This window comes from Crocodylus siamensis, chromosome 15 (assembly GCF_052110815.1).
Source record: "Crocodylus siamensis isolate JL-2025a chromosome 15, ASM5211081v1, whole genome shotgun sequence".
NCBI classification, from domain to species: Eukaryota; Metazoa; Chordata; order Crocodylia; family Crocodylidae; genus Crocodylus; species Crocodylus siamensis.
Genome location: NC_143409.1, coordinates 46,065,182 through 46,170,656, shown reverse-complemented (window position 1 = coordinate 46,170,656; position 105,475 = coordinate 46,065,182). Strand labels below are relative to the sequence as shown.

Genomic DNA, 105,475 nt, shown 5'->3' with positions numbered 1-105,475 from the left:
TGCTAATGCAAATAGTGTCGTTCAGTTTTGATTTGTACAAGGAGCGAGGCCCTGCGGCGGCCCGATCCGCCCCCCTGGCTGTTGCTGGAGGGTGTTTAAGCCGTGTTTAAAGTGTGCGGACCCACAACGGGCGCGGCTCGGGCAGGGAGACGAGCCCCCTCCCGGCGCCCGGCGGGGCGGGGCCTGCCCGGATTGGCTCACATGCCGCCGGCCCGCCCCCGCCGCCGCCGCCGGCAGGACGGCCAGGCAGGCGCAGGCGCAGGGCGACCGGAGCCGGAGCCGGAGGTTGGGGCGGTGGGCGGTGTCCGCGTGTCGGGCCTGTGCCGGGACCCGCGCGGGGTCGGGCCGGGCCGCACTCGCACCCCTCGGCCCGGGCGGGAGGCAGGGAGAGAGGGGCAGACCCTGGGGGCCTGGGCCTGGGGAGTGTCCAGCACCGCCCGCCTGGGCTGTGCCGGGCCGCTGCTCTCCTGCTTTCCTTGGCGTCGGCACCTCCCAGCGGTGTTTCGCGGGCGCTGGTACGTGCTGCGGGCCTGGTCTTGCCTGGCAGCGCTCTGCGAAGGTCTTCCCTCCCTTTTGCAGACCAGTGCCCGAAGGGGCCCGTCAGTTGCTTGCATTGTCCTGCCCCTGAGTCTTTTCTGGCCTGGACAGCGGAGCCCTATAACTGCTCCCCCCCCACCCCAAGTCAGTGTCAGGTTTCAGCCCTGCACTTGGGATGGCGGAGCCTGCCTGGTTTGCTCCGAAGAGGGCAGTCCTGGTGGCAGCGGTAGCAGGATGTTCTCTCCTTCTGCCACACAGCCCCCAGAGGGGGACATGCCCCTTGTTCATATGTGGGATCCCAGCACTGCCGCTTTTTCACCCCGGGATGCATCAGCCCTCCCAGTCCTTTTCCCCACAGGGATGTGGTCCCAGGGGCTGGGGGAGGGAGCTCCAGGAAGCTGTTTGGTACTTCCCTTCTCACCCCTTCTCTTTGGGCTTCCCCCACAGCCTGTTCTGCTCCTGCACCCTCTACCTAGGGAATAATAACCCCAGAGGAAGATGGGAGCCCAGCATCCCAGCTTTGACACAGCCCTGGCCTCTGCCTTCCTCATCCTGTGCCACCAGGCTGCATCTGTTGGTAAGGATGGCTCTGTCTGTTGGTTGACTGTAGGGAGGAAGCCTGGGCTAGCAAGAGGGTGGTGACTGCCTCCGTGCTGGGCCAGCAGGGACCACTTCTGTGCAACCTCCCCCCTTCAACCCACCCAACCCCTTACACATGCCCCCATCCATCTTCATCCCGTGTATCTAGTTTTCATCTGCGTGCCCTCAAACCTTTGCTTCCATGCCCCAGCCACATCTTACCTCACCACCTAGCTTCTTCAATCCTCACAAACGCTTCTGTCCATTTACCCTCCTACTGCTGTATGTGCACTCCTCCATCTACCCAACTCCACTGATACCCATCCTTCTCTCTCCGCAGCACGCAGCACTCCCTGCACTCACCCCTTCACCTGCTCCCCATTGCTGTAGTCTTCTGTTGCTTGCAGCTCCTTTGTGAGCCCCAGGATGTAGAGCAGGGCTTGGCTTCCTGTGACAGGCCATCCACTTTCCCCTGCTCCCCCCTGACATGCAGGTGTTCTCCCCAGCCTCTTCTACAGGGCATTTTGAGGTGATAACTCCCAATCCCGTTGTCTCTGTCCTGCTGGGGAAGGAGGCCTTGCTGGTGTGTCAGCTCTTACCTGCACACAACGCTGAGGCCATGGAGATACGATGGACCCAGATTCGGGATGACAAGGAGAAACTCATTTACCAGAAGGGCAGGAACGAGATTCAGGGTGAGGCATATCGGGACCAAACGGACCTCCTCACCAGTGCCATGCAGGGTGGGACCGTGAGCCTGCTGATCAGGAATGTAACCCTGGCTGACCAAGGGAAATACGGCTGTGACTTCCAGTCTCCCGACTTCTTCAACAGTGCTGAGCAGGAGCTCCAAGTGACCAGTGAGTGTCCGTGGGGCAGGGTGCTGCCCAGAACTGGGCAAGGCAAGGCTAGGAGGTGCTGTCATATTGTTGTCCCTGTGTTCCTGCAGTCCACAAACTGGAGAAGCCCACCCAGACACTCCTGTGTCTAGAGCAGGGGGCTGTGGGTGGGTAGATGCCAGGGTGTCCCCTTCCTGTAGGCTTCAGTGACTGTTCCAAGGGCACATCCCTCTCCGTGATCACACTGGGCCTTCAGGCTAACCTGACAAAAGGGGCTCCAGCTCCCTGCCCTTGGGTCCTGCTGAGATCAGGCCAGTTCATAACTTGTCTGTGGAAAAGGTAAACTTCACCAATGTGAGAGAGAGTGGCAGGGAGCATGGAAAAGGCAGGCAGGGCAGTGGTTTTGATCATGGCCTTGACTGCCCAGGGAATCACTGTTCTTGTTCCTTCCTCAGGCTCTGGCTCAGATCCCCACCTACACCTCACTAGGGATGGGAATGGGGGCATCCGGGTCACATGTCTGTCTGCTGGGTGGTACCCAAAGCCCCGACTGTTCTGGACAAACAGCAGAGGGGAGACCCTGCGCCCTGACTTTGAAGGAGAAGATGACCATGATGGTGGCCTCTTCAACCTCTCCAGCTCCCTGGTGGTGATGGAAAGCTCTGACCCAGCGCTGAGCTGCACAGTCAGACCTAGCTCCCGCAGCCTAGGCAGAATGTCGTCCCTTCTCATCGCTGGTGAGCTACAAATGCAGAAGTGCAAAGGGGCCTCCAAATACCACCTGAATTAAAAAAGAACTGCTGCAGTGTTATGGACAGTGAATTTTTGGTCTGTTTTGGTTAACTTGCATTTGACACAAGTGTCTAAAGAACAGGTGGGAGAAGAGTTCTCTTGGTTAAGGTTTGCTGGTCAGCAGGCATGGGCTCTCCATAAAGACCTCCTGGAAGAATGCAGAAGCTGTCAGACTAAATGGATGTGACAGTTCCAAAGTAAAAACATAGGCAGGGGGAAAGCATTAACAACAGTAACATTAACATCGTATCCAGAAGGAGGCAAAAAAGGGCTAGAACTCAGTACTTTTGCTCTGAGATCCCTATTGCATGGTATGAAAAGATAACCTGAGTTCACCCGTGCTCTTCTTTTTTCCCTGTGCAGACACGCTGTTCCCAAGACCCAGCCGTCAGCGGACTGGCCTCATTGTGTTCCTGGTGATGTTATGTTGCTCTGTCATTGTGTTTGTTGTTTGCTTAAGGATTCACAGAGCAAAAGGTAAATTCTATTTAACCAAAAGAGAAAAGAAAGAAAAAACCATAACAGGAAAAATAACTGGAGCTCTCTTCAGATTGTCACTAAAAAGCAAAAGAGTGTCTCTAATAACTGTCTTTAGTTTTGTTAGACATATATTATAGCAGTGACACAAGTGCTGCAAGTGAAACAGGCAGGCTCTGTGTATGGTGTGTTGCAGACTGGGAAGGGGAGAGGCAGCACAGCAGCAGGTAGCGTAGGAACCAGAAAGCAGAGTAGCAGATCAGACAGGGGACAGGGATCAGAGTGGTACTTGGAAAGGGTGTGGGATTTATGGCATGCCTGCCAAAAAAGGTTGTCTCTCACTGCCTTACAGTATCATCTAGAGTGAAGATGCACACACAGTGATAGAGAGCATCTGCCAAAACAGCTTCCAGCATAAATAGACAGAGAATGGTTTATTATCCCCATGTTTCAGATGGGGAAACTGAGAGCCAGGGAGATGAAGTGACTTGACTAAGATGACTAGATAGGTGCAAGGACAGGGGTTGGACTAAGATGACTAGATGATATCTTTGGAGCCTACATCCCAGCTAACTTTCTGTCTTCTTATTTCCAAAGGGAAAATCAAGAAGAAACTGGGTAAGTGCACGTTTGAATTCTGTTTGGGAACATTTGCTAGGTAGCCAGACTTCATCCAGAGGCTGACCTCTGACCAGTGTTTTCTTCTCATTTCAGACTCAAAACCAGTATTTGACAAAGCAGGTAAATACAAATGGAGAATAGGGTCTGGTAGGTGATGGGTGCTAGAAGCCAGCAGTCATGAGCCCTGGGTTCTGTCCCCAAGTGGGAGAGGGGCGTCTAGAAGTTAGAGCACTTACAAGCCAAACTCCTGGTTTTCTAGCCCCTGGTCTGGGAAAGAAGTGAGAGGTAATGATTAAAGCAGTAGGTTAATGCTGGGATCCAGTGCCTTATCCATAAAACCAAGCTGTTCTCTGTTGTGAAGCACTTCTTCCCAACTCTTTGTTTATCAGTGCTGTTTTCTTGAAATCACTTAATACACCAGTTGGAGCAAGACCTTTTAATGAAACCAGCAAGCTGTCTTTCCTGGGCTTGAGCTCTCTGTGTGTCTGTCTCCCTGTGTGTCTGTCTGTGTAGCACTTGAGGCTGTGACTCTGGATCCTAACACGGCTCACCCCAGCCTGGTCGTGTCCACGGACCAGAGAAGTGTGACAGCCAGAGACATGCTCCAGCCCGTGCCCAACAACTCTGAGAGGTTTGACCAGTATTCCTGCGTGCTGGGCACAGATTGCTACACATCGGGGGTGCACTACTGGGATGTGGAGGTGGGAGACAAGCAGGGCTGGGCCCTGGGTGTCACCAGGGAGTCTGCCAACAGGAGGGGAAGGTTCAGTTTCAGCCCTGAGCAGGGCACCTGGGCCATCCAGCTCTCAATGGGCCAGTACCGGGCAGTCAATGCAGAATGGAGCCTGCTGGACGTGCCGCAGAAACCCAGGAAGATCCGAGTGTACTTGGACTATGACAGTGGGGTAGTGTGCTTCTATGACATTGACACCATGGTCCCCATCCATGCCTTCACTTCCTCTTTCTCTGGGAAGATCTACCCTTTCTTCTGGGTCTGGTCTGTGGGAACATCTCTTAGACTGGCAGACTTTCATTCCACAGCCTACACCAAAAACGTCAGAGTGGTTTGAGGCCTGCTCCAGTCACATAATATTTATTAAACTTCTTTTGGCATGAGTGCTGGGTTCGGAAGTCACCCACTAACTTGTTGAATCTTGCCTGAAGTTTCCTTGTGGCCATGTGAGTATACTCAAAGTAATGTCAAGTTAGTTCCTGGCCCTTATATTTGGTATGCTGGAAAAGGTGGCTTCACAGAAGTACACTGAGAAGAGCCATCACTGCAGGAATCATTTCTGGCTCAGTGCTGGGTGGTCTTTATACATTATCGGCTAGAGTGGGGTCTTTGGATGTTTACTGTTCTGAGCTGAATGACTGGGGAGTTCATGGAGACGATCCTTTCCCATAAGCACTGAATAGACACACGGCTGTGTGTAGGTTGTTTCAGTCAATGCACCGGAAACCATGGCATGCAAGACCAAGAAACCTGTGGCCTGATCCTCCCTGTAGCTCTGCCTGTGGTGTTTGCCATAGAGTCTATGGCTCTAGGGTCAGCCGCCTTAGCTGTTGATGGGCTGTTCTACAGCCCTTTATTTGACATGTGGGAGTGATCATCCTTGACCATAAGGGATTGCCGCTGCCACCGCCCTTTGTGCACTTCAGTTCTAAACACTTAACGCACAAAAACAGTCTAAATGGCTGTGCTGACAGGGTCTATGAGTCTAGTGGTACTGCAACCCCACTTCACTTGTTTGTGCCTTTCCTGCAGTTGAGTTTCAGTGTCACTAGGATGTTACCTGTGAAATGAACCATGGTCTCACTGGACATTGCTGACTAGCTTGGCTGCTTCCTTGCTGAGATGCTGAGCAATGTGTCATGCTGTATTCAGGCATCTGTGCTGCTTCCTGTGTTGGGTGTGCGTGTGCAAGGGATGCTGAGGAATGTCCCCATGCCCCTCTCCTGGCCAGACCTCTTCACCTGGTGATGGGAGACATGTAGGAACAATAACCGGACTGTAAGCCATCTGGGCTTTACACACATCATGCCATAGTGGTCAGAGGGTTGTATTTTCTTAGTTACACAACCTCCTCAGTAGGTTCTGAATGGAAAGAAACCAAATGAAATGTCCCTGAGGAGATGAGGTCTGTGGCAATCCCAACCAGAGCAATCAGTAAAGGGTGTTCCTTTACTGGTGCCAGGGGTTTAGGTCCTCAGTTACCAGGGGTTTAGGTCCCAGTTTCTGTATAACCAGCTACTGCCAAAGGCAGAAGTGCCCTCATCTAGCTCCCTGCTGTTTGAACTCAGTCCTTATGTTAAGATGATTGCTTGGTACAAAAAGTAGCAAGTTCATGGAGTTTCAGGAAGTCACGTTTCAGGGCCCAGTCAGGCTGCATTTAGCCTCCTTAGTCCACTTAGGTGCCTATTAGATAGAGTGGGACTTGGGGCTGGTTTTTCTCTGTGACAAGCCACCTGCATTTGTGAGTTCCTCCAAAAGGGGCCACTTTAGTCAGTCCTTTTCCCACCCATGTTGTGGCTGCCAGCCCAATGATGGGCTGGCAGTAGGGCCATATTCCTTATTCAGTTCTGGGACTTCAGCCATCGTGTTTCTCTGTCCCTCCCTCTCTCACCACTGGTTCCTGTGCCATAACATCCTTGACTGCTCTCGGCCTCCTCCTCCCCTTCTTCCCCTCAGCATAATGCCTGATCGCTTCTGAGGTCCTGCTCATTACCCTTCCTTCCGTGAGATTGAGCTGCATCCCATTTGCTCCTCCTCCATGGGCTTGGAGTGGTCCAGGTGGTCACTGTCTTACCTGTGTGCACGGTGTATTAAACACTATAGAGTCTGATTCATGGCTTGGACTGTTTTTTCTTCACAGTGTCTTGGTTTGGTTTCTCTATAGACAGCTACTGCCAAAGGCAGATGTGCCCTCTTCCTGCTCCCTGCTGTCTGTGACTCAGTCCTTAGGCTAGGATGATGGCTTGGCACAAAAGTACCAAGTTCATGGAGTTTCAGGAAGTCGCGTTTCAGGGCAGAATTGGGCTGCATTTAGGTTCCTTAGTGTGCTTAGGTGGCGTGGGGCTTGGCTCTGGGTTTCTCTGTGACAAGCCACCTACATTTATCCACTGTCTTGTCCAATAGAAAGGCCATTCCAGTCCGTCCTGTTCCCACCCATATAATTGCTGCCAGCCTCATAATGGGCTGGCAGTAGGACTGTGGTCTTTGTTCAGTTCTGGGCCTGCAACCATCCGGTTTCTCCGGCCTTCTATCTCATCACTGGTTCCTGTGCCATAACATCGTTGACTGCTTTTGGCCTCCTCCTTTCCCCTCCTCCTCTTCAGTATAATGCCTGATCACTTCTGAGTTCCTGTTCATTACCCTCCCTCCCCTGAGATGGAGCTGCATCCCATTTGCTCCTCCATGTGCTTGGAGTGGTCCAGGTGGTCACTGTCTTACCTGCCTTACCAGGAAGGACCTACAACCTGCTACAGACATAGGGGCATGCACCCAGGTGGTGTGAATTGTCTGTAGCTTCAGAGGAGGTGAGAGGAAGGAGGAGGGTGAGAGGAAAATCCTGAGTGGTTCCTGTACATTGCCTGCAGCTCCAGTGACGCTGGGTCCTGGCTGGTATCAATTGGCCATCACAAAATTGGAAATGGTGGGTCACATCTGTTGTAGTGCAAACTGGGGAGCCTGGGAGTTGGTGCCTCTCACCTGTGCAGGATCACTTTGTAAGGGGCTGCTGTTTCCCTGCAAGCAGCACCTGCTGCCCCTCCACCTTGCCCACAGGCACACGTGAATCCAGGTCCACATCCAGTGGGGACCATAGCTGGAGAGCAGAAATCTCACCCTTTAGGGCATCAAAAGGAACTGCAGAAACTGGCTCCCTCACCCCTGCACCGGGATCCAGCTGTGGTGAGGCAGGAGCAGACGGTGCTGTGTCCATCCTGCACTTTAGGGTGTCTGGGAAAGGGTGGACTGGTGCTTGCTTTGCTGATCCTGATTGTGGGTGAAATGGCTAGAAATTCTGCTTGGGCCACCCATCAGAATACCTCTGTGCCACTGGGGGACTGTCCTGGACTTCGGTAACCAGAGTCTAGCCTGGCCGAAAACGCAGTTTGGCTGTGCCAGGCTGCCAACAGACAGCACCCCAGCCACTGTGCTAAATGTATGGGCCTGAATAAGGAACTGGATTTTGGGCTGGGATTATACCCAGAAATCTTTCTTAGACCACCCCAGACCACACCTCTGTGCCACTGGGGGATGCTTCTGGATATCTCTGACTAGAGATTTGCCCAGCCCAAAGCACGATTTGGCTGTGCTAGGCTGCCAAAAGACAGCACCCCAGCCACTGTGCTAAGTATGTTGACCTGAATAAGGAACTGGAATTTGGGATGGGATAATAGCTAGAAATCCTTCTTGGGCCACCCCATGCCATGCTTCTGTGGCACCGGAGGACTCTCCTGGACATCTCTGACCAGAGACTTACCCAGTCCAAAATGCGGTTTAGCTGTGCCAGGTTGCCAACTGTCGCCACCCTCCAGACACTGTGCTAAGTATCTGGACCCAAATAAGGAACTGGATTTTGGGGTGCAAAGACTTTTCAGAAATGAGTTTTGGGCCAGGCAATTCTCTGGTCACAGATGTCCAGGAAAGTCTCCCAGTGCCACGGAGGTGTGGTCTGGGGTGGCCCAAGAAGGATTTCTGGGTATAATCCCAGCCTGAAAGCCAGTTCCGTATTAAAGCCATTATACTTAGTATAGTGGGCATGGGGGCTGTTAGTTGGCAGCCTGGCATGGTGAAACCGTGCTCTGGGCTGGGCATGACTGTGGTCAGGGTTCTTTGGGACAGTCTGCTAGTGGCATTGCCATGAAATTTGGGGTGGCCCATGAAGTATTTTGCCCCATAATCCCATCCTAATCTAACCTTTATTTCATAGACATTAGGGCTGGAAGGGACCCTGGAGGATCATCGAGTCCAGCCCCCCCGCCCAAAGGCAGGAAGTCAGGTCACAGGATCCCAGCAAGATAAGCATCCAAACATTTCTTAAAGGAGTCCAGAGTAGGTGCTTGAACCACCTCCGGCACCAGTCTATTCCAGACCTTGGGGGCTCGGACAGTAAAGAAGTTCTTCCTTATGTCCAGCCTGAAACGGTCTTGGAGGAGTTTGTGACTGTTTGACCTTGTCGTCCCTTGGGGCACTCTGGTGAACAGGTGTTCCCCCAGATCCTGATGTTCACCCCTCATATACTTATAAGCAGCCACTGGGTCCCCCCCTGAGCCTGCGCTTTTCCAGGCTGAAGAGTCCCATGGCTCTCAGCCTCTCATCATAAGGTCTGTTTTCCTGCCTTCTGATCATGTGTGTGGCTCTTCTCTGGACTCTCTCAAGCTTCTCCACATCCTTTCTGAAGTGCGGAGCCCAGACTTGGATGCAGTACTCCAGCTGTGGCCTCACCAAAGCCGAGTACAGGGGGAGGATGACATCCTGTGATTTGTTTGGGAAGCATCTATGGATGCAAGCCAAAACTTTGCTAGCTTTACCTGTTGCGACATCGCATTGGTGGCTCATATTCATCTTGTGATCAATCATGACCCCCTAGTCCCTTTCAGCCATGGTGCTAGCAAGTGTAGCACTGCCAAGCCTATAAATATGCTGTGGATTTTTCTTCCCACGGTGGAGTACCTTGCATTTTTCAGTGTTGAACACCATCAGGTTTTCATCTGCCTATGTTCTGAGCCTGTCAAAGTCAGCCTGGATCACCGACCTGTCCTCAGGTGCGGACACTTTACCCCAATGTTTGGTGTCATCGGTGAACTTGGCCAGTCCGCTTCTGATCCCAATGTCCACATCATTAATGAAGATGTTAAAGAGTACAGGCCCAAAGACAGAGCTTTGGGGGATCCCACTGGTTGCAGCACACCACAGTGATTGATTTCCCATTAACTACCACTCTCTGGGTCCGACCTCGGAACCAATTCCCCAGCCAGTGAACTGTGACATAGCCAAGTTGCACTGTGTCCCCTTTGGGATAGTTTGATCATGCAGTGACTCGGGTACTGAGCTGTGGCTGCATTTCCTCTGCTTCATCCTGCCCCCTCTGAGGTTTGTGGCACGTTGGGTGTCAGATCAGCTTCGTCTCTTATTAGTTTCAGTTGAAACGGCTGATCAGTGGGGAAAATCTAGGGTTTCTGCTTCATATTCTCCTTCACAAGACAGGTCTGTTTTCCATGTAAAATAATAACTTTCCATTGGAACACTGAATATCTAAGATCCAAAATCTGAAGAAAATTTAATCTGAAAATGTCACCAAGGAGCATCACAGGGATAGAAGGCCCAGTGCCTTGTGCTGCCATTCTCCTCTAGGATAGCCACTCTCAACCAGAGTGCTACAGCACCCTAGGGTGCCTTGAGATCCTTTCAAGAGTGCCATGGGGTACTGTACGGCGTTAGCATAGATAACGGTGCAAATACAATGCATAAGAGAAACCCAGAGATTTCAAATAGGAATCTAGAGTGTTAAAAGCATTCTCACCTGCTGGGATTTGAGCTCTTTGCAATAAAAAAAATTGCTCTTTGTCTCAGTCAAAAAACAAGAGCTGGCATTTTCCAAGGGGGACCTTGAGTCTACTGAGGCTGAGAACCACTGCTCTAGGAGCTGGCTCCCCAGCTGAACAACATCCTCCATGAAGCACTGCAGCAGCTCAGCAAGATGCCACGTGGCTTGCGGCAGACGTAGTGCACTCAGAAAGCCGAGCTCAGAACGAAACTGGAGGGCAGAAGATCCCTGAAGCCTGCTTCCCGTGAAGCGGCATACCCACGTTTCTGAACGTAAGCTCTTCAGCAGTCTGCAGTGCTCCACCAGCAGCGCTTCATTTTCAGCGTTGCAAACATTTCCTAAGCGTAGCACTAAGACCCAACCTCATTACCGCCCCCAGAGCACTGGCATTCGAGAAGCACAAGCTCTCTGAAATGACTGCATTGCTTGGACCATGGCATAGAGCCTGGCAAACTAAAACACCAAGGGACAACCTCCATGTCACCTCCCCTGTACCGCCCTGTTCCAAGTGACTCAAACAGAAACAGAACTGATTAGCCCTGTTGGAGCGCAGCAAGGCCCCCAGCTCAGGGTAAGGTCCAGCTTACCTAACACAACTGCTTTGTGTTGTCATAATAATTTATTGCACCAAATACCTGCTTCATTTCCCACTCCCAATATAACCCTAGACTGTAGTGTCTCTGCATCATCTCTTGCATAACCACATACCTGCATGACTATACATGTAGGCTCTTTACTTGATGTGGGATATTATTTTACATATTAATTAGTACATATGCATAGACAATGACATTCTCTTTAGAATTCATTAATGACAAGTTTTTATTGGGTCTAGATTGGCTTTGAAAAAGGAACCAGGAATAAGGAACTGGGAACGAGGGATAAGGAACTGGGAATGAGGGATAAGGAACTGGGACTAAGGAACTGGGAATAAGATACCAATTTCAGCCTCATTTCTTCTCTCACAAGTGCATTTGGCTGTAAAATGGAAAGCTCCCTTCCAGGCCAGGCCAGGGGCTGCACCAGCTGCCGGTGGGCCAGGGCCTCTGCTTCTGGAGACCTGAGCTGCTAGGTAGGTTTGGTGAGGCCGGGCGAGGGCTCACGCAGCTGGTGACTTGCCAATGTCCTTGTGGTGCCCCGTCAGCAGTAGCTGCCACCCACGCCCAGAAAGTAGGTGGGGCTCTCCGAGAGGCAGGAGGGTTACTTGGGCTGGTGGCCAGGCAGATTAGTTAAAACACATTGCTCGTGGGCTTGGCAGGGGAGGCTTTTGCATGACAGGGCAGGGACCCAGTTCTGTACCACCACTCCCAGAGGAGAAAGGAAAGCTTTGTGCCCTGGTTCCCCCTGGCGAAAAATGTGGGTGGTACTTTCAATGTAAACACACAGTGGAAGTTTTACTTTCACTTCCTTTCTTTCTCTCCCTCTCCTCCAGTAGTGGCAAAGCTTGGTGCAGAAGAGGATCTGCTGAGCTGCCCCTTCCCAGAGCCGGAGCAAAGCCTGCTGGATGCTTGCCCCCCCCCCCCGGCCATGTGGGCAAGCAGCGCTGCCTTGGGGCCCGACTGGACGGGGAGCTGTTACCTTCTCCAGGATGCTGTTGCCATCACCATCTGCCTCCTCCTGTGCGTTCAGACATCTGCTTCAGGTGACGACACCCCTCCCCAAGCCTGTGCAGTGCAGGGCCCCCTCTCCCTGCAGCATGTACCTACCCCTTTGGCATAGCATATTCTTGCTCACTCTTTAAGCCAGACCAAGGGGCATGAAATAGGCAGTTCTGAGCACACTGCAGTCATTGCACCTTGGAGGTGGTAGGGGTTCTTGGCATTTTCGCTCCCCTTGCTCAGAGGTACAGCCTGCTACTGGAAATAGGGTGCCTGCTGCTTTAGCACAGCCTCATGATCTGAGTTGGGAGCCTCCCCTATAAACATTTCCTTGTCCAAACTGGCCTTAACTGCTTGTCTCCACATCTCTGTTCACCAACATCAATTGGTTTAAAGATTAAGTAGTTATAGGGTTATACTGAGTTTTATAGGAGGCAGGGCAGCATGGCACCCTAGACTAACCTGTTCAGATCGGTGTGCTGTGTTTGTGCCCTGGTGGACACAAACCTGCTGAAAGTTAAACCAACATAGTGTCCATCTTCAGAAAGGACTCCAGAGGTGACTCCAGGAAGTATAGAGCGGTGAGTCTCAGCTCCTTTAGCTGGAAAATTGATATAATCCAGAATAAAAAAATTAAATCAGCAGTCACTTGAATTAATCTAACGTGCTGTGGAAGAGTCGGTGTGATTTTTTTGTAAAAGGAAATCCCGTGCCTCACTCATCAACTGAACTTTTTCAGGATGTTGACAAGCATGTGGACAGTGGAGATCCGGTTGCTATATTATATTTGCATTTTCACATCCTTTCTTTGATTAGGTTCCTTGCCACAGGCTCTTAAAACAGTTGTCATAAGAATGAAGGGAAGGTCCTTTTATGGACCAAAGGCTAGTTAAGAGAGAGGAAACAAAGGGCAGGATGATAAATGATAATTTTTTCAAGATGGAGGAAAGTCTAGAGGAAGGGTCCCCAGGAACCTCGTTGGGCCCACTTGTATTCATCATTTTCATAAATGGCTGTAAGGGGGTGAAGAAGGTGCTGGGCGAGGGCGACGCCGGTGGCGGCAGGGACCGGCCTGACTTCTGGGTCCCAGCGGAAGGCGAAGCACCCACGTTTCCCCCTTCCAGGAACCCAGAAGCACCCGGATGGAGGCCTACCCGGATGGATAAAGGGAGCCCGGTGGGTCCGGAGAGGCCCCCGACAGATTCGGAGTTAGGAGCAGCGGGTCCGGAGATGAGAGCGGCGGATCTGGAGGAGAGCTGGGGAAGAGTCGGCATCGGGAGAAACACCCTGGAGCAGGTGTGAGCCGCCTGGAGACGCAGCAGGACCTACTGGGGCAGGGGTAAGCCCCGGCGCGGCAAGGAGGCCCGGCCAACTGGCGGCGAAGAGACGAGTGGCTTAATGCCGCGGGAAGCGACGGCACCCGGCAGGAGCCGGGTACCGTAAGTACTGTAATACAGGGGCGATCACAGGCGGGGAAACCACTGCGCCTGTGATTCTCGGGAGGACTAAGGGGCGGAAGGAGGCCCCTGGGAGAGGGCGGAAGATCCCAGCCCGGATCCAGGAAGGGGGTCAGCCCCGCAGCTGATAGAGGATATCGGGGAGGACAGCCGAGGGGCCAAACAAACCCCGGCTCCCGTGAACCCCTGCCAGGAACTTTGTGTTGAACTTTGTATTTTTTTTCCTTTACGAACATTTTTGGGATTAGCGTCCTGACGAGTGGCCCACCCCGAGAGGTGGCCACTTTCCCAGAGGATCGGGCAAGGGTGTAGGAGAGGAGGAGCCCTCAGGACCCCTGGACCCAGCAGAGACGGAGTGCCGTTTCCGAACTGCACGCACCACAATATTGTGAACCCCTAAGTTACCATCAGAGTCGTGGCAGGCGAGACTGGCGTGAGTGCAGCGAGGACGACACATTCCCCTCCTACCGGGGGGAGTCCCCAGTGAGACAGTCAGTCGGCGAACTGACCCCCTCAATGGCCTGGAAAAGGGAGCATATAGTGAAATCACAATATTTTCACATGATACTGAATTATACCACGTAGGCAAATACCAAGCTAATGGTGAGGAATTGGAGAAAGATCTCACAAACCCAAGTGAGTGAGCAATGAAGTGGCAAATGACTTCTAGTGCAAAATTATGTGAAAGTGTCACCTCAATGACACGTCCACAGTGGTGGGCTCTGAACTAGCCATTATCATTCAGAAAAGAGCATGGTCTCTGTCCGTGCAGGAGCCTGTGTCCTAGAACATGTCCTTTCCGTGTAGCTCTGTTGCAAATGATTATTGTGACTGTGGTGTCCAGAGGGCCCTCTGTATTAGGCCCTGTGGATTAGGGCTGGGTCTGGGCCTGAGCTGTTTGCAGTCCCAAGTAACCATACAGGAGTTGTATCTCCCTGTAGAGCAGGGAAACCGAGGCAAGGGATGATCATACACAGGTCCCTGACCTATGCCTGACCAGCTAAGCCAGCCATCCTGCCTGCTGGCCCTACTGCTGGTCCTTTGATCCCGTGAGCACTCTGGTCTTCTTCTCCCCAAAGCTGTTCCAGGTGCAGTGCTCTGCCAGCCCCCTGGTTGCCCTGGTGGGGGGAGAAGTGATTTTAAACTGCCGCCTGTTTTCTGAGCGACATGTCAGAGTGTGCACATGTGATGGACCTGGCCCCAGTCCAGCCAGGATGTCCACATCCATGAGATGGACGGTAGCAAGAGGCAAGGGGTAGCATACCAGGGCAGAACTGAATTCCTCACCCAGGAGATCACCCCTTCTTGTCTGGTGTACTCTTTAACCGTGGCCAGAGGATTTCACTCAGTCCTAACTCAGGCAAAACCTTGAGCTAAACGGACAGAAAATTTGCCTGTGCACAGCCAGAACAAATTACTTCAGGAGTGAGGTCTTTTACAGTTGTATTAATTTTATACACTCCATTATACCCAAAAAGCTAATACTGTGTAGTGTTACATTTCAAAACCTATTCACTCTGATCATCCTGCTCTGTGAAGTTCTAGCAAGTATGGCAATTAGCAGGAAATGATCACCTCTTGGCCAAACTGGCCAGTTGTGGCCTTGGCTCCACCATGATCTGCTGGCTGGGAAATTGGCTTCGTGGTCGGACCCAGAGGGTTGTGATTGATGGCAGTCACTCATCATGGTGCCCTGTGACCAGTGGGGTCCCTCAAGGCTCTGTCCTGGGACCCATGCTGTTCAACATCTTCATTAACGATGTGGACATTGGAGTCAGGAGTGGACTGGCCAAGTTCGCCGATGACACCAAACTTTGGGGCAAAGCATCCACGCCAGAAGATAGGCGGGTGATCCAGGCTGACCTGGACAAGCTCAGCAAATGGGCAGACGAGAACCTCATGGTGTTTAACACCGATAAATGCAAGGTTCTCCACCTTGGGAGGAAAAACCTGCAGCACCCTTATAGGCTCAGCAGTGCTACACTAGCTAGTACTATGGAAGAAAGAGACTTGGGGGTCATGATTGACCACAAGATGAACATGAGCCTGCAATGCGATGCTGCGGCTAGTAAAGCGACCAAAACGCTGGCGTGCATCCATAGATGCTTCTCGAGCAAATCCCGGGACGTCATTCTCCCCTTGTACTCGGCCTTGGTGAGGCCGCAGCTGGAGTACTGCGTCCAGTTTTGGGCTCCACAATTCAAAAAGGATGTGGAGAAGCTTGAGAGAGTCCAGAGGAGAGCCACACGCATGATCAGAGGTCAGGAAAACAGATCTTACGATGAGAGGCTGAGAGCCATGGGACTCTTCAGCCCGGAAAAGCACAGGCTCAGGGGTGATCTGATGGCCACCTATAAGTTTATCGGGGTGACCACCAGTACCTGGGGGAACGTCTGTTCACCAGAGAGCCCCAAGGGATGACGAGGTCAAACGGTCACAAACTCCTCCAAGACCGTTTCAGGCTGGACATAAGGAAGAATTTCTTTAGTGTCCGAGCCCCCAAGGTCTGGAACAGTCTGCCAGCGGAGGTGGTTCAAGCACCTACATTGAACACCTTCAAGAGTAAATTGGATGCTTATCTTGCTGGGATCCTATGACCTCAGCTGACTTCCTGCCCTTTGGGCAGGGGGCTGGACTCAGTGATCTCCCGAGGTCCCTTCCAGCCCTAATGTCTATGAAATCTATGAAATCAAAGGAGCATCTCCCTGAAGATCAGGGACATCTGTCCATCAGATGAAGGTCAGGACCAGTGTGAGAGCAAGTCAGATGCCTACAACACCTCAGCCCTGCTACAGCAACATGTGACTAATGAGTGATATTACTGCAGACCTTTCTCTGGACTGCGTGCTGGGTGTTGGTGTTAAACTGATGCTCGGAAAAAAGTCCCAGGGAAGTTCGTGTTTCCTGGGGCTTTCTGTTTGCACATTCATAAGTGGGGCTTTCCAAAGCCGTGGAGGGCACCTGTCTGGCCGCTTCCCATTGCCATCCCTGAGGTACATTCAGCAGCTGGATGTAGCTCAGTAAAAGGTGGGGCTCCCCATGGAGCAACAACACAGATGCACCAGCTGGGGGGTCTGGTCTGTGGGGCTGTGGCTGATCCTCATTAGCTGAGGCCTGGGCTCAGTGCATCCCATGGGGGCCCCATTGTGCTCCTGAGACAATGCATGAAGGTCACATGATGTGTGCTGAGCCCTCCTCCCTCATGCCTCAGTTTCCCCACAAAGTGCTGTCTGTGGGGGGGGGGTCGCCTCTCTCAAAGGTGAGGGAATCACTAGGAAGCATTCAGCAACTGATTTGCTGCTGATCCTTCTTTGTCCTCCAGATTCTGGCTCAGACCCCCTCCTCCACATCATGATTGATGACAGTGGGGGCATCCGGGTCACATGTCTCTCTGCTGGGTGGTTCCCAGAGCCCCAGCTGCTCTGGACAAACAGCCGTGGGGAGACCCTGAGCCCTGACTCACAAGAGAAAGACAGCAGTGATCGCAGCCTCTTCAACCTTTCCAGCTCTGTGGTGTTGACAGAGAGCTCTGACCCAGTGCTGAGCTGCACTGTCAGGCCCAGTTCTCCTGGCCCAGAGAAAAAGACAAGCATCAGTATCACAGGTAAGTGCCCACACAGCTCAGACCCTTCCCAGCACCCCTTCAAAGGTACTGGCTTGGCCCTGAGCCCATTGCAGGGAGAGGGTGACTCCAGAGCAAAGTCAGGGGAACAGGAGTCAGAATTGCTGCAGTCAGGGTGACAAGGGGGAGCAGAGATCGGAGCCCAGCCCCAATCCCAGTAACTCTGCTGTCCCCACATTGCAGAACAGAGGAGTTAGCACCCTCCAAAGTGCCCTAACAGGCTGCATCCTGTGTCCTCTTTGCAGGCCTCTTCCCGCAGTCATCTCCTGAGAAGGCAGTCCTGTGGGTCCTGCTGACAGTGGCTCTCCTCTTGTCTCTCCTCGGGGCTTATCTCTTCCGACGATTTTGTAAAGAACATGGTGAGTCCCCCACTCCCCTCCTGACAGCCAGGGAAGCAGTTTCATGTAGTGGCCATGAGCTGTTCCCAGAAAAGATCTCCACCAGGCCAGGCACTGCCCAGCAGTTGGGGACTGACACTGGGGCTCTTGTCCTGCTGGGCACTTTGCAGATACACAGTGGCCAAGGTTACTGCTCCATTTTTAGGCACTGCATAGATGCCCCATAAACAAAATCAGGGCCTCACTGTGCCAGGCACTGCATGGACATGCAGTGACAGACTGCCCCAAGGACGCCGCAGTCTAGATGTACAGAATTGGAGGGGAAACAGGCAGTGATCCTCTGAGGTCCCAGCAAGATAAGCATCCAATTTACTCTTGAAGGTGTTCAATGTAGGTGCTTGAACCACCTCCGCTGGCAGACTGTTCCAGACCTTGGGGGCTCGGACACTAAAGAAATTCTTCCTTATGTCCAGCCTGAAACGGTCTTGGAGGAGTTTGTGACCGTTTGACCTCGTCATCCCTTGGGGCTCTCTGGTGAACAGACGTTCCCCCAGATCCTGGTGGTCACCCCTGACAAACTTATAGGTGGCCATCAGATCACCCCTGAGTCTGCGCTTTTCCAGGCTAAAGAGTCCCATGGCTCTCAGCCTGTCATCTGGTCACAGGACACCATGATGAATGACTGCCATCGATTACCACCCTCTGGATCTGACCACGGAGCCAGTTTCCCAGCCAGCAGATCATGGTGGACCCAAGGCCACAATTGGCTAGTTTCGCCAAGAGGTGGTCATGGGATACCAGATCTAAGACCTTCCCTGGGATAGAAGTCAGGCTGATGGGCCTATAGTTTGCCAGATCCACTTTCCTCCCTTTCTTGAAGATCGGCACCACATTGGCCTTCTTCCAGTCCTTGGGCACTTCACCAAAGCACCAGGAGTTCTCAAAGATCCGTGCCAGGGGCTGGGCTATGACACTCGCCAGCTCCTTGAGTACCCCAGGGTGTAGGTTATCAGGGCCGGCTGACTTGAAGGTATCCAGCTTCTCAAGGTGTTCCTTCACGAGATCAGCATTGATGGAGGGCAGGGGATCTCCCCCACCTGGACCTCCCTGTCCCATAGTGAGCATGGGTGTCCCATGGGACTGATGAAAGACTGACGCAAAGTACCCATTTAATAGGTTGGCTTTTTCCTGGGCGTGGGTAGTCAGCTGTCCCATCTGGTTCAGCAGGGGTCCAGTGTTGCCCTTGCGTTTCCTCTGGCTCCCCACATATCTGGAAAAGGACTTTTTATTGTTCTTGATGTTCGAAGCTAGTTGGAGTTCAGTTGCAGCCTCCGGCATTTAAGGTCTAGGAAGTTTCAATTCAGAGGCTGAATCCCTCCCTCCTGTGCTCAATAGTTACTGATTCCCCTTTCTTCCAAGAATTTATCAAGCCCCTTTTCCAATCTGGCTAAGCTGTCAGTTAATACCACATCCTCTGGTAATGAATTCCACATTTTTATTACATGCTGTATAAAAAAAGAACTTCCTTGTGTTAGTTTTTAACTTACTACCTTCTAATTTTATTTTCTAAGTCCTAGTGTTTGTATTGTGAGAGAAGGTAGATAATAAATCCCTATTTAATTTCTCTTTGCCATATAGGATTTTGTAAGCCCTTATCATGTCACCCCTCACACGTCTCTTCCAAAATGAATAGGCTTACCCTCTTTAGCCTCTTCTCATGTGGAAGCCCCCCCAAACCATTAGTCATCCTTGTTGCCCTTCTCTGGACCTTCTCTAGTTGTTGTATATCCTTTCTGAGGTGTGAGGACCAGGACTGGGCACACCATTTAAGGTGTGGGTGCACCATGGATTTATAAAGGGTCATCCACATTTATCAATGATAATACTTTCTGTTTTGTTTACAGTTCCCCTCTTAATAATCCCTAACATTTTGTTTGCATTTTTTCATGGTTGCAGAACAGAATGTGGGAACTCCCTGGGACATTTAAACCGAGGGGAAGCAGAACATGATGGGTGGGCTGGCTCTGTGCGGGCAGGAGAGGGGCGTTATGGGAAAAGAGCCATGTATGGGCTGAAAAGATCAGATACTGTCAGCATGGGGTACTTCTGCTTTTAACTCAAGCTCACAGCCTTCTCTCTCTCTCTCTCTCTCTCTCTCTCTCTCTCTTTCAGAGGAGAGTGCCCCTACACACCCCCATTCATGTATTTCTTTTGTCTTCAAGTTGCCGGCTCTTGTACCATGATGTCACAGACATCTGGACTGAGATCAGGGCCCCTATACCAGACATTTCCCAGACGTGCAGTGACAGGCTACAGTCTAAAAAGTGGGCACAGTCTAAAAGAAAGAGGGCACGGTCTAAAAAATGAAGGGGCAACTGAGGCACAGACTGGTAAGAGGCTCATCCAGGGAGAGAACCCAGGTGTCCCAAATCCCAGTTTGCTGCCAGACCCCTAGTCCTAGGAGTGGCTATGGGGAAATAACCATATGTGGGCTAGACAGGTCAAGTGCCCTGGGCACTGGGTATTGCTTCCTTGTTTCTAACATGTTCTCAGCTTCATCCGTCTCTTTCTCTTCCAGAGGAGGCATCTAAGGAGCTGGGTGAGTTTCTCCTGCACATCTAGTTTCATGTTTCTGGTGACATGAACAGTCCTGTCTGGATGTCGCAGGCATCTTGACCATGAATGACTTGTGTCTTCTGAGGCTTGGTGGGGTCATGACGGCTGCCTGCAGGCAGCGGTGGTGGTGTCGGCAGCAGGGGCATGGTGGCGGTGAGGAGGGACCACCCGTAGGTGGCCGCGGTGATGTCGGCAGCGATTGCTGGCCGAGTGGGGACCTCCTGCAGTTGGCTGTGGTGGTGGCAGTGGCAAGCGGGGATGGGTGGCAAGCGGCGACTGCCTGCAGGTGCCGGCAGCTGTGTTGGCAGTAGCCAATCTCATGTGGGGCACGTGCCTCTCTGTGCCCTCCCTACCTGTCGCCTATGATCTTGATTGAGATCCAGGCCCCATAGTGCCAGGCACTGCACAGGCACATGGGACTAAATCATGGTTCGCCTCTATGCCCCTTGGCAGCACTTACATAACAGCAGATGTTGGCACTTGGATTCTGTTTCTGGGATTGCCCAGAGATGCGTATACCTGGCTTCTGGTCCTGGCCTCAGCCTCCTTAGGACATGGGTTCCCTCACTGCTGCTTATTCATGTTATCCAATGAATAATATATACAAGATGCAGAGAAGCGGTGGGGAGGCAGTGGCAAAAGCCAGAGCCCCTCCTCGCTAGGACAGTACCTAAGTCAATGGACCATACTCCCTCCCACCTCCCCAGAGGTGACTGGTAGGGGGTACATAGGGGTGCATGTGCCCCCCCATGGGGACGGTGCCCTCCCGATGGCCGACACTAATGCTGTCGGTAGGCCTGGTGCCCCCCATGACAGGGTCGGCGGCTTCTGCGGGTGTCCCCCCAGATTCAGGAGGCACCAGTCACTCGTGCACCTCCCCTTCTCCCCCTCACAGAAATTGTTTATGGGAATAACATAAAAACATCTCAGCCCACTAGAGCCAGTGCAGTCTGGGGACTTCAGTCCTTTGCAGAAATATGTAGTCACTTGGCCTGAAGCTCTCAGCATGCTTGCCTGAAGTTTGGTCCATTATACAGGACAAAGTCAGCCCAAGAAGAGGGACCTTACATCCTGCAGCAGGAGCATCCGGGGAGGTTCCCATCCTCCACCAGAGCCTGCATTCACTGTGGTCCCTGCCCAACAGAACTGGAGCCAATTCATACCAGGTCCAGTGGAGCTGTGGCCAATTTATACCTCCTGGAACGTGGCCCCTTGGTGGGATCATTAGTAGGCCCAGTGGCTCTGGGAACTGTGGCTTATTTGAGGGCAGCTCTGGGAAATACAAAGTTATTTTCTTTGAAGGAAGAACCAAAGAAATGCCGGGGGGCGGGGCTTCCTCGTCATGAAACTCTTCATAAATATCTTCTTGTCCTTTTTTCCTGCGTGCAACTGATACATGTTAAAACCAAAAATAATGTTTCTTGAGTGATAAAAAATCTCAAGAATTTTGGTTTTTTTCCCCACCAAAAAGAGTAAAAATGAAATTCAGACAAAATTAAGATATTCAGTTGGGAAAAAAGAGTTGGGTTTACATGAAAGAAAGAAGAAAACTGGACAGATGTATTGTGAACCGTTCTATTGAGCTCCCCACCTAACTGTGACCCCTCTCCCTTTTTTTCCCCTGCAGAGTTGAGACAGTTCCTTAAAGCAGGTAAGAGAGAGAGTTTCTATTTATCTCAAGGACTTACGCAGCACTGGGGACTTGTTGTATCTGAGACCTCACGCTCTCCTGTGTGTGCTGGCGCTTCTGGCAGTCCCTGTGCAATAGGGTTGAGCCATGGGACACAGAGCGGTGAAAGCTCAGATCCCCCTGTGTATCCCAATAGCACCATAAGAATCAGGTGCCAAGAGACCTTCCAGGCTGTGGAGCTAAGGGGGCAGATCAGGGAGTGAATCACTATCTCAGGTCCCAGGCACAGAGTGGATCCACTCTACTGCATACAGCTTTCCTGGAACAGATCTGGCTGCACCTGAAGCTGGGGGGAACAAAGCATGGGGATCCCAAAAAGCCCTTCTGCTTTCCTCAGTAAGTCTGGAAGGGGAGGAAGGGTTGCTCTGGATATAGCAGCTGTGAGACCATTACTGGACACAGGAGCTGGAGAATTTGGCTAATGGTAATACAAGCCTCCAGTTCTTAGCTAGGGCTCTCCATCCACTGTGGTCAGGATCATAGTTTCATAGTTGCTAGGGTCAGGAGGACCCTGATCAGATCATCTACCCTGACCCCCTGCCACAGGCAGGAATGTATGCTGAGTTCACAAGATCCCAGACAGGTGATCATCCAACCTGCTCTTGAATTTGCCCAAGGCAGGGGCGAGGACCACTTCCCTGGGAAGTTGGTTCCAGATTCTGGCCACCCTAATGGTAAAATATTGCCTCCTGATCTCTAACCTAAACCTGTTCTCCATCTGCTTATTACTATTGTTCACTGTCACCCCAGGTGGTGCTGGGGAGAAAAGGGCTCTTCCTATTTGCTAATGATCTCCCCTGATGAGTTTGTAGGCAGCCACCAGGTCCCCCCTCAGCCTCCTCTTGCTGAGGCTGAACAGTTTCAGGTCCCTCAGTCTCTCCTCGTAGGGCCTGCCCTGCTGCCCTCTCACCAAGCGGGTGGCCCCCCTCTGAACCCTCTCCAGGCTGGCCACATCCCTCTTGAAGTGCGGCGCCCAGTACTGGATGCAGTACTCCAGCTGTGGCCTGAACAATGTCGTGTAGAGGGGGAGGATCACCTCTCTGGACCGGCTTGAGATGCATCTTCGCATGCATGACAAGGTATGGCTGGCCTTGCTGGCTGCGGTCTGGCAGTGGCGGCTCATGTTCAACTTGGAGTCAGTAATGACTCCGAGATCCCGTTCTGCCTCTGTGCTTTCAAGAGGGGAACTCCCCAGCCTGTATGTATGCTGTGGATTCCTTCCCCAGGTGCAGCACCTTGCATTTGTCTACGTTGAACCCCATCCTATTCTCACCTGCCCACTTTTTTTAGTCTGTCTAAATCTAGTTGTAGCCTCTCTCTCTTCAAGTGCATCCACCTCGCCCCACATCTTAGTGTCATCAGCAAACTTGGACAGCATGCTTTCCACCCCCTTGTCCAAGTCGCTGATGAAGATGTTAAACAGTGCGGGCCTGAGGACCAAGCCCTGGGGGACCCCACTGTTCATGTCTCACCAGGTTGAGTACAACCCATCCATCACTACTCTCTGGATGTGTCCCATCGGCCAATTTTTTATCCATCCAACTGTGCAGGCGTCAATGCCACAGTCGCCTAATTTATTGTTGAAAATGGGGTGAGAGACAGAAGGCCTTCTTAAAGTCTAGAAAGACTGTCCACGGTGACACCATCATCCAAGAATTTAGGTACTTGGTCATAAAAGGCAATCAGGTTGGTCAGGCAGGACCTCCCTTTGATGAACCCATGATCATCTGTTCCATAGCGGGAGAAACTGAGGGGCAGAGAGGCAGCATTGCCAGGTCACGCACGCTACGTCATCTCCTGAGTGCCAGATCTGGGATCACTCCAGTGAGCCCCAAAGCAAGGAACTTGCACACTTCACGCGAGAGAGACGGTGCAGAAGTGACTTTGAGGCTTGAGTTTCAAACCATTATGGTTTGGCCCTAGGCCCAGGCCTTCACAGGCACTGAGGTGCCTAACTGTCTTGGGTTTTCTCTCTGTCCGCAGTGTCCCTGTCAGCAGCAGAGGTGAACCTGGCTGAGGACACAGCATACCCCTGTTTCATCCTGTCCAAGGATCGGAGAAGCGTGACTCATGGGGCCATCTGGAAAGATGTCCCCCAAACCACTAAGAGGTTCAGCTGCTTGCCCTGTGTGCTGGCCTCCAACAGCTTCAGATCTGGGAAGTGGTACTGGGATGTGGAGGTGGGGAGCTGGGGCAGCTGGGCCATTGGGGTGGCCAAGGTGTCTGTAGAAAGGACGGGTGAGTTCCTGCTGTTCCCTGACATGGGGGTCTGGGCTCTGCAGTGCATGGAAGGGCAGTGGGAGGCTCTCACCATTCCCCGAACCCGCCTGTGCATGGAGGAAAAACCAAGGAAGATCAGAGTTCAGGTGGACTGTGAACGTCAGAGCGTGTCCTTTTATGAAGCTGAGGACTTGGCCCACATCTTCACCTTCCCATGTTGCTCCTGGGAGCTGGTCTCCCCTTTCTTTGTACTCTGGACCATGGGGACAGAGCTCAGAATACTCCCCCCAGGATGCGTGGGAAGAGAAGAGAGCTCTCATGTCTCCTGTGACCCAGATGTGGATGACGAGTCTGTCCCACTGTCTTTTGGCCAATTGCAGGGCAGATTAAGGACGTAATGGGCAGAGGTAAGGATGTTTTGGCTGGTAATTACTTGCTTACAGTGTCAGACTAAAGGTTACTGGGCAAAGGAAAAAAGCTGTAGACACTAGACTGTGGCTACCCTCACATACATTCATGGGCAGGATGGCAGTTAGCACAGCTTGGGACCATGTTTGATCTGGTCCCTCTTATGGCTGTTAAAACTTGTCCTGTGAGTTTGTATTCAGCATTAAGCAGACAAGGTTCTTTGGGCAAATCTGGTATGTCCTTAGACCAGCACAGCTACAACTTATACCCCTATTCAACATTAAAGCATCTGTATTATATACTTGTTAATGAGAGATTTGAACTCATCATTAAAACATACCTAACTATATATTTTATTGTCAACCTGTTTTGGTCAAGTGGGGAGGTTTTGCCTGTAGTCAGGACTTCTAAGGTCCCTTCCTCATTACACACAGAGGCAAAACCTAGGCAGGACAAATGAGGAGAGGGCTGGGGTGTGGGCTAATTAGAGAAAAGGGAGAGTGGGGGAAAGGGAGGGGTGCAGCATAGGAGACACTCAGAGGGGTGCATTGGGATGGACCAGTTTCACATTGCTTCTGCCTAGTTTGGCACTCCTGGTCCCAGCTATGCTCCCAGTGCAGTGAGGCCAGCAGACCGGGGGGTGGATCTCACTGGCCTGTGCACATTGTTAGGGGCCCTCTCTGGACAGGGCCCAGGGCAGCTCCCAGCAGGGGGAGATGTAGCCTGGAGTCCTTGCAGCTCTGTCTGGCCCACAGAATCCACCACCAAGCTCAGCAGGGCACACCAGGACATGGGGCTGCCACCAGACTTTGACCCCTTGGGCCTGTGCCAACCACTTGTCTCACCACTGCCTCTTATGACAAGCTCACACTTGTGCCAGGGGCTCAGTGCAGCTCTCAGTGCCTAAACATGGGCAGGTTCATGTGCCTTGCAACTGGACAAAGTGGGCAGAGAGGCAGGATGTGTGTGATGTTGAAGGGGATGCGTTTTGTGTGGGGTGGAGTGAGGCATCTGAAGCCCTGACCATGGGCATATATACAGCTCAGGAGGCTCCTCCCAGCTCTAAAACCCAGCCCACCCAGTCCTAAGCCTCCATGGGGGACTACTAATGGGGTTTCCCTGCAGACAAATGAGAGACCACAGGGTATGGCCTGGCAGTCTCCCACACCCAGTGCAACCCCCTAACACACATGCATACACAGACTGGCAGATGACACTTGTAATGCATTGACACATACACAGTTCCCCCAAATCAATGAACAGAACCCCTCACGCAAAGAACCTCACGGTTACTGAATGCACTCATATACACACACACACACACACACTCTCTCTGCATAGATTTAATGCAGAAAAGCCCCTCTGCTCCAAGACCCCACAGTTACTGCACAGCCTGCCCAACATACACTGAGTCCCCATATCTATGAGATACTCCTTCCAGGTTTCCTTCCCTGCTCTTCTGTGCACTGATTTGTTCCCACTGCCCTCCCTGCTTCGGTTCCCACAGCCCATCTCAGCAGAGGAGATGGGTCCAGGCAACCCTGCAAGTGGATTAGAGGTTCCTCCAAGTCAGGCCTTGCTTCCCCTGCTCTCTGCCTAGCTCTGGTGGGTGTCTGGAGGGGGAGCAGCCTTGTGACCTGTGGCTGAGCTGCAGTGGTCAGTAAGTGTCAGGGCTTGGGCTCCCCTGATATGGGAGGGCAATCATTCTTCCCCTATGCTTGGGCTCCCCTCACCCATCCCGAGGAAGCTTGTGTCCCAGCTGGGCAGGGTGTAAGGGGGGGAGCATCTGCAGGGTGCAGCCCATGAGCTCAGCTGCCACCACTGTGCAGCGGCAGCTGGGAGTGTGTCTTCCCTGGGGCTGTCAGCAGTATTGGGAGCGTGTGCTCTCTGTGTGTGTGTGTGTGTGTGTGTGTGTGTGTCCCCTCACTTCCGTGGCCTGTGGGGGTGGCTACAGTGAGTGTGTATGTGTTTGGATAGGAGATAGAGACTCTGTGAGTGCATGTGTGCAGTTACTGTAAGCACATGCTTGATTATGTATAAGCAACCGGGGTTTTGTGCATGTATATGTACTGTCTGTAAGTGTCTGTGGTCTGCATGTGCTGTGTGTGTTCAGTGGGAGTGTGACTGTGTGCGGTTCACATGCATGTCTACAGCCATGCACATGCGTATATGTAATGTGCACACATACACATGCAAAGCATGTAGTGTCTGTAGTGTCCAGTGCATGTGCATGCATGTGCACTGTGTGCATGTGTACACATATAGCATGTGCAAGGGACAGGCATGTCCTGATGCATTATGGAGGATTTCTGTAGCCAGGCCAATGAATATGGTGCTGTTACCTTGGGAGACAGCCCTGATTACATGCAAATTCATCAAGGCTAGGGCTTTTCCCCAACACTGTGCCCCCTTTTTGGGGCCCTGGGCTGGGATTACAGGCACTGTGGGTCAGAATTCAGGGGCAGTGGCAGAGCTGTGGGGAGGTGCAAAGGACCTCAAGGCTGGGGCAGCAGGGACTGAGAGGCCAGGCATGGCTGGGCAGGGGGCAGACCCAGGTGGTGGGTCAGGGCTGAGGGGCCGGCAGCACTGTGCGGCCTTGCTCTCTCTGTGCAGACAGGGCAGCTGGTCTGAGGGCAGCACATCCCCCCACTGAGCGCAGCCAGGCGCCAGAGCTGGATCAGAGGCGCCGCCTGTTCCCGGATCAAAGGGCTCCTGGGGCGCGATCTGTCTCTTGCTGCTGAGTGCTGGCACGGCAGGGAGTGGGTCTGCCCGCAGAGCCTTTTAACTGTACTGCGTGGGCTGATGCCAGCCTGCCCTGGCATGGCGGGAGGGAGCAAATGGACTGAGGGGTGGGGTTGGGGGGTGTCTAGTAGTGAGTTAATGTGTGTGTGTGTGTGTGTGTGTGTGTTTGTTTGTCTTAACCCTTGCATGGCTGACAGGCACAGGGGGAAATGAAGCACTTACGGTGGGACTGGGGTTGGGAGGTATCTTATGGGGTGAGTTTCAGGGTGGATGTCTGTGGGGCAGGGCTCCCTTGGGGGCACTAGAAAAGAAGAAAGGAGTCTCTGGGGAACTTCATACAAGCCACCACGGTGTGGTTTACACCCTACCTGGGCCTGGTCACCATCCCTGTGATACAGAGGGGAAACTGAGGCACGGAGCGCATAGTAGGGACAATCCCAAGGTCAGACAAGACATCTGAGGTAGGTCTAGGAAAAGAGCCTGAGAGTCGTGCTTTTTTTTTTTTTTTTTAAATTGTAGCATTTTATTAGAAGCAGTCTACAGTGCACCACATCTATAACGGGTTTCTGGGTACAGCACGGTCTGGGCCACGGCATGTGAGGTACGTGGGGGTGTGGGAGGGACTTGCCATGTAGGGTCAGTACTGGAAGGAGGGAGGGAGGGAGGGGCAGGAACCAGGGTCTGAGGCAGGGACACTGGGCCTGGGCCTGAGGGCAGGATCAATAGGTGGGGCAGGGCCAGGGGCAGGGTCTAACTTGTGAGGGTTTCCCCAGGGTTGTAGGGAAGCAAATGGGCAGTCATGGGGGGGGGTGGGGAGTGGCCAGGGACCCTCCCTTTTCACTATAGAGCTCCCTGGTGGGGAGGGAGAGGCAAGAGGTGGGGTCTGGATGAAGGGAGGGGGACGTGGAGAGGATGCCGGGCAGGGGAAGGCTTGTGGGGCTGGCTCTGGGAGGGTTTGTGGGGCTGACATTGGGTAGTGGGTGGGAAGGGGCTGTAGGGGTCTGGGTGACATGTGTTTCTCTTCCTGAGGGAACAATGCCAGCAGGAGATAATCTATGGATCCCACTAATCCCTCTGCCGTAGGGGAAGGGATGGGCACACAGACAGATGGACACATGGAAAGGAGGGGCATATCCCAGCCCCACTGCCTGCACCCCCATTCCTGGGACAGAGCAGGGAGCCCCCAAGGAAGAGGGACAGTGTCAGATGCATGTGAGCTGAAGGGACTATGAATACTTGTGCATGTGGGTCCTGCTTGTGGGGAGCTGCGCACAGGGAAGGCTGTGTGCATGTATGAGTGTGTGTTCAGTGTGTGACTGCACACATGGATTCATGTGCACAGTAGGTGAGTGCCTACCTATGCATATTTACTTGTGTACCTGTAGAGGGTCCGTGTCCGTGTGTGTGTGTGTGTGTGTGTGTGTGTGAGAGAGAGAGAGAGAGAGAGAGAGAGAGAGAGAGAGAGAGAGAGAGAGAGAGAACAGGAAGCCAGCATCTCCATGAGCTAAGTACATGCATGGGTAGCACACTGTGTGTGCATGTGCATGTACATGGACACAAAGAGGGTTGTTTTTGTGGGCACACATGCCGAGGGTGCACGCATGTGTGGGGGTCCCCATGGTGTGCATGTGTATGTGCACCTGGAGGGTGTGCGGGTAGGTGCACACTGCATCGGTATGTGTGGTTAGAGCGTGTGTGTGTGTGTGTGCGGGGAGGGGAGTGTGAGTGATGGGTGCACACTGCACGTGGGTGTGTGCTCTCAGGTTCTCCCCCACGCCGGTGAATCCCCAGCCAGTTTTGGGAGACTGGGGAGAAGCTGGGGGCAGGGGGCAGCTAACGATGAGGTGGGTCCATCCAAGTCCATCCCAAGTGGCTGACCCAGCCTCTGTGTGTTTGTTATCCCTGGGGCAGCCCCCCCCCCAGGCACAGAGGCCTAGAAAGCTGTGTGGATTTGAGACATAAGTCCGTGTGTAAAGAGGCTGGTGTGCGTGTGTGTGAGTGTTTGCAGGGGTGGCAGGTATCTTGGTGTCTGTGCCCAGGCAGTGCCATTCGTCATTAGACTGGGCGCACAAGCGTGTGCGGGGTTGCACACAGCAGCGTGGTCATGAGGCCTGTGCAGGGGTGTCCGTGGGCACGTGCCGGGGGTGTCCGTGGGCACGTGCCGGGGTGTCCGTGGGCAGCGCTTCGTGCCCATGTGTAGGACTGGGCCCCTGCACAGCCGTGTGTCTGCCTGGGCATCCTGCGCGCGCCGGCCGGCCTGCGGCGAGGGGCGAAGTGCTGGGCAGCGCTGCGGGTGTAGGTGGGCAGGGGTGTGGGGGCAAGGGGGTGGGAGGTGTGCTGGGCACTGCATGGGTGCGCGCCTAAGGGAGTGTGCAGGGGTGGAGATGTGCGTGCGCGTGTGTGTCCGAGCGTGCGTGTGCATGGGCGCCCCCCCCCCACCGCACCCCCAGGGCCCTGCTGTCCTCGGAGGGCACCTGGGCACGGGGACACGCACGCGCCCGGCATGCACGCGCGCGCACAAAGGCACATGGGCACACACAGGCACGCGCGCAGGCAGGCTGCACGCACACACGCGCGCACAGGCACACGCGCCCCCCGCCGTGTGCACACCCGCGCGCACGCGGAGCCGCCCCCCGCCCGGCCCAGCACCACGGCCAGCTCCGCGCCCGCCCCGCCCCGCCCCGCCCCGCGGCTCCGCAGCCGCCTCCGCCGGAGACGGCCCGGCCGCACCCGCACCCGCACCCGGAGCGGCGAGGTAGGACCCCCGCCTGCGGGCGCGCGGCGGGGCGGGGCGGGGCGGGGCGGGGGGCCCGCGGCGGAGACACCCGCTCACCCGCCGCCGCTGCTGCTCGCCGCCCCCCCCCCCCGCAAGGGCGGGCGCGGCCGGGTGTGCGGGGAGGAGGGGGTCTCGGCTCCCCCTGCCCCTGGCACCGCTGCCCCGCGCCGCCATCTTCCTCGCAGCCGTGCCCCGGGCCCTGCCCCGGTGGGGATGGGGTTGGGTGGGGGAGCGGGGGGGGTCTCTCAGCGCTGCGAGCTTCCCGGCAGCAGTGCCCCAGCTCGGCGCTGTGTGACAGCGGGGCTGGTGCCCGGCGGAGGACCTTGGTGCTGCGAGCTTCCCCAGGGCAGTGCTCTGCCGGGGGGGCGGGGGGCGAGGGACCCCGGGAGGGGCCGTGCGGGCTGGGCCCAGGCGCGCGGGGAGGAGTCTCTGTCCTGTGCTCAGGCCCGAGGCTGTCTGAGCGGGTAACTAGGCAACCAGCTTTGGGACTGTTGTCAGCTCTGATTAGTACCCGGGCTAATTGCCCCTCAGGGGCACGTTAGAGCAGACTGCTTGGAGGAGGGGCAGCGCTGTGCACAGCTCTGCTGGTGCCCCTCAGCCCTCGCCCCTGACCCGGGCTCCCCCTCCGGCTCTGCCAGGGCCCCCCCGCTCCTGACCACAGCGCCCCCCTGAGCTCGGGGACCCTCCCCTGGGGTGCTGCCAGCGCCCCTCACTCCAGCCCTGCAGCCTCCGCTCAGGATGCGGGCCCAGGCCCAGCCGCGCCTCAGCCCGTGTCAGGGTAACGGAGCCCATGAAAGATTCAGGAGCTGCAGTGGCTTCCGCCCCAGCGTATCTGGGACGCAGCCCAGGCCTCCCCCCTCCCGTTGCTGCATCCCAGCAGCAGCACCCACAGCCCCGCATCCCTCCCCGAGCTTCTTCGCTCCCTCCTGTCCCAGCCCCCGTCCCAGCAGGCCCAGCCCAGACCCTGGGCCTCGGCTGCGCAAGGCGGGGGGCTGACGGGCCAGCTTGCTGCAGGGGCACGGCTGGAGGCTCAGCAGCCACCCTTTGGGGCACTGCCTCAAGGCCTGGGGTAGAGGGGTCCGTGCAGGGGCTGCTGCTGAGGGGCCGGACAGGCCGCTTGTGCATGTGTGTAGCATGTAGGGAGTATGCCTGCCGTATGTGCAGTGCATGCAGTGTGGTTGTGAAGGGTGTTCAGTGCATGTGCAGGATGCTTAGTGTATGTGTGTGTGTGTTTACGTTGCCCTTAGGTGTAGGGTGTGCAGTGGGTCTGCTCTGTAGAGTGGGTGCAGTATGTGCATATAATGTGTGTGTTATATAGGAATGTGTAGGTTATGTGAAGGGTGGACAGTGTGTGTGTATGGGGGATGTGTTGCAGGGTGTCTGAAGGGTGTAGTGCATGTGTGCATGTGTAGATCCTTCCCATACATAGGGTGTACATTTTCTCTGTACAACTGTGGTGCTGGGGTTGTGCACACCTTTAGAGGAATGTGGTCTGTATGTGTATGCTTTTGTGCATGCACTCGTTTAGCTCTCCGCATGTGTGCAGAGGGTTATGTGTGTGGATAGGGTGCATGTAATTGTGTGTGTGCACACAGGAGCACACTTCATGTGTGGCAGTAGTGTGGCAGGTGTACAAAAGTATGTGGTTGTACAGCACACACAGTGCATGTAGCTGTGTGTGTGTGCAGGCCTGTTGCGCTTGTATAGGTAGCATGTGGTATGTAAAGAAGGGTTGCACTGTGTGGGTGCAGGTGGGCAAGGTGTGTGTGTGTGTGTGTGTGTGTGGGATGAGCACGTTGTGTGTCTGTGTGAGAGGGCTGGGTGTGTGTGTGCGCCTGCGCATGGCTTGCTGTGGATGTGTATAATTAGAGCTGGGTGGGGATTTTTTAAGAAAACAGGATTTTGTTGGAAAATGACGACTTGTCAGAGCTGAAAAATTTGGTGGGAGGGGACCCGCTTGGGTGGGAAGATCTCCGATGGACTGGTAGAGTGAGTGAGCAGAGTCCTGTGGTTGGCACTTTCACCTGGCGTGAGGCGGGCACCAGTTCAAATCCCCACTGCAGTGGGCAGTGCATTTTTCAGACATAGGGCCAGCCCCGCTCCAGGGTGGCCAGGCTACTCACCTGGCACATGGCAGGTCCCGGTTTAAGTCTTTGCTCCTGGGATTTGAAAGTGGGTGGGTCTCCCACTTCCTAGCCAAGTTCCACGAAAACTGAGAGAGAAAGAGCAGGGGAGAGAAACCAGAATAGCTGCTAGCCTGGGAATTAGACCCTTCACCTATGTGGGGGGAGCACCACCACTCCCAGCTGATTCTGCATCTCCCGTCCCTTCAGGCTGTACTGGGGCGAGGAGCGTTCTTTCCTCACAAAATGCTTCTCCAGGTCTCAGCTGCATCCTGGTGTGAAACAGGAAAACTGCCAAAATCTCTCAAAATTGTGCAGGGTGGGCAGGAAAACTGTCTCCTGGCCAGCTGTCTGGGTAGCTGGGATGTGTGTAGGCTTCCGTGAGTGTGAGTGGGTAAGATGGGAAGTGGAGAGCGTGTTTTTGGTGGCTGGGGGTGGGATCATGTGCGTGCATGCATGAGAGTACTTCAATGTATGTGTTTGGGTGTGTGCGGGGGGGGGTAGCTCTGCGACTGTGAGGGGGAGAGGTGTGTGTGTGGGAGCTGAGGTAGATGTATTGTGCGTGGGACAGATGTACAATGTGAATCGCTGTTTATTTACATGTGTGAGCACTGAAGATGATATGGGAGGTATATGCTGTGTGTGTGAAGCTTGCGGCTTGTGATGTGCACAAGTTATGTGCCTGGCATGTGTTGAGAGTGTGTCCCTGGTACACCGTGTGATGTTCACAGCATGTGTGTGTGGTGTGCTGTATACTTGCATATGCAATGTGTACAGCATGTGTGCACATGAATTTAACATGTGGCACGCACATGTATGTGGCACATGTATGCATTCTATAAAGTGTGCACATGTATTCATGTCCACCTCCTCCAAGTGGCAAGACCCTGCAATGTGTGTGTGATGCCCTCTGACACAGCTGTCCTGCAGCGGTGTTTAGGTCATGCAGCTGCCCCGGGGCACTGGGAGGGGATAGGCAGAGGATGGGATGCTGTCACCTCACTGAGAGCACGGAGAGACATTTCCCCTGCTTCACACAGGAAGGGGTTCAGAGACCCATGCTTCCTGCCTCTCTAGGGTCTGGATGCTTTGGGTACATAGGGGCATCTCCTGTGCGCACACAGTGCTGGAGTGAGCATTGCTCCGAGTGGTTTGGGCAGGTCTTCGTGGCACAGCCCCTCCTGTGCTCGGATCAACAGAAAAGCTATTGACTGATGACACTTCAGACTGTCCTCACTAGGTTTCAGAGTCAACATATAAATAAGATGTGCAGGGCAGCTCCCTCTGCTCAGCACAGCTAGGGCTGGCTGTGCACACTCAGGCCGTGTCACTGCACCGATCAGTCTCAGGGCAGCAGCTCCTCCTCTGAATGTGGAGTTTAGGCTCTCTGCAGGTGCTGGCTGCAATCAGGCCATGTTGGCGGCTTGGCAGGGGAGATGGTTCAGCTCAGCTCCATCCCAGTCCACAGCTTTCCCCCCCCAGTTTTCTGAGTTAGCCTAGTTGTCCCAGGACAGTGCCTCCACAACTGACAGGGGACCCAATCCTGACACAGCCTCTGAAGAGGGATACCCCAGAGAGCGCTCAGCGAGAGAGGCCTGCTCCCCCATGCCCCGGGTAGTGGACAAAGCTGCTCTCCCTGCCCACAGCGCAGCCCCCCCATTGGTGAAGGTGCCAGGGGCTGCAGAGGTGGAGGGGTCACAGCACACGTGTCTTGCCCCAGCTTTTCCCCACCCCCACTCCCCGAGTCCAGTTGGGGAACAGCTGCTGGTGTCTGCCCGCGGCGAACTTGGCTTCTGTCTTCTCTTGCCTTGCTGAGTTGGGCAAAGGCAGTTGTGAGCTGACGTTGCACAAAGCTGTCCTTGCCTCAGGCTTCAGCCAGTGCTTGTGGGTCTGGTGTTCTCAGTGCAAGCCAGAGACTGACTCTGTCTGCCTGTCCTTCCCCTTGCACATCCTATTGTCTAAAAGATTAAAATTTGGACTCGACCCCACCACAGTCTAGGTGCGACTCCAGATTGACCATCAGGGATGTCAGATCAGACTCAGCCACATCTCCCTTGCAGCCCACAGTGACACTGGGTTTACCTTGAGGGAGCTGGGATCTGTCGCCACTGCAATGAGGGGTGACACCGTGGGGGCTGTGCTGAGAATCTCTGAGCCCCATGTCTCCCTGTGCCGTGGTCTACCCTGTAGGCGTGTAAATAATGGGCGGTGTTGTCTGGCAAGCGCCTGCCTCCATGGGGAGCCAGGCTGCCTGCCGCAGAGCTGTCTCATGGGGCTCTCCGGTTTCAGGTGCAGTGCAGAGGCAGCCTTCCCCTCCTGCTCGCTGTCCTGCCTGGGCAAATGAGAGTACCAAGATGCTACTCCCTCACAGCCAGCCCAATGTGCCAGCCCTGCTCAGAGGCAGCTGCTTCTGGGGTGTAGGCCCACCACTAGGCAGTCAATGACCCTTGGTCAGGTGCTTTGTGCTTGAACCGATGACAGTAGCCCAGCACCACCCATGCCACTGTGGCCAGTGCAAAAGAGGTGACTCATTTGCCATGCTGGCTGAATGTCCTTTCCTGAGCCCTGCTCCATGCTGGGGACCTGCAGTGGCACGATTTGCCCCATGTCGGGTCCCTGTCCAGCCCATCGTAGCCAGATGGGTCATTTGCAAGGAAGCTCAGAACTGCTGGGACTCCAGCTCTTCTCTGTTGCTGTGGAAACCTCTCCTTTCTGCAGAAGTGTGCCCTGCACCCATGGGCTCCTCCGGCTGATCCTACCATGTCCTTATCTTTGGTCACCTTTGAATTTCCTTTCTCCTTTGTCATGCTCTATAGTCTTATCTTACCCATCCAGGGAGCAACACCCCACTCTCAAGTCTGGAGGGTGTGCACCTAGCATGTTGCCCCAAGCTGGTGCCAGTTCATGTTTTGGGGAGCATGTGGCTGCTCCAGTGCATGCCTCTTAACTCAGAGACTTGGGGCTCATGCACTGGAGCCCAGGGACCCATGACAGCCCCTCACACTGCATCCCTGAGCAAAGGGACCTCCACCTCATCCCCAGCCGCTAGGAGGAAGGGGAGGATGAAGGGGCCAGAGATGGCCTGACAGGGATATTTTGTGCTCTGCTTCTTTCAGGGAAGACAGACTGCTGAGGAGAGCGACTCCAACCTCCCTGCAAGCAAAGGAGCTCCTCCAGAGCAGTGAGGAGGGAACAGGGCTGCCCCCGCCCCCCACAGCAAGGTACAGAAAGGAGTGCAGCACTGCTGGGCGGCTGCTGGGCTTGTCTCTGCAAGGGCGATGAGGTGCTCCACGGGCATCTGTGTGCACATGGGTTATTTCCTGCTGTAGGGCCCTGCTGTGTGTGTGCATTTGTGCTGAGCCTTTCACTGGGTGTGTTCACACATGACTTATGTGACTTTTTGCTCTAAGGCAGGGCTGTCCAATGGGTGGCCCACAAGCCAGAGGCAGCCCCTGTTAGGTCAGCATGTGGTCTGCCCCAGCGCCAGTTGCTCCTGTTCTGGGGGGGTGGGAGAGCCCAAGCTGCATGCAGCAAAGGGAGCCCGGCTGCCCACACTTTAGGTGGGCGGTGGCATGTGGCTGGGAGAGGGGGGCGGATGCTGTGCATGTAGTGGGGTGGAAGGAACCGGACTGTGGGGTGGAGGCTGGGAGGAACCTGGCTTGCTTGAGTTGTGCATGCAGTGGGGTAGTGGCACTGGGCAGCACACTCCCTTGCCTCCCAGCCATGCACACAGCACCCACTCCCCTCTCTGCTGTTTGCACTGTGTAAGGAGAACCAGGCTGTCTGTGCTGCAGGGGTGGTAGGGGGGCCTGCCTGCACTGTGCATAGCTAGGAGAAGGGAGGCTGAACTGCTCATACTATGTGAGTGGAGGGGGGGGAAGAGCAGCCTGTGTGGTGTGGGGGAGCTGGGGGGCATCTGTCTATGCAGTCTGTGGCCCCCAGGTCTGTGTCCCCCCCCCAGACACATGGAAGTTGCACAATCCTCTTTTGGGAATGGGCTCTGTGGTGTGGTTGCTTAGGGTGTGCATGTCTCTGCTGCCCCTTCCTGGATGACAGGAGCCTTGGTCTGTGTTTGTGTATGCAAGTGTTTGCTGATTCCTAGTGTGAGCCCTGGTGTGTTTGTGTTTGTGTCCCCCCTGCTCTGTACCAGATGAGGCACACTGCCCATCTGTGTGTGTATGTGTGTCTGCATGTATGTGTTTCCCCCAGCTAGAAAGCTTAACCCCTGCTCTGTGTGTGTGCGCATGCACATGTGTGTATCTGTTTCTTTTCTGCTGCCTACTGGATGAGGTGAGTGCTTCAGTATGCACTCATCCTCTGTCCCCTGTTGGAGGACCAGAGGCCGGTGTGTGTGTGTGTGTGTGTGTGTTTGTGGGAGAGAGAGAGAGAGAGAGGGAGAGAGAGAAACTGGCTGTATGGGTGTGTATATGTTTTCTTGCTACCCCCTGCTGGACAAATTGAGCATCTCTTACTCTGTGTGTGTCTGTGCATCCGTAAGAGAGAGTGAGTGTTAGTGACACTCTGGTGTGCAAAAAAGGGTTCTGTTAGCACACATGTGGTCATGTTGTCATTTTCTGGGCAAAAGCAACATTTTTCTGAACGTGGGTGTATGTTTCTCTGTGCGGGTCTTTTTATGTGTCATTTATGGCCCCTCATGGAAAATACAAATAACATTTTGTGTGTCCTGTCTGATTCACTCTGAACAAGACTAGCAGTGTGTTTGTGTGTGTCTGCATGTGTGTCCGTGCCACTCTCTTCTGGAGTTATAAGCCCTTTCATGTATGTTTGTGTGTATCCATATAAATCCCTGCAGCAGGGGATGAGACCTGCTGTGTATTTGTCGTGTGTGTGTATGCCTGCATGTGTGTGCACATGAATGACTGTGTATATATATCTCATCTACTCTTTGCTGGAGAAGATGAACTTTGTTTTTGTGTGTGTGTGTGTGCATGTGTGTACACCTACTGGAAGGAACACCTTCTGCGTATGCAAGTATGCCACATTAGTAAGAGCTAAGAGCCCTGCTGTGTGTGTGTGAATACATGCACACAGTCCCTTGCTACCTTCTGCTAACCAGTGAGCCATGCTTAGCATGTGTGTTTCTTACCCCCTCCATGATGCCAGGAGCCTGGCTGTGCTTGGGTGTGTATTTCCTTGCTGTTCCCTGTGCGAAGTTTTGGAATAGTCTTCCAAGCAAAGGGAAAGGGACAAGAAACCCACATCTCCTTATGATTGAACCAGATCCATTTGATTTGCAGAGAGGTTGGTGTGATGGGACATGGGGTTCTGGCTCAACACTTGGTGGGTGTGCTGTACCCCCAAGTGTTTGCACTCTCCAGGCTGGGGTGCAGAGATGTGTCTCTTACAGCACAGTGCATGTGTGGTGATCCCATACCTCAGGGCCTTGTCTGGTTACCAATTTGGGCAAGGAAGTAGATGTTCCCTCCCAAAATGGTACCAGTTTGGGTTGTTTTTTTGTCATTTGTTGGGTGGGACAGGGGTGGTTAGAGGATTCTGGGTAGAGGCTCTTGGTCTCCACCTCAGGCTTACACCAATTATCAAATGTGGAGTTTGTCCTCTTGGTCAGACTGGTTAGGTCTGTGGGGTTTTTCACCTTCCTTTCTAATACAAATCTTGCTGGTCTTCTCTCTGAAGTCCTCTGAGAGGATATCACCAGCTCCTTCCTGGTTACGGCAGGGGCAGGGCATTAGCAGTGCCCTCCTCTGCCCCGTTTTCACCTGTGATGTGTTGTACCATATACCCGGTGATGTGTGTGAGCAGAGTAATTTTGCAGCCAGGTGCCTGGGGCACCTGCCATATCGAGAGCAGCAGTGACTTTCCCTTATTCCCCACCCCCCAACTCAGCATTTAGGGTGATTGCCCCAGTTGCACCTCCTTAATTACGCCACCACATGTGAGGGCTGGAAGTGGGGATTTGGGGGATTTCTTGGATAAACAATAGCCTGGAAATGCAGGAGACTGGATTTAATGGCTCAGGAGGTGCCTACCAGTGCTGTCCTAGAAGACAAGCATTTTCTCTGTGTGCACACATAGGTGTGCACGTGTCTTCCTGCTGCTCCCATCAGAATGATGAATCCTTGAGCAGGTTTGTGTCCTCCTTGCTCCCTGCCATTGTTGGGGGTGAGCTCAGAGGAGACACTGTGTGCATATTGTACCTGACTGTTGTGGGAGGAGATGGACTCATAGAGCTGTCAAGTTAGGAGAACTCCAAGGCTCACGCAGCCCCACCCCCTGTGCCAGTACAGGATGCGTTATTCCTCCACCCTCCCTGGCACTCGCCCATCCAGCCTCTTCCTGAAAACCTCCAGTGAGGGAGAGTCCACAATTTACCTGGGCAGCTTGTCCCATTATCATACTGTTCTGACTCGGATTGGGTATTTGACTGATCAGAAAATACTCAGTCAATTGATGGATCAAATGTTATCAGACAATGGGATTATAAACCTTAATTTATTAGAACCCTAAAGAGAGAGGCTTTAATAGGTTAGGTATGCTGATTACCAAAAGTAATTAAAACACTGTGATAAATTATTATAACCAATAGTGGGAGGTAGTATAGGATCATAGGAAAGTAGGGCTGGAAGGGACCTCATAAAATCGTCTAATCCAGGCCCCTGCTTAAGGCAGAATCATCCATGACAAAGCCATCCCAGCCAAGTGTCTGTCTAACCTGCTTTTGAAAATTTCCAGGGATAGACATTTCACCACTTCCCTAGGTAGCCTCTTCCACTGCTTGGCCACCCTCGTACTCAGAAAGTTCCTCCTAATCTACAGCCTAAATTTCCTCTGCTGCAGCTTGAGGACATTGCTTCTAGTCCTGTCTCTTACAGCTACAGAGACGAGCCCATCTCTATCTTCTCTGTAATCACCCTTCAAGTATTTGAAGACTTTTCAAATACCACGCCTCACCCAGTCTTCTCTTCTCCAGGCTAAATAACTGAACACTTCTTCTCCTTGGCTTGTGTCCCAGAACCCAGAGTCAGCTCAAACAGTTACAACATTTATTTTTTAAAACATGAAATTAAAGAGAAATGAAATGCATGCTACAAGACAAAAGTCAACTTTTCTAGGCTGCTGGGTTTGGTTCTTCCTTCAACTTCCTGGATCGCCTGTACACTGCTGTGTTGCCCTCCCAGCAGATGTCAGGGTGATTGGAGCCCCCATGAGAACCAGAACATGGGAAACTTCCACTAGCTGTTTGAAGAAAGCCTCATCCACTTCATCCTCCTGGTCTGGTGGTCCATAGCACACACCCACCACGACATCCGCCTTGTTAGGCTCCCCTCTGACTCTAACCCACAGACTTTCAACAGGCCTGTTTCCAGTTTCATACTGGAGCTCTGAGCAATCATCCAGCTCTTCTACATAAAGATCAACTCCTCTTCTTCTCCCCTGCCTGCCCTTCCTCAACAGTGTACACCCATCCAGGGCAGTGCTCCAGTCATGTGAACTATCCCTCCAAGTAAGTCTCTTTTATTCCAATCACATCATAAACAGTTGTTCTTCTTTTTTTTATAGCAGCCTTCCAAGTATTTGGAAACTGCTCTTGTGTTCCCCCTTAAACTCACTGCTCTCCACCTTTCCTTGTATGGCTCTTGGGTGTTTGTGTGTGAAGGTTTGTTTGGCTGTTGAGGGGATGAGTTTATCAGAATGTGTTTTTGTTTCTGCTGTTCTCTACTGAGAAACTAGTGTGTGTGTGCGCGCGCGCTTCATGTCCTCTCTTGCATGAACTGAGCACTTCTCTCCAGCTGTGTGATGTCTGTGTGTTTCCTTGGTAGTCCTTGCAGGAGGGTGTTAGCCTTGCTCTGTATGTGCACATGCATGCATGTGCATTTGCGTGTTTGTGCTGTGCTTTGTTGGATGTGATGAGCAGGTGTGTGTCTGTATGTATGCATGTGTGCGTGTGCACATGTGTGTATTGATATATCTCTACCTGTGCTACCTGATTTTGGATCAGATAAAAATATTGTGTATGTACACATGTTTGTGTGCATGTGTGTATGTGCACACTACTCCCTTCTGGAAGAGGTTGGCAGTACTCAGTGTTGTTCTGAGGTGTGTGGTGGTGTTTGGGTGGCTTCTTGCTCACTTTTGCTTTCAGCATTTAGGCTGGTTTTTGGAGTCGGGCACTCTGGAAGGCCACTGCTATTGGGTGGCCATCTGGAGTCCAGGCATGGTGGAGAAAGAATGGTTCAGATTCATGTTCAGTGGCAAAAGTGCAGAGAGGTTTGCTGTCACTCAGATGGTAGAATGGCCAATCTGTTTAGCAGCCAGTAGCTCTGTAAAACTTCTGGGACAAAGTAGCAGCACGTGCATCAGTTCCACTCCCTGGGGCCTCTACAAGAAACACCTAATGTGGCACTTTTGTTTTTACCCCAAACACCCACGTTTTCATGCCAATGCTTATCTGTCTTCCTGCTCAAATATCTATTCTACTTTTCTTTTTGCCAAATTCGCACACCTGGCATGTTCAGCTCCTCTCTTATCTCAGCATTTGCCTTCATTACTTTGGCTTGCTCCTGCTACTCCCTTCTTGTACCAGCTTCTCTGCTCATTAATGAATTTTTGCTTTTTACATTTCTTCTTAAGTCATCTGGAGGTCAGTGAGGTCTGTTCTTCCCAAGCTTCTCTTGGGAACCTCAGCTTAATTACGGCTTAGCATAACCGAAACTCCTATGCTCCATAGTACTTTCTGTGCGCGTGCTTGAGTGTGTGTGTCCTTTCCGCCCATGTTAGATGAAACTGGCAGTGCTGTGTGCGGGGGGGGGGGGTGTACATGTGTCTCTCTCCTGCTAGAAGGTATGAGCTTTGGTTTGCATGTGTCTGCACGTGTGTGTGTGTGTGTGTGTGTGTGTTTCTGCCCTCTCCTGGTTGAGATGAGAACTTCTTTCAAGTTGTGTGTTGTGGATCTGTGGGCCTTGTCACACAGGACACTTAGCACGTAGCACTTACCTGAGATCGTAGTAAGCATTAGCATGACATGTTAGAAGTTAGAACATGTTCCGAACAATTATGCAGTAATGCTTACTACGATCTCAGCCTGCTCTGGACAGGGCTGGAGCTAGCTCTGTCCCCCTCCCCCTGGATGCTGACCCTGGCACTGGGTACCAGAACTTGCATATCTACATGTGACCTCCCAGCCCAGCCCAGAAATACCTGCCCCTGGCACATTGGGGTGAGCTGGGTCTCTGCTGCTGGCAGCAGGTGGAAGGAGATACGGAGCACGGAGGCTGGGAGAGGATGCTACTTCTGCTGCTGGATTTGCAGTGAGCTGGGTCTCTGCCACTGTTGGGAGAGCAATGCTGGGGCCAGCCCCAAGGCTTCAGTGGGGTGCTGGGGCTAGGACTGACAGTCATCAAGCTGTGCTCCTGTAAGAACCATGGAGTGCTTTGAAAACAGCTGAGCATGTGTTACTTAATATGATTGGGAGATACCCCTTCCACGGAAAGTCCTAATTCTTCTGATATGATTGCACTTAGTGTGTGTTTTACTGCTTGAACCTGTAAACACATTTTAAGTGCAGTTAACGGGAGCTAAGTGTAACATGTGACATGGTCCTTACATATGTCTATGGGTTTGTACTGGCCCCTGCTGGATGATTACTGTTGTGGGGGGGGTGCATGCGTCAGGTTCTGTGATGCTCTCTGCTGGACAAGGTGAGCACTTCATGTGTCTGTGCGTGTATGTTTTACTTCTGCCCCATACTGGTGAAAATGGGCAGTACTGTGTGTATGTATATGTATACATGTTCCTGCCTTCTGTGGCTGGAAGGTATGAAATGTCTGTGTGCATTCGTGATGCCGTCTTCTAGACAAATTGAGGACTTTCGTGTGCATGAGTACACACACACTTTTACTGCCCTTTGTTGGATAAGCTTAGGTGTGCCCTGTGTGTGGACAAGACAGACAACACTGTGTGTGTGTGTGTGTGTGTGTGTGTCCCTGTCCCTGTTGGATGGTATTGTCCCTTCAGTCCCTGCTGGAGTGATTAGAGTTGCTCTATGCATATGCATCTATCCTGCTTCCCACTCTGGACAAGATGAGCCCTGCCCTGTGTGTGTGCTCCCTTGCTGTTCTTTGCTGGAAAGTACAGTGCATCCTCTGTTTTCCAAACCCCTTTGGAAAGCACCTGCTGAAGAGCCTCTGGGATAGCTGAAACTGTTCAGAGAAGTGAGAACATAGCATAGTGCCAGGAACTCTACATAGCCACACAGCATGAACAATATAAAACCTTCCCAAAATTACCAGTGCAGGTATTACATACAGCAAAGCTTAAATTAGTGATTTTTCAACCAGAATCTGTGGCACCCTGAGGTGTCTTGAGAGCCTTTCAAGGATGCTGTTGGAGTGCTATGCAATGCTGGTGTGCTAACACGATTCACAAGATCAACCCAGAGAATTGAAACAGGAATTCAGAGTGTTAAAGTGTCCCAACAGGCTGTGGTCTGTCTGACTTCTCAGCTCAATGTCTTTTCTGTGGTCAAAAAACAAGTGAAAACTGAGAGCTGAGATTTTTCAGGGGGTGCCCTGAGCCTAACAAGGGGTGCCCTGAATCTAATGAGCTGTACTTCGAGTCTAAAAAGTTTGAGAACCACTGACTTAAAGGGAAGCAGGCTGTTTTACAGAACCAACAGTTACAAGATTGACAGCAAAATATTGGAGGCACTTTCAAGAGTCTCAAGAAGGCTAGATTTTATTTTATACATATAATTTTAATGAATACAGGACTAAGACACATTATCTTATGCATATTTTTTGCCTACATTTTTGCTTTGCGCTTAACCTGGATAATATAATGCTACCTCTTAGAATTTTAATAAAGCATTTTGTTTGTCTTTAACTGGAGAAAAATGTCTTGTGTTCTGTGTGGTGATGTGCCACACCAGCAGCACCCTCATTTTCAAAATCCTAGATCTGCCCATGCAAACATATAAATATGTTTGACCCATCCTTCCAGTGTGTTCACAAGTTACCTGTAAAAGTAAAATCTATTTTAAAAAGTCAGGGCATTATTCACCAGATGAACAGAACACGAGGTAAAAGGAAGAGAAAATAGAGAAAATGTGTGGAGTGGCAGTGCTCCACATGCTCACCATGCAAACATAGCTTTACTGCCTGTGGTTCAAGCCTATGTTGAGCCAATAGCATAACATGTTTGAGGACCCTGCTGATGAGTATAGTACTTTTACAGTCTAGAAATGGTTCAGTTGAATCTGAACATTTAATCTCTAACAACATTGTTAGAAGGAAGAGATGTTAGTTTTCCATTGGAAGTCTGGGGTTAGTATAAAGCACCTACTAGGACCACCCCTTAGTTTTAGATTCTGGCAACATATAGTCATGGTGTGTCAGGCTCTGTCCAAGCCCCCAAGGTCTGGAATAGCCTGCCATTGGAGGTGGTTCAAGCACCTACTTTGAACATCTTCAAGATAAATTTGGATGTTTATCTTGCTGGGATCCTATGACCCCTGCTGACTACCTGCCCCTGGGGCGGGGGGCTGGACTCGATGATCTTCCGAGGTCCCTCCCAGCCCAAATGTCTATGAAATCTATAAGATAATAAAACCATGTTACCATTCAAATAACAAAGGATTGTGCGTGTGTATTTGCGCATGCGTGTGTCTCTCTCTACAGGTGTGTGGATGTTTCCTTGCTGCCTCCCCCAGCTGGACAGCTGAGCACTTTTCTCTTTATCTCTGAATGTTGTGCAGAAGGGAGGGCAGGACACCTAACCACTTCTCTGTCTCTGAATGTGTCCCAGTGTATGTCCCATTTTCCCCATGCTGGGCAAGATGCAGACTCTGTGTGTGTGTGTGTGTGTGTGTGTGTGTGTGTGTGTGTGTGTGTGTGTGTGTGTGTGTGTGTGTGTGTGTGTGCGCGCGCGCCTGCTATTTCCATCTGAAGTGCATGATACTTTTGCCATGTATTGAATCTAATTAGTGGAAGGGCATCTTAAATTTGCCCGCCCCCACTGCTGTGGTGTCTAACGTAGGGGCAAGGGGCCAGATCCCCACTCCTTGCTCCCCTGACCCTTGTCCCCACTGTGCCTGTGCCTGCCCTCTACCATTCACCTGTCCCTGCCATGTACCCTCTGTGCCTAAGGTCACCCCTTACTCCATGCCTTCCCTACCCTGTTCCCCTCCCCTGCAGCCCCCCACCCTCTGCTCCCTAGTTCTCTCCCATCCCCCCCCCAATTCTCTGCCCACCCCACAGCTCTGCTTTATCTCCAGGTTATCAGCAGCATGGCCCTGGCCAGGCCTCAGCCCAGTCCAACCAGGGAGAAGGGGGCACAGTGCCAGGCTGGGCTGGGTTGGGGCTGGAGGGACCAGAGTGGAGGTAAGGAAGTGGAGCAGCTGGGAAGAGTGGAGCAAGGGGTGGGGGATGCCAGGGAAAAGGCTGCAGGTCTCCCTCCCCCTCCCCCCCATGGTCTCCCCTGCACTGTCTTTGGCTTCATGCCATCTCCCCTGCAATACGGGGCATGGCAGGTGGCAGCTCAGCTCCGGCTTCAGCCCTGAACTTGGAGCCAAAGCCAAAGCTGAGCTGCTGTTTCCCCCGGACCATATTTGCATCTAAGTCAAGCCCCCCACCCCGCATGCTAACTGGGGAAAGAAATCTCACCTTGGATTCGAATAAATACGGTAGCCCTCATGTCTTTCTGTGTGTCCCTTCTTTCTGCTAGGCAAGACGAGTGGTGGCCTGATTTTGTGTGTGCACGTGCGTGTGCATGCACATGCTTGCGCATACCTGTGTGTGTGTCTTAGTTGCCTTCCTCCAGCTGCTGCAAAGAATGAGCTCTTCTTTGGGTGCACAAGTCTGTCCCTGCTGCCCTTGTGTCTAGATGCTGTTGGTCTGCAAGTGTCCCAAGTAGGAGTGGGGTTGTCACATCTTTTCCTGCCCCTGCTTCTCTGGTGTGTGTGTCTATGGCAGTTAGTAGAGCTCCCTGACTCCCAGCAGGGGTCTGGGGTCAGAAACCTAGGAGGTCCCTTCCAGCCCCAGACTCCTATAGAACTGAAAAGTCCTGCTTCATCCCCTCACTTCTAACCCACCAGACCCACATCTTTTCTTGGAGCCAGGGATAGACCCCAAGTGGATGCCCCCTGTCATTCTGGCTGCCCGACGGTTCTGCCCCCAGTGGTGTGGGGTGTCCTCTGGCACCACACGGGGAGGATGGCTGCTGTGCTGTGCTGCCCTGGAGGAGGAGATGTGTGGGTGCCAGGGGCTTCCCTGGCCAAGCAATGCCCACTTCCAAAGGCCCTTTTGGTTCCTTTAGTGACCAGCAGGCTGGGGCTGGGGTTTACCCTTGGGTAAAATAAGTCAGATGGTGAGGTGGGAAATGCCCCCTCCTGCCAACCTGGCCAGAGTGCCCCAAAGTACCGCTGCTGCTAACAGCGACAGTAAGAGAGGGCTCTGCTGGCTCGTACTCTCCATGACTAATAGGATGAAGCCACGAGCAGGTCCAAACTTTGCAACACTACATGAGTGAAATGCTGTTCTGAAGAAGCATCTTCCCAGGAGAGGTTTCCCGTTTGGATGGGACCTTATTAGGGGTTAAAAGAAAAACCCTGGAGAAGAAGTGTTTGGATCAGGTTCCAAATCAATTTTTCATGTCAAGGTAACTTTCCGCTCACAGCCTTGTTCCTCTTTACACTGCATTATGAACTGTTCTGTGACAGGTGGAAGTAGGAGCACAAAGCTGCCATTGACCTGCAGCGGGACTTTCTGCCTGGCCCCAGAGAATATATATTTTTTGCCAGTGTCACTCAGCAGAAAGATATGTTTTTCAAGTCGGCAGGGAGCAAAAAAACAAAAAAAAAGTCAAAATGGACTTTTCCCACAAAGGGGACTGCCAGTGCAGTCGCTGGCAGGCAGGGGGCACCATACGACTGCAGAAATAAACCCATCAAAAGAGTGAAGGCTGCTGATTTGCAATACTGTGAACTATTGATTATTCTTAGCAGACAGGGGTGCTGAAGGGATGAAAACAAATCCCTTCCTGCCTCTGATTTAGAGCGCTCTTAATCATTTATGAGCTCTTTGGAGCCAAGCTAAACTCCTGCTGATCAACCTGAGGGGAGTTGGGCAAAAAGGGCCCCAGCCTGCAGACAGGCCATGGGGACAAAATGCCAAGTCCCACAGGGAGAAGGATGACGATTTATTATTAAAAGCTTGTGTACATTCAGTGCTGACTGGTGCACAGGTTACAGAGCTCGGGCTGCTGGGGGCGTGCTGGGGGGTCTGTCCTGGCTCTGGAAAGGGGGCTTGTGGGTGGGAGGCCAAGGGCTCTGGGAGGAGCAGGAGGAGGGAAATTTGGGCCACTTGTCCTGGGGTAGCCTTGTGTCAGAGAGTGCCTGGGGTGCTATGAGGAGCTGGCAGCCAAACCCCCTCCCTCCGGTAGGCCCCTTCTCACTGCCTCATTTTCTTGCCCCTCCAGATGCTGCTGCTTCTGCTGAGTTTGGCACTAGGTGCAGAACCCGGGGCTGGGGCACTGCGGCTCAACAGCACCGAAGGTACGAGGAACCCTTCAGCTCCCCGCTGTAGCACTCCGCAGCCATGGGGGAGAGCTGCTTATCCTGCCCCCCCGTGTCCTGGCTCACCCCTGGGGGGTGGGCTTGGACAATCCCATAGGAGCCCACAACTATGAACACCCCTGGATACACACATGCATGTACAACACCTCCGCCCCCCCATACCCATGCACATGCAGGCACTCATGGATACTCTCTGCATGTACGCATGCACACAAAAGGAGTTCAGCACACACAGAGGAGAGATTCTCTCATTCAGGCTATCCAGCTTTCCCTCACACAAGTGCACACACATGCACAGGTTTTGTCCCCAAAAAGAACTGCAGACAGAAGGTGGAAAATACAACACTAACATGGGGAATAAGCCACACACACAACCATGGAGAATAAAATGCACAACAACCTTGGAGAATATAACACATTGACATGAACATGGGGAATAGAGCACACACACAGTTTTGGGAAATACAACACACAGCCATGAGGAATACAACCCAAGGAGAAGCCTAGGGGATACAACATACATACAAAGGATCTTTCTGGGACTTGCTACACACACACACACACACACACACACACACACACACACTTTCTCTCTGTTACACAAAACAAAGGTAGGTACATGAGCATGAGGAACACAACATGAGCAGAAAGGGGATGCAGGCAGATGTACATACACACCCCTGTACAGCCACTGGCTCACCTGCTGGCCTTGAGCACAATCAGCCTCCCCCCGTACTCCCACCATCTGCCCCCTGGCCCCAGCCCAAGGGCTGCCCCCCTCCTGAGTGTGCCTGTTTTTGCCCCCAGGCTGTGAGATCATCCACCCACCGCGGGATGGGGGGATCCGGTACCGGGGTCTCACCCCTGACCAGGTGCAGACTGTGCGCTTTCTGCCCTTCAACTATGAGATTGAGTACGTGTGCCGGCCTGACCGCGAGATCGTGGGCCCCAAGGTGCGCCAGTGCCTCCGCAATGGGACCTGGACCGACATGAGCCACCCCAGCCGCTGCCGTGAGTCACCCACCCTCTGGGCACTGGAACAGACTTGGGTGCAAAAGACATGGTCTCTTCCCCTCTAGGAGGTGCCAGCTCAAATCTAACCCAAGCATGGGGCGACAAGGATCCTGGCTCTAGCAGGAGGGGATAGGGCTGGAGGTCTTCCCCCTCTAGTAGGACACTAGGTCTGATGTAGCCTGGGGCAGCAGGACTGGCTGGTTTGGAGCTGTTTCCCCTCTAGTGGGTGTTGGCTCAGATCTTGCCCCAGGCAGGGAGATCTTGGGATTCAGGACCCAGGACCAGTGCTAATGATCCCCTCTGCCCTCTCCCCCCACAGTGAGGATGTGCCCCAAGATTCACCTGAGCCTGGAGAATGGGCGGGCGGTGCCCCAGGCCATGGAGCGGGTGCCAGTGGAGGGCACCTGGGTGGAGTATCACTGCAACTCTGGCTTCCGCCTGGTGGGCAGCTCCCGCAGCAACTGCACCAAGGCAGGGCGCTGGACCTCCCCCAAGCCTATCTGCGAGTGTGAGTCTTGGGGGAGGGTTGGGGAGCTCTCCTGGGGGGGAAGATAGGCCTAAGGGGTGTCTGAAGGATGAGGGAGGTGGGGTTAGGTCACTGAAGGGCTTGGGGAGCATCTCTGGGGAGTGGGAAGGAGATTGGGGATGTCATTGGTTAGGAGATGGGGGCTGGCCATGGAGGAAGGGTCCTTGTGGGATGTCCTGTGTCCCCTGCCCATGGGTGTAACATGGCTTTCTCTCTTCTTCTCTCCCCTGCAGTGCGGCGCTCCACCGGTGAGTGTCTGTCATTGGGGCCCCTTTTACCCTTCCCCCTTCCCTTTCCCTTCCCCTGGTGTCTGAGCTGAGCTGTGTCTGTTCTCAGCAGCATCTGGCTCTGGCTGGGCCCAAGGGTCACCCTGTGGCTGTGCTGGGCAGTGCAGGTCCCGGGGTCATGGGTTCTGGTTCTGACCCGCAGGGGGCAATGCCGCAGGGGCGGGTGGGTGTACCAAACCGCTTGGGTCCCGAATCCCTGCTGGACTGACAGCTGTCAGGACACACGGCCAGGAGTGCCACCCGCACCTCTAGGATGGCTGGGGGCCAGCCCCCCATGGCTTGACAGGCCTGCGAACTCCCAGGCTCCCGTGACGTATGGGCACTAACCAGAAACCCTTGGCCCCAAAGGCACGTCCCCCCTCCCTGGTTCAGGTCCTCGGTGGCTGTGGGGGCTGTTCCCTGGCTCCCCCCACAGAGGAGGCTCTTTGCGGGTGATTGGAGCCTGGCTCCCGGGCTCCCCAGCACAGCATGGTGGGGCTGCAATCTGCATGGTGTCCCCCTCTCTGCAACCCCATGCCGTCCCTTCCCTGTGCATGCAGCCTCTGGGGTGGGGGGGGTGGGTAGGACACATGTACAGGATACCACCCCCAGGACCACGTTGCAGGGGAAGATCAGCCTGGCTCTTCTTTCCCTCCCCACCTCCAGTGCCTGGCTTTGCATGTGGGGCCCCCTTGGGAGTCCTGAGCCAGGCCTGATGACAACCCAAAGAGAGGAGCACAGTCCTGGGCATGAGGCATGGTGCTGGGGCTCAGGTCCCCCAGATTGAATACGCTGCCCTGCCACAGGTTTCTGTGCCTCAGTTTTCCCATGTGCAAACTGGGGGAGAAGCTCTTCCCAGTCTAGCTCCCCTGGGCTCCTTGGGGTAGGGAGTGTTTCGCTCTCATCTGCGCAGTTGCTGGCAGAGCGGGGCCTGATCTGGGTCACCGTGTGTCTGTGCCAGACCCTCCCCCCATCTCTGCTGCTATTCAGCGAGTCCTTCCCTCCATGCCTCCATTTCCTTTCTCTCTCTCACTTCATCCATTTTCCCAGCTATTCATGCCTCCTTCTTTCCTTTATGCATGCCTCCCGCTGTCATCTTTTCTCTATTCATCCATTTAGCCATACTTCCATCCCTCCAATTCCTAGCTCTTCCTCCATCCATCCGTGTACCATTCACCTGTGTCTCTCTATCACTCTGTCTGTCTCCATATTTCCCCTTTCATCAATCTATCCTTCCAGCCACCTCTCATCCAAGCTTCCTGTCTGGGCCTCAGCCTGTTCACCCATTCATCCAACTGCTTCCATCCATTTTCCTGTCCTTCCTTGCAGTCATTTATCCTTCCCTACACATAGCCATCTCTCATTCATCCATCTTTCCATACAAACACCTCTTCATCCATCCGTACATCCGTCCCTCCCTCTCTCTCCGCCCATTCCTCCAGCAGCAGTCCTTTCCTCTGTTTATCCACCCATCCTCCCTCTATCTGTCCCCTGCTCCTCTCAACCGTTTGTCCATCTGGAAGTTACCATAAGGAGGAGCAACAGGGTTTGGCTTACACTCCCCCGATGCCCCAGCCCTAGCCCCCCACTGCTTCCACTGGCCCCTGCCCTGGACCTGTAGCTATGCCCTGTGCACTCCCGTCAGCTACCCAAAACACAGGTATCTGGACTATGGTGCCCCGCCGGTGAGAATGGCCTCCCCTCCCTCCTGCCCCTCCACTGGGCGGCTCTGCCCTCCCCCAAGGCTGGGCATCACCTGCTATGAGCCCTGGCCCCTACTGCTGTCCACCTGCGTGCAAGCTTGGCACAGCTGCACATGTCCGGAGCCAGGACTCCTGTGTTCCCATGCTGGCTCAGGAAGCGTGTCCATGTGTGGGGGCGGGCGTGGGCCTGCCCCTGAAGTGCACTAGTCCCAGCAGATGGGGGTGGGGAGGGGTCCCTATGCTGTCCCTACTGCCTGGGTTGCCTGCCCCCCCTCTGTCCCACCAGGCAGGGCACCGCTGCAGGTAAATGCCAGCACCTGGTGTGGGGGAGGAGAGGGGAGCTCAGCTGGGAGCCCCCCTCCCTCCATCTCCCCCCCCACCTCCTTCCTCTCCTCCCCTGCCAGCCCTCCATCTCTCCCCCTCCCCTCCCTGGCACTCCTTCCCCCTCCCTCTCCCCAGCCCTCCCCCCCACAGTTCATTGCCATTCTCCCTGCGAAGCCAGCCCCGTATCCGCGGCTCCGCGGTGACATCAGCCGCCCCCCCCAGCCTGACTGCAGTAAAAGGCAGCGCCATGGACCAGGCTCGGGCCGCCACCACCACCACCGCTGCCCCCCGTGCCCCCTGGCCCTGACCCCCACACCCCCCAGCCCCGTCATGTCGTGCCCCCCCGTGCCACGCTGCCCATCGCCGCGGCTGCTGGTGCTGACCACCTGCCTGCTCCTCTCCTGGCCCTCCGGCGGCACAGGCAAGAAGGCGGTGCACATCGGGGCGCTGTTCCCCATGAGCGGCGGCTGGCCGGGGGGGCAGGCCTGCCTGCCCGCTGTCCGCATGGCGCTCGAGGATGTGAACAGCCGCAGAGACATCCTGCCTGACTACGAGCTGCGCCTCATCCACCACGACAGTAAGGTGAGCAAGGGGCGCCGGGGGGCATGGGCTTGGGTTGGGGCAGGAGAAGGGCAAGGGGGCAAGGGGCCTTGGGCACTGGGCAGGACAGGGGCATGAGGGCACTTGGATGATGGGCATGGGCAGGTGCACTGAGGTGAGGGCCATGGAGGCACTGTCAGGAGTTGTTTGTGTGGGCACAGGCACTGACATAGATTTGGATGGGGCACTGGCAGCAGCGGCATGTGGGGCACTGACAGGCCAAGTCAGGGGGCACTGGCCTGCAGCGGGCATGGCTGGCAGGGAAAGGACACAGTCATGGGGTGGGGGGAAGCCGGCATTGCAGGCACTGACAGAAGATGGGCACAGGTGGCACTGACAGAAGATGGCACGACTGGAAGTGGGGACAAGGGGTTGGCACAGGGGGGCATCACTGGGATATTGGCACAGGGGGCAGCAACCGAGGGTGTGGATGAGGACACGGCTGGAAGTTGGGCCTGTGAGGTATTGACCGGAGATGGAAGCTGAGAACGGGGCACTGCCAGGATTTGAAGGAGGGCAGTGACAGGAGGTGGGCACAGAGCATTGATTGGAGATGGCACAGTGACATTGACAAGACATGAGCACAGCTGGCAGTGACAGGAGTGTTCAGGAGGACACGAGGTGCTGATGTGGCTTTGGATGGGGACATCAATAGAAGACTGGCCTGGGACGTTGTGTGGAGAGGGGTGTGGGGCACTGAGGCACTGAGTGGTGTGGAAGGGGGGTGGTTGGTGATGCCAGGAAATGGGCCTTGGGAGATGACAGGGCATGGGTCTGGGGTCACTGGCAGAGGATGTGAATGGAAAGGAACCTGGCATAGGCATCACTGCCCAGAGACTGGGTCAGGGGCACTGGGAGAAGGAAATGGGGCATTACCTGGGGAAAGACTGGAGATGGGAGTGGAGGCACTGACAGGAGATGGGGATGGGGATGGGGAAACTATGGAGGGACAGGCATGCCTGGTACAAGCAGAGGGGACTGATAGGAGATAGGATTGGGGACCCCTATGGGAGAAGGGCACTGGGGGCTGCACTAAGAAGTGGGTGGGGGGGCACGAGCAGGGAAAGAGGATGAGGGTATTAATTGAAGGTGAGCACAGGGGCTCCTGTATGTCAATGGCCTCAGGTGCCCTGCTGGAAGACAGGTGTGGTGGGCACTGATGAAAGATGGGGCTGTGGTCACAGACAGGAGAGGAGCACAGGGGCACTGGGGGCCGATGGCAGGTGATGGGGAGCACCAGTGCCAGGAGATGGGCCAGGGAGCAGTAAGAGGAGATGGGAATGGAGAGCACTGACAGGAAGCTGGCACTGTGGAGACAGTGGGTACAGGTGAGATGGGCAAGGGAGGGGCCAGGGGCTAGGGGTATGGCACAAGGGCTAGTAAGTGTCCCAGGCCTTGGATGCCCTGTGTGAAGATGGCCAGGGTGGGCAGTGCTGGAGGGCGCTGGTAGGGCGGGCTCTTGGAGACATGGACTTGGATATGGGCAGGACAGCAGATAGGCCCAGGGCATGAAGAGGAGATGAGAACGAGGCATCGAGATTTCTCCAGTGACATGGAGGTGGGTATGGCTGGCAGTGAGTAGAGGTGGGGATGGGGCACTGATGGAGGATAAATGTGCAGGGCAGCACAGGAGATGAGCCCAGGGAGAGGGGCACAGGAAGGGGCCAGACAGGCCTATGGCTCTGTCACAAGTGGGGCAGGAGATGGGCCCAGGGCCACTGAGAGCAGAAGGGCACAGGGAGCCTGCCTGGAGCACATGCTGCACACATGTGCACAGGGATGTGGGCACAGGGACAGTGGGGGACAGGCACAGAGGCACTGACTGAAGCACTGTGTGGGGTAATGCCAGGTGCGAGGGCGGGAGGATGCTGCCTTCGCTGGGGAGGGACAGAGTGCATTGGTGTCTCCAGGAGGGACGGGCTAGGGCAGGGATCTGGGAAGCCAGGACTCCTGGGTTCTGTTCCCATAAAGTCTTGGCAGGATGCCGAAGGCAACTTGCTCTGTCCCTTTTCGTCTGTCTAGTACAGAACTCCTTGTGTAGGGTCCCTCTGCACCCCCACCCCCACTTCCTCCCAGCACATGGTGGGGAGTGCACACAGGGAGCAGTGGGGAAACTGAGGCACAGAGCAGGAACATCACTCAGTTAGTCCTGACTCCTCATGTAATCCCCTAGACACAAGTCCTGTCCCAGGGCCTGCAACCAAACCCTGGCGCCCCTTCTCCCAGCTCTGTCCCTGTGCTGCGAGCCGCTCAGTCCCGTTCTCCCTCCAGAGCTGGGGTACAGCCCCGGGGTCTGGTCTCCCGCCACCCCACCCCCTGCATAGGAACCCAGCCCCTCCTTGCAGCACCCAGCAGTTTGCCTGTCCCATCCCATCCCATCCGCTGCTCCCTGTTCCCACCTGTCCCTCCTTGCCTGCCCATCCTTATGCAAGCCCTCTGCCTGCATGCGTGTGCCTGGGGCCCTCCCCTGCAGCCCCTCACTCTCCCTCTCCCGCCCCCCCATCACTGGATTTCCTTTGTCCCAGATCTCCGAACCTCTTCCTCCCCAACTGCCCCCCTCCGTGCTTCCCCGCTCCCTAGCGCTCACAGGTTGCCATGGCAGTGGATGCTGCTGTGCCTGCTGATGCGGTTGTCATGGAAACTGATCCTCTCTCTCTCTCTCTCTCTCTCTCTCTCTCTCTCTCTGGGCAGCCATGTCCTGAATAATTCATGGCCCCTCACAGTGTCCGGCAGGGAGCGGAGGAGGCAGTGACCTCTCCCCCCTCTGCCCTTTCCTCCTCTCTACCCCCAACCTGGCCAGCGCCCACGAGAGCAGCAGGGAAGGTGGGCTGGGGGGAGGGGACAGGACCTATAGAGACTGCAGCACAAAAGGGGGATGGGAGGAAGTCAGGACTCCTGGTTCTCCTCCCAAATCTGAGAGGAGTGGGTTAAAAAAATGTGTGCGCGCACGCACAGGTTTGGGGCAGGGGCAATCTGGGATCCGGGGCAGGGGGCCAAGGGAGACGTTGGAGCAGAGAGCCGGGGCACCAGCTAGCTTCTCTGGATGTAGTGCAGTCTGGTGGGTTAGGAGGGCAGGGGGCCTGGGTCCTATCCCGTCTCTGGGAGGAGAGTGAAGCCTGGGGCCTGGGAACAGGGTCGGGGCTGGGAGCCGGGACTCCTGGGTTCCCTCCTTATCTCTCGGGCTCATGGTTGGAGTGGGGAGGTCTAGTACGTGGTACACATGTGACCTTCTGTCTGCCCCGTCCCTGCAGTGTGACCCGGGCCAGGCCACCAAGTACCTCTACGAGCTGCTCTACAACGACCCCATCAAGATCATCCTGATGCCCGGCTGCAGCAGTGTCTCAACCCTGGTGGCAGAGGCTGCTCGTATGTGGAACCTCATTGTGGTGAGCTACTCTGCAGGCACTGGGTGCCGTGCCTGGACCTGGGGGAGGTGGAAGAGCAGGGGGGAGAGGGGCCAGCCTGTGTCTGTGGGGCATGGGGGGGAACGGGTGTGTGGAGAGGTCAGTCAGCACTGTGCTTTGGGGTGTCCTAGTTCAATGGGGTGTGTTGAAGGCAAACAGCTCAGAGGACTGAGGCTGTGCATTGGTGTGGCAGGTTGTAGGCAGGGTGTGTATGTGTGCAAAGCTCAGGAGGCTTTGTGTATGTGTGGGTGTGCAAAAGCTGATCTGTAGGGGTGGTAGGAGGTGGTTATGTATGCTGGAATTTCAGCATGTGGTTGTACAGGGGATGCTATGTGTAGATTGGCACGTGCTCGTTTACAGGTGTGGATACGTGTGTGGGGAGTGGCTGTGCGGCTGTGTAGCTGTGTGTGTAGGGTTTGGTGCAGGAAGGGCAGTGTTTACACTGGCACCTCTGTGTTAGGGTTAACAGATCTGAGCTGGTGCCTGCACTGGGTAGCGTTGGGTATTGGAGAGCGTGTGTTGGGTGGGGGTTGAGTGGAGCAATAGGTGTGCAAGCTCATGCGAGCACTGGTGTGTGTTAGCATGTGTGTGATAAGTGCATGTGTAGGGGGTGAGCAGGCATCAGTTTTTGGAGGTGAGTGAGCAGGCATGCCTATGTGTGCAACTGGCAATGCACGTGTGAGGAGGAGAGTTTGCATGTGATGCATGGTGAGTGTATGAGCAGGTGTGTTCATGTGTGATGGTGAGTGGGTGAGGGGGCTTGTCTGTGCAGCATACTGATGGCAGGTGTGCAAGTGGTGGTGTTGGCATGCTTTGAGGTGAGCAAGCTCATCTGCGCGTACTATTGCTTGGGCATGCACGTGTGTTATGTGTGTTGGAGGAAGTACAGGCCAGGCTCACAAGAGCTGTGTTAATGTGCAGTGGTGGTGTGCAAGTGTGTGATGACTATGCCATTATGTAGTGGTGGGTGTTCAAGGACTGCTTTATTGAGCAGGGGTTGGTGTGTGATGATCGTAACAGTATGTGAGAGGATGCCAGACCTCGTTGTGTGGGGATGAGCGTGCAAAGGCCTTCTCAGTGAGTGTTTGTGAGTACATGTGAGGTCTGTGTTGGTGTATGGTGGTAAGTGTGCGAGGGCTGCATTGGAGTTTTGGCAAGTGCTTAAAGGCTATATCGGTGTTGGGGGTGTGAGTGTGAGTGCATGGTGGTGGGTGGGCAAGGGCTGTGTCTGTGGGTGTATGAAGGCTGTGCTGGTGTGTGCCAATGAGTGTGCAATGCTTGTGTGTATGAGAGGACTGTGGTGGGCTGTGCTGGTGGTGCTAATGGGTGTATGAGGGCCGTAGTGGTGATGCCAGCAGGTGTGCAAGGGCTGTGCTGGCCTGTGGTGGTGGGCTTGCTCACACACTGTGTTCCTCTCCCTCAGCTCTCATACGGCTCCAGCTCACCGGCGCTCTCCAACCGCCAGCGCTTCCCCACCTTCTTCCGCACACACCCGTCGGCCACACTGCACAACCCCACCCGTGTTCAGCTCTTCAAGAAGTGGGGCTGGACCAAGATCGCCACCATCCAGCAGACCACAGAGGTCTTCACCTCGGTATGGCTGTGGCCCCCCAGCCTCTGGCAGCTGCCCGGGCCCTCAACCACCCCCATCCCTAGAGTCAGCCCTGCTCAATGCTCCCTTGTCACTACTGCCCCTACCCAATGCCCTGATTTCACAGTGGCTCTCCCCGGTCCCTGAGCACGTAGCCACCTTCAGCAAGTGCCCCGACTCCTCTGCTTGGGCCTACAATCTCTGCCCAGGGCCACAACCCTGCCACAGCCCATGGCCCCAGCCCTGCAGCCTCCCTGTCCAGTTCCCCAAGTCCTCCCTATCCTCACACCATGCCTTGACCCTGAAGTCCTACAACAGCCTCTGTCCAGCCCCTGACCCCACATTCAGCTGCACCCAGCACCCAGGTCCTTCAGCCCCTATTGTGCAGTTCTCCAATCCTGTCTGGTGGCCCTGATGCCCCCTATTGCCTCCTGCATTGACCCCCATCTTGCCTCCCTGATCCCTAGACCTCCTGTAGTGCCCCCAACCCAATGCCCTGCTGCTTCCTGCCATCTCCCTATGCCCCACCACCACCCCGCCCCTGCCTGCCCTTGCCCTTGCCCACCCCCAGCCTCTTGGCCTCTCTAGCTAACTCTGTGCTCTTTCTCTCCCTTGCCCCCCACACTCTTAACTGCCTGGTCCCTGCCTCTGCCTGCCCCTTCTCACAGACCCTGGATGACCTGGACCAGCGGGTGAAGGAGGCCGGGCTTGAGATCACCTTCCGCCAGAGCTTCTTCTCTGACCCGACTTCTCCTGTCCGTAACCTCAAGGTGATTTCCCAGGGTGAGGTGGGAGCAGTGCGGGGACATGGGGGAACCTTCTCTGTCCCGATGCTCAGTGCTAAGGCTAATGCCATCCGGTGCTGGATGGGGGCTGGGACCCAGCTCCACTTCCTCTACTTCCCATTCCCAGGCCTTGTCCCTGGGTAGGAGGCTGGGGTTCCACCTGGTGACTTTGCTGCCCAACAGCCCTGCACTGAGTCAGGTGCCTCATCCACCCTGAAGTCCGGTTGTCCCTCTGGCGTGCTTAGGAATCCCCCTCCCCAAGCCCCATAAGCACAGGAGCCTCCCCAGGGAACCCACAGAGGCCGCGGGGTCCTGCGTTTGCCCAGTGTGAGGCGCCAAGGTCAGAACTGGGCAGGAATGTTTTGAGGTCAGGGCATGCCCAGCCGTCGGAGCAGCAGGCTCCTGCGGGAAGAAGCCAGCCTCTGCAGAGCTTTTGCCAGGTCCTGGCTGGAATCCACTGGCACTGCCAGCGGCCTGGTGGCTGGGGCACTCATGGTGGCACGTGGCTCAAACCCCACCTCTGCTTGAGGCAAACCGGGGCTTGAAGCCACGTCTCACATCACAGTAACATTGCGGGAGTCAGCCTTGCTTTGGCCTGAGTGGAGCAGCTTCACTGAGAAACTGCTTTTCAAGCCCTGGGGCTGACCCAGAGTCAAGTCCCTGGTCTGGGTGCAGGTAGCAAGGGTTTGAGCTGGGCTCTGCTGCATGCCAAGGCAAGTGCTGTCACCACGGGGCTGTTTGTTTTCTCCCCAAGGTGCCCCCCACATCCTAGATCTGGCAGGACCCACATGCTCCCCCATTTAACCCATTCCAGCACCCCAGACATGGTCCTTGCTATATTGGGTCCTCCCTACTCAGTGCCCCCTGGGTGGGTCACAGCCTCGTGTGGGGTGGGAGTGACGCATGCTTGTGGAGGCAGAGATATGCAAAGCATCCTCTGAGTAGGTTGGCGAGTGCTGGGGATGGAGACCTGGCCCCTCCTAATGGTTGTGGGAGCAGAAATGGGGGACAAGTGGCGGGCGGGGAGGGTGTCTCTCCAAATGTTTCCCCTGCCTAACTCACCAATTGTGCCCCTGCGGCTGTCTCCCACAGCGCCAGGACGCCCGCATCATTGTGGGGCTCTTCTATGAGACTGAGGCACGCAAGGTCTTCTGCGAGGTGAGAGCCGGGGAGGGGGCTGGGCTCAGCACTGGGGCAGCTGGGGCCAAGCTACCTGCCTAGTACCGGAGGAGCAGGGAGGGCTGCTGTTCTCACAGATGCTGGCATCTGGGCCACAGCCCACATGGCCACACCTGCATCCAGGATCCGGCCACGCTGCCCTCTGACGCGTGCTGCATCAGAATCTGGCCCGCTGCCCGAGACCGGACGGTTGTGTTTCCTGCGTGCTTTGCACCACCAAGTCTGATCAGAGCCAGGTCCTGCCCCTGGCCTGGGGGGTCTCTAGGCATATTCTTTGGGGAAAATCCTGTGTGGCACCCCTTCTGAGGGCTGGAGCCCACGGTCCCACAGTGTGTCCCTTGGGCGTGGCGGTGACCTTTCCTGCTTTCCCGCTGGCCATCTCCCCAGAAACTGCCCAGAGAGAGGGGGAGCCTGCTGGATTCGTTTAACCCTTCAGCAGCTAGGAGTGAGCACAGGACACACACACGCATGTGTACACACACACGTGCGCACACACGTGCATATGCGCACACACATCCAGGCTTTGCCCGGGGACTCTGAATACAGCATTGCCCCACACTCAAGAGGTGCAGAGTACAAGGGAGTACAGGGTCTTTAGCAGCCCCTGCCACTCCTGCACACAGTGTCCCTTCCCCTCCTCTTGGGCATCTGGGGAGGGCGGGGGCCTTGTCCTCATCCCTGTTTAAACAGGCAACTCAGTGACCTTGAAGATGGTTGCTGGCCTGGCACAGGCCTGTAGCTAATCTGGGCCTTCAATGCTGCAATGTGTCCCTTGGTTCCCTGCTCCAGCCCAGCCCTCCCTCTGCAGGTCTTCTCCCTCCCCCATCTTGTTCTTTCTGTGAATCCTTTTTAAAACCCTTCCTCTGTCGCCTGGTTTCATTGTTCAGCCCTCAGTAACTTTCCACTGCTCCCAGCCATCCCCTGCCAGAGGCAGTTGGAGCAAACAGTTCTTTTGCCTTTTGTGTGGCACCCCCACTGCCCTGCCTGGGTCGACCTGTTTGGTGAGCCCCGCTAATCCGCTGCCCCTGCACACACACATGCACACATACACACACACCATGCACCAGGCCATCAATGGCCTAGTTTTCATTCCCAGGGAGCGTTTCTGGAGCACAGTTAACCCTTCAGGGCCTGGTAACAAGCAGTGCAGGATTAGACAGGTAAACTGAGTCGTGTCCCAGCAAGGAGAGCCTGGAGCTGGGCCTTCTCTCACATACCCCCCGGGAGCCCTTATACCCTGCTTGTAGCCACAGCAGCGGCTATCAAGGCTCGCCAATACCTCATATGTTCAGCAGACAAGGCCAGAGGGCACCATGAGGCAGTGTTCATGGGTCCCTCTTGGCTCCTATCACCATGATAGTTGCATGGGTATCTACATGGTGGGGTGCGGGGGCTGTAGAGTAATCTCAGCACAACAGGGATCTGGGACCAGTCCATATCATATCCTTTCCCCCGGACCCTTGTGCCTGCCCTGTAGAGCCCGTGCCAGGAGAGGGCCCCAGACAGCCTGACCTCCAACATGGCACTTAGCTCCCTGCCCCAATGTCAGCCTGTGTCTGCCAGATACTTGCATAAAGACACACACACCACAGCACACAAGCTGCCACCATGGCGAGACCCTCCACATCCAGGCACATCCTCTCACCCACAGGTACCCCAGTGTCTGTGCGTGATACAGCTCAGCACCCCCACTCCACACTGCAGGTTGCAGAGACCATGGCACACATGGCAACAGAAGCACCACCGCATGCCCTCCATCCGCTCCACATGCTCCACATCCTCCATGTGGGAAACGATCACGTGAACACCAGTATGCACAGCCACCCACCCACCAAACCAAAAGCACAGACACAACAACTCAGACATAACACACATATACCACAACAGCCACACAAGACACCCCCTCACCTACCCCACAGCATATATACACCAGCCCCGTTGCACTGCACTACAGCAGGCTGTCATCACAACACAAACATCACAACATGTTCCCTATCCCCTCTACACCCACTATAGCATCCATACATGACCCCTTCATGCAAACACCACAGCATGCACACACACACTCCCATCTCACCAAACACATACACGACCTCCACATGCATGACATGACGCATGCACATTAGCCCCCTACAATGCACCACAACACTCAGTCATTGCAACATAGGCACCACAACATGCTCCCCATCCCCTCCAAATACCGCCAGACTCACATGCTGCCCTTCTACACATACACCATCCCCCAGACCCACATACCAGCACATACAAAACACAATGCATACTAGGTCGCCGTGGTGTTTGGGAGGATGGAATGGTCTGAGTTCAGATAAATGATTGAATGGAGCTTGTACTTGGACGGGTGAATGGATGGGTGCTTATGGGGAGGGACGTGTGGGTTCAGTGGCTGACAGTCCCCTGCCCTCCCCCTCTCACAGGTGTATAAGGAGAAGCTGTACGGGAAGAAGTATGTGTGGTTCCTGATTGGCTGGTATGCTGATAACTGGTTTCGCATCAAGGATCCTGCCATTAACTGCACCGTGGCTGAGATGACAGAAGCCGTGGAGGGACATGTCACCACCGAGATTGTTATGCTGAACCCTGAAAACACCCGCAGCATATCCAACATGGTATGGAGGGGTGGGGTGGGGAGACCAGGATGGAGACTCTGAATCTGAGGGGAGGCTGGGCAGCTGTCCCCAGGATGAGGGGGAGACCAAGGTGGAGCCGTATGTCCCCCTCACTGCCCTTATTCTGGCCTCCTCTCCCCTGCTGTGTGCAGACATCACAGGAGTTTATTGAAAAGCTGCAGAAACGCCTAGGCAAGAACCCAGAGGAGACAGGGGGCTTCCAGGAGGCACCCCTGGCCTACGATGCCATCTGGGCCCTGGCCCTGGCGCTCAACAAGACCTCGGCTGAGCTGGTGAAGAAGGGACTGCGGCTGGAGGACTTCAACTACAACAACAAGAACATCACCGATGAGATCTACCGTGCCCTCAACTCCTCTGCTTTTGAGGGCGTCTCTGTGAGTTACCCCCAGGCCCCTCTGCCCCTAACAAGACCTACTACATCTTCAACCTCTCCATCTTTGAAGCCATTTCTGTAAGATGCCCCCAGACCCTTCTGCCTCCACCCCTCTGTACATCCAACCCACACAATCCCCCAATCCTCCAGCGCCCCATCTCTTCTGGTGTCCCTCTAAGTGCTCATCTCACTCCTCTGGCTTCCCCAGGTCCCCAGATAGCATCTCCTCTCCGCCCTCCCCAAGCCCTCCAATATGGTCTCCTGGTGCAGCCAGTATGGCCAGTCTTTGCCCAGACACTGGTAGAGCAGGGCCATGGTGCCGTCTCCTGGGTGCTCTGCACAGTGACCTCCGTCCTCCTGCTGAGCCAGCAGTGGGGCCCTTTCAGCCTGGTGGATGTGGTCAGGTGCTCTGGGGTGATGTCCTGTTGGTGTCTCCCCCACACAGGGCCATGTCGTGTTTGATGCCAGTGGCTCTCGTATGGCCTGGACCCTCATCGAACAGCTGCAGGGTGAGTGACAGCTTTCCCCTTGCTGCTCACAGTGCACAGTGGCATAACACCCCATCTACAGTGCAAGTGTGCCTCACCCACCATATAGCAACCTCCCTCCACACCACAAAACAATCCACCAACACCATATAACTTCCAACCACTGTGCAACCCACCTACCACCACACACCAACCCTCCTATGCCACAGCAATCCTTTACCACAACCACAAAACACTATGCACAGCACAGGCTCCCACTGCCATATAATGACCTCCCTACACCACACAACTCTGAACATTAATACAAACCCTCCCACCACTATACATATCAGCACAACCCCATGCCCACCACATACCATTCAAGAACAGTCTCATACCACAACATACCAACACCACACAATCCCATACATATCAGATAACCCCAGGTATATAATATAGTGGAACTTATGGCCTATACAACCCCCTCACCTATAAAAAATGCCACCACCCCAGAACACAACCGTCTTACCACCACACAACAACAGACCACCATTATCACCATACACACAACAGAGCAATCAAAAACAGTATAGTTGTCCTCACCTCAAAGCAATCCAACTATGCAACACCATAACATACCACAACGCCCCTACCCCACAACTCAGCATGTGACAAAACCACACACTTCCAGCCTGTGTACAACAACTTCCACAACACAGAGCATCACCCCAAGCACACAACCACCCTACACCTCCAGCCAAGGTGTAAGTGAGACCCTGCTGGTACAGGAGCCCCCATCACTACACACACATCAGTGCATGACAAGCCCACTATGAAGATAACCATTCACCTGGATTTCTTCTCTTTCCCCTGCACCTCCTGCCAAAACTAATTCACTTGGATCTATACACTCCCAATGGTCTCTCCACATGCACACACAACCACACACGCCTACATAGGCAAGCTTTACAAATAGATAATGCACGTGTTTCCCCTACACTATGGGGGATTCAATGCAAGGTTCCTATGTACACCTCTCCATCACACGCCATCCTCCCTCCCCTCCTTTAGAGCTGCTCCCAGTGCTCCCACCCAGCCCCTGCCATCCCCTACCAGTGTGTTACCCATCCCTTTCTCCTGGCAGGCGGCGTCTACAAGAAGATTGGTTACTATGACAGCACCAAGGACAACCTGTCCTGGTACAACAACGATAAGTGGATTGGTGAGCTGGGGACCACCCACCTCTGGGGATTCTGGGAATTACCCACCATAGGCTAGGAGCATGGCCAAGTTAGGTGGAGTTTCACACATGCTGGAGATTAGGGCTAAGATCCAGCATGACCTCAATAAACTGGAGAGATGGTCCAAAATCGATCAGATGAAATACAATGCCTTGCACTTAGAACAGAATAATTGCATACATAAATGCAGATCGGAGAATGATTGGCAGCACTGCAATACTGCAGAGGAGGGCTGGGTGTTACCTTGGACCACAAGTTGAATGTGAATCAACAGCGTGCTCTCGTTACAAACAAAACCCAAAAGTATTCTGGGTCGTATTAACAGTAGCATCTCTTGCAAATCAGACAGTGATTCTTCTGCTCTGTTCAGCATTGATGAGGCCTCACCTGGAGTACTCTGTCCACTTTTGGGCCCAATGCTTCAAGAAGGATAATGACAGATTGGAAATGGTCCGGCACAGAGCAACAAAAATGATTAGAGGCCTGGGAGGCAAGACTTGCAAAGAAAGGCTGAAAGAATGAGGGTTATCTAGCCTGGAGAAGAGAAGACTGATGGGAGGATTTGATAAGAGTCTTCAAATACCTGAAGGGTGATTATAAAGAGGACGGAAATAGACTTTTCCTTGTGGCTATAGGGGACAGACTAGAAGCAATATCTTCAAATGGCAGCAAAGGAAATTTAGGTTGGAGATTAGGAAGAGCTTTCTGAGTAAAAGCATTGGAACAGGCTGCCTAGAGAAGTTGTGGATTCTCCATCCCTGGAAATTGTTAAGAGCTGTTTGGACAGACAGTTGGCTGGGATGGTTTAGTCAGGGATGGTCCTGCTTGGAGCAGGGGGCTGGACTAGATGACCTCTGAGGTCTCTCCCAATCCTTCTTTCCTATAATCCTGTGATCCTCTGTGGCTCAGCAGTCAGGAGCCTAGAAGCCTGTGAGGTCTCGGGGGTAAAAATGGGTCCTGGAGGGGCATAGGTGGCCTAGGAGGGTGCACATGGCCCTAGGGCCTTGGGGGAGCCTGTGGGAGTGTGGAGGTTCCCTACAGCATGCAGTGGCTCCAGTGGGCTTGGTGGCAGCATGAGTGCAAGTGGGTCCCATGGTGTAAACATAGGTTAGCAGGGGCATGCAGGAGGATACTGGGGACACGTGTAGCTTGAGGAGTTTGCTGGTGCGGGTTTAAGGGGGGTTCTGGGGGAACCTGCAGGACATAGCAGGGGGGTGAGAGATATGTGGGAAGCCACCAGGGGTACTCATGTGAGTCTGGAGGGTGTTCATAGATTCACAGATGTAGGGTCGGAAGGGACCTAAGTAGATCTTCAAATCCAATCCCCTGCCCTGGGCAGGAGAGAGTACAGGGCTCAGATGACCCCAGCTAGGTAATTATCAAACCTTCTCTTAAAGACCCCCAGGGTAGGAGCCAGCACCACTTCCCTAGGAAGTTGGTTCCAGATCCTGGCTGCCCTGACTGTGAAGTAGCGCCTCCTGATGTTCAGCCTGAACCTACTCTCAAACTACTTGTGGCTGTTATTCCTTGTTACTCCGGGAGGTGCTCAGGAGAACAGGGTCTCTCCCATTCCCTGCTGGTCCCCCCTGGTAAGTTTGTAGATGGCCATCAGGTCCCCTCTCAGCCTTCTATTTTGAAGGCTGAAGAGGTTCAGGTCCCGTAGCTTCTCCTCGTAGGGCCTGCCCTGCTGCCCCCTGATTATGCTAGGGGCCCTTCTCTGGACCCTCTCCATGTTGTCCACATCCCTCCTGAAGTGCGGCGCCCAGAACTGGACACAATACTCCAGCTGTGGCCTGACCAGTGCTGCATAGAGGGGGAGGGTCACCTCCTTGGCCCTGCTTGTGATGCATCTGTGGATGCGTGAGAAGGTATGGTTAGCCTTACTGACTGCATCCTCACATTGGCGGCCCATGTTCATTTTGGAATCGATAATGACTCCAAGATCTCTTTCTGCTTCTGTGCTTTCGAGAAGGGAGTTCCCCAGCCTGTAGGTATGCTGCTGGTTCTTACTGCCCAAGTGTAGCACCCTGCACTTGTCAGTACTGAATCCCATCCTATTCTCATTCGCCCACCCCTGTAACCTGTCCAGGTCCAGCTGTATACTGTCCCTCCCTTTTAGTGTGTCCACCTTGCCCCAAATCTTGGTGTCATCAGCAAATTTGAACAGGCTGCTTTTTACCCCCTTGTCCAAGTTGCTAATAAAGAAATTGAACAGTGTGGACCTGAGGACCGAGCCCTAGGGGACTGCACTGCCCACTTCCCTCTAGGCTGAATATGATCCATCCACCACCACCCTCTGGGTGCAGCCCCTCAGCCAATTTGCGACCCATCTGACTGTGTAGGCATCATTGCCACAGACACCTAGCTTTTTGATGAGAATGGGGTGGGAGACAGTGTCAAAGGCCTTCCTGAAGTCCAGAAAGACTACATCAACCGCGACACCTGTGTCCAATGATTTTGTGATCTGATTGTAGAAGGCAATCAGGTTGGTCTGACAGGACCTGCCCCTAATGAACTCATCCATGCTCATTGCCCCTGAGCATCATCCCCCCGCTAATCCTTCCCAGATGTGCTCCTGGATAATCTTCTCAAAGTGTTGCAGGAGCCCTAAGGGGTCAAGGAGACATGGGTGAGGGCCAGAGGGATGCAGAAGTCTTTGTGGGCTCAGGGGGACATGGGAGTCTCAGAGGGCATGTTTGGGTCATGCATTAGTGTCAGGGATACAGGGGTCCCAGGGGACACCAGGGTCCCCGGTGCTGGGGTGCATGCAGGGTGCTGCTTGTTGAGGCTGGGAGCATGACCCCCAGCCTGATGCAGGGCCTGGTCTGCTACTTGGGGCCTCTCTTACTGCTCTGTGCAGGATGAGGGGTCTCTGGGTGCTGCCCCTGGGTGACTCTGCTGTCTGTCCTGCAGGAGGTGCCCCCCCAGCTGACTACACCAAGGTCATCACAACCTTTCGCTTCCTGTCGCAGAAGCTCTTCATCTCGGTGTCGGTGCTGGCCAGCCTGGGCATCCTGCTGGCCATCATCTGCCTGGCCTTCAATATCTACAATGGGCATGTCCGGTCAGTGACACCCCAGTAATCAGCATGGCCCCCTCCATGCTCTAGGCCCCCTCCATGCCCAGCACAGAGCCCTACATCCTACACATGATCCCATAGCCACCTCTCCCCAGCCAGTACAGCCCCCCATGCCCTGCCCAGCACAGTTCCCCATGCCCACTGTAGCCACTGTGCAATGCTGTGACAAGCTGAGCTGGTGCCCATGGCAAGCCCTGTGGGAGAGCAGGGCGCGTGGGGTTGTATAGGTTGCAAGGGTGGGGCCTGGGGGTATCAGCCTTGCCCACTAGGAGCTCCTGAATAGTCCCAGCTGAGCTGTTGTCTGTGCTCTCTGCCTGCCCTGGCTCTGCTTCTTTTAAAGCAAGAGCAGCTGGGAACTGTTTTGAAGCATGGCAATGCTGTTGAGACTGAGGGGGTGAGGGGTGATTCTGGCCCCCCTCCTAACTTGGCACCCAGGGCAGGTGACTGTCTTATCCAGCCTTAGTTATGTTGCTGCCCTTACATGCACTGTATGTTCAGTGACACCCCGCACAGCCCAATGCTCACCCTCAAACATCCGTAGGTCCCCGTGGTCTGCATGTTTACCCCACAGCCCCAAGTGGCCAGTACATCCCCTGTTACAATGAATACATGTGTGTCCTTACAGCCAGACACAGGCAGTTATTGTCCCTCCTTTGGGACAGCCTGTGCATCACAATGGGGCTATCTGGTCAGTGTCCCTCCTTACCATCCCAAAGCCCATCCTATCCTGCCCCAGAGGAGAGACATCCCTAGTGGGGGCAGGTGTGTGCCAGCAGGCCTGGGGCAGGGTTAGGAGGACGGCAGTTGTGCCCGTAGGACTGGGAGGGCTGTGACATGTAAGTCTGGGGTCTGGGGTAGGAGGCTAGGGGTTGGGAAGGTGGCACCTGGGGCTGTGAGAGGATTAGGGCTGGGGTGAAAGGATGATCTCTGGGGTGCATGTGGGTGAAGGGGGCAGGTAGGAGTGATATCTGGGGTGTCTGGGGGTTCAGAGGAGTGGGAGCTAGGGGGCTGGCCTTAGGGACCCCCAGGTGATGCCTGGTGCCCCACCGCACAGGTACATCCAGAACTCTCAGCCCTACCTGAACAACATGACGGCTGTGGGCTGTACACTGGCACTGGCTGCTGTCTTCCCCCTTGGCCTGGACGGCTACCACATCGGACCTGGGCTCTTCCCCTTTGTCTGCCAGGTAGGTACAGCATGGCCCAGGAGTGGGGCTGGGACAGGGTGCCAGCAGAGAGAAGGCAAGGCAGGGGGCACAGGGATGAATCAGGCATGGGGTCCTAGCAAGAGGGGCTCTCATGGGATAGGCAGAGAGCAATGCTAGAAATGGGGCACAGCCATGGGCCCTCTCCTGCGGGCAGGGCTGTGAGAGGCGGAGAGTCATGCTGGGGGCTCTCTCCTGGGGTAGCAGAGGGCAAAGGCAGAGCTCTGAGGGGTGGGGGGCCCTGCCAGCCATGCCCTCAGGCTGCTGTCTGTGTTCCCTCCCAGGCACGGCTGTGGTTGCTGGGGCTGGGTTTCAGCCTGGGCTACGGCAGCATGTTCACAAAGATCTGGTGGGTCCACACCGTCTTCACCAAGAAGGAAGAGAAGAAAGAGCGACGCAAGGTGAGGAGTGCACTGCTCTGGGCTGCTGGGTGGTGGGAAGTGGGGCGGTGAGCTTCAAGGCAGGGAGGGGGCTGTGGCTCAGCAGCCAGAGCTCACCTCAACTCCCCATGTTGCTCTTGGGAGCTCTGTGCTTCAGCGAATGGGACAGGGGCTCCTCAGGGCCTCTGTGCTGCCACACTCTATCTTTGCCACCCATGCAGACCCTCGAGCCCTGGAAGCTGTACGCCACGGTGGGGTTGCTGGTCGGGCTAGACGTCATCACGCTGGCCATCTGGCAGATTGTGGATCCACTCCATCGCACTATTGAGGTGAAGACCTGTCAGGGCACCGTGGGGGGCAAGTTCGCAGCCCACTGTTCTGTGGAGGAGCACTTGGTACCTGGGGGTCCAACTGAGGCACTGCTGTAGGGAAGCTGGCAGCACCTGATTCCTGCCTCTGCCTCTTGGGGTCACCCTCATGCAATTTGTCTCTAAAGGAATTCACCAAAGAGGACCCTAAAACGGACATTGACGTTTCGATCCTGCCCCAGCTGGAGCACTGCAGCTCCACCAAGATGAACACCTGGCTCGGTGGGTAGGGGGGTCTCCATGCAGGAGTGCCCATGCATAAGGCATGGGGGCTGGTGGAGGGGTCAGGGTGCTCACAGGTGGGCAAAGCAGGGACCAAGCAGGGAACAGGCAGTGTCTGAGTGGGACAGGGTGAGGTGAGTGAGCAGTATCTAGATGGTGGATTCTGGGGGGTGGGGGTGGGGATGGGCAGTGCTTGGCTGGGGGGAGAAGGAAAGGGACAATTTTGAGCGTTTGGGGGAGTGTTAGGGGTCTTCCCTTTCCTCCTCAGCCCTCTCCACCCTCCCATGCCTTTCCTGCCCCGGCTGTCTGACTCCTCACTCTCCCTGCTTGCCGTCTGCTCCTGCCCCTCCCCCGGTTGCCCCCCCTCAGCCTTACCTTTCCCTGCTCTTCCCCTGAAGGCATCTTCTATGGCTACAAGGGGTTGCTGCTGCTGCTGGGCATCTTCCTGGCCTATGAGACTAAGAGTGTCTCTACAGAGAAGATCAATGACCATAGGGCTGTCGGCATGGCCATCTACAACGTGGCAGTGAGTACACCCCAGCATACTCCACATCCCCTGTGCCTGTCACCAGGCTGTGGTCATGGCAGTGAGTATTCCCCACTGCTGCAGCACCTATAGCACCACCACTCGCCCAGGGTACTCCCATAGCCCCCTTTTCATCTATGCCGGATTGGGGGGCATTTGTTTCTTTGACTGTGCAGGGGAGCAGGTGCATCTGCCTCCCTGCTCCCCCACATGGTGACCCCCTTGCTCTGGCCTGGCCACAGGTGCTGTGTCTGATCACTGCCCCTGTCACCATGATCCTGAACAGCCAGCAGGACGCTGCCTTCGCCTTCGCCTCGCTGGCCGTCGTCTTCTCCTCCTACATCACCCTGGTGGTCCTCTTCGTGCCCAAGGTATGGGACAAGCTGGCCCCAGCCCAGCCCCTGGGGAGGGGTGTCCTGGTGCTGTGGGAAGGGCTACAGGGTTTTCTGGCTGTCAGCACAGGGAAGGGCCAGCGCCTCCGGGGTCTCAGTTCTGGGGGCAGTTGCCTGTGGAGTGATAGTTGGAGGGGGTCAGTGGAGATCTAAGGCTTGCTCTGCTGGGGGTGAGACAACGATGTGGTCTCTGGCTGAATCCAGAGGAAGTGAAGGCCATAGTCAGGTCTGGGAGTCTTTACTCCGGGTGTAGCACTGGGAGATAGTATTAGACAGTTGGAGATGCCTGCTCCCAGTGTAGTCTTGGCGTACAGGCTCTGAAAGTTGGCTGGCATGTAGCTGGAGGATTCTGCTGCAGGTGTGGTGCTTGGGTGTTTCCTCAGTGGAAACAGCTGAGAGCTGTGTTCTCAGTATAGCTTTGGGCTGGTTTCTGACAGCTCACAGAGGGTACGTGAAGGGCAACACTGGGTGTAACATGGGGATGTTACTTAACAGATTATAGGGTGTATTTGGGGCCTCTTGTGGGTAGCATTGGCAATGGGGGGTTGTTCTCTGAATAGATTATTGGTGTGTTCTCTTTGTAGTAAAGAGTATTCTGACAGCTGGGGGTGTTCATTGGGGTCTCTGCTGTTGGTGTACAGTCGGTATGTTGTCTCTGACTTTGCAGGGGTGTGGTTAGGGGAGGTTTATGCTCTAGATGTAGCCACAGTGAGAAGGTCTGTGGTTTGGGTGTCGCATTATCATGGAATCATAGAGCAATTTCAATACTGACAAGTGTGGGGTGCTGCACTTGGGCAGTGGGAACCAGCAGCACATGTATAAGCTGGGAAACTCCCTTCTTGAGAGCACAGTGGCAGAAAGGGATCTTGGAGTCATTATTGACTCCAAGATGAACATGGGCCGACAATGCGAGGTCACAGTCAGTAGGGCTAACCGTACCTTGTCATGCATCCACAGATGCAGCTCGAGCAGGTCCAAGGAGGTGATCCTCCCCCTCTATGTGGCACTGGAGTACTGTGTCCAGTTCTGGGCGCCACACTTCAGGAGGGATGTGGGCAGCATGGAGAGGGTCCAGAGGAGGCCACTCGCATGATCTGGGGACAACAGGGCAGACCCTATGTAGAGAGGCTACGGGACCTGAACCTGTTCAGCCTCCACAAGAGAAGGCTGAGGGGGGACCTGGTGGCTATCTATAAACTCAGTAGGAGAGACCAGCAGGGTTTGGGAGAAAGCTTGTTCCTCCTAGCGCCCCCCGGGTAACAAGGAATAATGGCCACAAGTTGTTGGAGAGGAGGTTTAGACTAGACATCAGGAGGCGCCACTTCACGGTCAGGGCAGCTAGGATCTGGAAACAACTTCCAAGGGAAGTGGTGCTGGCTCCTACCCTGGGGGTCTTTAAGAGGAGGCTTGACATCTACCTGGCTGGGGTCATATGAGCCCAGTTTTTCTCTCCTGACCAGGGCAGGGGTTCAGACCTGATGATCTACAGGTCCATTCTGACCCTACTTCTATGAATCTATGAATCAGTTGGTCTGGAAGGGACCTCCAGAGCTCATCTAATCTGACCCCCTGTCTGAGGCAGGGTTGTCCTTGGCAAAGGCATTGGAGTCTTGCCTTTGACGGTCAAAAGCAGACATTCCCAACCTCAGATCATGACCCAAATGAGGGTCGCAGAGGCAGTGCCAGTGGCAGCACACACAAAAGACAAGCCATGCCACATACCGGGAGCTCCCCCACTCCCAGGCCATCGCTGCTGCTGCCACCACTTCACTCTGCTCCCAGCAGCGGGTCGTGGGAAAAAACGCTTGGGAACCACTGGTCAAAAGGAAGGCTGTGGAGTCTGTTTTCCAAGTGGCATTTAGGGGTGTTGCCTCTGACAGTCAGCAGGGACATGGCTGGAGGGTCTCAGGGCGGTAGATGCACTGTTGGTGTGTTGTCTTTGATAGTGAGGATAATGGGGTGTTCTTTGGGTAGCTATGGGGTGTTGTATCTGATGGTTGCCAAGGGCTATGGGAGGTCTGTGACTAGGTGAAGAACTGGGGTGTTGCTTCTGACAGTCAGCGGGGACACTTGTTGCAGATGCGGCGTCTCATCACCCGAGGTGAGTGGCAGTCAGAGCAGCAGGACACCATGAAGACTGGCTCATCCACCAACAACAATGAAGAGGAGAAGTCCCGGCTGCTAGAAAAGGAGAACAGGGAGCTGGAGAAAATCATTGCTGAGGTGAGGGAGGACCCTCTCTATCCCCATGTCAGGTGCTGTGACCTTGGGGGTGCACAGAGGAAGGTGGAGGAAGCAACCCCCAGAGGAGGGCTAATAGACCCCATAGGGTGGTGGGAAGTGCCCCCCACCTGTACAAGTCCTTATGACACTGGGGTGCAAAGTTGGGGTGTGGAGTCAGAGCCTCCTGGGTGGTTTCCCCCTCCATGCCCATCAGTAATTGAGGGCTGGCTCTGGGGCCAGGGGGGTTAGAGCCCGAGGCAACCTCTGAACCTCCCCCCACACCTACCACACCCCTTGCTCACCTCAGCCCCATCTCTTCTCTCCCTGACAGAAAGAGGAGCGGGTCTCGGAGCTGCGCCAGCAACTGCATGACCGCCAGCAGCTGCGCTCACGGCGCCGCTCCTCCAACCCCTCGCGGGACAGCTGTGCTGCTGACAACCACTTTGCCAATGCATCAGGCACCGTGCCCACCCTCTACCAGCCCAGCCTGCCCCTGGTGCGCTGCCTCGTCTCTGAGCAGGCCGACAAGCTGGGGCGCAGCAACTGTGATGGCAGCCGTGTCCACCTGCTCTACAAATGACTGCCATGTGGCTGGAGACTGGGCCAGGGTAGGGGGTGGGGACAGGGCAGGGGGCAGGGCCCAAGAATGGGGCAGAGCTCAGGGGGGCTCTTCTTTTTTAACCACATCTCTAATCTTTGTAAAATATTGCTGTCTCTGTCTGTCGGTCCATCCGTCTGCCCCACGCCCCTCAGTGTCTGGGATCCAGGGGCTAGCATTGGTTCTCCATGGAGCAGGTACCAGGGCCATAGAGTCTGGGGTATGCCCTGGCTTAGCATCATTTGAGTGTCTGTCAGCCGGTGAGGGTGGGGGCCGGAAGGGGCAGCATCAGATGGGACAGGGTCAGCTGCTCATAACCAAGATGCAGGGGGTGAATGGAGAAGGGAAAATACACCGGTGTTGCTCATGTTTTTGTGCTGGGTGTACAGTCACGCTGTAGCACGCCATCAGACCTGATTGCCTTCTACGTACAGTCACTGTGTTGTGAACAGCCAGATCCAGTTACTGGTACACGCAATCAAGGTGTGTTGCGCACCCAGATTTAGCTCTCTGTATGTACGGTGTTATTGTAGCCTACGATCAGGTCTGGTTATTTGTAAGTTCAGTCAGCCTATAGCACACCACCAGATCTGGTCATTTGTACAGCTGTGTAGTGCACAGCTGGCTATGGTTACTGTAATGTACTGTCAGGCTGTAGTGTACAGCTGGGTCTAGATACTCAGAAGTATGGTCAGCCTGTAGTGCACAACTGACTCTGCTTATTTGTATGTACAATCAAATTGTATTGCACACGCAGGTCTGGTTACTGCAATGTACTTTCAGACTGTAGTGCACAACCAATTCTGGTTACCAGCATGTACAATCAAATTGAATTGCACACCTGGGTCTGGTTACTGTAATGCATTTTTTCAGACTGTAGTGCACAACAGGTTCTGATTGCTCATATGTACGGTCAGACTAGCACACGCCAAAATCTGATTACTGTTGAGTGCAGTCAGACTGTAGTGCACAACTATTTCTGATTATTTGTATGTACAATCAAAATGTAGTGCACAACCAGCTCTGGTTACCTGTTAGTACAGTCGGACTGTACCCCAGAACCAGGGTTGGTTATTGTATATGTGTGGTCATAGTGCACATTCCGGTCTGGTTACTGTCATGTACTCTCAGACTGTTGTGTACAACCAGATCTGGTTTCTTATATGTACAGTTGCACTTTAGTCAACAACTGGATCTGGTTATTCTCATATGTGCAGTCATGTTGTTCATATGCGAAGTACTCTTGTTCCTTTTGCCTACCTCTGCTCTGGAGCACAGAGCCAGCGTGATGCCCCACCCTGAGAGAGAGACAACTGGATCACACTGGCCTCAGCTGCTCATCCCTACCATGGAGGAACTGCACGCAGAATAAGCGGGTGACTCAGCATAGTTGGCCTGTGTAGCACAATTGGACCTAGGGTGCTTATCCACACCCTGCCTTACAGAAAACAATCACGTCATGCTACCAGTAGGAACAGCTACAAAGACCTGGAGTGGACCATCAGAGGGGACGTGCTACCCCTTGACGAAGGGTCACACTGTCTACATTGACAGTAGCCTCTTCACTGCAGTACTTTTCCCCCAACCAACACCCTGCACTAGTGACTAGGCTCAGGTCCTGGGGTGGGTGAATTGGGCCCTGAAGGGTACAGCTACTTCCACAGTGAGGCTAGCGCAGCAGGTCCTAAGTTGTCTTGTTACACCTGGCCTCAGCCCTCCTCTTCTGCTAGATGTAGCAGCAGGATGGAGGCTCCCTGGATAAGTTTCCTCATGGACCAGGCCTGGGTGTACCCCAGCGGCTGTGTGTTCAGTGCATGCCCTGGCCTAGCAGAATGGGGACCCTTACCCCTGCAGTTCCCTTTGCTACTCAGATAGCTCACCTGAAATCCAGGAACCAGTCTTCTGCTGGGCATTGGCTTGGCCCATAACAGCATGATAATAAGAGCACAGGCTGCATGCAACACATGGACTGTGACAGGAGCTGAGGCATAAGGCACACAAACCTGTACATAAGTGTAGCACCTGATGGAGCAGGTGCTGTCTCTCTCATGGACCAACAGCTCAGTGCATCAGGGTGCAGTGAGCCCTGAATTTCCTGGGGGGGTCACAACGTTCCTGAGGAAATGAGGCCAGTTGTGGAGCCACTTCAGTGGCTTGCTCCTACATGCACTCCATTATCCCTCCTCAACACTTGCAGAGACCCCGTGCCTGTGCTATCCCAAAAGCACAACTGACACTGTGCACCTTGATGGCAGATGCACGCTGCATGCCAACAAGGTACACACAAAGTCAAACGCCATGGTCCATATGGTTGCCCCAGTCAAGCATCAGCCCCATTCCCACACAGACACTGCCCGCACAGCATCACACAGCCCCATAATGGACACAGCACACAAATCCACCAGGGGTGAGTGCATCGTGCACGACGAGGTCCATGCATTTACACGCAGGTATACACACATGCATAGACACCCAAACAACCACCTTGCTGTGCAGCCCCCACACATACAGCATCAAGGCAACTGCCCCTTGCACACACACAGCTGCCACAGCCACATACAGGAAGAGTAGTGTCCTGCTCCTACCCCATACAGATGCTGCATGGACAATGTTACACATGAAGTCAACACAGCATGTACCTACTGCACGTACTGCATCTCATGCACACATGCTGACAGGGCTGGCTCACAATTTTGGGGGGCCCCCGATTCATCAAAAAATCAAAATTGCAGTCTAAACTCACTGAAATCAAATAGTTGGGGCTGGGATGTGTGCACATGGGCTGCACTGCCGGGGGGCATGGTGGGGGCAGCATGTGCTAGGGGTGCCTGGGTTCCCTCCCCAGGGCCAGAGCCAGAGCTGGGGCCCAGGTGGGAGTGGAGCCGGGAACTCCTCCCTTGCTTGGCCAGGAAGGGGCTCCCTGCCTGCATCAAGCCCTTTAAAATGCTGCAGGTGGCGGGGGACGAGTGGGGCACAGCCCCTTGTTTGCAGGCCCCCTGCGGCTGCAGGTTCTGCAGGATAGGACAGGCCGGCCCTGCTTGCCGAGCACACAAGGTGCTGCTACAACCCTGAGTTGAGAGGGAGTATATAGGAGACATGAGCTCCTGTTTTGCTGTTTGCCTCAGATTCCTCCCTACAGCCAACTGTCCTGTTGTCTGTCTGTCCAGTCACCCACTACCACATCCAGCCTTCTTGCCATTCCTGTCTGTCTATATAGCCCCAAGCACCCCTGTCCTCTCCTTGTGTTCCTCCATGGTCACAACATGACCAGTCCACCCATTCATCCATCCCTCCCCATCACACTGAAGCCACAAGTTTTTGTGGAGGCAAACCACTGCAACACAGGCCTCCAGATGGCTGGGATGGGGGGAAGCTTATGCAGCATCCACCGTCACTGCCCCCCAAAAGTCAGATTGCACAGCCTCCTCCCCATCCCCAAGCCAGGCGTGTGGAGGCTGAGGGCTGGGGCTGGCTCTGGGCTGCTCTCAGGTCAGGCTGGTACTTCCAGTAGGGGCAGGCAGTGCTGTGGCTAGGGGGGATGTGGGGACAGGGATGTTCCATATCATCCCTTGCCACACAGCACTGCCTGCCCCTGCTGGAGATACCATGGCTGCCCAGATGGACTGTGTGCCTAAGAGTGGGAGCAGATGCCAGGGTCCCCACTGCAGGAACCAGGGGCCTGCAGCTGTGGGGTGACAAAAGCCTCTGCACAACACAGTCTGAGCCAACCTCCTCTGTACCACCCTCCCCACTGCACCAAGTACAGGGGAGGGAACCCAAGAGTCCTGGATCTCAACCCCCTGCTCCAACTCATCAGACCCCACTCCCTTCCCAGAGCTGGGGACTGAACCCAGGGGTCCTGCACATCCCTGGGCCCATGTGCCAGCCCCAGCCTTCCCTTCCTAGCCACCTCCCTAAGACCGAAGTGTGCACAGGCTCTGGCCAGCATTAGCAGGCTGAGCTCTGGGGCTGTGCTGAGGTGAGCTCGGCGCTAGGGCTACCAGAGCCTCCCATACCAGACACGGCTGCTCCTACTGGGCCAGCCAGCTCGGCGGACCTCTTCTTCCTGGGATGGGGGATCTTACACAGGCCCCAGGCTGAGCCCCCCCATCACAGCTCTTGCGATAGGCAAGGGAGAGGGGGTGAGAGGGGCTGACAGAGCAGGTCAGACCAGTGGGACTGGGAGCCTGGTCTCTGGGATCTAGCCCCAGATCTGGCAGGGACATGGGGTCCAGGGTATATGGGAAGGATGATCTGAGAGCCAGGACTCCTGGCTTCTATCCCTAGATCTGGGAAGCGAGCAGGAGACCTGGGCACCAGAAGTGCCCCCCACTAGTCCCTGCTCCGCTCTCAGGGTCGTTCTTTTCCCCTTGGGTAGTTCGAGGCCTGTCAGAACATCATCGACACGCAAAACACAAGTCATTTAATGAAGGGGGAAGCAGAGGAACAGGAGAAGAGGGGTCACATGTATGTTCCCAGGAGATGGGGTCTGAGGGGGCTGGTGCAGGGGGTGCTCTCCCCCCCTCCCCCCAAGTCAGTTCTCTGGCAGTGATCAGGGATGTCACAGTCACAGACTCACAGTCATGTCCAGGTCCTGGCAGCTGCTCCTCTTGTCAGGCATCAGCCCAGGCAGGGCAGGGACAGGGCAGTCCAGGGGCTGGTGCTAGTGGCAGTGCTTGGGCACAGCAGGGAAGTGGCCTTCAGCCCAACCCAGCCCAGCCCACGGGCATCAGTGCCTGGTGGGGGGGGCTAAGGTGTGGTTGGTGTGTGTGCTGTTGATCATGGGCCCTGAGGACAGCGGCCAGGTGAAGTTGCTGAACCCTGGGCGCGGCACTGCCATGTTGTACACACCTGGCAGCCAGAAGAAGATGTAAACGCTGCAGGCTATGAGCCCCACTGTCACCACTATGGCCACGACTATGGCCACGCAGAAGGGCCAGCTGGTGATGCTCAGCCTCCGCAGGCTACGGCCCGTGACCCGGGGCTCCGGACGCCCTACATCCACACTCAGGCTGATGGTGTTAAGGGTGCTGCTTGGCTTGGGCAGTGCCGGTGCCCGGCCCCAGGCCCAGCCCTGGTTGCTGCCTCCATTCCCCCCTAGCATGTAGAGCAGTCCCTTGCGGCGGCTGAAGTGGACAGAGCCCTTGGGGGCACCAGGCAGGGGGGGCAGCTGCTCCAGCAGGTCGCAGCGGGTGGGCAGGCCGGGCAGCCCTTTGCGACGGGGTAGGCGTGTGAGCTCCCGGCACATGGGGCAGCTCACAGCATTGACCTCCTCGGAGGAGACGTTGATGCGTGCCAGGCACTCCAGGCAGAAGGCATGCCCACAGCCCAGGGCCTTGGGCACCTTGAACAGCCGGTCGTAGGGCGTGAAGCAGATGATGCAGTCCAGGGGTGTCTCCTCCTTCTGTTGTTCCTCCTCAGCCCCTCCAGCCCCCTGCAAGTCAGGCCATTGCTGCTCCTGGTCCTCTGGCGCCTGCATGGCACCTGGCCGCTCCTCTGCCATGCCCGGGGCTGTCTCCTTCACGTCGGGCAGAAATGGGACTTGTGGGGTGGAGGCACCACACACACTACAGTCTGGGAGGGTGCAGGCAGTGTGGGATAGCAGGTGCCTCCCAGTGCCCTCTCCCCCAGCTCCTGCTGGGCCAGGCCTGCACCAGCGTATCTGGAGAAGCTAGAGAGAAAGGACAATATTTACCCAGCAGTGATAAGGAGCCTTAAGGAGCCTGGCGTCACCGTCCCAGCTGGGAGACGCCCCCAGCACCCCAGATTGTATGGGGTGGGGGTTGGGGCTATCAGCCATTGCCTGGTTCCTCTAGAGTCACCCCAATACAGCCCCATCAGCTGTGCACGCAGCATCGGCATGGAGCGATCGGCTGCCCACGCTCCCCACCAGAAGGACGGGGAAAGAGAGAGCACGTCCCCACAGCACCTCGCTGCACCTCGCTGCTCGAGCCCACACCCAAGCCTGGCCTCTGCTCCCCGCGCCCAGGACCCCAGGGCTGCCCCCTTCACAGCTCTGCCAGTGGCCCTCACCCCTGCCCCACTGCCCCTGCTCTCCCGGCCTGGGGCTCCCCTGCCTCAGCAAAGTCCCGGGCCCATCAGTCTCACCTGCTTGCTGGCTGTGGTCCGCGGGCTCTGGGAGGGCACAGAGCTGGGCCACTGGCTCTCCGTGTGTCCCCAGCCCTGGGTCCCTTCCCCTTGCCTTTGGCTCTCCCCAGAGCACTGGGGAAGCTGCGTCCCATGCGCCGGCTGTGCTCCACCTGGCACCAGGTGCAGCCGGTCCTGCCACTCCCCAGCCCTGGAATCCGTCCCCTGCAGAGAACGTTTCCTTTCGTCACGCCTGCAGCTCCAGCCTCCTCGTGTGGGCCTGGGCAGGCTGCAGGGACAAGCCGGTGCCACTGCATTCCCTGCCTGAAGCCACGGTGCCAGGAATGCGACTAGCAGCTCGCTCCACCAGCATTAACCCTTTGCCCCTTTCAGTGAACACCCCCTACTGCACTCCCCCAGCCCACGCTGCAGCACGGTGCCCTCTAGCACGGCTCTGAGGCATCCGTGCCAGCACTGACTGCCAGGACTACACCCTGCACCCTGGTCCCTTGCTACCACATTGGGCCTGGCACTGACCCACAGGGAGTGCTGCCCCTAGGGACCCCTCACCCCACTCTACAACACAGTGCTCCCTACTGGCATACTGGGGTTGCTGCCTCCCTGCCTTGGGTGGGAGTGGGCCCCAGGGCCCGCACTGACTGTGGGGGAAGAGCTGCCCCCCGCCAGGAGGACAGGAGAGGACAGCCGTAACCATAGCACAACTAGGTGTGGGCAACCCTCCAGGAGAAGGGCACCCCAGGGTGGGGTGGGACAGGGGAGAAATGGGCTGGGGAGCAATGCTGGGGCAGGCAGCTGTTCTTCAGGGGTGGGGAGATAGGAAGCAGGAGTGGGCCAGGATCCTGGATGCCATGTCAAGGCCAGGAGGTTGGATCCACAGTCTGGCCCGTGGGAGCATGGAGACTGAGGCCCTGGCTCTGTCAACTTAATCCTCCAGAGATGAGGGGTGGGGGTGATGGGCACAGGGCTCAGGGCCAGGCCCAGCCTGGAGGACTGTATGGAGGGCACCAGGATTGGACTGGCCTACTCTGCAGCCATGGTTCAGCATCCCTGCCCCAACCAGCAATTCTGCTTCTGCTGGACTGGTCCATCCAGCTGGACCAGCACCTCGCCTCCCCCAGGGCTGGGGGCAGGTTGTGCTCTCCCATCTGCACACACAGCACCTGCTGCCAGAATCGGAGCAGACAGAGCCTGGGCCCCACTGTTATCCTGAGGGTCCCCCGACGTCCAGACCAGGCCAGTCAGCCCTATGCTCTGTGGCCAAGAGCCTGCACCCCCAGGACAGAGGTCAGAATCCAGCCCAAATCCCCCTGCAGTCAGGGGAGGACTCCAGATTTAGCCCTGAAGAAACCAAGACCAGAAGCTGGCTTCCATCCCACTGCACCTGGCAGATAGCTCCGAACTGGCCAAGATCAGGATTCAGTGCAATCAGGAGGCAACTCTGGGGAGACTCCTTGCAAGCCCTGCTCTCTTCCTGGGCCACACAGCTACACCCAGCTCAAGGGGATATTTCACTGAGCTGGTTTTGCGCCCAGCCCAAGCTTCAGCTCACACCTCACACCAGGGCTGGCTGAAGCAAGCAGGTTCCAGTTCCATCTCCTATTCCCCCGCTGCAGTCGCTGCGCATTGGCATCATGCCACGAGAACATGGGCCCTGCCTGACGCAAGATGTTTCCTACACTGAGGCTGCCTCTGGCCCATCACTACTGACCCACTTCACATGGCCCACCCTGTGCCCTCTGCACATGCAGGTACTTGAATGAGAACTAGGGGGAAAGTGGAAGATGGGCAAGCCTGCCCATCCAGCCAGCAGATGCAGCTTTGCTCCTCCTCAAGCCCCTGCCTCCCCCAGAGCTCACTAATGGGCCTGTAACAAGGGGAAGGGTGTCAACATGGGGTTAGCAAGCCAGGCCTGTAGCCGCAGGCAGCTTCCACGGGGTGTTTAGCGTAGCCAGATGGGGGTCATGCTGTGAAACTGGCTTGGTTTGGTAACAATCCTTTCCAAGACTCATCCCAGGGACTGGAAGTGGAGTATCTCCCCCCAAAGGCAGAGGCACACCAACTACAACTAGATATTATGGGTGCAGACGGAAGTTGTAAGTAATGCTGTAAATTTAATCACTTTACACAAAGCACTTAAATTTAGCGTTATCAAAACCAAACAGATAAGTGGCTCCTGCACACAGGAACTCATGCCTTCATGCAATGACAGAGTCCAGGTGGCAAGGGGCACTGCCGCCTGCATTGTAAGCCAGCCAGGGTCTCAGAAGCCCCTGGCTGGCTGTCATAGGTGTTGGGCAGAGTCTGGTGGCTTGAGCCCCAACCCCATGAAAGCAGGCGCTGGGGACCCTCACCCACCCAGGACATTTTTGCTGGGGGGAGGGGCTACTGGGCAGACAGGGTGGAGCCAGCTGTGACAGATAGGGAACAAAGGCCTTCACCTGCCATCAGCCCTTGCCGTGAGGCAAATAGGGTGTGCTCAACTATGGCAGAAAGTGGACAATGGACCTGGGCGGTGGGGCAGGTGGCAGGGGAAGTGGTTAGGGGCTGGGATGTCTCACAATCAAGGGATCCTTTTCACAAAGGAGGGATGATTGCTGGAAGCCCCTTCCAGGGTTTGAGTTCATGGGGATGCCCTGGCCTTTGAGCCTCCCACCCAGCCCAACTGTTGAAGGAGCCACTGGCTCTGGCTGCTGTCAAACCTGGAGAGGCACTCCTTGCAAGTTGCAGCACCCATCCCAGCTGGTGCACTGACAGCCAGCAGCACTGGGCTGTGGATAGGACCTGAGGCCCACTACCATGAGGTCTGTGCCTGACATGCCCCAGGTACCAGTTAGGGGGCTAAGTACAGGCCCCGCAGCAGGCTGGGATCCTACAGGGCAAATGTTGCTTCCTGGCAGTATGCTGGCCAGGGCAGGTGCTGAAACTCACATGGATTAGCATTGGGGTATCTGAGCTCCTGGCCTTGATCAGCTACTTCCTGGACCCTAGCCCATGGAGCTACACCCGCATCCTGATTACCCACTGCTATTATAGCACCTCAAGGCAGGAGTGGAGTTGGGGCATGACCCCCCCCATCAGAAAAAAATCCCAGTGCCCCATGCCACTGGGGGGAGCACGTGTGCCCTTCATTTCCGCTCCTATTCCTCAAGGCACACCCCCCCTACATAAAATGGGAATGTGCACCAGCTCAAGTAAGCTGCTTCCCAGTATACTTGCTCTGCCCCTCATTCCACAGCTGCACAAGGACTCTGCCTCCTCCCTGTGATAGAGATGGGGCATGGCAAGCAACCCCTATAGGGAAGCACAAAGCAATTCCAAATCACTTTTAAGCAGAGTGCCTTAATCTGCTACCTGATTAGATGAGGTCGACTTTTTCCCCATATCAGCCATTTTTGAAGCAGTTTGCAGCCATGCACTGGTTTGGTCATGGTTTTAGGGCACTTTCAGGTACCAGATAAGGTGCAAACAAAAGTGACGATGTTTGCCTGATGTAGCAAGTCCTGGCATGAACACTTATGGCCATCCTAGTTCATAGCAAGAGGCACTGCCCCCAGTTGGAGCAACGGGAGTTTAAGCATGGACAGAGACAGCACCTCAATACTATAGCATAAGGTTCATCACCTCCAGCCAATGGCAGCAGGCACCCAGCAGCTCCAACCCAGCTAGCTCCTTGCAGTTAGAGGAAGCAGCAGCACACTGCCCTAACCCCCTTTTAGCACTCTGCTGCCATCTCATCTCCAGTATGAAGAGCAGCAATATAGCACCAAGGCCAGCCCCACATGATCCTGTATGGAGGCAATAGAAAGCTGGCAACTCAGAGAATAGAGACAGGGCTTGTAAATGGAACCAACTTTATTGAAGTGACTGCAGCATCTCTAACGGTTGGACTTCGCCACACGTTCCAATTCATCCTTCTTCTTGATAGCATATGAGTTAGAGGAGCCCTGGGAGGCAGATAGAGAGAGTGAAACCCTGACCTGTCCAGCCCCACCAGAAGTATTCTGCACACCAGCCCCATGACCTCCCACTAGGCAAAACACTGCTCCACGCAGGTCTTGCAAATGGACCCCAGAGCCTTACATGGGTTCTCAACCAAAGCACCAGTTAGCTCAAGGGTGGACAATTATTTCAGGCAGAGGGCCACTTACTGAGTTTTGGCAAGCTATCAAGGGCCACATGACAGGCAGCCAGGGGTAGATGAAAATTAATTTTCTAATTTTTTTAAAGGGGCCCATGGGCCAGACAGAATAGCCTGGTGGGCTGTATCCAGCCCATGGGCCGCATTTTGACCACCTCTGAGTTAACTGAAGTGACAGCTCTGGGGGCCAACCCAAGCCAGAGAGGGAGCTGGCAGCTGCAATGAGCTGAGCATTGGTCATACCACAGCTACCACTACCCAATCCTGCAAGATAACTCAAGGGGCCAGCATCCCTCCTGTAGACCTTCACTGTACACAACAGGGATTAAGCTCCAGGATAAGGCCATAGTAGAAACAAATTAAATGCGAATTCAGGCCTTGTGCACATGCACCCACCCTGTTACCCCAGTCCAATTAGTGTTAGAGCCCCATTCCTCAGCCCAGCATGGAGCAAAGCAGCCTAACCTGCCCGCCTACCTGTCACTGGAGACAGGCAATTAACTGTCCCAGCACAGAGCACCTACCCAAGCCAGCTGTACTTACTGGAGTTGTACCATAGCCCAGTACTGGCCCAGGTCTTATGGAAAGCCAATATCCAGAATGGTAGGCATGACCAAGGGATACTGACAGCTGTGCCTGGGCCCCAAAGCAACACTAGCCTCTACATCTGGCTCAGGTACTCCAAGTGCAAGATGAGGGATAGGGCCAATGCTGGGAGCGCAGAGAGCAGGGTGTGCTCAGGCAGCCAGTGCAGGACATGCCACCACCATTGCCCAGGCAGCCAGTGACATTTTGGACAGGGAGGCGAAAAAGAGACCCCAACCCCAGCTGGGCTACAAGGGCTGGGAGCAGGGTGAGGAGAGGGGTCTTGTGTGGACTTATCAGTCAGTCAGTCTCAAAGCTACATCAGAGGCAAGTAAAGCAAAGCTTTTACCAGAGGCCAGCCATTTCTAACTTTAGTCACAATCCCATGTGGGGTAACAGGCCTCATGGTACCCTACTCTGCTCCCAGTAAAAAGGCACCCTTGAGTGCTTCAGAGTACCTGGCCCTCTGCCTCCACTTGCTCCATGGAAATGGGGCAACAGAGCCGGGTTTCATTTAAAGGGAAGCTGTCTTAGTTTAAGTTGCTGGACAGGAGTGGGGTGACTGAAGCCTGGTGAAGTCCCACCTGCTTACAAACAACAGTTACTGTGTGGATTGGGTCACCCCAACCTAAGCCACCACAAAAGAAAGCTGGGGAAGCAGCTGCATTAAGCAGCAGAGCTGACTGTCACAGCCAGTTCCCCTCACACAGGTCAGACACCCCCAGCACTGAGCAGAGAAGAGAACTCAGCCTGGCCCAAAGGGGGGCTCCTACCTTGGCAGCATTGATGAGCTCATCAGCCAGGCACTCAGCAATGGTCTTGATGTTGCGGAAGGCAGCTTCACGAGCCCCAGTGCACAGCAGCCAGATGGCCTGGGGAGAGGCAGAAACAGGAATCAGCTCCAGAAGCAGTGGGGGTGGGATACCCACCACACCCTGCAGGAAGCTCAATGTCCAGTCCAGCTCCACTGTGTGCACGTACTGGGAGGCAGCGCAGCATACCTGGTTGACCCGGCGCAGGGGGGACACATCCACAGCCTGTCTCCTGACAGTACCAGCACGGCCAATACGGGTCGAGTCCTCCCTGGGGCCACTATTGATGATAGCGTTCACCAAGACCTGCAGAGGGTTCTGCCGAAAAAAGTACTGGATGGGTCAGAAGGAAAGAGTCTCTGGGCCACCCTGGTAAAGAGGTCCTAAACCAAGCCAATGGCCTGACCACAAAAACTCACCATTTCCAGGGCCCAGCCATCCCACCCATGTACTTTCTCTATGCAGCCTACTGCCATAACCACTTCCAACAGAGCATCCCCCGCCCCACGGCACCCAGCCCCCCACAGCCCCAAGGGACACCCCTGTACCCCAGGGCCCACAGGCTGCCCTCCCTCCCATCTCCTCTCTCCAGGGCCGCCCTCACCTCGCCAGTGAGCAGGTGGATGATCTCGAAGGCGTGCTTGACGATGCGCACGGTCATCAGCTTCTTGCCATTGTTGCGCCCGTGCATCATCATGGAGTTGGTGAGCCTTTCCACGATGGGGCACTGGGCCTTGCGGAAGCGCTTGGCTGCATACCGCCCGGCGCTGTGGGGCAGGTACTTGGCATACTTCTCCTTCACTGCAATGTAGTCCTACAGCAGGACACGCAGTGGCGTGAGGAGGCAAGGACCAGGGCTACCCTCCCACCCCACCTGGTGAGGGGGTAGGGCAGCAGCTCCCCCAGATTTCAGCAGCCTCCCAGGGTGGAGCTGCCGCCCCTCATGAACGTGCTAGGGCTGCGCCCACCGAGTAAGGGGTTGGTGGTCATCCCTCAGACCCGGCAATGCACGCTCCAGCCCCTGTGGCGCCCCCGCTCCAGCACCACAGGAAGGAGAAGGGTGCAGTGTGCCCTTCCAGCCGAGACCCCCAGCCCTTCCTCAGGGCCAGCTGGGGAGGACCTGGCCCCGCAGCGTGCAGCAGCCTCCCAGGTCCGGGCCGCGGCCGCACGGGCGCAGCGAGAGCCACTAGGAGCCCCTGCCCTGCCCTGGGGATGCCCGCGGCCCGGCCTCCTCCTGCAGCCCGGCCCTGGGGCGAGGGGCAGGGCCCCCAACCCGCGCCCGGGCAGCCCTGCTAGCGCTCAGGAGGGGGAGGTGAACCGGGCCGGGGCAGGCCGCACCTGCAGGGAGATGTCGCTGATCTGCACGTCGTCCGTGCTCCACTTGCCGAACAGCTTGATATCGGGGGTCTCGGCCACGGCGGGGGCACTCTCCCAGTCCGTCATGCTGCGGGGACAGGTCAGGTCAGGTCAGGCCCGGCCCGCGGCTCCCACTCCCAGTCCCAGTCCCCCGCCCCGCTCTCACATGGCGGCTCCCGCGTCTCCGGCAGCGGAAAAGGCCGCGCGCGGGGTCGCCCCGGCTCTTATCCAGGGGCGCCGCTTCCGGGGCCGGGCTGCGCAGGCGCGCTGGGGGGGTTCGGGGCCGGGACCGGGAGCGGGAGCGGTGCGGGGTGCACGAGAGGGGTCTTTGTGCAAAGCAGAGCTCGGGGCACGGCGCGGCACGGCACGGCACGGCAGCCCCGGGCACTGCCCGGCGGGTAGAGGCTTCTTACCACCGGGTTTCCTCGATTTCCTTCCGACCTTTATCGGGGCCGAGGCCGCCTGCGCTGGCCCTGGGGTGCCGGCTCGAGGGGCGGGGGCTCGGGGGTACGGGGCTGTGCTGGGGACGGGGGTTTCATAGTTGGTCGGGTCGGAAGGGACCTGCGCAGATCATCGAGTCCGACCCCTGCCATGGCAGGAAGGAGTACTGGGGTCAAACGCCCCCGGCAAGGTGATTGTCTAGTCAAAAAAAAAAAAAGGTTGATTTACTGTGAAGTAGAAACAGCACTGCAGGAGAAGGAAAAACACAACAATCACAAATAAAGTGAGTGATAAGCACAATATAAACACAGATAAACCAATCACTGCTGAAAGCATTTCTAGCTAGGCTCCAAGTTTACAGAGAATGTGGGTTAAGCAAGATGAAAACTTTATCTCGGATGCACCAAGAGGGGCAGGGACCGGGCTGCTTTTGTCCTGAGCAAAACTCAGGGGCCGGCAGGCAGGAGACATCACAGGTGCAGCTGCACGACTGCGACCACCCCACCGAGCCGCAGGGACCCCAGGGCGGGTAAAGTCAAATTAATTATTTTGGGACCGGAGCATCAAATCCTCGCTGCCCCTGGGCTTTGCGTAGGGCGTTGGTTCTCAACCTTTTTCATACCAAGGCCTATTTGTAAACATCAGTGGCCAGTCCCGACCCCCTGCCCCCCACGCCCCAGCCCCCCAGTGTATGGGGGGTTCACAAGCCGCCCCTTGCAGGCTGCAACTCTGCCAGTGTGTGCAAGGGAGAAGCCACAGTTCCCCACCTTTTTATTCTTTAAAGAAGAATCCATTTTTCAAGTTTGCTTCCGACCCTTTCATATATTCTTGCAACCCACTTTTGGGCTGGGACCCACGGGCTAAGGAGGGCTGGATTAAGAAGCCTGCTCTCTCCCCCCGCCACTTCCTACCCTCCCAGAAGCAGCTAAGTGCAGTCATTCATTTCCCGTGCTCAGAAATCATTTCCAACGAGGTTTCTTCGATTCTTCTGATTTCCCCCTGACCTTTATCAGGGCCACAACTCCTGCCACCCCCCCAAACCCTGCCAAGACCAGGCTACTTTCCCCGCTCTGCCCTCGCCGCCTGCTCCATAAAGTCTTGCTGCCCAGCGTGTCCCCGAGGAGGCAGCACGAGGACAAGGAGACGGCTGTGCAGCCTGGTCCTTTCTGGGGAGAGCAGGGGCTGCTCGGCTGCAGGGTGCGGGGAGTGCCCTGCACTTGGGAGATTGCAACCGGTTGAAGCCAGATGGGCGGACTGTACTCTGTGATAAAGAACTTGTTTGGTGGTGATGTCAGGGCAGGAAGTGACATCCAGCGCATTGTATACCACGTGGCTGTGAATCTATAACCGCTTACATTTCTCCTGCACGTCAGCAAGAGGAGGTGAGAAGCAGGAAGAGAGCTGGCTGGGAATCATCAAACCAAGCTGCTGGCCACAAGAGGAGACAAAGGGGGCAGGGGAAAGGAGCCGGCTGGGATAAGGAGAGAGACACGCAGCCAGACTCAGACTACAAACGTGGCTCCTGACCTAGAGACCTGTATGGGGCAAGGGTGGGACTAAGGCTGGTACGTCGACTGCACCTCCGGAGGTGGAGAAGGGGCACGCGGATGTGCCAATTGAAATATTGTGATCTGATATTGATCCCTGGAATAAGTGCTGTGTCCCTTTTGATGTGTATCTACCTGCATTTATCGTCTCTCCTTGGCTGGCTGTAAAACGTTTGCCAAGCTGTAGACTGCCCTGAGAGCTCCTTGTGCTCATGGGATACCCTGTTACCTGTCAGCTCCATGTTCTGGGGGAACCCTGACACAGGACACAGACTGTCTGACTCACAAAGAATCGCCCCCCCCCCCCCCCCAAAAACAGAAGCTAATTAAGATGCAGTGCGAGACACACCTAAAACCCTCCAGATAAGGGTGACAAAAGTGAAACAACTGCCCTAGGTCTCATTTGCATCTGAGATGGGACCAGATGACTATTCATTTACATGAGAGATGGAGAACAAAACCCCCGAAGCCAAGACTGCAGTGAATTCTGGGATCAGCGAAGCAGGGGAGCTTGTGGGGATGGGGGATGTGCATTATGGGGAAGCTGTGCTCCAAATGCTGATCAACCCCCACACCCAGCTCAGCATTTATCAGACCAGTTCTAATTTGGATTTACAAAGGACTTTTCCTTCCCCCCCTCCCCCCCCCCACACCTCTAAGCAAAAGTAAGTTTATTGGGCATCTCAGGCTGTACTTTCCCCGGTCCCACCATGGGAGGCCTATGTACACTTTATTGGCTACAACTCGGTTGCCGGGTTAGGGAAATGCTGAGGCAATAGACCGAGTCAGAGAGGGTATGGGCAACATTTGAACAATGGTACAGGGTTCATCACAGCGTCCAGCCCGTTGGAGCCTTGTCCACAAGTGTTGTCATACTTTTCCGGAGACGACTGGTGGAAGTCCTCTCCACAACAGGTTATGAACACTCCAATAATTGCCTTAAGTCTGTTAAAAGACTATAATAAGATCTGGAAAAGTCATACTAAGCTGAGGCTCGTTCACAGCAAGTAAAAATCCAAAACCCTGATGCTGCAAGCTATTATTTCTGAAGACACCAGGAGATAACCCATCAGGTATATCTGCTGTCCATAGGAATGTCAAGCTGGCTCCAAGTAGGTGTTTCCTGAGTATCAATCAAATTCCTGAGATGTTCCACCCAGATAATCCCTTGTCAATAGAAAAGACAATTTGATTTCCAGTATTGAGAATGCTTGAAAGAAACTGAACTGGGGGTATAAAAATCTGTAAAAGAAGCAGCAGTGGGGTGTACTGACACCACTCACTTTCTTCTGGAGAGGCTGCAGGAGGAAGATCATCTCCCTTCAAGGATCGTGCTGAGAACTTTGACCTGTCGGCTTTGCAGCCCGAGTGCCTTGGACTGGTGAGATCCCAGCTCTCTTTCTTTTCTCTTCTCTCCCTCTAAGCATAGATTTCTGAACTTGAACTGTTTTAGTTAAGCTTGAGCTAAGTTTCCCCAAATACTTAGTGAAACCAGGGTATACTGTGACTGTTTGTGTTTGTTTTTCCTTTGCATGTCTATTACTACTAGTGTCAATATATATGTCATCTACTTAGCAATAAATAACTTTTATAGTCAAACTGGTGATAACTGGATATATTTTGCCTTCTTTACTTCTCTTTCCCTACTTGCTCTGCAGCAATGCCCCTCTTACCTAAGCTAAAGATCCCTGTGAAGCCCAGAAATACTGTGGGGTCTGCTCATCAAGAGACTAAAAGATTGGGACGTGCTGAATTTGAAACACATCAGGGGATCAGCTTGTACAGGCTGATTGACCCAGTTTGGCTCAGACGTGCCCTAATGAACTGAATGCTGGCCCATGAGGGTGTCATCTGGACACCCGGCCGCATTCAGAGGTATTCTGTTTAACTGTGTGCTTGTGTCTGACTGTGGTTATTGTTGCTCTGATGAACTGATTCTTGGCATATGAGGGTGTCAGCCTGTCCATGCTGATCAACCCAGCCAGGTCAGGCGTGTCACGTTAATCTGTGTGTGTTTGTGTGTATGACTGATTTGGGGACTGGAGGAACCCAGCCCCACTGAATGGAGTCCTGCAAGATAGCTCCATTGGGGGTGAGGGCTTGCAGGGGGAGAGATACAGCTCCATACAGAAACACAAGTAACACAAGCAGCACATTGATAGAATTACCAAGACTCTAGCCCTAATAAATGAGCACACCCCAAAGTAGCGGGCAAATCTGGTAACAACCCAGAGCTGTGGATCTTTGATATTTAACAAGAAGTGGACTTGGGCTTGGCCGTGGCAGTGAAAGACTGAGAGCTGAGGAGAGGGCTGTCTGTCCCGTGAAGTCGCCATGGCACTGCTCCCCCTCACCCCGCACCGTGCTGGCATCCCCAGTCCGTGAGGACCTGGCCCAGTGTCCTTAGCTGTGCTGGCTCTAGCACAGAGTCCTGCCCACAAGCATGGGCCTGTGGATTGTGGGAATGGAGATGGCCTTGAATTAGGGTGAAGGCACTGCCTCCTGATGCCTGAATCCAATGGCTTGCTCACAAGAGACAGCACCTAGCTTAGGGACTACTTGTTCCCCAACTCCCAGCTTATTCAGGTCTGCCCGACCTTGTGCACACACGCACAGACACCCTCATCCCAACCCCCAGGTGAGTAATGGTGCTGGGGCTGGCACTAAAGGCTCTCGGCTCTTTATTTGTATAATAGCATAGCTCTTGGGGCAGGGTGCCCCTAGGAGCAGGTCAGCTGGCTGGCCTCGTCCATGTTGTTGCGTGGGTGCATGCGGCGCCGGCGGAGGCGCTGGATGCTGGCATCCACATCGAACCCCATCTGCTTGTCGTGGATGCAGGAGCGCAGGTGCTTCTTGGTGTGCTGCATGCGCTCCACGTTCCTGGCCGTGTTCTGCATGGAGGACTCCAGCAGTGTGCTGCCCTGTGGCGGAGGACAGGGTGGGTTCCATTGAGTGGGGCCTCACTGGTCCCTTCCCTGCTGGTGTCACAACCCAACTCAACGCTGCCCTCCCCTGCCCCCCTTGCTCTTCAACAGCATCATCCTCTGCAGCTGTCACAGCCTGATGAGGCATTGCTGCCCCCAAGACCCCAGTATACCATCAACACCTGTCTCAGCTGGGCAAAGTCCCACCCATCCAGCAAGAGTGACACTTCAGTCATTACCACCGGGTGAGGCATTGCATCTGGCAGCCTCATAATCCCTTATAGCCTTCACAGACCACAGGCAGGCCAGGTGCAAAAGCCTAGCAACACCATAACCTCCTACAGCTACCATATTTGGATAGCATTACTGCCTACAGCCACCACAGTGGGTAAGCTGCTCCCAGTCCATCTGTCCCATTGGCCCCTACGGCCTTCCAAACCCGATGAGATAGCCCTGTGCCTGGCAACGTCTTCCCCTGACTGCCATCAGAGTGTGGGTACCTGTGTGAGGATGTTGGCCTCTGGCAGCTGGGTGCCCACATGTCGCTGATACACTCGCACTATGGGCCGGGTCAGCTTCTCTCGCGTCTCCTGGTACTTGCTGGACTCAGGGCCCTGAAACCCAGGGCGCAGCACATCAGAGTTGGGAGAGCCCCACAGCCGAGCAATCCCCTCCCACTAAAGGCACATACTTCAGCCTCCCTGGTTGGGTCCCCCTTTTCCCAGCCCTTTCCCCTAGCTGGTACCATCTTATAGGCCAGCTGGTATCTCTACCCCAGGCGCTCCATCACTGCCCTCCAGCTGGTACTCCCTCCCCTCCACTTCTCTGCAGTCCCTCTCTAGCTGTGGAGCCCTTTTCCCATCACACCACCTGCCTGCTTATCTCTCCTCCCACCTGCTCCTTCTCTCCCTGCCTCTGCTCCCAAACCCTCTCATGCCCCTGCGCACCATGGTCATGCCATGGGTGATGCCCATCTCATCGTGGAAGCGCTGGCAGCGATTCAAGGTGCTGCGCATGCCCCCCATCACCATATAGAGACGCTCCTGCCAGGGGAAAAGCAGAGATACACAAGTAGTTAGGGATCAGCCTAGATCTACACAGGAATAGGTCATCCCTCCACCACCTCCAAGCACTAAGTTTGAATAAGAGCGGCTACCCCTTCAAGAGGGAAGGGGACATGGAAGTCATCCTTTGGGGCACCCTCCCCTGCCCCCACAATGGTTGGTATCCTTGGGAGAAGGCAAGGTGGGAGTCAGGAGAAGAAGGCAGGGTCCCTTGGGGGCAACACATGAGGATGGGCTGTTGTGGAGTGACTGGAGTGTACGGGGTGGGGAGAGGGAACAAAGTGTGTGTCAGGGGCAGGGCCCTAGGGAGACGGCCTGTGGGGAAGAGGGTTCTGCAGAAAGGCTGGCACATGTAGGGTAGCATCCCATTGGGGTTGGTGTGGTGGGCAGAGGTCCCCAGAGGGTAGTATGTAGAGCAGTGTCCCATGAGGGTCAGGTTCCTGTAGGGGGTTGCTATGTCCTGTGTGGGGCCAGTCCTCGCCCCCAAGTTACCTTGAGGGCCATAGTCTCATTCATCTTACGCTGCAGGCTGCCATCAATGGCTGCCTGGGCCTCTCGGAGGGTGGCTGTGGCCTGGACCGTGTCCTCTTTCAGCACCGTCAGCACCTTCTTGGATTGCACTGTGAGGTGCCGTGCCTCCTCGATAGCTGCAGCACACTCTGGGGTGTGAGACACCGGGGTCAGGACTGGTTCCAGCGGCTGGGAGATCCCCACTGTGCATTCCCCTCACACGGAGGGGAGATGCCACCCATGTTATGGACCCTCAGGGCAGAGAGATCCTCCACAATGGATAGTCTCCCAATCTGTACTTTGGGGAGATGCCACAAGACACAACACCCCCACCAAGGGGGTGGGGGAAGGCACAGCCCACACTCTGTGTATCCTTCCCATTGTAGCCAGCACCATGGGCTAAGGGAGCATGGGAATAATGGGAGGGGTGTAGCTTGGGTGCCATTTTCCTGGAGAGCCCACTGGCAGCCATGGACTCAACAAGTTGAGAAAGGCAAGTGGGTGACAGTTGCTGGAGGAGTATGGGGAGAGCTGAGGGGGTCATGGGGTTCATGTTCCTGGTCGGTAGAGAGGGGGTCCCTGGGGAGACATCCGTGCCAGAGATGGATCTCTGGGGAGGGCAGAAAATGGGGTACCAGTGGAGGCTGGAAGCATCTGAGGAAAGCTATAAGGGGCTTTCTGGGGGGCTGAGGCAATCCCAGGGGTTGAAGGGATCTCCGTGGGGCTGGTGATGGTGTCTCTTTTGGGAAGGTGACAGGGTCCCTGGCAGAGGTGAGAAGGGGTGGCCCGAGGGAGGCAGGGGTGTCTACTGGATGCAGGGATGGGGGCATGGGCTCTCTCCTAGATGGCCTCATCCCTTACCTGGTGTGTAGGGCCCTATTGGGTTGGGCTCCGGCGTGGGGTTCCTATCCACGTTGGGGGATGAGGACCGGGTCAGGCTGAGCCATGAGCCACGCCCAGACTCCAGTAGCACCCTGTGCAGTGGCTGCCCCATCAGCTCCAGCACGCGGCCCCGTTCCTCACAGAGCTCCCCCAGGGAGCGCTGGCACTTGCCCAGCGCCTGCCGGATCGATAGTCAAATGGATGGGTCAGCACCTGCTCTGACACTCCTTATACTCACAGCCCCCGGGGCACCTGTACCTCCCACTGCCTGCTGGACTGGTGGCTTGGTGCCCACTGTGTTACCCTCACGTGCTGTGGTCCAGAGAGCACCAGTGCCACCCAGCAGCTGCTGCACAGATAGATGGGAAAGCCAGCACCTGCCATGACACCCCTTACACATGGTGATCTATGGAGTACCAGTACTGCCCAGCACGTGCTGGGCATGCAGACAGATGGACAGACAGACAGGTCAGGGTCCCCCATGACACCCCTCACACACTCCTCCAGTCCCAGAGTTAAAGACATTCCTTGGTGTCAGGTATCCAGGTTGTAGCCATATTGGTTTAGAGGCCAAAGGAAATTCCTGCCCAGAAGTGCTGTCCATCTTTCCACTCTTATGTGAAATATGAAACATCATAACCTGAAGGAAATATGCTTCCACATCCTGTTTGCCATCAGACAACTTTGAGGTTTTTCAACCTTTCTCTGTGCCGAACCTGGACAAAATCAACTATTCCAGACAGGAGATTTTACCACTCCTTCAGCTGTCCTGTGAAATATGAATTTTCATTTCTACCTAGGAGAACTTTTACAATCTCTGCTCTCTCCTATGCCTGATGAAGGGTGAGTGTGCCTGAAAGCTTGCAAATAAATAAATAATTGGTTTGCAAATATCTAGTTGGCTTACTAAAAGATACCATGAGTTTTTATTCCTTGATGTCAAATTCCCTGCTTGGAGCCATTCCCAGAATGTCCTCATATCAGTTTTCCCTGCCTTTTAACCTGTCACCTTGGGCAAAGGACCAAAGGGAGCTGTACATTTAAAGCTCTTTGAAAACTTGTTCCCTACAAAGGATTCCTTATTTTACCTCATTCCCCCTATAACAGAGCACAGGGGTGTGAGCCACCAGCAAAGCAGGCTGCAGGTGGCTGCACTTCCAATCAGGCCCGATTACCTGATCAGGAACAGGGCCCAGCTGTTCATTATAAGAGCCGGGCCCTGAGCAGCAGTAGCCAGCAGTCTGCTGCAAATAGTTGGGAGAAGAGCATCACCCAGCTGGAGCTACTGCTCACATCATCTTGGTGGTACGGGTAGGAGCTGTGGGGATGGCAGGAGGCTCCTGGTCCTGGTCCTGGGGCTGGATGGTGTGGTGGGACTGTTGGTGGCAAGGCAGTCTCCAGGACATGCCACACCTGTGCCTCCTCAGTGAAGGTTGAGTATGGGGTGCCAGAAAGCCTCAGCCCTCCCTGCCTTGTGGGTGACCCTGTGGAGGCACAGTGCCTGAGGTGGTAGCAGCTGGCAACCCTGAGCAGGTAGGGGCGGGGAGCCCTGATTGGTTGAATGAGAGCACAGAGATTGCGAGCTCCAGAGGGGAGTGAGTCCCGTGTGAGACTCTGGCATGCAGGTCCCAGTGTGAGGGCATAGGCTTATGGGCCAGGTGATGCCATCTATGAGGCATGAGACATTGTATAGGGTAGGTCAGAGCCATGTATATAAGCCCTTGACATCAGGGCAAGTACATGGGTAGCCTCCTGCTTGGTTATCATCATTTAATTGTATCATGGTGGCGGGCAAAGTAGGTGGGCAGTTGGCCCTGAGACAAGTGGGTGGGCCAATGATTTGACTGGCCCCGGGACGCGCACTTGTTACATCCCCCAACCTGTCACCATGTCATGGTGGGACTACATTGCTGCATCTCCAAGCAGATGGTAGCCTGGTCTAATCACTGCAACAGAGCCCCTAACAAGCCTGTGGTTTCTGAGCATATGTTTAATATACTAATGAAATATACTGTGAATTGTATATCGTGTGGCTTTAAGTCTGTAACTGCCTACATTTCCCATCGGCATCAGTGAGAAAAAGAGGAATTGACAAGCAAGAAGCGAGTGGATGTGGAGTAAGCGAAGGAAGACAGCTGGCAGGGGACGGAGACAAAGAGAAGCCAAGCAGGCAGCTGGAAGGAGAGAGAGGAAGACACGCAGCCAGATTCAGGACTAAAACTGTGGTTCCTGACCTGGAGACCTGTACCTAGCAGCTGTGGGACTAAGGCCAGTTTGTAGGGTACACCTCCGAAGGTGGAATGGAAACCTAAGGTGTTAAATGTGTGCATTTGCAGGATCATTGTTAGCCTTGCTAGTAATATTGTCACTGTTCTAATACCGTGATGTAATGCTGCATATTGACCTGGTCTTGTTCTTTCTTTTTGGCCATTGTCCTGTGAACCAAGACCCCATATATGAAGTTGGAAACCCCAAGTGGCTCATCCTGTGTTCTCCGGTACAGTTTTACTTGTGCAGTCATCTTGGTGTCATGTACCCCAAGTGGAAAGCTGTAATTATGTGGCTCTGATAGGCTGTAGTTCAGCTTGATGATATGTACTTGGCATGTAAAGTGATAATAAAAAATCTAACAATACAATAATCACTGGCAAACTAAAAAAAATGGTGCTGTGAAGAAGAGGAGGGCTTATTATTTAAAAGTAAGCTCACTAACACATTGCAGTTTCCACTAGGAGCCCCAGTGGGTAAAAGCCCAGTGCGTGGTATTAATATATCAACAAAGCCACAGATCGTGTATCGGGGCACTGTGATTGGAACATTTAAACAGGTGTGACTGTTCTGCAGGAGAACCCCAAATCAAAAAGGTTGGTTGCTGTAAAAGCCAGGCAATAACCTTCAATGAAATGCAGGAAAACTGGCATGCCGTGGGCATAGACAGAGTCGACTCTTTTGTATGATCTGGCCCCTGAACGTGCTTTACAGCTGTGGCCTAACACACATGCACAGCTGTAGAGCACTTTAAAAATATCCGAGTGCAAAAAATTAACCCTTGTTAAACCAGGTAGTAAATGTAGTGCTTAAATTAGAGGAGCTTTAAGGAACTGGATAGAAGTTCCCTGAGAGCGTTAAGTGCCATGCCCCTGGTCTGCCACAGGGAGGATACAGACAGTTCAAGGAGACTCCCCCTTACCCCCTGCAGCTGGCTGCCTCCATGGGGGAAGGGAGGGAACTGTTAAGTCAGCAATTGGGGCTGGGGGTCCCCAGGCTGGTTCCTCCCCATCCCCCCCTGGAGAGGGTCCCTAATGCCTGCTGGCACCAGCAGTGGGGGTGCAGAGCCCCCCTCCCCCACTGACAGCCAGCCAGGAGCCCTGGAGCCAGGAGCCTCCCTGGTTGGCTCCAGCCAGCCCTGGAGCCAGGAGCCCTGGCCAGCTTACAGAGCAGGTGACGGCACCCCCTGCAACCTGGCCTCTGTGGAGGCACTGAATACCCATGAATAGGAGCTGCACATGTATTAGGTTTCAGTGGCACTATATCTTCAAGTACTCTGTATAAAGCGCAAAAATTATAGGGTGATCAAGGTGCCTTTTATAATTTCTGTGCAAGTCATGGCCTAAAGCCTAAGCAAGTGGGGGCAGTGCAGAAAGTCCTGTTGAAGTATACAAATGTACTTGGCCTTAAAAACCACAACCCAAGGCATACAGGCTTAACAAAGCACTGAACTGATACTGGCCATGCCAAACCTGTCAAACAGGGATCTCAAATGTACCCATCCATTTCTAGCAAAAATTCAATCAGCAGTTGCAAAAGATGGAGAAAAAAGAAATCATCAGACTGCCACTGTGGTGTTAGTGCAAAAGAAAGGGCAAGGTGTGCAGGTCCATGTAAATGATCATAACCTGAATGACATTACTGTTAAAAATGCCTACCCTTTACCTCAAATTAATAACACAGTAAACCTCCTGGCCAAAGTTCAATGGTTCTTCATCCTTAATCTGGCTAGTGAGTACTGGCAGGTGAAAAGGCACCCAAAAATAAAGTTAAAGCAGTTTTCTGAACTAAGAAGAAACTTTTGAAGTTTAATGTTGTGCCTTTTGGATTACACAATGCTCTTAGTTCATTTAAAAAACAAATAAATATCATGTTAGCGAATTTACAAGAAACATCCCATCTAGTGTACCTAGAAAAATAATATAATTGAATAGGACAAACTTTTTAAAAGCATTTGCAAAAACTAAGAGCAGTGTTTTAAAAAAAAAGCCAACTTTAAAATTAAACCCACCAACTATCAGCTTTTCTGCAGGAAAATAAATTTTTTAAAACATGTAACCTCCACAGACAGGGGTAAGCCCAAATCCAGAGGAGGTGCAGGCTGTGGCCTGGCTAGTACCTTGAAATATAACAAAACTGTGCAGCTTCTTGGGTTTAGCCTCCTATTATAAATATATTGTGGTAAATTTTGCTACCATTGCAAGATCCTTACGTAAGCTCTACAGTAAGTCAAAGTTAATCTAAATGAGGAAATATTAAAATGCCTTTATAAAGCTAAAGCGGCAATTACTGTAATGTCATCCCCTGTCTTAACATATCCAGACCCTCAGATGCCCTTCTCATTAAACACTAATTCAGGTAAATTGAAGCTGTTTTGTCACAAGTTAAAGAAAGCCCGGAAAGGTAGTAGCCTATGCAAGTCAAGCCTCAAACAAAGCTAAGTGCCAATATGCAAATACAAAAAAATAAAATAAAATAACTGGCTTGCTGTGATGACCTTTAGCAAACATTTTCAACACTTCCTTCTAGGAAAGTGCTTCACATTACAAACAGACCACAGTGCTCTCTGGTGGCTACAGAATTTGGAAGAAGACAAAGAACAACTGGCTAAATGATTAAAACAGCTGCCTAAGATCCAAGTACCAAATCGTTGTTTGCCCTAAAAAAACAGCACCAAAATGCTAATTCCTCATCCCTTACACCTCACATAGTAAAAATTAAACGTAAAGTTGAAGTACTACAAATACAGCCACTACCTAGAGTCAAAACAACCAGAGGTAAGCCAACCCCAAATACTAAATAGATAGATAAATAAAAGCCAAAAGGTTAATAATTTGGTGTACAAAATGGCAGCAAAAAATACTAACACTAAAAAACTAATAAAGTAAAAAAAAATCAATAGTAAAAAGTTCTCTAAAAAAGGGCAACATCATCTGTGCTTAAAAAGGGTACTGGGTTGTATGTCCTAAGCTAAGCATTAAGCAAAAAGCACTGGTGCAAAAACTTCTAAAATCTGCCCCAAACCTGAAAGTTATTCAAATAGTGGTACCAAAATAAATGAATAAATAAAAATCTGCAAGCTGTACATAATTCCAATACCAAAATACAGATGGGCCTTAACAAGGTCTCTTATAAGGTCCAGTTTCAGTGTCTCTGGTTAGGCTAAAAAAAATCTGTTAAAAACTAGTGCAGATCATGCAAGATCTGTGGTGCCCCCCAACATTAAAAAATAATCCCAGGACCCCCATGGTCTCCATGCAGGCTAAATAACCTTTGAAAAAAATAGCAATAAATATCCTGGGTCCCCTGTCCATTACACCATGTAAAACCAAGCATGTTTTAGTAGCGGGTAATTATTTTTCCAAGTGAGCAAAAGCATACCCTCCCCCTAATCAAAAGGCTCGAACTGTGGCCAAGGCGCTTATTCAAAATGTTGTGTGCTACCACAGTGTACCTCAGTCTCTACACACTGACCAGGAAGCAAGTTTTAAATCTCAGCTATTTCATCATGTAGGTAACCTTCTAAAAACCAACAAAGCCCGCACCACACCGTATCACCCACCAATCTAGTGGCTTAATAAAACAATTCAAACCTACTCTAGCTAACATCGTATTCTCCCTAATCAAAAACAAACAAAATCAAATAAAATACTTCCTTACGTCATAACGGCTCACCAAAGCAGTGTACAGTTGTCTACAAACTATACGTCATAGGTGGCGTGGCTTAAACAAAAAGGATTGCTTAACTGGTCATGTTGTTTCTAAAGTAAACAGATCAAAAACATGTAACAGTCTAATAAGTGTTACAAAAAGATCAAAATGCCTAAATTCAGATTGGACTGCTGCACCACAAAGGCAAAAAAAAAAAAAAAGTGCTATAACCTCAGGGTCACTCAACAGGTGCATGAACCAGGAGAGCTGCTGTGGATGCAGAAGCAAAATAGGTCTTGTGCCACTTTCTGGGGCAAGAGCGCTGGCACATGTGGGGCACTTGCATGCATGCGTGGCTGTCCGCCCGCCACCGGCTGCTAGTGCCAAGGCGAGGGGCGGAGGCCCCTAGTGGGGCCGTGCGTGGCATGCCGGGTCCCAGCACCCCCGCGTTCGGCTTCCCGTAGCGCTTCGGAGCCGCCTCGGAGAACTGGCCATAGGGTATGATGGGGAAACAATAAACTATCTATAACTTCGTTGGTTTTTGTCTGGTACGGATGAAATTTTCAGGGGTGGTAGACTCTGCAGAGAGAATAAAGCCTGCCAAGTTTCAAGAGGATCAGTGCAGGGGTTTGGGGGGGTGGATCTGTACCCCAAATTCTTGAAAGCAAAACTCATGTCACATCTAGGTGTTACAACTGCACATCTAGGTGCAGTTTCCCCCAAACCCCTGCACCGATCTTCCTGAAACAGCCTGTCAGGCTTTGTGGCCTCAGTAAGAGCTGTCAGCCCTGCAGTTTTCACCCCCCTGTGGTGTAACACACACAAGTGACATGAGTTTGGCTTTCAAGAATTTGGGGTACAGTTTCTCCCAAACCTGTGCACCAATATTCTTGAAGCTTGGCAGGTTTCGTGCTTTCAGCAGAGGCTACCCTCCCTGCAAGTTTCATCCAAATCAGACAAGAAACAACAAAGTTATTTAATTGATTCCCCATTATACCCTATGGCCGGATCTCAAGGCGGCTCTGAAGCTTGGGCGCTGCTTCGGCCGAATCGAGGTGGAAACCCGGTCCCGGGCTCCTGATCAGATTGTGGCCGTCTGAAGCGGCTGGATCCAAAGCCGGATCGGATTGCTGCCCACTCACACAGGCCTACTCCCTAGGAAGTCACCACCATGGTGCCCCCTCTAAGCTGCTCTAAATCTAACTGATTTGTGGGCTGAAGAGACCTTCTTATACTGAGGGACTGAAGCAGCTCGATGTGCTTAGTTCATCAGAAGAAGGTGAGTGTGTAATGACGGGAGGGAAACAAAAAGTAGAGGCCGCAGAACAAGTTCTCAGGCTGTGAACATCAAAGCCAGACGAGTACAAATTAGGAACGCGGTAACACAGGATCAAAGGAAAATATGGATCATCTAGTCCAGCTTCCTGACCAAATTAGAAAAAGGAGCACATTTTTTGCAATGAGGATAATTAATCCTTGGAACTAGCTCCAAAGGAAAGCGTGAACTTTCTATCTCTTGATTGCTTCAGATTGAAACTGGATGCCTCAGCCAAGCACAAAGTATTTGGCTCAATGAAAGCGTAGCTGGGAGAAATGAAAAGCATGTGCTTTAGCATCTGCAGGATGGAGAATTAAAAAAGGAGGCCTTTTTTATAACAGGATAAAGTGATGTACCACTGGACATTCACTCTGTCACAGAAAGTGGGAAGAAGGCACATTTTAGGTAGAGGTAACAGTGAATCAGTTGTTTCAGCATCAGTTTGCAAACTAAGGCTTCAACCCCATAAGGTTAAACAACTGCTTACCTGTTTATAGTACAAGTACTTCCATTGATGGTGTATGTGCATGTGTATAGGTGGCAAATTTATGTATAAACTAGGTTAGTAAAAATTACAGAGAAAATGTGTACTGGGGGAGGGTTTTTAGATGAGAGGATAATTACCTCTGTATTTGGAAAGCAGTTTCCAGATACAAGTGATGACATAAAAAAACCACGAATGTCACAAGCTTCTTGCAAAGCACTATGAGTTGCAAGGGGGAGCTGCTCTTCTGTTTGCACCTGGTGAGTGTGTTTAAAACAGTTCATTCCTACCGGTATAACAGGCCACATGGACACATATTAGAGTGTCTTTTTTAAACTTTTAATTTAGAAAGGTCTATACTGGATCAAAACCTGCTCTTATTCTGAAATGTGAGTATTCCTGTGTGGTGGACCTGAAAAACTGGTAGAAGTTTCCAAGGTATTAAGCCTGGGGGTGTCAGAGAGAAGAGCAAAACAATGATTGAGCAAGCAATCCTGTCTGGCAGATCAAGAGAAACAGAAATCGTTTGGATGGCAATCCAGGAAATTAGGCAGCTTTGAAGTCATTGGCTCACAAACAAGAAGCTCATGCTAGCGGGCAAAGACTAACACAGTTCTGGAAAAGATTTGAGGCCTCACCTGTGCTACCACGTATTGTGGGTACAGTTCAAGTTCTGCTGGTAAAACTGACTGTGTCCAAGCTTAGGGCCCCTTTGGAAGCCAACCTCCACAGCCTCTGCTGGATGGGTTGAGGCTCCTGCTTCTGCCTGGTGCCACCATCAGCCAGTGTCCCCCCACAGGGCACTTCACTCTGTGGAGGCCACAGCCATGGCAGTGGAACTGTGTGGGGCCACTGGAAGCAAGCAGGTGTGCACACGCTTTGGTGGCCTGGTGGCAGTGGCTGCTGTCTGCTGCCAGGACCTCTGAAGGCCAATGCAGGTGCTAGAGACAGAGTCCTAACTGAGGAAGGTGTAAGGGTGGATTTTTTAAGATGCTGACATCAATTCAAGTTTTCCATCATTATTTGCTATTAGATACATCAGAGGTGCTCAGCCCCTGGCTTGTGTGCCAGATCCAGCCCATGGAGCTCCCCAAGGGTCTGGAAGTTAACATTGCCACTGCTCCCCCAGCACCACATTTCCAAGCCCTGTCAGCCCGGATGAAGTCCCTATGCCTGACGTTTAGTTGCTGTGTGTGGGGCTGGAGGCAGGGCAATGGACCCAGTTTGGTATGTATGGGTCAGGGTTGGAGGTGCACTGGCAGGCCTGATCTGGCACATGTGGGGCTGGGGCTGAGGCTGAGGCTGTGGATATGATATGGCTTCCAGGATGTGGCCCCAGCCTTGTGCAGTCCACAGACCGGATCTGGTTCACAGACTGAACCTGCACCAACTCATCAGGCCCACCAGGCCAAAAGGTTTGGCAACAATAAAATACATCAGTGAAATAGCAAAAAAATGACATTGGCCTGCCCAGTGTTAGCTGGGGTAAATAATAGGGCCCTAAGGACAAGAGTGAAAATAACTTTAAGAATGCAGAATTAAATGGGTTGAAACCAAGTTACAGCTAAGTCTACAGCCTGTGCACTGAGTAGCAGATAAGACAAATCTTTGACCTGCTATGAGGATCTGGGCAAATGGGTTACATTCTTCTGACTTCCCGAGAAAAAGCTGCTGTCGCTGGGCACTGGGCTGCCCTGGACCTTTAACCCCACAGCCCTGTGCAGGGGGCAGTCTGGCAACCCCTGCAGGTGGTCTCCTCCACTGGGGTAACCTTTATCCCGTCTACCTCACCCCAACCCAAAGTTTCTCCTTCTGCCACTGCCTGACAATACCATTCTCTCTTTCCCATCCCCATCTCCTGCCTTTTCTCACCCACCTGCCTCCTCTTTGCCTTGCCCTCTCCCCCGCACCTTCCTCTGGGCACATTTTACCCCTTTGGTTGATCTCCTTCAGCCCCAGGTGCACCAGGGAGCAGGTCCTGGGGCTCATCATGCACAAAGTGAAAGCAGAAGCTACAGCTGTGGTCACTGCCTGTCCCCAGAATGCCCCCACATGCAGGGACAGCAAAGTCACAAACTGTGATAAGGAGCAGTTTTGGACTCTGCATCTGGCAGAGGGATGAGTCAGTGCCCACTACTGCCACAGTCTCACCCCCAGTGTCTCACAGAGTACATCCAACATACACATGCATGCACAGTGTACCCACAGGAATGCCAGTATCTATCCAGTGCCTGTCAACTGGAACAGTGTCCACCCCAACACCTGTTGTTCATGCACATAGCCACCCAAGGAGCAAGGAAGCTACACCACCCTGTGCCAGCTGGACAGACAGATGGACAGGCCAGTATCCATGGTGCCACCACTCACATGCATGCAACACCTCAGGGAGCACTGGTGCCACAGACAGATAGATGGGCCAATACTGTCTTCCCACCAAACACACACACCAGGGAGCACTGGTGCTGCCCAACTTGTGCTGGAGAGACAGAGGATTTCTTAGATAGATTTCATAGCCATTAGGGCTGGAAGGGACCTCGGGAGATCATCGAGTCCAGCCCCCTGCCCAAAGGGCAGGAAGTCAGCTGGGGCCATAGGATCCCAGCAAGATAAGCATCCAATTTGCTCTTGAAGGTGTTCAATGTAGGCGCGTGAACCACCTCTGATGGCAGGCTGTTCCAGACTTTGGGGGCTCGGACAGTAAAGAAATTCTTCCTTATGTCCAGCCTGAAACGGTTTTGTAGTAGTTTATGACCCTTCGACCTTGTCATCCCTTGGGGCGCTCCGGTGAACAAATATTACCCCAGATCCTGGTGGTCACCCCTGATAAACTTATAGGTGGCCATCAGATCACCCCTGAGCCTGCACTTTTCCAGGCTACAGAGCCCCATGGCTCTCAGCCTGTCATCGTAAGGTCTGTTTTCCTGGATCAGCACCCTCCCTGAGACCCCTTACACCCAGAGCACCACACTGCAGGGCAGGTACCTGCAGACTAGACAGATGGACAGAGCAGTACCCACTGCTGCACCCCTGACACACACAGCACTCTACAGCAAACACCTACAGACCCAGTGTGCCATCCCGCCCTGTGCCAGCACCTTTCACAGGTCACCTGCATGTGCTGTGCCCCCCACAGCCCAGCCCCTGCCTCACCTGGAGGTGTTTCTCTGACATGGCCATATCCCCCTCCAGCCTGACCTTCAGCTTCTGCAGCTCCTTGCGCTCCCACTGCAGCAGGGCATCTACCTGGTCAGGGGCCTGGCAGCGGCAGGGAACAAGGGACAGGGCCAAGGGCAGATGGGCAGGGCAGGAGCAGAAACATGGGTCAGGTTAACATTCAGCTCCCAGCAATGCTAGCGATTTGCCACAGGGCACAGAGAGGGTCCTCCCCAACTACATGAGGGTGTGGAGCAATACAGAGCAGTCCTGTGGGGCGTGGGGGCACCCGGCAGTTGAAAGGCACCTGGGCACATCACCTGCCTGCTCTCTGGTCAGTGCCCCCACAGAGTTGTGCTGCAGGGCATAGGGGTGCATGGGCTGGATGAGCATGGGAAAATGGGCCATTGCTCAGCATATGGCTGCTGTCCCAGACAGATGTGCTGCGATGCCTGGGAGGGCCCTGGAGGAAGGGGGCACATCAGAACTGGAGAGCACAAGGGGGTCTCACATGTTTGGTGTGTAGCTGGCATCCTTGCCATAGGGAAGCAGGGTACATGTGAGCTGGGGGCTGCCTAGGGATTGGAGGCTTGGGCTTGTAGGCACTGGGGGCCTATGGGGGTGGGGCTGGGGGAGGATGGGGCAGATGGAGAACGGGGTTCTCACCTGCTCGGTCTGCGGGCGGTACCCACGCACAGTCGCGCTTTGCCGGTTGGTGAGCAGGGCGGTGCGGACCTTGGCCAGCGCGGTGTCGAGATGCTTGCGCTCCTTCACCAGGTGCTTGGCCTGCTGGCTGACCTCACTGAGAGCCTGGCGCAGCCGGCTCACCATCAGCCTCACGGTGCTGCAGTAGCGGTGGGCCAGGCGGTTGCTGGTGCTGGTGCAGAAGTCCCGGAAGCAGGGCAGGGGCAGCTGGCTAACCCACGAGGGCGGTTTGGTCTTGCTCTTCCACAGTGTCACACCTGGCCCCTCGGGTGGCTTCTCCAAGGTCTCACCGGTATCTGTCACGTCCAGCTTGAAGTGCCAGCTCTGGAGCCGTGCCCGGCGCTCATGGGGCAGCTCCTTGGGCTGGCCTGGTGGGCGCCACAGGGACAAGGCCTCCTGAGCACAGCCCTTGTCCAGATCCTGTGCTGCCTGTACCGTGGCCTTGGCCGCCTTGCGCCAGGCCTCTGGGCCAGCACGGCCCCGCAGCAGCTCTGCCGGGGGCCCCATGGCAGCACTGCAGAGACAGGGAGGGAGAGCTAGGTCAGCACCTACAGTTGCAGGGGGCACTGGGGCTCTTACTTGCTCCTTGCCCCTGCCAGGAGCAAGCTGGCATCGTGTCAGGGTGCAGAGGTCTGATACAGAGCTGGGGGGGAGACCAGCCAGGCTGACTGGGGGAGCAGTGTGGAAGGACATGCCGGGCTGGCTGGGCCTGTGGGTCTGATCCAGACCAGCAGGGACAGGGCACGCCAGCTTGCCTGGGTCCATGGGGCTCACCTGCGGTGGCAGCAGTGGGGATGCTGGGCTGGCACGAGCCCCGCTGCTCCCTCTCTGAGTCGCTCCCTGCTCCTGTGTGCAGGGCTTGGGGCACGTCGGTGCCCAGTGACGGGCGCTGCCCTGAGCCCCACCAGAGCCACTGGCTCCGCTGAGGTCAGCAGATCCCAGGGATCCTGCCCCCCGCCCTGGAGCCGGCACTGCTCCTGGCTCCAGATCGGCTCATGTCTCTGCGTCTGTGTCTCTCCATGGAGACGGTTGCTACAGCAGCAGGTGCTGCCTCACAGAGCCCCATTCAGAAGGAGTCTCAGGCAAGGGCAAGGCCACGTGCGCTGGGGGGAGATTGGGTGGCTCCGGGGAAGAGCGCGAAAGGAGACCACCCAGCCGGGCAGGCCAGGACGGAGGAGAGCAGGGCCTGGTGGGTGCCCAGGGGGCTGCTCCTGCCCCAGCTGAGAGGGGCGGATGGACCGGATCCTGGCAGGCAGCTCAGGGGAGGAGGGGTCCTCTCTGCGGGGCAAGGGCTGGGAGTCCCAAGGCTCAGGGCTGGGCTGAGCAACCCAGTGGCCCGATCCTGCCCTAGCTGAGGAGCTTGGATGGGAAAGGGCCAAAAAGGGCTACCTGCTGTTGGCTCCTGCAGCTCTTGGATACCCCACTACCCACCCGGCAACCATCCCTCCAACTGTGGAGCAACAAAGTGGGGAGACTGTGGCACCAAGCTTGGGCACTAACCCTGGGGCGGGATGGGTACAAACAGGCAGCTGCAGGATTGAACAAGCTATCACCATGTTGCTGTCGGCTAGGGTGGCCACCTTGCAAAAATGTAAAGCTGGGACGCATGCCCTTCTTCCCGCACCCTGGTCCCCCAGCTCCCCTGCAGCACAGCCAGAGCAGAGCTGCTGTGGGCTCGGGGCTCCCTGCCCTGCTGCCCTCCCCCTAGGAGCCCTGTACTGGCCATGCACTCCCTGCCCATCCAGCAGCAGTGGGGGGCACAACTCTGCACTGCTGCTGTCCATACTGCTGCTGGGTGGGCAAGGGACACATCTCCATAATGGTGTGGGACTCCTGGGGGGAGGGCAGCAGGGCAGAGACCCCCATCCCCACCCTGCACAC

At 54.5% G+C, this 105,475-nt stretch overlaps 5 protein-coding genes across 9 annotated transcripts; 2 read left to right on the top strand and 3 right to left on the bottom strand.

The window, feature by feature from the left end:
* Window positions 1–291: 291 nt before the first annotated feature.
* On the top strand, window positions 292–24,688 carry LOC149852538 (butyrophilin subfamily 2 member A2-like). Its single transcript, XM_090030151.1, has 14 exons — window positions 292–515; window positions 985–1,114; window positions 1,623–1,976; window positions 2,411–2,692; window positions 3,111–3,224; window positions 3,398–3,409; window positions 3,822–3,842; window positions 3,939–3,965; window positions 11,832–12,038; window positions 16,774–17,055; window positions 17,319–17,432; window positions 19,990–20,010; window positions 21,655–21,678; window positions 23,701–24,688. The coding sequence occupies exons 2-14, from the start codon at window positions 1,036–1,038 to the stop codon at window positions 24,333–24,335; spliced, it is 2,172 nt and encodes a 723-aa protein (XP_089886277.1). The 5' UTR covers window positions 292–515; window positions 985–1,035; the 3' UTR covers window positions 24,336–24,688.
* Window positions 24,689–29,739: 5,051 nt separating this feature from the next.
* GABBR1 (gamma-aminobutyric acid type B receptor subunit 1) lies at window positions 29,740–72,850 on the top strand. 4 transcript variants are annotated; one of them, XM_090029975.1, is made up of 25 exons: window positions 29,740–29,842; window positions 35,103–35,207; window positions 45,444–45,618; window positions 46,438–46,513; window positions 47,342–47,545; window positions 47,868–48,056; window positions 48,308–48,322; window positions 50,789–50,949; window positions 54,219–54,353; window positions 55,795–55,965; window positions 56,631–56,732; window positions 57,840–57,905; window positions 60,362–60,553; window positions 60,706–60,948; window positions 61,393–61,456; window positions 62,559–62,636; window positions 65,569–65,719; window positions 66,789–66,921; window positions 67,224–67,340; window positions 67,541–67,648; window positions 67,816–67,909; window positions 68,308–68,435; window positions 68,678–68,806; window positions 70,907–71,050; window positions 71,382–72,850. In XM_090029975.1, exons 4-25 carry the CDS (start codon window positions 46,438–46,440, stop codon window positions 71,628–71,630), a joined length of 2,949 nt encoding a protein of 982 aa, XP_089886101.1. In that variant the 5' UTR covers window positions 29,740–29,842; window positions 35,103–35,207; window positions 45,444–45,618; the 3' UTR covers window positions 71,631–72,850. The 4 variants fall into 4 exon arrangements, with proteins under 4 accessions (XP_089886101.1, XP_089886100.1, XP_089886102.1 ...); XM_090029974.1 differs by lacking the exon at window positions 45,444–45,618; XM_090029976.1 differs by lacking the exons at window positions 45,444–45,618; window positions 47,868–48,056.
* Window positions 72,851–76,072: 3,222 nt separating this feature from the next.
* On the bottom strand, window positions 76,073–77,956 carry RNF225 (ring finger protein 225). Its single transcript, XM_090030137.1, has 2 exons — window positions 77,757–77,956; window positions 76,073–77,319 (listed from the first exon to the last, which is right to left on the bottom strand). The coding sequence occupies exon 2, from the start codon at window positions 77,149–77,151 to the stop codon at window positions 76,378–76,380; it is 774 nt and encodes a 257-aa protein (XP_089886263.1). The 5' UTR covers window positions 77,152–77,319; window positions 77,757–77,956; the 3' UTR covers window positions 76,073–76,377.
* A 3,634-nt stretch (window positions 77,957–81,590) lies between these two features.
* RPS5 (ribosomal protein S5) lies at window positions 81,591–84,865 on the bottom strand. The gene is made up of 6 exons (XM_090030140.1): window positions 84,814–84,865; window positions 84,630–84,735; window positions 83,896–84,105; window positions 83,481–83,609; window positions 83,253–83,351; window positions 81,591–81,700 (listed from the first exon to the last, which is right to left on the bottom strand). The coding sequence occupies exons 2-6, from the start codon at window positions 84,732–84,734 to the stop codon at window positions 81,632–81,634; spliced, it is 612 nt and encodes a 203-aa protein (XP_089886266.1). The 5' UTR covers window position 84,735; window positions 84,814–84,865; the 3' UTR covers window positions 81,591–81,631.
* A 4,465-nt stretch (window positions 84,866–89,330) lies between these two features.
* On the bottom strand, window positions 89,331–104,632 carry TEKTL1 (tektin like 1). Of its 2 annotated transcripts, XM_090030032.1 has the most exons (8): window positions 104,369–104,632; window positions 103,556–104,108; window positions 102,887–102,991; window positions 91,995–92,193; window positions 91,116–91,282; window positions 90,507–90,602; window positions 90,060–90,173; window positions 89,331–89,556 (listed from the first exon to the last, which is right to left on the bottom strand). In XM_090030032.1, exons 2-8 carry the CDS (start codon window positions 104,099–104,101, stop codon window positions 89,356–89,358), a joined length of 1,428 nt encoding a protein of 475 aa, XP_089886158.1. In that variant the 5' UTR covers window positions 104,102–104,108; window positions 104,369–104,632; the 3' UTR covers window positions 89,331–89,355. The 2 variants fall into 2 exon arrangements, with proteins under 2 accessions (XP_089886158.1, XP_089886157.1); XM_090030031.1 differs by having other exon boundaries at window positions 103,556–104,482.
* Between the last annotated feature and the right edge of the window lie 843 nt (window positions 104,633–105,475).

Excerpts from the sequence above, each read along its gene's own strand:
- LOC149852538 (XM_090030151.1), top strand. The coding sequence starts at position 1,036 with ATGGGAGCCCAGCATCCCAGCTTTGACACAGCCCTGGCCTCTGCCTTC. Across the intron at positions 1,115-1,622 it reads CCACCAGGCTGCATCTGTTG|CCTCTTCTACAGGGCATTTT; the intron begins GTAAGGATGGCT and ends TGTTCTCCCCAG. Across the intron at positions 1,977-2,410 it reads GCAGGAGCTCCAAGTGACCA|GCTCTGGCTCAGATCCCCAC; the intron begins GTGAGTGTCCGT and ends TTCCTTCCTCAG.
- GABBR1 (XM_090029974.1), top strand. The coding sequence starts at position 46,438 with ATGCTGCTGCTTCTGCTGAGTTTGGCACTAGGTGCAGAACCCGGGGCT. Across the intron at positions 61,457-62,558 it reads CCTCATCGAACAGCTGCAGG|GCGGCGTCTACAAGAAGATT; the intron begins GTGAGTGACAGC and ends TTCTCCTGGCAG. Across the intron at positions 66,922-67,223 it reads TCTTCCCCTTTGTCTGCCAG|GCACGGCTGTGGTTGCTGGG; the intron begins GTAGGTACAGCA and ends GTTCCCTCCCAG.
- RNF225 (XM_090030137.1), bottom strand. The coding sequence starts at position 77,151 with ATGGCAGAGGAGCGGCCAGGTGCCATGCAGGCGCCAGAGGACCAGGAG.
- RPS5 (XM_090030140.1), bottom strand. The coding sequence starts at position 84,734 with ATGACGGACTGGGAGAGTGCCCCCGCCGTGGCCGAGACCCCCGATATC. Across the intron at positions 84,106-84,629 it reads TCAGCGACATCTCCCTGCAG|GACTACATTGCAGTGAAGGA; the intron begins GTGCGGCCTGCC and ends GTCCTGCTGTAG. Across the intron at positions 83,352-83,480 it reads CCCTGCGCCGGGTCAACCAG|GCCATCTGGCTGCTGTGCAC; the intron begins GTATGCTGCGCT and ends GCCTCTCCCCAG.
- TEKTL1 (XM_090030031.1), bottom strand. The coding sequence starts at position 104,359 with ATGGACCCAGGCAAGCTGGCGTGCCCTGTCCCTGCTGGTCTGGATCAG. Across the intron at positions 92,194-102,886 it reads TGTCAGAGAAACACCTCCAG|GCGCTGGGCAAGTGCCAGCG; the intron begins GTGAGGCAGGGG and ends TCGATCCGGCAG. Across the intron at positions 90,603-91,115 it reads ATGAGACTATGGCCCTCAAG|GAGCGTCTCTATATGGTGAT; the intron begins GTAACTTGGGGG and ends TTCCCCTGGCAG.